Genomic DNA, 144,179 nt, shown 5'->3' on the forward strand with positions numbered 1-144,179 from the left:
AAAAAAGGCAATAAATAATTAGCAAGACATTAATAAAAAAAATGAATGAGATCAGTGTAAAGAAAAAATTGCCAAAAAAATTAAATTAAAATTAAAAATTAAAACATACATTTGCAAAATAACCTTTTTGGAATTGAAGTAGAAAAAACAACATAAAAAATAAAATAGCAACAAAATAACTGAGACCTTTCCACAAAAATATGTTGAAACACACATTATTTATGTGACTGACTCCATTTAATACAGTTAATGCCTGTTGTCCATTAGGAAACTAGAACATCAACCTATGTATTATCCCTTGTGTGTGTGTGTGTGTGTGTGTGTGTGTGTGTGTGTGTGTGTGTGTGTGTGTGTGTGTGTGTTTGCACCTCTTAGAGTGACTTAAATCAGAAGATGAGTGACTGTGTGGAGGAAGAGGAGGGCAGAGCAGAGTCTGCAGTGTCCAGCTGTCTGTCCATGAAGAGTGACCGGTCTAAAGGACAACCTCCAGACTTCAGTGCTGAACCTGGACCTTCAGACACAAAGTAAGACAGCTGTCAGAGTGCAGTGTGTGTTTACTGTTTTCTTGTGAAATCTGTTTGTGGCTCATGGAGAAAGTAGACGTGACACCAAAACTGATACTGCTGTGAGCGACTGGGAGAGCTGGGAGCACCAGTGCTGCCAGTGGAAAAGTTAGTCTGGAGCCCTGATTTACAAGAACTAATGACATGTTTCAAACATTTGTGTTTCCAGAGGTTCCTGCCACAGAGCAGAGTCTGCAGTGTCCAGCTGTCCGTCCATGAAGAGTGACCGGTCTAAAGATCATCCTCTAAACTTCAGTGCTGAACCTGGACCTTCAGACACAAAGTAAGACAGCTGTCAGACTGTGAGCCTGATGGAATATGATGACATGAGATTTAGGCCTGTCACAATAACAAATTTAGCTGTGCGATGAATTGCATCAGAAATTATTGCAATAAGCGATAACATTGCGTAATATTGTGCTTTTAAGACCATTTTTATTATTGTTGTAATTTTGACATTTTCAGACCATTCTTTAAACTTATATCATGATAATAAAGGCATAATGATGCAAGTACACCCTTTTGAAGAGAAATAAACATTTATTCAACAAGAATATTCAAAAATGTAAACAGGAAAATTTAAATATCCAAAATAAATAACATGTAAAAACACTAAAATAAATAAAGATCTTATGAATACAAAAATATTGACCAACTGGCCCTGATAACAAAAAGTGCACTGTAATAAAAAAAACAAAAAAAACAACAACAACCAAAAACATTGAAATGGACTCAAGTCTTTGTAAACAATACTTAGATAAATATTAAACATTAACAGACTAACATTCCTGAACAGTCAACACTTCCAACACTTCCCTTTGCATCTTGGCTTGTTTTTTTTTTTTTTTTTTTTTTTTTTTTTCTTAACTGGGAACACTGGGCGGGCTGGTTGTGCTTTAGTTGCTCGTCCCTCTTTTAGGGTGCTTTCAGACCTGTGGCCCGTTTGCTTTGTTCCGATTCAGGGGCTAAATCGATACAGTTGTTTCGTTTTTCGTTTGGAGCGTTTGTGTTCACAGGGCAGCCGTCTGTAGCGGTTCAAAGCTGTAAACAAATCCCATGCGCGAACCAACTGTTCTCTCATTGGTCGGAAATTACCCCGAAAGAAGAAGTTTCCTCTTCCGTTATTACCCCGGGAAAAACAAAAACCATGGAGAATCTTCAGCGTGTGCAGTGGTGTAGTCTAGTTTCTTCTAGTGGGCATGCGCGCTATAAAAATGTGCAAAGATACGCCGTATCTTTGCACATTTTTAAGTGGTTATACGGAAATTCTGGACCTTTTCTAGTGGGTATACGGCGTATACCTGCGTATCACATAGACTACACCACTGTTTCTGTGTGTTTCTGTGGTTAATGTACCAGTGTTCTGTAACCGAGGAAAACATCCAGTTCTACCAGGAATCAAGACTGCACAGGGAAAATAATATCATATTGCATCTACTGAGAAGAAGAGGTGCCGCGACAAGGAATTGCCGACGAAGATGGGCTCTGACGCTGGCTGAACCACAGTTCTGAGTGAGTTGTGTCGGTTGCTGTGTCGATTATGTTCTCACTGCAAATGAACTGCTCCAGGGCTCGAATGGAAGCGAGCCGAGACCACCTCTTCTAGGCGATCTCGGCCTGCTTGTTTTGTCCCGCATCTGAGCGTGATTGCTGTGTTCACATATGTCCAAACGAACCGATCTTTAGGGGGAAACGCTCCCTGTTTCGGAACAACTGCTCCAAACGGGACAGGTCTGAAAGCACCCTTAGTTTGGAGAGTTTGAAAACAAACACGGCTCAGCGGCTCGTCCAGAGGCCTGTATCACGAAGCGGGATTAAGGCTATAGCGAAATAACTTCAGGCTCAACTCCGGATTTTCTGTATCACAAAGCTGGTTCACCTCTGATCGGGATAGGAAACCTGTCCTGAAAGCTAGCCTGCTCCGGCACAGGCTAGCTTTCAGGGGTCCGTTTCACGAAGCAGGCTCAACAAACTCCGAGTCTTACCCCGAACTCTGAGTTGATCTACTCTGAGAGAGGAAACTCTGAGTTTTTGGTTCCAGAACAGCTGATCTGAGTTATTTTGATCAACTTGGAGTAGTTTCACCTGGAGTTAAGCGCGTGCATCACAGCTGTAAAAAGACAGCGTCAATGTTGCCCCAATTTGACAAGTCACGATGGCAACGGGGAAGTGTCGGGCTGCGTTTTTCACCCCATCTGAATTGGAAATCTTAATGCATTCATACAGCAAGTTTCAACATGTTTTTTAATTTTTTTTTTTTTTTTTTTTTTAAATGCAACACCGCTGCAGCGGCAAAGGAGAAGGAGACAGCGTAGGAGAGCATTGCTGCTCAGGTCAATGCGTAAATTTAAATGGAGTCCTTGGCAATCACAATAATATTACAAGGGAAACCTGCTTGAATGGTAGCCTGTTAATTTATTTCATTTAGGTGCAATCCCGCGGGGGAGAAGCGAACTTGGCAGCAGCTTAAGATGAAATATAAAAACATTGTTCAAACAGGTAAGACCTCGGCATAAACATCTATGCGCGGTGACTCATTTTTGTTTGTTTTTTGACTTTACTTTTTTTAGATTTTAAGATTTCAGTTAAAACGTAATGTTGTCTAAACATAAACAAACTGCTTTCATCTCCACAGGGACAGAAAGAGGAGTCGAGGTGATGTGGAGGAGCAGCTGTCCTGCTGTGCTTTGTGTCAGGAGGTCCCGAGGGATCCAGTCTCCACCAGCTGTGGACACTGGTTGTGCAGACAGTGCATCACCTCATACTGGGACCAGTCTGATCCATCAGGAGACTCTGCCTGTCCCCAGTGTGGAAAAAGATCCAGAACAAGACCTGGACTGCAGACACCCAGTCAAACCAGCCCAGTGGACGGCGGTCTGCAGGAGGTTTTAGACGAGCATAAGATCAGTCTGAGGAGGAGATGTGAATTTGTGACAGAAGGAACTGCTGCAGCAGGAACTGGAACCCCCCTCAACAGGATCTACACTGAGCTCTACATCACACAGGGACGGAGTGAAGAGGTTAATACCCAACATGAGGTGTGGCAGCTGGAGACAACATCCAAGATGGAGACCCTCCATGACACTCCAATCAGGTGCCAGGACATCTTTAAACCCTTACCTGGCCAAGACACACACATCAGAGTAGTTGTGACGCAGGGCGTTGCTGGCATTGGAAAAACCTTCTCAGTGCAGAAGTTCACTCTGGACTGGGCAGAGGGCTTGGAAAACCAACATGTCAGTCTTGTGGTTCTGCTTTCGTTCCGGGAGCTGAACTTGATTAAAGATGAGCGCTACAGTCTTCTCCAGCTGCTCCGTGTTTTCCATCCAACATTACAGACGGTCACAGCAGAGAAGCTCGCCGTCTGTAAAGTCGTGTTCATCTTTGACGGCCTGGATGAAAGCAGGTTTTTATTGGATTTCCAGAACAATGAGGTCATGTCTGATGTCACACAGACATCATCAGTAGACGTGCTGTTGACAAACCTCATCAAGGGGAATCTGCTTCCCTCAGCTCTCCTCTGGATAACTTCCAGACCTGCGGCGGCCAATCAGATCCCTCCTACATGTGTCGACAGGGTAACAGAAGTGCGAGGGTTCACTGACCTCCAGAAGGAGGAGTACTTCAGGAGGAGATCCAGTGATGAGGAGCTGTGCAGCAGAATCATCTCACACATCAAGGCGTCCAGGAGCCTCCACATCATGTGCCACATCCCAGTCTTCTGCTGGATCACTGCTACAGTTCTGGAGCACATGTTGACTACAGACCAGAGAGGAGAGCTGCCCAAGAGCCTGACTAACATGTACTCACACTTCCTGCTGGTTCAGACACAGAGGAAGAAGCACAAGTATGATGAGAGACATGACAGCAGTCAGCAGGAGCTGATGGAGACTGACAGGGAAGTTCTTCTGAAGCTGGGCAGGCTGGCGTTTGAACATCTGGAGAAAGGCAACCTGATGTTCTACCAAGAAGACCTGGAGGAGTGTGGTCTTGATGTCAGAGAGGCCTCGGTGTACTCAGGAGTGTGCACAGAGATCTTCAAAACCGAGTGTGTGCTCTTCCAGAGAAAAGTCTACTGCTTTGTTCATCTGAGCATTCAGGAGTTTCTCGCTGCAGTCTACATCTTCCACTGCTACACCAACAGGGACATGGAGACACTGGAGACATTCATTGGACACGAGTTGGACTATGAAGACAGAGGATCATCCCTGGTTGATGTAGACAGTTATTTTCACAATATGTTTACTAGATATGAAAAGTCTAAAGTACCGGACACATTCATTGGACACGACTTGGACTATGTATCATATGTCCCCACATTCCAAAGAGAGCGCTGGGGTAGTGAAGTCCACACATCCCTGCAAAATGGCTGGGGTAGATATGGATGCAGTGTACGATCCCTGGATGTTTTCCTGAAGAGAGTCATGTCTAAAGCCCTGAAAAGTAAAAATGGCCACCTGGACCTCTTTGTCCGCTTCCTTCATGGCCTCTCACTGAAGTCCAGCCAGAGGCTCTTAGGAGGCCTGCTGGGTCAGACAGAGAGCAGACCAGAAGACATCCAGAGGGCCATCAGCAACCTTAAAGAGATGAACACTGAAGATATCTCTCCTGACAGAAGCATCAACATCTTCCACTGTTTGATGGAGATGAACGACCTCTCAGTACATCAGGACATCCAAAAGTTCCTGAAGTCAGAGAACACATCAGAGAAGAAACTCTCTGAGATCCACTGCTCAGCTCTGGCCTACATGCTGCAGATGTCAGAGGAGGTTCTGGATGTGTTTGACCTGAAGGCGTACAGAACATCACAGGAGGGACGACAGAGACTGATCCCAGCTGTGAGGAACTGCAGGAAGGCTCGGTTAGTCCTGATGTGAATACAGACATTATACAACAGTGTAGAGCTGCTTCCATACCTGACACCATCAGAAATACAGTAAAGATATGTAGTTCTCTAAATATTCAGGATAAAGGATTGATTCTGTCTGAAAAAAATATACTTCAGGCAGTCCAGGGTAAAATGGAGGCAACATGGTGGTGATGCCCACAGCAGCTCACCCCTACAATACTTCAAAATAGTGTTTTTGCTGTGTAATTGAACCTGAGCATCAGGTTTCTACTGCTTGGTTTCTTCTGATATTATACATGAAGCACCTTTCAAAAAAAAATTGTATCCTGTAATACAATTTAATATTACTATAGTATAACACTATATAAACACAAATCACAGATTTGACATCTGTAAAATCTATAATTACAGACTTTCTGGCTGTGGACTCTCAGAGACTCACTGTGAAGTCGTGGCCTCGGCTCTGAAGTCCAACCCCCATCTGACAGAGCTGGACCTGAGTGAGAACCAGCTGCAGGATTCAGGAGTGATGCTGCTGTCTGCTGGACTGGAGAGTCCAAACTGCAGACTGAAGACTCTGAGGTCAGACTGCATTTTTTCAGCTTGTAGGGGACAGAAAAATAAATCAATAACTACATAAATAAATAAAAAAGAGAAAAACAAAACATATGTATATCAGTACACATATACACTACTCACAAAAAGTTAGGGATATTTGGCTTTCGGGTGAAATTTACGGAAAATGTAAAAAGTTCACGCTACAGTGATATTATATCATGAAAGTAGGGCATTTAAGTAGAAGCATGCACTGGTGATTTCCTCATCTCAAACAATTTATTGAAACAAAAGCCAACAACAGTGGTGGGTATACCACAACAAAAAATGTCAGTGTCTCAATAACTTGTCATGTGCCCTTGAGCATCAATTACAGCTTGACAACGACGTCTCATGCTGTTCACAAGTCGACTTATTGTCTGCTGAGGCATGGCATCCCACTCTTCTTGAAGGGCGGCCCTCAGGACATTGAGGTTCTGGGGTACAGAGCTCCGAGCCTCTACACGGCGACTCAGCTGATCCCATAGGTTTTCTATGGGATTCAGGTCTGGAGAAAGTACAGGCCACTCCATCTGAGGTAACCCAGTCTCCAGCAGCCGTTCCCTAATGATACGACCTCGATGAGCTGGAGCATTGTCGTCCATGAAGATGAAATTAGGCCTGTGTTGTTCATGCAGGGGCACATTGACTGGATTAATGATGTTATTCAGGTAGTATGGGCTTGTCACTGTACCATTCACAAAGTGTAGGGCAGTTCTGTACTGACTAGACACACCTGCCCACACAGTAACACCACCACCACCAAAGGCTCGTCTGGTGACAACAGTGGCTGATGCATAGGGCTCTCCTTGACGTCTCCAACATCGTTGGCGGCCATCATTTCTGCTCAACATGAATCGGCTTTCATCAGAGAACAGCACTGAGGCCCACTGGTCCCTCGTCCAGCGTAAATGCTCCCTGGCTCATGCAAGACGATGACACCTGTGCCTGGTGGTGTGGTCAGGTACCCTTGCAGGTCGTCTAGCACGCAGACCATGCTGATGTAAACGGTTTCGAATGGTCTGACGTGACACTTGGGTGCCTCTCACCTCCCTTAAACGTGCCTGGAGTTGAGTGGCATTCATCATCCGGTTCCACAGGGCACTGTTCACAATGAAGCAGTCATCAGTGTAGGATGTGGCCAAAGGACGTCCACTTCTATGCCTTTCTGTCACTCTTCTAGTCTCTCTGTATCTCTGTTGCAACCTGCTGATGATACCCTGTGACACTCTAAGCTCAGTGGCCACTTCCGTCTGAGAACATCCTGTTTGAAGCCTCGCAATGGCGAGGTGCTGCTGATCAATTGTTAGGTGTCGTCTTGGTCTCATGATGTCAAAATGTGAACGGCATAATGAGGAGGATTGTTTAAATACCAATTCTAATTGAACCAGGAAATGTATTGGTCGATTCATGGATCAAACACCTGTTGTGAATTTTGCTGTTAAACTCCTTGTTAGAGAACAGCAACTTGTGCAAAAAGTACTGAAACACTGAACAGTTGGACATGTGCATTCAAAAGTTTACAGAAGGTCACATTAAGTTCACCTGTAAAGGTTATAATGCATTTTAGGTTCATCCTGAAATTTCACCCAAAAGCCGAATATCCCTAACTTTTTGTGAGTAGTGTACACACCTCTCGTCCTCACATTTGGGACACCTCTCATCCTAAATTTGAAAATGAGCCTCCTTCATCCATTTCTTTGTTACATAAAGCGTATTTTCAGAGCGACACTGGAGAATACCGTTGTCTGGTCAGTCTTTTGAAATGCTCATAACTTTGGCCCTGTTTGGTCAAGAGACTGGGTGCTGGTTTCATGTGATGCAGAAGCTCTTGTTCTCCAGTTTTACTATGAGAAGATGGTAGACTGAAGGCATCTGAGGACTTTTCACTGAGCCATTCATTTGTTATTTATGGACGTACCTATGGCTGTTTTCACATCTACTGTATTTAGCACTGAATTTGAATTTTGGACCTTTTATCATTTCTTGCTTTCATTGTTTGTTTATTTGTGTTTTTAATATTTTGATGTCTTTTCATTTCAGGTGTTATCTTTATCTTTTCATTTACTCTGATGGTTTTGTAAAGCACTTTCGAACTTTGCTTCAAAGGTGTAACATAAATATAAATTAATATTATCAGTATTATTATTATTGTATTATTGAAAAATCTCTGACTGATAAATATCCCAAACACTGGAAATTATAGCTACATATTTTATTCTTTATTCAGACTGAGTTACTGCAGGTTGACAGAGAGCAGCTGTGCTGCTCTGGCCTCGGCTCTGAAGTCCAACCCCCATCTGACAGAGCTGGACCTGAGTGAGAACCAGCTGCAGGATTCAGGAGTGGAGCTGCTGTCTGCTGGACTGGAGAGTCCAAACTGCAGACTGAAGACTCTCAGGTAAGACTGCACTTTTAATGATGACATAAATTGATTTAATTTGAGTAACTCCACAGGATCATTTATTCCTGTATATGTATTGCAGACCTGCCTCATCAAATATTTTGGCCAGTACTCTGGTCCAAGAACAGTTATTTCAAAGATCCCAAAAGAAAATTAGTTTAGTAAGTCTATTATCAGGCATGTTTATTAATCTATTCCACAGTGGCACCATGTCACCCTGGTGCCGCACTTGGCATGGCTCCCAACCCAGATCACCACATACAGCAAGTTTGGGGGCCATTTTATGTACAGAAAACAAGGCATGGCTCTGTTCTGAACTGCATCACATTTTGTTTGCTTACAGTAACCCCAAACCCCTGCACTGTAGTCTAAAATAGGACAGGCACAAGATTTAAACAGCTGTGTATAGGTTTTATAAGCAAGATCTCTGCATAACTTGACCTCATTCAGGACAGCACCCAGAGTCCTACCTGCAGAGTCAGATAAGATTTTTATTCTTCTTTCAAAAGTAAGATGGGCATCTAGAGTAAGTCCTAACTATTTATAATACTCAGTAAATGACAAAAGTGTTGGCCCAAAATGAAACTTAAACTTAGTGTGTAACTCACCCTTTTTCTTGAAATGCATAATCTGAGTTTTATCTTCATTTATCTTTCGTCTCCATTTACTACACCAACAGCACACGATATCCAACAAATTTTGGAGATCAGTTTCAGTCTCTGCAAGGAGGACTATATCATCCACGTATAGAAAAGTGCCAACCGTACAATCAGCTCTATTCTTACAAAAACCATTCTGTTGGTCTGCCAGCAGATCAGATGTTTCCAAATAACAATACAGTCGTTCATTAAGTTTACTAGAATAGAGTTTGTAGACACATCTGAGAAGACTTATCCCCCTATAGTTCAGAGGAACTCTAGGATCAGTATTTTGAGACTTAGGTATAGGTTTCACTATAGATTTACACCAAACAGAGGGGACCAAGCTATACTCCAAACAGATAGAAAAAAGATGAGCTAAAATTGGAAATAAGCAGGGTAATTTCAGTAGATTGTTAGGTAGGTTATCAATGCCAGTAGCTTTTCTTAGTTTAAGTGAGTCAATTTCCTTTTTAACCACCCCTTCCGTAATACTAGCATTTAGGTACATTTTTAAGATCAGCTATCCCTGCAAAAAACAGTTCTCCCACTCAGTAGAGCAGGAACCTCCAGAAAATAAAGAACCAAAGTCTGTTTCCCATTTTTTCAAAACATTGTCCTCAGCAAAAACAGAAGATCCATGTTCCAATACCACTTCCATAGGGATAGGTTGAACTCTTTTTGGGCCCATTATTTATTAAATTCCCAAACAACTGAGGATTATTAGTTTGCAGATGCTCCATTTTTAATGCCTGACCCCTCTCATATTTTCTTTTACAAGCTCTCAATTTTCTGTCAGAATTCTGTTGTTTGACTTTAAATTTGTTCTTTAGCTGTTGCCTCCTCATATCATTACCATCACACTTTAAAAATGATTTCTCTGCCGTCCTCATCTCCTTCCACAGTACATTCAGCTCTCCATTCCAGTAAGGTTTAGGTATTCTAGTGAATCCACCTGTCTTAATGGAATGTGGATGTCTACGGACTTCAGCAACCTTACAGAAATATTTACAGAACTCACCATACCATTTATCAATTTCTTTTTGATGTTGTACTTGAGAGAGCTTATCTAAGAATTCAGTAAGCATTATCTGGCACTCACTGGAGGAAAGAAAATGGGGAGAGACAATTTTAATATTCTTCTGAGGGTATTGTCTAGATGAGTATTATCTGAACCCATATTGCCAGGACACCCTAGGCCAGAGGTCGATGATTAACTTTGTTGTCATTTCATCCGATCTCCGGCTGCATGTCTTGGACACTCAGGTGAAGAGAGGGGCTGAGCTGTCAACTGATCACCACCTGGTGGTGAGTTGGATCCACTGGCGGAGGGGGAAGCTTGACAGTTCTGGCAAGCCCAAACGTATTGTGAGGGTCTATTGGGAACGTCTGGCCGAACCCTCCGTTGGGGAAGTCTTCAACTCCCACCTCCAGGAGAGCTTCTCCCGTCTCCCGAGGGAGGCTGGGGACATTGAGTCCAAATGGACCATGTTCTCGGCCTCTATTGTCGATGCAGCTGTTTGGAGCTATGGCCGCAGGGTCTCTGGTGCCTGTTGTGGCAGCAATCCCAGAACCCGGTGGTGGACACCGGAAGTAAGAGATGCCGTCAAGCTGAAGAAGGAGTCCTACAGGTCCATGTTGGCCTGTGGGACTCCTGAGGCAGCTGACAGGTACTGGCAGGCCCAGCGTGCCGCAGCTCGGGCAGTACGGCAAAAACACGGAGCTGGGAGGAGTTCAGTGAGGCCATGGAGGAGGACTATCGGTCGGCCTCGAAGAGATTCTGGCAAACTGTCCGGCGCCTTAGGAGGGGGAAACAGTACACTGCCGACAGTGTTTACAGTGCAGGTGGTGGGCTGTTGACCTCGACTAGGGATATTGTCGGGCGGTGGAAGGAATACTTTGAGGATCTCATCAATCCCACCGTCACGTCTTCCGTTGAGGAAACAGAGGCTGAGGACCCAGAGATGGAATCATCAGTCACCCAAGCCGAGGTCACTGAGGTAGTTTGCAAGCTCCTTGGTGGCAGGGTGGCCGGGGTGGATGAGATCCGCCCTGAGTATCTCAAGTCTCTGGATGTTGTGGGGCTGTCTTGGCTGACACGCCTCTGCAACATTGCGTGACGGTTGGGGACAGTGCCTCTGGAGTGGCAGACCGGGATGGTGGTCCCTCTTTTTAAAAAGGGGGACCGGAGGGTGTGTTCCAACTAGTGCTGGGTATCGTTTCAGATTTCAAGAATCGATTCGATTCCGATTCACAAGATTCAGAATCGATTATCACGATTCCATCCGATTCGATTTGATTCGATCTGATATTGCCGATCCGATTCAATCCGATATTGATTTGGTTAGTTTTATTAAAAAGCATTTTGAGCTGTTACTGAGTTACATGCCTGTCTAGTTATGCAACACATTAATACTATTAATTATATTGTGTCATTTGACAACAGATTAATATAGGTATTGATAATTAAAATGGCTGTAAGACTGGTAAAAAAGGCTAGGACCACCTTTTGTTGCCCAGAGGAGATATGTTGCTCAAACACTTGGTATGTAGTGTTAGTGTATGTTTATGAGTTGTAGAACATAATAAATTATCTTGCAAGAGTAGATGATTACCAGTAAGCGTGAGTCAAATAATTTAACAATATGTTAAATTATTATTTGTTTTAAAAATGTAAATTACTTATCAAACAGACCTAACAATTCAGCTACCAATGAATGAGCAGTAGTATGCATGTGATAACATGGTTTGAAAAATAAGCCGAAGTGATACCTCTTCTCTGAATAGACAAGCTAAGCCAGTGTGCTGCTGTTAGCCAGTGAAAATAGATGGGAGTGGCAACTCTTCGCTTTGTTACACAATCTATGTCAGTGCGCTGCTGCAGCTTGGAAAGTTTCTCTGCCTTTTGGACTCGTATGGTGCCGGTGCAGGTGTTATAATGTTTTTTTCTTGGTGGTGCAGGTGCAGGTGAAACCACTGGAGGGGTTGTGCCACCCAGATTTGCTTCCCTCCATGTAATTTTCCCTAGACATACGTTCATATTCCACACAAAAACAGCATTTATATATATATATTAAAAGATCGATCTTTCGGTGCACAGATCGATCCATGGGAATTTAGATGAAGATTGATTCAAAATCGGAGGATCGATCTTTTCAACACAGCTCTAGTTCCAACTACAGGGGGATCACACTTCTCAGCCTACCCGGGAAGGTCTACGCCAGGGTACTGGAGAGGAGGATACAGCCGATAGTCGAACCTCGGATTCAGGAGGAACAATGCGGTTTTCGTCCCGGCCGTGGAACACTGGACCAGATCTATACCCTCCAGAGGGTGCTCGAGGGTTCATGGGAGTTTGCCCAACCAGTCCACATGTGCTTTGTGAATCTGGAGAGGGCATTCGACCATGTCCCCCGTGGTACCCTGTGGGGGGTGCTCCAGGAGTATGGGGTCCGAGGCCCCTTGCTAAGGGCTGTTCGGTCCCTGTACGACCCGAGCAGGAGCTTGGTTCGCATTGCCGGCAATAAGTCAGACCTGTTCCCAGTGCATGTTGGACTCCAGCAGGGCTGCCCTTTATCACCGGTTCTGTTCATAATCTTTGTGGACAGAATTTCTAGGCGCAGCCGGGGGCCGGAGGGAGTCCTGTTTGGGAGTCACAGGATTTCATCACTTTCATCGGATGATGTTGTCCTGTTGGCTCCTTAGAACCGGGACCTTCAGCAGGCACTGGGGCGGTTCGCCGCCCCAGTGTGAAGCAGCTGGGATGAGAATCAGCACCTCCAAGTCCGAGGCCATGGTTCTTGACTGGAAAAGGGTGGCATGCCCTCTCCGGATTGGTGGAGAAGCCCTGCCTCCAGTGGAGGAGTTCAAGTATCTCGGGGTCTTGTTCACAAGTGAGGGAAGGATGGAGCGTGAGATTGACAGGTGGATTGGTGCAGCCTCCGCAGTGATGTGGTCGGTGTACCGATCCGTCGCGTTGAAGAAGGAGCTCTCTGAAAGGCGAAGCTCCCTGATTTACCAGTCGATCTACATTCCTACCCTCACGTATGGTCATGAGCTTTGGGTAATGACCAAAAGGACCAGATCGCGGATACAAGCGGCCGAAATGAGTTTCCTTTGCAGGGTGGCCGGGCGGTCTCTTGGAGATAGGGTGAGGAGCTCGGTCACTCTGGAGGAGCTCGGAGTAGAGCCGCTGCTCCTCCGCATCGAGAGGAACCAGTTGAGGTGGCTTGGGCATCTGTTCCGGATTCCCCCTGGACGCCTCCCAGGGGAGGTGTTCCGGGCATGCCCCACCGGGAGAAGGCCCCGGGGAAGACCCAGGACCCGCTGGAGGGACTCGGCTGGCCTGGGAACGCCTTGGTGTCCCTCCCGAGGAGCTGGCGGAAGTGTCTGGGGAGAGGGAAGTCTGGGCATCTCTGCTCAGACTGCTGCCCCCGCGACCTGGCCCCGGATAAGCTGCAGACGACGAGTACGAGTACGAACGAGAGAGAGAGAGAGAGAGAGAGAGAGAGAGAGAGAGAGAGAGACGTGTATCAGTGTGAGCAGGCTGCTAGAAAACATGGCAAATCCATAATAATAACTAGATAGTGAAGTAGAAAAAGCTCTCGGAGTACAAGGAGCCAGTTCACTGAGGAGTGACGCTTTCATTTACTCTGATGGTTTTGTAAAGCACTTTGGAACTTACCTTCACAGGTGTAATAGAAATATAAATTAGTATTCTCAGTATTATTATTAATGCAATTGTTATAATAATTATTTCATTGATAAATGACTGATCAATGTCCAAAACACTGGAAATTATAGCTACATATTTTATTCTTCATTCAGATTGAGTGACTGCAGGTTGTCAGAGAGCAGCTGTGCTTCTCTGGCCTCGGCTCTGAAGTCCAACCCCCATCTGACAGAGCTGGACCTGAGTTGGAACCAGGTGCAGGATTCAGGAGTGGAGCTGCTGTCTGCTGGACTGGAGAGTCCAAACTGCAGCCTGAAGACTCTGAGGTCAGTAGAGGGGTGGAGTCAGTCCTCTGAGGTCAGTAGAGGGGTGGAGTCAGTCCTCTCAGGTCAGTAGAGGGGTGGAGTCAGTCCAGGAGGAGCAGCTTGGTTGCTTGGTTCTTGTGCTGGACACAGTCAGTGCAGGCAGCATTTCCTGGGAAATATCCAAAGTGCTCAGTGGCCTCAGGACTGGACAGAGAGACAGAGAGAGATCAGCCAATCAGAGCAGCCACAGTGTGTTGGGATCATGTGCTCGAGTTGACCTGCAGATGATGATGATGACGATGATGAAGAGGATGATGGTTTTGTGTTCATCCCTACAGGCTGGAACATGTAAAAGACTGGATTCCAGCTGGCAGCCTGAGAGGATGTGAGTACTGAGACACACACACACACACACACACACACACACACACTCACAAACAGAAAGGGAATTTAGAAAATATATATTTAGTAAAATTATGTATATAATAAAATTACACACACATGAAGTACAAATCCAAACAAGGCTTTACAGAAATTGTGAACGAGCTGAAACTATATGTGTGTGTTTCCAAAAGCAGCTCAAATCAGCTGACAGGACAGAGAAAGCTGGGCGCCCTGGGAGCTCACGTGCTGCAGAGCTCCAGCTTGTCCAGGCTGAGTCGTGGGTTTGAATCCCGCCTCAGGCCCTTTGCTGCAGGGCGGCCCCTCTCTCTCCCGGCCTTTCCTGTCTCTCTCTGCTGTGTCCAATCAAAGCTACAATGACAAAAAACATAATAGAAAAGGAGAAGACAGGATGAACAGATGTGGAGAGAAAGAAAGAAGCAGACAGGAACTCAAACAAAACAGCACAGAAAATAATAATTAAAAAAAAGAATTAAGAAAGCAAATCAATTGTAGTTTACTTTTGGTGTGTGTGTGTGTGTGTGATGAGGGCAGGGGGCAGGCAAGGACAGAGAGGGGTAGAGGAAAAGAGAGGGAGGTATAAGAGAAAAAAAAAACCTGAAGGAAAAAAAGGTGTAATTTGTGTAATTGTTGATATGTATTTGTTTTCCTCTGGTATTTTGGGTGGATATGAAATCTGCCTTACAAACTAAACAAAAAAATTAGCATTAAAAACAATAAACTAAACAAGCAAATCCTCTTTAAAAATGAATTAAAACCAAACTCAAACTGAAAACACAAAGTGTAAAATGACGTTAGTTTTTATTTTTAATGAAAAATGCAAAACTATAATAACCTTATTAGAGCCAAGAGAGTGTGAGTGAATGATGCTTTCTGAGGTGTGTTGTGTGTCTTCTCCCCATCAGACGCCTGTGATCTCACACTGGATCCAAACACAGCGAACAGAAAGCTCCGTCTGTCTGAGGACAACAGGAAGGCGACGAAGGAGAGCGAGGAGCAGCCGTATCCTGATCACCCAGACAGATTTGACGAGTGGCTTCAGGTTCTGTGTAGAGAAGGTCTGACTGGGCGATGTTACTGGGAGGTCCAGTGGAGTGGACGGGTTGATATAGCAGTGACTTACAGAGGAATCAGAAGAAGTGGAGATGACTCTGAGCTTGGGCACAATGATCAGTCCTGGAGTCTGTGGTGCTCTGGTGACAGCTATACTGCCTGTCACAACAGTGAGTCCACCAGCATCTCTGTCCGTCCCCGTGGATCTGACAGAGTAGCAGTGTATCTGGACTGCTCTGCTGGAACTCTGTCCTTCTACAGAGTCTCTTCTGACAGACTGAGACTCCTCCACACCTTCAGCTCCACCTTCACTGAGCCGCTCCACCCTGGGTTTACTTTGTGGTTACCTGGTTCTTCTGTTGTGGTTGAGCTGCCAGTTTCTCAGAAACAAACTCTGTCCTGAAAGTGTTTAGAACATGTTTGGCTGATTTGTGGTTTATAGTTTTTTTTTTGTTTGTTTGTTTGTTTTTTTATTTCTAATCAATAAACACAGACGTGAGAATGACAGCACATTGCTTACTGCAGAGCTGTGACTGGAGCCCCTCTCATTTTGTGCCCCTCCCTTCACCTGTTGATCTCCAAGTCACATTAAGATGTTTAACGGTCTGTACCTGATGTTTTACTGTCAACAGATTTGTATTTCAATTTGGACAGTGCACATTAATAAACACATGACTGTAACTGTGTCAGAGGCTTTTCTCACCTGCAGCCCCTGGCCAGGTGTTCCACAGGTTTCCTAAAACTGAAGACGACTTGAAGAGGGAACAAATCTGATTTGAACTCAGCAGCTGGATGGCTGCTTTGTGTGAATCGATGTTGAATGGCAGGACAGGTTTGCTCTTTGTGGAGCTCGAGCCCTATTTCCAGATTATCTGGCACCATCCTCAGACGTAGAGAACGTCATGTCACCTCTCGCCTCAGTATTGATCCTGATATTGATTTAGCTGCAGGCCACAGCAGCGCTCAATGTGCCGATGGTAAACGGCTTTGAAACACTAAGAAATGGTTGCTCTTCTGAAACGGACAGCTCGGCCACCGGCCGCAGAATGCAGCTGCAGGTAAACAAACACAGCCCCATGAGTCCCATGTGGCAGCATCCAGAACAAGTCCCACAAGAATACGACTGTCTGAGACCAGAACTATGGACATGCTCGCTTTGAGAACCCCTTTTCAGGAGAACATCTGAAGCAGCAGAGACTAAACTAAATGAAGACAGGAGAGACTGAGCCTCCCTCACAGTTGATGCACAGTACACTGTATGTATTTGAATTGTGTGACGTCCTCTTTGATTGGATTAAAAATGTAAATATTCTTCTTCTCTTTTTTATGTTTGTGTACTATGGAGCCACAGAGGGGCCATAAAGAGAAAAATAAAACCCACCAGGCCTCGTTACCACATTGTGCGCTAGAAATGTTTGAGTGCCTGCTGTCAGCTGGATCTTCCTCTCTGGGTTTTACCTAACATATGAGTGGAAGAGTGAAACCCTTTTTTACCGTGAGTGTTGCAGTATAGGGACGTCTGATTGTGTTTAAAAAATAATGTGGGAGGACGGCGCCATTGCCTGTCCTGTTAGCAAGTGTTCAGGGTCCAAACTGGGACAGCAGCCAGTTCATAGCCAGGCTTTCTGACCTCTCTCCCTGACAGAACATGGTCCAAAACACCGATCTGCCTCCAAAGCACCAACCCTCTCCAAAGCAGCTAAGACATTTGACATCTTTACCAAAAAAAAAATCTGCCCAGGGATCAACACAGTATTTCTGACTGTGATTGTGATTGGATTGTCTGAGACATGGAGGCATATTTTTTGACATAAATGACTCAAACACATCAAGAGGATCAGAACTGGCTGGTGGCATAAACTTTTTTTTCAACATTAAAATTTGTATTTTGATTTTGTAAGAGTTAAACAAAGCCACAATAATTTAACATGGGAAGCTGTCTAGAAAGTAATGAATGTGATGTGTTTATGATTTTAGCAGAAATAGCTGATATCATTTAAACAAGCTTAATGATTTCTTACTCTTTGCTTGCTACCTAATGTTCGCTAACATAAGTAGGATGCATCATCATTTATGATTCATAAAGGCTACCGTGGGTTTGTTAACTAGCACCCAGTGTTTTCTTGCAACATGAAATATTGGTGATTTGGTTTATTATCTGTTATTATATAACAATCTATCAAATGTCCAAACTGCCCCAAAAACTGGACTTATTGCACAGGCTGGTGTTCGGGCTGTAGAGTCTTACACCCTCTGTTGGTCGGTCAGAGCTCCGACTCTATGATGTTGTTGCGGGGCTCAGGGCAGGTGCATCAGTCACTGTTCAGATCCTGTAGCACATAACATGACGCCGTGTGAAGACCAACTTGTCGTTAGCTGAAGTGAAACACATGAGATCTGACGGTAACTAGTCCTTGTCAGCCAGCCAACTTGAGCTTATCATGTTTTCTAGACATCGTGATTTCCCCAAACTGAATAAATACCTCACACATCAACACAAAACTGCTCTGCTCAATCATGTTGTAACTAGAATATCCACTGGAAAAAAATCATTTTTTCATGGACTGATGGTTATACTTCTTCCGACTTCTCAACTATATATTAACTTATATTAACAGTTAGGCTATATTTAAATACAGGCTACTGCTTCCCAGTGTCGGTGCCAGAGCAAACATCTGTCTTTACATAAACTCACAGGCAGATGTTTTATTTCAGCTGGGGTTGTGTCACTCCAATTTAACATCAGCTCCGATTAATGTGGCTAAGCAGCAAAAGTAAGGACAGTAAGCAGTCACATTAAGGCTGAACAGAGTTATAGAATCACCTTTTCAGGCTGTTATCAATTTACCTCTGAAATAAAGATGACAGTTTTCACAGATGTGTTGATTTATTAAATGTTCATTTCAATGTACAGATGCAAACAAATTGACAAATTAATTAAATCAATGGCCTAGGAAACTCATAAAGACTAAACAAATTAATAACATTTAATAAGCTAATTAATAACTGATAACATTAACACATTTATAACAAGAACAAAGTTACAGCTGCACATCTCCGTGGGAAATCTTACAGGTACTGTCCGTGGTGCTGAATCGGCTTCAACAGGTACTGTCCATGGTGCTGACTCGGCTTCAACAGGTACTGTCCGTGGTGCTGAATCCGCTTCAGCGGGTGCTGTCCATGGTGCTGAATCCGCTTCAACAGGTACTGTCCGTGGTGCTGAATCTGCTGACCCTGCCATACAGGTGCAACTCGCAGTCAGGATGTAGTTTTCTGCTTTGTTTATTATCAGCCAGGCCTCGTACATGGTGGTCGTGTGTCCTTGTCTTTGGCTGGGGAGGATTTCTCACTTCAAGACACAAAACTCAGAGTCTGTATTATGGTATCTGACAGTCTGCACATGACCGCAGATAACATGCTCATATGCATCGAGTGATTTGTTCGCATCGTAGCTATTCTCTGGTGTACACGCTAGGTTTCTCCACATATATTATGGCCATTGAATATTCGGCCATATACTATCATCGTCTTCCTGTAGCACACTTGTAAAAGGACGGCGCTTACAAGGGCGTTGTAGTTGAGATGATTTTACTCTCCGTCTGTCAACAGTAACATTACAGAGGACACATAAAACTTTGTATAGGCCCACAGTTACACTTTATAATTTCAATGGATAAGGGCTGTGCATTCTAAGTTGCATTATTTTGTGTCATAGTTTCATTTCATTTTCTTATTTGATCTAAAAGGGACACTGTCCCTTACTGTATGTCACTATTTGATGCCATATCCTGCTTTGTTTCTTGTTGAAACTACAATAAATATGTTTTTGAAGAATAGTTTGATGTAGTTGGATTATTCAAGGTATTTCTTCTAGTTTTAGAGCTTCTTTTGAGTTTCTAGTTCTTGTAAAGCTACTTTGATGGACTGTAGTGGAAATTAGAACAGTGAGCAAAGAAATTTGGTTAGAAGATTATTGCTTTTAATAGCATTATTTAAAACATGTGCACATGCTGAGGGCTCAACACTGTACAGCAAGTTTCAAAGTTTCTCCAGGAATTACTCTCTGAATTTTGCTGTTTATCCCCCCCCCCACCCCCACCCCAACACACACACACACACACACACACACACACACATACACACATACACACACGCAGAGTCAGCGTGTCAGCGGAGTCAGCGTGTCGTTCCTTGTTCTCACCACTAGATGGAGACAAAGCGGCGCCACTGATGTCGGAGGAGTGGTTCAGAGCCTTTTCAGCAAAACAAGAACCTACTGAAAATCACCTCACTGTGTGTTTCTGAGGACGGAGAGGAAAACAAACAAACATCTGAACACACACACACACACACACACACACACACACAGTCAGAGGTAAGCATGTGAAGCCAGCTGAGTCATGCCGCGTTCGGGTAGTGTCGGGATTATCAGACAGTTCATTTTCCCGGCAGGAAGTGCACGTGAACGCCTCGTAGTCGGGATTTAACACGAAGTGACGTTTCAGAATGTCAGCTCACGGCACGGAGTTTTACTCTGAATGAAAACCAACCTGCTCTGTTAAAACCTCAGTGGGCCACAGCGGGACATTTCAAAGTAAAAGTCCCGTCTGAGGAGATTTTGTCCGCAGATGGTTTGTTTTCCTCTGCGGGGGTTTAAATGAAACAGTGAGCAGTGTGAGCTGACTGGCCAAAGCCTTCACGGCATCAGATTATAATCTCATGACGTCCAGAGTCCCAAAGCACAAGGATGCAGCTCGGAGCTACTGATTTATCCCATGAGCCCGATGAGGACGTGAACGCAGCTCAAGTGGAAGTGAAAGTTTAGTTGAAGGTTAGGACGAGCCGCGACCAGGAGGCTCATCATCAACATTAATGTTGGACTTGTGTGTCACTGTCATGATCTAGAAGAGCTGCACACGTTCGGACGTCAGGAGAGGATTTCTGTTTCATCTTTGCGTTCAAGTCCAAGAAGAAAGAAAGAAACTCGACATCATGAGACCAACTTCTGCTTCTGCTGTGAGTCGCCACTTCAGTCTGACGCCATATTCAAGCTGCATTTTTCACTGTTGAGTTCATCTGTTAGAAATACATTTAAAAAGTAAAGCAGTGATCATTTTCTTTGTGGTGATGAAAAAAAATCTCATCAGGCGGTGAAAACAAATGTTAGCCAGTTCTATACGTCAGACAGCACTTAAAAAAAAAAAAAAAAGCCGTTTAAACGCGCCACTGGAAAATGAACAAATGAACAAACTAATTAATAATAATAATAATAATAATAAAACAGATCTATTAATAGTTTTCAAACGGAGCAGAGCCCCCTGTGTTCCCGGGCCCTGAACAGGCCTGTGGCTTTTTCTTTTTCCAGCCTGAACAGAAAGCAAAGTGTTTCCTGTTGGTCAGGGTGAGAACAGGCCTCTGGTCCCTCAACACAGAAAAGAGAATAAGAGCCAAACCTTGTGATGTCTTTATTTTTCTGCGAATGTAAAATATATTCAGTAAAAAAGACGACATTCACAAGTCAGCAAAGTGAGTAAGAAGGAGTGAACCAGTGAAGAGCAACATGTGATCTATGAAGACAGGGAGTCTTGTGTGTGTGTGTGTGTGTATTATTAACCCTCTGTCACCTGCGTAAATTCACTTTATTACTTTCTGAGACATGGGGAAAAAAATAATGAGCAAATCAGTGGAAAAAAAGACAACAAATAATCACCAAGACGTTAATAAAAAAAATGAGATCAGTGTAAAGAATGACCAAAAAAATTAAATTAAAATTAAAAATTAAAACATACATTTGCAAAATAACCTTTTTGGAATTGAAGGAGAAAAAACAACATAAAAAAATAAAATAGCAACAAAATAACTGTGGCGTTTCCACAAAAACATGTTGAAACACACATTGTTTATGTGACTGACTCCATTTAATACAGTTTATGCTTGTTGTCCATTAGGAAACTAGAACATCAACCCATATAACATCCCTTTGGTGTGTGTGTGTGTGTGTGTGTGTGTGTGTGTGCGTGTGTGTGTGTGTGTGTGTGTGTGTGCGTGTGTGTGTGTGTGTGTGTGCGTGCGTGCATCCGTGCGTGCACCTCTTAGACTGACTTAAAGCAGAAGATGAGTGACTGTGAGGAGGAAGAGGAGGGCAGAGCAGAGTCTGCAGTGTCCAGCTGTCTGTCCATGAAGAGCAACCGGTCTATAAGTCCACCTCCATACTTCAGTGCTGAACCTGGACCTTCAGACACAAAGTAAGACAGCTGTTAGAGAGCAGTGTGTGTTCACTGTTTTCTTGTGAAATCTGTTTGTGGCTCATGGAGAAAGTAGACGTGACCCCAAAACTGATGCTTCAGATCATGAGCCACATCCACTCTTTTAGCTGAACCCCCCCTCACAAAAAAGGATGCGACCAAACCATGAGCTGCTGTGAGCGACTGGGAGAGCTGGGAGCACCAGTGCTGCCAGTGGAAAAGTTAGTCTGGAGCCCTGATTTACAGGAACTCATGACATGTTTCAAACATTTGTGTTTCCAGAGGTTCCTACCACAGAGCAGAGTCTGCAGTGTCCATTTGTCTGTCCATGAAGAGTGACCGGTCTAAAGATAAACCTCCTGAGTTCAGTGCTGAACCTGGACCTTCAGACACAAAGTAAGACAGCTGTTAGACTGTGAGCCTGATGGAATATGATGACATGAGGTTTAGGCCTGCCACAATAACAAGTTTTGCTTTGCGATGAATTGCTTCAGAAATTATTGCAATAAGTGATAATATCACATAATATTGTGCTTTTAAGACCGTTTTTATTATTGTTGTAATTTTGACATTTTCAGACCATTCTTTAAACTTATATTATGATAATAAAGGCATAATGATCCAAGAACACCCTTTTTGAAGAGAAATAAACATTTATTCAACAAGAATATTTAAAAATGTAAACAAGAAAAATTAAATATCCAAAATAAATAACGCAAAAATACCAAAATAAATAAAGACCTTATGAATACAAAAAAAAAAAAAAAAACTGACCAACTGGCCCTGATAACAAAAAAAGTGCACTGTAATAAAAAAAAAAATACAACCAAAAACATTGAAATGGACTCAAGTCTTTGTAAACAATACTTAGATAAATATTAAACATTAGCAGACTAACATTCCTGAACAGTCTACATTTCCAGCACTTCCCTTTGCCTCTTGGCTTGTTATTGTTTTGTTTTTTTTTCTTAACTGGGAACACTGGGCGGGCTGGTTGTGCTTTAGCTGCTCGTCCCTCTTTTAGTTTGGACAGTTTGAAAACAAATGTGGCTCAGCGGCTCGTCCAGGTCACTGGGTTAGAGGTTAGAGGTTAGGGTTAGGCTGCCTTTGGTTTGGGAAGAAGCTCCATGTCGCTCTCGTTCACTGTTTTCTCCGCCTCGTCTCTACCTCCCAAGGATCGCACTGTGTGTGTGTGTGTGTGTGTGTGTGTGTGTGTGTGTGTGGCCCATGACAGGAGCGTTCTCTCCGTTCATTCCTCTAATGAAGCAGCTCTCCTCGCTGACAGACGAGGCTCGGCAGTGAACGCTCTTGTTGTCTGGTCTCTTTGGCAGAGAGACGAGGAAAACAAACACCATGAGTGTGGCGATTAATCGCCATCAGCCAAGTTAACAACTTCATTTAAATCTACTGTGCAACAGATTAAACGGATCACATATCACAACAGACCTAATGAGATTATATGGCAGAGCAAGTAGTGAGGATATCAAGAAAAGAGAGTGCAAAGAGAGAAATGACTGCTCCCTGCTCTGCAATCCAGCTGTTCAACCAAAACACATCTTGTCTGTGCTGTTTTCCACAAACTATGATGCTGTTTGAACACCTGAGAACATTTCCACGTGCACCTGCACTCACAAGTTCTTCACACACCTGTTTCTGACGTTTAGATTCACATTGACTGACAGATAAATCTGATCCTGTGCTGCTCAGACTGATGTGCATGTGATGCACCATGGCTCACACCACACACACACACACACACACACACACACTAACATTCGACCACATTGCACTGCACACCAGCACACTGAGCCAAATGCTCGTGATATGATTGGGCTAGCCCCGTGTCAGTGAAGAAAAATAGCCAATGGGCCGCAGAGCAGTGTGTCTCAAGGGCCGGCCCGGTGCTTAGTAAACAAACTCTTGCAATGACTTTATTTGCTGAAATCATTATGCAGGCGGGACCAAACTACACAAAAGGGGTTGTTTAGCAATGTGATTGGGCTAGCCCAGTGTCAGTCGGGCCGCTGATCTAGATAGATAGATAGATAGATAGATACTTTATTCATCCCGCAGGAAATTCACAGTTTTTCAGCAGTATCCACAGATTACAGATTAAGTAAATCAATAAAAAAAAGATAAAAAAATAAAGAATAAGATCTAAGTACAACAGAATAAGATCTGAGTACAACAGAATAAGATCTAAGTACAACCCAGTGTGCAAAAAGCAATGCGCAACAAAAAAAAAACCAGAAAAAAACGTGTGCATGGGTGTATAAAATGTGCATAGAGGTAGGTCAATGTGCAAATTTAGAAGAAATATACAGTATACACATGATAAATAGCAGTAAGCAATATAAACACTATAAACAAGGATTATAAAAAAAAAAAAATAGAAATATGAACAATTTAAACAGAAGTATTAACAATTTAAACAGCATGGGCTGTAGGGATTGTATGGGCCGGTCAGCTATTTAAATAATAATAAAAAATGCGTCCGGGGACTGTTGGCCCACATAGCACAGCATGGCCAGTCCTCCCCTGACCGTGACCAGTGGTGGCCAAAGTCCACAGCCCATGACTTGAGTTAAAGTATAGATCCTCCTGGTCAAATATTACTGCACTGCCAGTGGAAGTTGCTCAGTCAAATGTTTTACTTGAGTTAAAGTAATCTCTTTTAAAAATACTTAATTATTCAAAAGAACATTTTCATTTCAACATCAAGGTTCAAGGTAAAAAAAAAAACAAAAAAAAACACAAGGTTCAACACATTGCTTTATTATTTTCACAATGCATTTACAGAACCTGAGAACTCTCTGGAAAAAAATATTCTTTCTAACTTGGACTAAATTTTATTTATTTTTTTATTTATTTTATTATTTTTAACCTCTGGTGTGTTTGGGCAGACTGGGACCTAAACAGTCTTGGAGCTGCATCAGTTGGCTTTGACTGGAAAGCTGAGACTCTTGTGGATTCAATGAGCCACATTTGATTCCTGTGTGATGATGTTGGCCCCCATAGCAGAGTTCTCAAATTCTGCCCGAATCCGACCCTACCCGTCCCTACCCGACATTTTTGGGTAGGGTTGGGCCTAAAATGTATGTGAATTGGTCAGGTAGGGCAGGGCTTTGGGTTCTGGTTCTGTGTTTTACTGTCGCCGTTGAAGGACGAAATATAAATGACGCAGGCATGAAGCAGAAAGAGAGAGAGAGAAGAACGGGGATAACAGTTTAGTGCTAAATTAAACCATTTTGTGCAGAACTACAGTAACTTTACTAACTTAGCATGTTTTATGAACAACTGAACATGTGAAGCTGCTTTTCTCCAACTATCAACAAACATTTTGATATCGCCGAGAGGCTAAGACGAGGGAACTTTACCTGCTTGACCCGCTGGCTGGCTGTCAATAAAGCCATGATCCGATGCTGCATTTCAAACCTTTTATTGTTAAAAACTGTGAACCAAACAACATTTAAAATCATTGGCAATGCGGTCAGCAAAATGTGAGCCTCCCACGCTCACCCCGATCTTTTTTTTTTTCTTCTCCTTTCTTTTTTTTCGGGCTTTATCGGACTGTCGGGCCTAAAGTTCGGCTAATTAGTAGGGTACGGTACGACCTCGGGCTGGCCCAGTAGGGCCCGGTTATATTAGGGTCGGGTCTTCATTTTCAGGCCCGATGAGAACTCTAATCACATTATATATCGATTATGTATCGATCGGCTCCCAGGTGCCCTGAATGTATCGGATCAGGAGATAAGTATATTGTCCCAGCCTGAGTGTTGTAATACCTGACTGCTGGGTTCTAGGAGCACTGGAACCCAGCATGAAAACCCACCTGGATGTGAAGGGGATTCAGACATTTGTTTTGGGGTCTTCACTGGAGTCGTAACCATGGTGACTAATCTCAGGGTTAAGTCAAGGGGGTGTTGTCCTCTTTTGCTTGTTGAAAGCTTGTTGCAGTGAGTTTCCTCCTCACCCAGAAACTATTCAGATGTTTTGCTTTTGTTGTTGGTCAACTTTACTTTTATGGATTCACAATAAAAATCACTAAAAAAAAAAAAAACATGAGCTGTCAAGCTCTTGGATTGCTGTATTTGTTATAATCTGCTGCAAAAACTCAAAGTGGATGTCATGATGTTTACATGGACATTTCTTCTTGTAAATAATATCTTAATTGCATTAATATTAAAATATTGTAGTCCATGTAAATGTAGTCACAATTGTAATAACCTTGGCTAAATGTTAAGTGTCCCATCATCATGTTTGTTTGTTTTTTACTTTACTTTTTTCAGATTTTAAGATTTCAGTTAAAACGTAATGTTGTCTAAACATAAACAAACTGCTTTCACCTCCACAGGGACAGGAAGAGGAGTCGAGGTGATGTGGAGGAGCAGCTGTCCTGCTGTGCTTCATGTCAGGAGGTCCCGAGGGATCCAGTCTCCACCAGCTGTGGACACTGGTTCTGCAGACGGTGCATCACCTCAGACTGGGACCAGTCTGGTTCATCAAGAGACTCTGCCTGTCCCCAGTGTGGAGAAAGATCCAGAACAAGACCTGGACTGCAGACACCCAATCAAACCAGCCCAGTGGACGGCGGTCTGCAGGAGGTTTTAGACGAGCATAAGATCAGTCTGAGGAGGAGATGTGAATTTGTGACAGAAGGAACTGCTGCAGCAGGAAGTGGAACCCCCCTCAACAGGATCTACATTGAGCTCTACATCACACAGGGACGGAGGGAAGAGGTTAATACCCAACATGAGGTGTGGCAGCTGGAGACAACATCCAAGATGGAGACCCTCCATGACACTCCAATCAAGTGCCAGGACATCTTTAAACCCTTACCTGGCCAAGACACACACATCAGAGTAGTTGTGACGCAGGGCATTGCTGGCATTGGAAAAACCTTCTCAGTGCAGAAGTTCACTCTGGACTGGGCAGAGGGCTTGGGAAACCAACATGTCATTCTTGTGGTTCTGCTTTCGTTCCGGGAGCTGAACTTGATCAAAGATGAGCGCTACAGTCTTCTCCAGCTGCTCCGTGTTTTCCATCCAACATTACAGACGGTCACAGCAGAGCAGCTCGCCGTCTGTAAAGTCGTGTTCATCTTTGACGGCCTGGATGAAAGCAGGTTTTTATTGGATTTCCAGAACAATGAGGTCGTGTCTGATGTCACACAGACATCATCAGTAGAGGTGCTGTTGACAAACCTCATCAAGGGGAATCTGCTTCCCTCGGCTCTCCTCTGGATAACTTCCAGACCTGCGGCGGCCAATCAGATCCCTCCTACATGTGTGGACAGGGTAACAGAAGTCCGAGGGTTCACTGACCTCCAGAAGGAGGAGTACTTCAGGAGGAGATCCAGTGATGAGGAGCTGTGCAGCAGAATCATCTCACACATCAAAGCGTCCAGGAGCCTCCACATCATGTGCCACATCCCAGTTTTCTGCTGGATCACTGCTACAGTTCTGGAGCACATGTTGACTACAGAGCAGAGAGGAGAGCTGCCCAAGAGCCTGACTGACATGTACTCACACTTCCTGCTGGTTCAGACACAGAGGAAGAAGCACAAGTACGATGAGAGACATGACAGGAGTCAGCAGGAGCTGATGCAGACTGACAGGGAAGTTCTTCTGAAGCTGGGCAGGCTGGCGTTTGAACATCTGGAGAAAGGCAACCTGATGTTCTACCAAGAAGACCTGGAGGAGTGTGGTCTTGATGTCAGAGAGGCCTCGGTGTACTCAGGAGTGTGCACAGAGATCTTCAAAACCGAGTGTGTGCTCTTCCAGAGAAAAGTCTACTGCTTTGTTCATCTGAGCATTCAGGAGTTTCTCGCTGCAGTCTACATGTTCCACTGCTACACCTGCGTGGAGACTCTGGAAACATTTCTGGGAAAAGATGGCAATGGACAATCCCTGGATGTCCTCCTGAAGAGAGTCATGTCTAAAGCCCTGAAAAGTAAAAATGGCCACCTGGACCTCTTTGTCCGTTTCTTTCATGGCCTCTCACTGGAGTCCAACCACAGGCTCTTAGGAGGCCTGCTGGGTCAGACAGAGAGCAGACCAGAAGACATCCAGAGAGCCATCAGCAACCTGAAGGAGATGAACACTAACGATAACTCTCCTGACAGAAGCATCAACATCTTCCACTGTTTGATGGAGATGAACGACCTCTCAGTGCATCAGGACATCCAAGAGTTCCTGAAGTCAGAGAACAGATCAGAGAAGGAACTCTCTGAGATCCACTGCTCAGCTCTGGCCTACATGCTGCAGATGTCAGAGGAGGTTCTGGATGTGTTGGACCCGAAGGCATACAACGCATCAGAGGAGGGACGACTGAGACTGATCCCAGCTGTGAGGAACTGCAGGAAGGCTCGGTTAGTCCTGATGTGAAATCAACATTATACAAACTGTGTAGAGCTGCTTCCATACCTGACACCATCAGAAATACAATAAATATATGTAGTTCTCTAAATATTCAGGATAAAGGATTGATTCTGAGAGAAAAGATATACTTCAGGCAGTCCAGGGTAAAAGGAGGCAACATGATGGTGATGCCCACAGCAGCTCACCCCTACAATACTTCAGAATCAGAGTTTTTGCTGTGTAATTGAACTTGAGCATCAGGTTTCTACTGCTTGGTTTCTTCTGATATTATACATGAAGCACCATTCAAAAAAATCTATCCTGTAATACAATTTAATATTACTATAATATAACATTATATAAACACAAATCACAGACTTCACATCTGTAAAATCTGTAATTACAGACTTTCTGGCTGTGGACTCTCAGAGACTCACTGGGAAATCGTGGCCTCGGCTCTGAAGTCCAACCCCCATCTGACAGAGCTGGACCTGAGTAAGAACTACCTGCAGGATTCAGGAGTGAAGCTGCTGTCTGCTGGACTGGAGAGTCCAAACTGCAGACTGAAGACTCTGAGGTCAGACTGCACTTTTTAAGCTTTCCACTCATAGTTTGAAGAGAGTTGTAGGGGACAGAAAAATAAATCAATAAGTACATAAATACATAAAAAAGAGAAAAACAAAACATATGTATATCAATACACATATATACACCTACATACATGACATGACATGTGTATATTACATTCATTTGTCTGTACAAACACACTGTGGAATCAATCAAAATCGGATCTTATTGGTAGTGTTGCAGTACTCGAGGTCGGTCTGGATCTTGAGGCCACTTTTTGAGGGTCTCAGTCTCGTCTCAGAATCGAAGGCATATTCACTCAGTTTTGTCTCAGTCTCGGACTGGGCGGACTCGGGATTGTTGATCAAGACTGGTGGAGACCAGGCTCTCACTACTTTGATAAGAGAAAAACTGGACCAATCCGCAGGATGAATCACCTGCTACCGGCTGATAAAAGCGCTCCAGTGACAGCCGTCGGGGCGGCTGTGATTTAATCTGAGCAGTTCGCCTCAGTATTTGGTATTTGCTCTTAAGCTTCGTTCATTGTGAAATTACACGTGGTTTGCTTTGCTGTTAACGTCTGTGTTAACTAGATAAGAACGTAAACTTCAGTTTACTCGTTTTCTTTGATTGTGATACTCTTTCGCTGGTGGGATGCCTTTGTTTTGTTAATTGTGCACTTTGTTTTGGGTATCAATTTTGTTTTGTTTTACTCGCCACTGATCTTGTATTTGTCTTGTGGTTTTGAGTGGCGGGCCAAACTGCAAACGGGTTTTACGCAGGTAAGAGTAGAGTAGCCTAGGTAGGCTCTTTTGGTTTGCACCACGCAGGGTAGTATTTGTTTTTGTAATAGAATTGGCCAGTGTTGCCTTTTGTGTGTATTTATTGCTCTGTATTTTCTTCTTGTGCCTTTTCATTTACCCCGTCTCACTACAAAATAAACGGCTGTACATGCCTGTACATCCATGTTTGTTGCTTCCCTAATTTCCCTAGACACTTTCCATCTTTAGGGTTGTAACACTCATGTATCATTAAGTTTAGTTTCCAAAATCATAAGGAGTTCATCTTCAAAACAATATGCAAGTGAAAACACTCTGCAGTGTGCAAATTCTGCACAACTCACAGAAACTGCTGTGTGAGTGTGCTCACTTTTTTGCATCTTTGGAAATCTGCATGTCTTTTATAAGATCCATGCAAAAACTAAAAGAAAGTGTATCTTATTTCAGATGCAGGTGTATTAATCTCTTTACACTCATTATAAGCCATATTCACCTGACAAATACAGATTAACATCTTATTTGAAGATTCAAAGTGTCAAAATTCAAAGAGTCAAAATATAGCTGTCAAAGCACCAAAATGCAAAATGTTCTTAAATTAATTAAGTTAAGGACCCATGATCAAGAAAGTTAACAAAAACACCTCGCTGAAATGGTATGTCAGGTGTTTTCACTTAGTTCATTTAATTTAGGCCTTATTCCTTTTTCTTTTCATCTTTCTTTATGAAATGACATATTTCTCATTGCTTGTCAGTGCAGTTTTAAAAAGTATGAGGCGTACTTTTTACAAAAAGTCAAACAACAAATGTCCTTCGATTTGAGATTAGTTTCATTGAGCTGGTTAGAAAACAGTAGCAGAGTTTTTTGTTTTTTGTTTTTTTTTGCTGTTGCATTTGTTTAAAAGCAAACTTAGTTTAAAAGAGATACCTGTCATTTTGCTCTATTTGGTTATGATTTTTCTCTGATATATACGGTCTTGGTCTCCTGGTCTCCGTCGTGACCTCCAAATGTCTCGGTAATGTCTTGGTCTTTGTCGATGCGGTCCTGACTACAACACGACTTATTGGTTTAATGTATTCAGTCCACTTGGTCCATATCAGCTAGAATTTTTCTTTTTGGATCCTGAGGAAAAATGACCGCTGTTCCATAATCTATATTTCATGGACTATTTCTATCCATTCATCAGTGACTGCTGGCTCTGGTTTTAGCCATCTCCTTGTGACTGCCTTTTTACTTGCCGCCAAAAGTATTTGAGCCAGTATCTTGTCCTTGTTGCTCTATCTTTCAAATGGGATATCACCCATGTGGATAGCATCACATCTAAAAGGAATGGTACTTCCAAATACATTATTTAGATGCTGATGTATTTCTTGCCAATAAGGGACATAAACCTGGCAGTTCCAGAAGATATGGAAGTGATTGGCGTCATTTATCTCCTCCAGCAACTCCCACCATCTCCAAAAGGCCTTTTTTGCAAGGGAGTCCTAAAAAATGGTGCAATATTTTTGCAGCAGAGCTCTGGCCATGCAGTCCAACTGGTTGAATTCTGCTGCACTTCACATATTCTCTGCCAACTCTCGTCCCAAATCTGAAAATGAGCCTCCTTCTCCCATTTCTTTGTTCCATAAAGCGTGTTTTCAGAGCAACACTGGAGAATACTGTTGTCTGGTCAGTCTTTTGAAATGCTAATAACTTTGGCCCTGATTGGTCCAGAGACTGGGTGCTGGTGTCATGTGATGCAGAAGCTCTTGTTCTCCAGTTTCACTCTGAGAAGTTTCACTCTGGACGTACCTTTGGCTGTTTTCACGTCTACTGTATTTAGCACTGAATTGGAATTATTTTGGACCTTTTATCATTTCTTGCTTTCATTGTCTGTTTATTTGTGTTTTTACTATGTTGATGTCTTGTCATTTCAGGTGTTATCTTTATCTTATTATTTACTCTGATGGTTTTGTAAAGCAGTTTGGAACTTTGCTTTAAAGGTGTAACATAAAAATAAATTAGTATTTTCAGTATTATTAATATAATTGTTATAATAAATATTTAATTGTTTTTTCCTTCCTTTTTGAATATTTTGAAAAATCTCTGACTGATAAATATCCAAAACACTGGAAATTATAGCTCCATATTTTATTCTTCATTCAGGCTGAGTGACTGCAGGTTGTCAGAGAGCAGCTGTGCTTCTCTGGCCTCGGCTCTGAAGTCCAACCCCCATCTGACAGAGCTGGACCTGAGTGGGAACTACGAGCTGCAGGATTCAGGAGTGGAGCTGCTGTCTGCTGGACTGGAGAGTCCAAACTGCAGACTGGAGACTCTCAGGTCAGACTGCACTTTTTAATGATGACATAAATATATGGATATTGTTTGAATCATATAGTAGCATTAAATGTCTATTAGGCTGATATTGCTGTGAAGTATATGCTGTGCTTTTTTAAAGTTGGGGCTGCTGGTTATTATAGTTTTTGTGAGGATGGTTGGTCAGGATCTGTATCATGGATGCATGCGTGCATCCATGAAAGTCTGGGGACTAGACTTTCAAATAACAACATATTTATTTATTTAGGAATATTTAGCCTGTTATTGTTTAGTATTTTCAGTTTCTTACAAAATGAATACCTGTATCAGTGTGAGTAGGTTGATAGAAAACATGGCAAATCCATAATAATAACTAAATAGTGAAGTAGAAAAAGCTCTCAGAGCGCAAGGAGCCAGTTCACTGAGGAGTGACGCTTCAAATCTGGAATTATGGGAATGGAATGACTGGCAGGAAGTTTGAATCCCCTTTAACCGGTGTTGACTCTGTTATGCCGCGCCCTGATTGGAGGAAAATGTTGAGCCCATGCTTGCATGAAGATGCAGTACAAGACTCATTCCATTCCTAAAAGACAGGAAGTGGTTTGAGCTTCAGCTGTCAGGCTGCTGCTCTTCAGTGACAAGCAGCCAGTCAGACGCAGCTCTGTGACTGAGGCCTGCCACAGATCTGCACTCTTCTTATAGTTGTATTTTTTATTCTTCATTCAGACTGAAGTACTGCAGCTTGTCAGAGAGCTGCTGTGCTTCTCTGGCCTCGACTCTGAAGTCCAACCCCCATCTGACAGAGCTGGACCTGAGTGAGAACTACCAGCTGCAGGATTCAGGAGTGGAGCTGCTGTCTGATGGACTGGAGAGTCCAAACTGCAGACTGAAGACTCTGAGGTCAGACTGCACTTTTTAATGATGAAGTACATGTGCTTTTTTAAAGTCGGGGCTGCTGGTTATTTTAGTTTTTGTGAGGATGGTTGGTCAGGTTCTGTATCATGGATGCATGCGTGCTTTGTGGGATTTGACAAGTTGACAACAACCATCCCATGTGTCAGGAGAGAGAGAGGTAAGGTAAGGTAAGGTATGGTAAAGTAATTTTTATTACAAGACACACCAAGAAATCCAATAAAACGGAGCAATAAACATAGTAAGCAAAAAGAGAACTCCTCCATATGTGTCACTCACTGTCAAGCAAATATAGGCCCAGTCAGTTAACTTGGGCAGTACAGCCAGAACAACTTCAATTTAAGTCAGAGGCAAACACATCAAACATAAAGCGCCCTCATACGCTGTTGATAAGCATTTCACACAAACTGAGCTAAAAGAAAAACTTTGTCACTGAACAAGTATTTAAGTCTGCATTCATCAGACATATTAAACAAATCAGGACGTTCTGCACACATTTTCAGGAAGAGTTTATATCTGAGATTATGATAAAATGGACAATAAAACAAAAAGTGCATTTCATTTTCCACCTCATTCAGATCACACAGATGACATTTTCTGTTCTCTTCTTGTATTGAATGGAAACATCTGGTTTCAGCTGCCAGAGGCAGGATGCCACATCTCAGCTGGGCACAAACAGACTTCTGTGCTCTGGTTGGTAAATACACTTTATTAGACTGTACCTTCTCAGTTTAGCTTTATACAGAATTTCATTGGACCATTTCTGTTCATAATTTTCAAGTAATATTGATTTAATTTGACTAACTCTACATGATAATTTATTTCTATATATGTATTGCAGACATGCCTCATCAAATATTTTGACCAGTACTTTTGTCCAAGAACAGTTATTTGAAAGATCCCAAACGAAAATTAGTTTAGTAAGTCTATTATCAGGCATGTTAATTAATCTATTCCATAGTCGCATCATGTCACCCTGGTGCTGCACTTGGCATGGCTTCCAACCCAAATCACCACATACAGCAAGTTTGGGGGCCATTTTATGTCCACCAAGAAAACAAAGCATGGCTCTGTTCTGAACTGTATCACATTTTGTTTGCTTACAGTAACCCCAAACCCCTGCACTGTAGTCTACAATAGGACAGACACAAGATTTAAATAGCTGTGTATAGGTTTTATAAGCAAGATCTCTGCATAACTTGACCTTTCTCAGGACAGCACCCAGAGCCCTACCTGCACAGTCAGATAAGATTTTTATTCCTCTTTCAAAAGTAAGATGGGCATCTAGAGTAAGTCCTAAATATTTATAATACTCAGTAAATGACAAAAGTGTTGGCCCAAAATGAAACTTAACCTTAGTGTGTAACTCACCTTTTTTCCTGAAATGCATAACTTGAGTTTTATCTTTATTTATCTTTAGTCTCCATTTACTACACCAGCAGCACACAATATTCAACAGATTCTGGAGATCAGTTTCAGTCTCTGCAAGGAGGACTATATCATCCACGTCTAGAAAAGTGCCAACCGTACAATCAGCCAGTCTAACACCACAAGCTGCTGCTTCATCTCCAAAACCAAATCATTTAAATAGATGGTGAACGATTTTCCCCACTCAGCGACACACCCGCTGAGAAACCATCTCTGATAATTGGAGACTCGATTATGAGAAATGTGAAGTTAGCGACACCAGTGACCATAGTCAAATGCATTCCAGGGGCCAGAGCTGGGAGCGTCGAGTCAAATGTGAAGCTGCTGGCTAAGGCTAAACGTAAATATGGTACGATTATTATTCACTGCAGCACAAATGACACTCAGCAACACCAGTCGGAGGTCACTAAAATTAGTGTTGAATCGGTGTGTGCTTATGCCAAAACAATGGCAGACTCTGTAGTTTTCTGTGGACCCCTGCCAAATCTGACCTCGGATGAGATGTTTAGCAGCATGTCATCCTTCTGCCGCTGGCTGTCTTTCTGTGTCCAGAAAATGATGTGGGCTTTATTGATAATTGGCACACATTCTGGGGAAAACCTGGTCTGATTAGGAGAGACGGCCTCCATCCCACTTTGGATGGGGCAGTTCTCATTTCTAGCAATATGGACAAGTTTATTAGATCCAAACGCTGACAACCCAGAGATGAGACCAGGAGGCAGAGTTGCAGTCCTACACACTTCTCTGTGCTTCCATTAGAGCAGCTACCCACCCAAATGCCCATAGATACTGTGTCTGCCCCATGACCACTGAAGCCAAAAGCAAAAAGAGGAGGAATTAATCACAAAAACATGATAAAAATCAACACCTCCTCTACTAACGTAAATAGAGACAACAAGATAATTAAATGTGGGCTCTTGAATATAAGATCACTGTCTCCTAAATCACTACGAGTAAATGAGCTGATATCTGATTTGAATATTGATTTACTCTCCTTGACTGAAACCTGGCTTAATGAAAATGACTATGTGGGTATTAATGAGTCAACCCCTCCTAGCCATATTAATATTCATGTTCCTCGGGATGGTCGAGGCAGTGGAGTTGCAACTATTTTTAACTCAAAATTGGCTATAACACCAAAACCTAAATTTAAGTATAATTCATTTGAAAGCCTAATTCTTACTCTTTTTAATCCAGCTTGGAGGGCAGTTCAACCAATCTTATTTGCAATTATATACCGTCCTCCTAACTCAGCGTATTCTGAATTTCTGTTGGAATTCCCAGATTTCTTATCAGATTTAGTTCTCAGCGCTGATAAAGTGATTATAGTTGGAGATTTTAACATCCATACCGACACAGAAAGCTCTCTTAACATAGCGTTCATTTTGTTATTGGACTCAGTTGGCTTCTCTCAGAGAGTGAATGAACCTACCCACAAAGATAATCACACTCCCGACCTTGTCCTTACTTATGGAATTGACATTGAACATCTGACAGTGTTTCCACAGAATCCTCTCTTATCTGACCATTATCTGATTACCTTTGAATTCCTTCTTCAAGATTACCGGCCGCTTGAAAAAAGCGTTTCTACTAGATGCTTATCTGATACTGTTGTTGCTAACTTTAAGGAGGAACTCCCATCAGCTCTGAGTTTATTACCAAGTCTAAATTTAACTAATGACTCTTATGCTTCCTTCAGTCCCTCGCAAATTGACAATCTCTTTGATAGTGTTGCAGCGTCACTTCGAACGACACTTGACGCCGTCGCTCCTCTTAAAAAGAAGACTATAAAACAAAAGAGGTCAGCTCCATGGTATAACTCGCATACTTGTGAACTGAAACGAACCTCACAGAGACTCGAAAGGTTATGGTGCTCTTCCAAAATGGAAGAATCTCGCTTATCCTGGCAAGATTGTCTAAAAATTTACAAAAAGGCCCTCCATGTCGCTAAAACGGCCATCTATTCATCTCTGATAGAGGAAAACAAAAATAACCCCAGGTTTCTTTTTAGCACCTTAGCTAGACTTACAAAGAGTCATAGCTCTACTGATCCTTGTATTCTGACAACTCTCAGTAGTAATGACTTTATGAACTTTTTTAATGATAAGATTCTGGCTATTAGAGATAAAATTGATAACATCCTTCCCACAATTGGCATTAACCAAACACCCCTAGAGACATCTATCCAAGATAACAACTTAGAGGCTTTCTCCCGGTTTTATCTCTCGGAACTAACTTCAGTTATCTCCTCCTCCAATTCATCTACGTGTCCCCTAGACCTTATGCTAACCAAGTTGCTTAAAAAAGTATTACCTTTAGTTAGCACATGTCTTCTAGCTATGATCAATATGTCTTTATCGACTGTTTACGTGCCACAGTCCTTTAAAGTAGCTGTAATTAAACCACTCCTCAAAAAACCTACTCTTGACTCAGATGTCTTAGCCAACTATAGACCAATATCTAATCTTCCTTTTCTCTCAAAGATATTGGAGAAAGTAGTCGCTAATCAGCTCTGTAGCTGCTTACAGCAAAATTAACTGTTTGAAAACTTTCAGTCAGGATTTAGAGCGCACAATAGCACAGAGACAGCTCTGGTGAGAGTTACAAACGACCTCCTAACTGCATCAGATAATGGACTTCTCTCCGTACTTGTGTTATTGGATCTTTGTGAAGCTTTTGATACCATCAACCATCACATTCTATTACAGAGATTAGAGCACCTAATTGGCGTTAAAGGAACAGCTTTAAACTGGTTTAAGTCCTATTTATTAGACCGACATCAGTTTGTTCATGTTAATAATGAATCCTCCTCCTGTGGAAAGGTAAAATATGGTGTTCCGCAGGGCTCTGTGCTTGGCCCTATTTTATTCATCTCGTATATGCTTCCTTTAGGTAATATTATACGGAAATACTCTGTGAACTTCCATTGTTATGCAGACAATACTCAGTTGTACGTATCCATAAAGCCAAATGAAACTCATCAGCTAAGTAAACATGAAGCCTGCCTTAAGGAGATGAAGGCCTTGATGGCCACCAATTTTCTACTATTAAACTCAGAAAAAAACAGAAGTTATCATGTTTGGCCCTAAATACCTTAGGGATCAGTTTCTAATGACATGGCTACTCTGGATGGCATTACCTTGGCCCCCAGCTCCACGGTAAGGAACCTCGGAGTCATTTTCGATGCGGATTTGTCCTTTACCTCCCATATTAAACAGATATCTAAAACCGCCTTTTTTCACATGCGTATATCTCAAAAGTCCGGCATATCTTGTCTCAGAGTGATGCAGAAAAATTAATCCACGCCTTCGTTACCTCTAGGTTAGACTACTGTAACTCCTTATTTTCAGGTTGTACCAGCAAGTGGTTAAAGACTCTCCAGCTGGTCCAAAACGCTGCTGCACGTGTGCTGACTAGAACTAGGAGAAGAGATCATATTACTCCAATATTGGCTTCTTTACATTGGCTTCCTGTAGAATCTAGAATAGAATTTAAAATTCTTCTCCTCACCTGTAAAGCTCTTAATGGGCAGGCACCATCTTATCTGAAAGAGCTCATAGTTCCTTATTTCCCTTCCAGAGCACTGCGCTCCCAAAATGCAGGTTTATTGGTGGTTCCCAAAATCTCTAAAACTAGACCGGGAGGCAGATACTTCCAATGCCAGGCTCCACATTTGTGGAACAATCTTCCTATCTCAGTACGGAGGGCAGATTCACTCTCTATCTTTAAGAGTAGACTTCAAACTTTCCTTTTTGACAAAGCTTATAGTTAGGGTTGGCCCAGGTTGCCCTGGACCAGCCCTTAGCTATGCTGCTATAGGCCTAGACTGTCGGGGGACTTCATATCATGCTCTGAGCACTTTCCTCTTTTCTAATCTTCCTCTTCCCTCTTCCTTTCTTCTTCTTCCTGTCCTCCTCTGTACCTTTTTACTCAGTGCATGCTATTGTTCCAGGGTCCTCTGCCCCTTTGCTTTCGTTGTGCTTTCTGTGTCTTGTCTTGGTCAAACTGTCCTGCTTATCCTGGAAGGTCATCCAGCTGCAGATGAGAAGGCTGGATGCTGCATGTCACTTCCATCTGGATTACCTGTTCAGAATACCCTGCTGTTTCTGCTGTTGTCACCTGCCCCAGTTTGTCCCAGTTTGTCCTTATGCCCCTGTCTCTTTGTCTCTCTCTCTCCCCTCCCACCCAACCGGTAGAGGTAGATGACCGCTCGCTCTGAGTCTGGTTCTACCTGAGGGTTCTTCCTGAGTCTGGTTCTACCTGAGGGTTCTTCCCGTTAAAGGGGAGTTTTACCTTGCCACTGTCGCCAAGAGCCAAGAGCATGCTCAGGAGGGAATCTGTTGGGTTTCTTGTTTTTTTTTCCTACTATAATTTGTAGAGCGTGGTCTTTACCTGTTCTACCTGTAAAGCGTCATGAGATAACTTCTGTTGTGATTTGACACTATATAAATAAAGTTTGATTGATTGATTGATTGATTGACAGAGTAGGAGAGAGCGCGTCCCCCTGTTTAACGCCAAATGGGGGAGGAAACCACCCTGTTCTATGATCACTGACCTGCACACATGCAACTGGGGCTTGGTAAAGAACTTTTAAAGCAGTATGAAATTTTCCATCTATCCATCAGATTTCAGTAGTTTGAAACTGAGAAGGTCATGATTTCTGCAGTCAAACGCGTTCTGAAAATCAATGAAACAACAAAAGGTATGCTTCCCTTCTTGTATTCTAGCATGAACTATAGTAGTTAGTGAATATATGTGGTCAGTACAAGCTCTATTCTTACCAAAACCATTCTGTTGGTCTGCCAGCAGATCAGATGTTTCCAAATAACAATACAGGCGTTCATTAAGTTTACTAGAATAGAGTTTGTAGACACAACTGAGAAGACTTATCCCTTATAGTTCAGAGGAACTCTGGGAACATTATTTTGAGACTTATTGATAGGTTTTACTGTAGATTTACACCAAACAGAGGGGACCAAGCTATACTCCAAACAGATAGAAAAAAGATGAGCTAAAATTGGAAATAAGCAGGGTAATTTCAGTAGATCGTTAGGCAGGTTATCAATGCCTGTAGCTTTTCTTAGTTTAAGTGAGTCAGTTGCCTTTTTAACCTCCCCTTCCGTAATACTAGCATTTAGGTAGTGATTAAAGAAATAAGAATCCTGCTGCATATTAGTTTCCATAACATTTTTAAGATCAACAATCCTTGCAAGAAAACAGTTCTCCCACTTAGCAGAGCACCAATCTCCAGAAAATAAAGAACTAAAATCTGTTTCCCATATTTTCCATAGCAAAAACAGAAGATCCATGTTCCAATACCACTTCCATAGGGATAGGTTTAACTCTTTTTGGGCCCAAATCATTTATTAAATTCCAAAACAACTGAGGATTATTAGTTTGCAGATGCTCCATTTTTAATGCCTGACCCCTCTCATATTTTCTTTTACAAGCTCTCAATTTTCTGTCAAAATTCTGTTGTTTGACCTTAAATTTGTTCTTTAGCTGTTGCCTCCTCATATCATTACCATCTCACTTTAAAAATGATTTCTCTGCCATCCTCATCTCCTTCCACAGTACATTCAGCTCTCCATTCTAGTAAGGTTTAGGTTTTCTAGTGAATCCACCTGTCCTAATGGAATGTGGATGTCTACGGACTTCTGCAACCTTACAGAAATATTTACAGAACTCACCAAACCATTTATCAATTTCTTTTTGATGTTGTACTTGAGAGAGCTTATCTAAGAATTCAGTAAGCATAATTTGGCACTCACTGGAGGAAAGAAAATGAGGAGAGACAATTTTAATATTCTTCTGAGTATAATCAACAGCGGAGCCCCCACCTGCTTGAACACTGAGTGATCAGGTACTTTACACCGATCACCTACCAGGTTTTCTTATATGTTTTTACTCTTCTTAGGGCATGAATATTTCTGTGAGTCTCTATACTTCTTTAAGGATGCAGGACTGGTATAACTGTGTTATTCTACTAGTATCAACATGTTTTCAGCAACAACTGTCTGCATAAACCTCAATGGAGGGGAGCAGCATAGAGCATTCTAACAGCTGATATGCAATTACACCATAGAAACCACTGCATTTAGGAGAAAGTGACTTTTAAACAGCGATCCACTGTAGTGGCCGCTATGCACCAGAGGGTTAAACAATTGTGGGGAGTAATCTACAACAGCCCTCCCTTTGAGAGAGAGAGAGAGAGAGAGAGAGAGAGAGAGAGGTTTTGTAAAGCACTTTGAAACTTACCTTCACAGGTGTAATATAAATATAAATTAGTATTCTCAGTATTATTATTAATGCAATTGTTACAATAATTATTTCATTGATAAATGACTGATAAATATCCAAAACACTGGAAAATATAGCTACATATTTTATTCTTCACTCAGTTTGAGTAACTGCAGCTTGACAGAGAGCAGCTGTGCTTCTCTGGCCTCGGCTCTGAAGTCCAACCCCCATCTGACAGAGCTGGACCTGAGTCAGAACGAGCTGCAGGATTCAGGAGTGGAGCTGCTGTCTGCTCTGGTGGAGAGTCCAAACTGCAGCCTGAAGACTCTGAGGTCAGTAGAGGGGTGGAGTCAGTCCTCTCAGGTCAGTAGAGGGGTGGAGTCAGTCCTGTCAGGTCAGTAGAGGGGTGGAGTCAGTCCTCTGAGGTCAGTAGAGGGGTGGAGTCAGTCCTCTCGGGTCAGTAGAGGGGTGGAGTCAGTCCTCTGAGGTCAGTAGAGGGGTGGAGTCAGTCCAAGAGGGGTGGAGTCAGTCCTAGAGGGGTGGAGTCAGTCCAGGCGGAGCAGCTTGGTTGCTTGGTTCTTATGCTGGACACAGTCAGTGCAGGCAGCATTTCCTGGGAAATGTCCAAAGTGCTCAGTGGCCTCAGGACTGGACAGAAAGACAGAGAGAGATCAGCCAATCAGAGCAGCCACAGGTGTGTTGGGATCATGTGACCTGCAGGTGATGATGATGATGATGATGATGAAGAGGATGATGGTTTTGTGTTCATCCCTACAGGCTGGAACATGTAGAAGACTGGATTCCAGCTGGCAGCCTGAGAGGATGTGAGTACTGAGACAGTATGAGCACACACACACACACACACACACACACACACTCACACACACACACACACACAGCTCACGTGCTGCAGAGCTCCAGCTTGTCCAGGCTGAGTCGTGGGTTTGAGTCCCGCCTCAGGCCCTTTGCTGCAGGGCGGCCCGTCTCTCTCCCCGGCCTTTCCTGTCTCTCTCTGCTGTGTCCAATCAAAGCTACAGGGACAAAAACATATTAGAAAAGGAGAAGACAGGATGAACAGATGTGGAAAGAAAGAAGAAAACAGACAAGAACTCAAACAAAACAACACAGAAAATAAGAAGAAAAAAAGAATTAAGAAAGCAAATCAATTGTAGTTTACTTTTGGGCAGGCAAGGACAGAGAGGGGTAAAGAAAAAGAGAGAGAGATATAAGAGAAAAAAACTGAAGGAAAAAAAGGTGTCATTTGTTTAATTGTTGATATGTATTTGTTTTTCTCTGGTATTTTGGGTGGATATGAAATCTGCCTTACAGACTCAAGAAAAATATGAGCATTAAAAACAATAAAGTAAACAAGCAAATCCTCTTTAAAAATGAATTAAAACCAAACTCAAATTGAAAACACAAAGTGTAAAATGACATTAGTTTTTTTTTTAAATGAAAAATGCAAAACTATAATAACTTTATAAGAGCCAAGAGAGTGTGAGTGAATGATGCTTTCTGAGGTGTGTTGTGTGTCTTCTCCCCATCAGACGCCTGTGATCTCACACTGGATCCAAACACAGTGAGCACAAAGCTCCATCTGTCTGAGGACAACAGGAAGGTGACGAGGGGGAGCGAGATGCCGATTATTGCGTTTCGCAAAAACAGATTAGCCCGGGAGCCTCAGGTTCTGTGTAGAGAAGGTCTGACTGGGCGATGTTACTGGGAGGTCCAGTGGAGTGGATTGGTTGATATAGCAGTGACTTACAGAGGAATCACAAGAAGTGGAGATGACTCTTGGCTTGGAAACAATAAAGAGTCCTGGAGTCTGTTGTGCTCTGATAACGGCTACTCTGCCAAACACAACAGTGAGTACACCAGCATCTCTGTCCGTCCCCGTGGATCTCACAGAGTAGCAGTGGATCTGGACTGCTCTGCTGGGACTCTGTCCTTCTACAGAGTCTCTTCTGACAGACTGAGACTCCTCCACACCTTCAGCTCCACCTTCACTGAGCCTCTCTACCCTGCGTTTGGTTTGTGGTGTTCTCATTCTTCTAGTGTGGTTGAGCTGCCAGTTTGTCAGAAACAAACACTGACCTGAAAGTGTTTAGAACATGTTTGGCTGATTTGTGGTTTATAGTTGATGTTTTTTTTTTTTTTTTGTTATTGCATCAGGCATCTTGGTGGATAATTGTTAACTGATTGATTGGACAGGTTTGTAAAAATAATGAGTCATTATAATGTTTGTATATTCAAATCTTAATGTTGTGCAAAAGTGTCATTTAAACCTCCTCCCCCACTGATTGATTTTTTTTTTCTTTTTTTTTTTTTTTTTTGTATTTCTAGACAATAAACATCTCCAAGTCACATTGAGATGTTTAACGGTCTGTACCTGATGTTTTACTGTCAACACATTTGTATTTCATGTTGGACAGTGCACATTAATAAACACATGACTGTAAATGTGTCAGAGGCTTTTCTCACCTGCAGCCCCTGGCCAGGTGTTCTACAGGTTTCCTAAAACTGAACTCAGCAGCTGGATGGTTGCTTTATGTGAATCGATGTTGAACGGCAGGACAGGTTTGCTCTTTGTGGAGCTCGAGCCCTGTTTCCAGATTATCTGGCATCATCCTCAGACGTAGAGAACATCATGTCACCTCTCGCCTCAGTATTGATCCTGATATTGATTTAGCTGCAGGCCACAGCAGCGCTCAATGGGCCGATGGTAAACGGCGTTGAAACACTAAGAAATGGTTGCTGTTCTGAAACGGACAGCTCGATGTAGACTCTTCACCGGCCGCAGAATGCAGCTGCAGGTAAACAAACACAGCCCCGTGTGTCCCATGTGGAAGCATCCAGAACAAGTCCCACAAGAATACGACTGTCTGAGACCAGAACTATGGACATGCTCGCTTTGAGAACCCCTTTTCAGGAGGAACATCTAAAGCAGCAGAGACTAAACTAAACGAAGACAGGAGAGACTGAGCCTCCCTCACAGTTGATGCACAGTACACTGTATATATTTGAACTGTGTGACGTCCTCTTTGATTGGATTAAAAATGTAAATATTCTTCTTCTTCTCTTGTTTTATGTTTGTGTACTATGGAGCCACAGAGGGGCCACAGAGAGAAAAATAAAATCCACCAGGCCTCGTTTTACTTCATTGTGCGCTAGAAATGTTGAGTAAGTGCCTACTGTCAGCTGGATCTCTCTCTCTGGGTTTTACCTGACATATGAGTGGGAGAGTGAAACCCTTTTTTACCATGAGTGTTTCAGTATAGGGACGTCTGATTGTGCTTAAAAATAATGTGGGAGGAGGGCACTGTTGCCTGTCCTGTTAGCGAGTGTTTAGGGTCCAAACTGGGACAGCAGCCAGTTCATAGCCAGGCTTTTTGACCTCTTTCACTGACAGAACATGGTGCAAAACACAGATCTGCCTCAAAAGCATCAACCCTCTCCAAAGCAGCTAAGACATTTGACATCTTTACCAAAAAAAAATTCTCCCAACGGATCAATACAGTATTTCTGATTGTGATTGTGATTGGATTATCTGAGCCATGGAGGCATATTTTTGACATAAATGACACGCAAACACATCAAGAGGATCAGAGCTGGCCCGTGGCATAAACTTTTTTTTCAACATTAAAATTTGTATTTTGATTTTGAAAGAGTTAAACTAAGCCACAATAATTTAACATGGGAAGCTGTCTAGGAAGTAATGAATGTTATGTGTTTATGATTTTAGCAGAAATACCTGAAATCATTTAAACAAGCTTGTTGATTTCTTACTCTTTCTAACATGAGTAGGATGCATCATCATTTATGATTCATAAAGGCTACAGTGGGTTTGTTAACTAGCACCCAGTGTTTTCTTGCAACATGAAATTTTGGTGATTTGGTTTATTATTTGTTATTATATAACAATCTATCAAATGTCCAAACTGCCCCAAAAACTGGACTAATTGCACAGGCTGGTGTTCGGGCTGTAGAGTCTTACACCCTCTGTTGGTCGGTCAGAGCTCCGACTCTATGATGTTGTTGCGGGGCTCAGGCCAGGTTCATCAGTCACTGTTCAGATCCTGTAGCACATAACATGACGCCGTGTGAAGACCAACTTGTCGTTAGCTGAAGTGAAACACATGAGATCTGACGGTAACTAGTCCTTGTCAGCCAGCCAACTTGAGCTTATCATGTTTTCTACACATCGCGATTTCCCCAAACTGAATAAATACCTCACACATCAACACAAAACTGCTCTGCTCAATCATGTTGTAACTAGAATATCCACTGGAAAAAAAATCATTTTTTCATGGACTGATGGTTATACTTCTTCCGACTTCTCAACTATATATTAACTTATATTAACAGTTAGGCTATATTTAAATATAGACTACTGCTTCCCAGTGTCGGCGCCAGAGCAAACATCTGTCTTTACATAAACTCACAGGCAGATGTTTTATTTCAGCTGGGGGTGTGTCACTCCAATTTAACATCAGCTCCGATTAATGTGGCTAAGCAGCAAAAGTAACGACAGTAAGCAGTCACATTAAAGCTGAACAGAGTTATAGAATCACCTTTTCAGGCTGTTATCAATTTACCTCTGAAATAAAGACGACAGTTTTCACAGATGTGTTGATTTATTAAATGTTCATTTCAATGTACAGATGCAAACAAATTGACAAATTAATTAAATCAGTGGCCTAGGAAACTCATAAAGACTAAACGAATTAATAACGTTTAATAAGCTAATTAATAACTGATAACATTAACACATTTATAACAAGAACAAAGTTACAGCTGCACATCTCTGTGGGAAATCTTACAGGTACTGTCCGTGGTGCTGAATCTGCATCAGCGGGTACTGTCCGTGGTGCTGAATCCGCTTCAACAGGTACTGTCTGTGGTACTGAATCCGCTTCAACAGGTACTGTCCATGGTGCTGAATCTGCCTCAGCAGGTGCTGTCCGTGGTGCTGAATCTGCTGACCCTGCCATACAGGTGCAACTCGTAGTCAGGATGTAGTTTTCTGCTTTGCTTATTATCAGCCAGGCCTCGTACATGGTGGTCGTGTGTCCTTGTCTTTGGCTGGGGAGGATTTCTCACTTCAAGACACAAAACTCAGAGTCTGTATTCTGGTATCTGACGGTCTGCACGTGACTGCAGATAACATGCTCATATGCATCGAGTGATTTGTACGCATCGTAGCTATTCTCTGGTGTACACGCTAGGTTTCTCCACATATATTATGGCCATTGAATATTCGGCCATATACTATCATCGTCTTCCTGTAGCACACTTGTAAAAGGACGACGCTTACAAGGGCGTTGTAGCTGAGATGATTTTACTCTCCGTCTGTCAACAGTAACATTACAGAGGACATAAAACTGTGTATAGGCCCACAGTTACACTTTATAATTTCAATGGATAAGGGCTGTGCTGTAAGGGCTGTAAGTTGCATTATTTTGTGGCATAGTTTCATTTCATTTTCTTATTTGATCTAAAAGGGACAGTGTCCAAACATATACTGTATGTCACTATTTGATGCCATATCCTGCTTTGTTTCTTGTTGAAACAACAATAAATATGTTTTTGAAGAACAGTTTGATGTAGTTGGATTATTCAAGGTATTTCCTCTGCTTTAAGAGCTTCTTTTGAGTTTCTAGTTCTTGTAAAGCTACTTTGATGGACTGTAGTGGAAATTAGAACAGTGAGCAAAGAAATTTGGTTAGAAGATTATTGCTTTTAGTAGCATTATTTAAAACATGTGCACATGCTGAGGGCTCAACGCTGTACAGCAAGTTTCAAAGGAGCAGAAGAGAAAAAGAGGGAGGTCCAGTCGTGCCAGACAGACATTTTTTAACACGAAGTGACGTTTCAGAATGTCAGCTCACGGCACGGAGTTTTACTGTGAATGAAAACCAATCTGCTCTGTTAAAACCTCAGCGGGCCACAGCGGAACATTTCAAAGTAAAAGTCACGTCTGAGGAGATTTTGTTCCCAGATGCTTTGTTTTCCTCTGCGGGGGTTTAAATGAAACAGGGAGCAGTGTGAGCTGACTGGCCAAAGCCTTCACGGCATCAGATTATAATCTCATGACGTCCAGAGTCCCAAAGCACAGGGATGCAGCTCGGAGCTACTGATTTATCCCATGAGCCCTATGAGGACGTGAACGCAGCACAGGTGAAAGTGAAAGTTTAGTTGAAGGTTCGGACGAGCCGCGACCACGAGGCTCATCATCAACATTAATGTTGGACTTGTATGTCACTGTCATGATCTAGAAGAGCTGCACACGTTCGGACGTCAGGAGAGGATTTCTGTTTGATCTTTTCCTTCGAGGCCAAGAAGAAAGAATGAATGAAACAATGAAAGAAAGAAAGAAACTCGACATCATGAGACCAACTTCTGCTTCTGCTGTGAGTCGCTACTTCTGTCTGACGCCATTTTCAAGCTGCATTTTTCACTGTTGAGTTCATCTGTTAGAAATAAATTTAAAAAGTAAAGCGGTTATCATTTTCTTTGTGGTTATGAAAAAAAAAATCTCATCAGGCGGTGAAAACAAATGTTAGCAAGTTCTGTACGTCAGACAGCACGTTTTTAAAGCCGTTAAATTCCGTTAGTTCCACAGGAAATACAGACTGATCTGTATCTATGAAACCCGCCACTGGAAAATTAATAAAATAGTTAATGAAAAACGCAGATCTATTAATAATTTTCAAACGGAGCAGAGCCCCCTGTGTTCCCAGGGCCCTGAACAGGCCTGTGGCTTTTTCTTTTTTCAGCCTGAACAGAAAGCAAAGTGTTTCCTGTTGGTCAGGGTGAGAACAGGCCTCTGGTCCCTCAACACAGAAAAGAGAATAAGGGCCAAACCTTTTGATGTCTTTATTTTTCTGTGAGTGTAAAATATATTCAGTAAAAAAGACGACATTCACAAGTCAGCAAAGTGAGTAAGAAGGAGTGAACCAGTGAAGAGCAACATGTGATCTATGAAGACAGGGACAACTGTGTGTGTGTGTGTGTGTGTGTGTGTGTGTGTGTGTTTCAGTGTGTGTATTATTAACCCTCTGTCACCTGCATAAATTCACTTTGTTACTTTCTGAAACATGGGGGAAAAAATAATGAGCAAATCAGCAAAAAAAAGGCAAATAATTAGCAAGACGTTAATAAAAAATAAATGAGATCAGTGTAAAAAATGACCAAAAAAATTAAAATTAAAAGTTAAAACATACATTTGCAAAATAACCTTTTTGGAATTGAAGTAGAAAAAACATAAAAAATTATAAATATACACTTAATATAAAATAGTAAAAAAAATAACTGACGTAAATATGTTGAAACACACATTATTTATGTGACTGACTCCATTTAATACAGTTAATGCCTGTTGTCCATTAGGAAACTAGAACATCAACACATATATCATCTCTTTGGTGTGTGTGTGTGTGTGTGTGTGTGTGTGTGTGTGCACCTCTTAGACTGACTTAAAGCAGAAGATGAGTGACTGTGTGGAGGAAGAGGAGGGCAGAGCAGAGTCTGCAGTGTCCAGCTGTCTGTCCATGAAGAGCGACTGGTCTAAAGGACTACCTCCAGCCTTCAGTGCTGAACCTGGACCTTCAGACACAAAGTAAGACAACTGTTAGAGTGCAGTGTGTGTTCACTGTTTTCTTGTGAAATCTGTTTGTGGCACATGGAGAAAGTAGACGTGACCCCAAAACTGATGCTTCAGATCATGAGCCACATCCGCTCTTTTAGCTGGACCCCCCCTCACAAAAAAAAAAGGGTGCGAGCAAATCATGAGCTGCTGGGAGCGACTGGGAAAGCTGGGAGCACCAGTGCTGCTAAACAGTCTTGGAGTTGCATCAGTTGGCTTTGACTGGAAAGCTGAGACTCTTGTGGATTCAATGAGCCACATTGGATTCCTGTGTGATGATGTTGGCCCCCATAGCAGCCATTTCACTGCAGGCAGAGACTTTTGTCACACTGGACGTCGCTGGAGAAAATGACCTCTAGTGACCTCTAGGAGAATCACAGCCTCATCAAACTTTACAGACACAAACTGGAGAGCGAGGCTGTTCAGAGGAGCTCTGCTTCTCCAGCTAGACTGACAGGAATTTATTTATCTTTTATTTAACCTTTATTTAACCAGGCAGGTCTATTAAGAATACATTCTTATTTACAAAGACGGCCTGGCAAGAGGACAAAAGGACCTCTTGAAGGGAAGGGGACAGGGAAGAAAGAAAGGGGAAAAAAATAATAATGAAAGGCCAGTTTCTGACACATTTACACAACGAGGATAAGAGGATACTTAAGAATCTCAATATGCATTGATTGTCTCCCAGGTGTCCTGATAGTATCAGATCAGGAGATAAGCATATTGTCTAGGGGTGGGTAAAAATATTGATATGGCGATATATTGTGATACTTTGCCACCCAATATGATATTGATTTTTCAACTCCAAATATCGATATTTGATTAGAATAATGATTCATGTTTAAGGGCTCTCAAGTCTCTCACATTGGGCGTGAGACACGCATTTCAACCCGTTCACACACCTTGTATTTCTCATGCAGAGATATTACCAGGATAACGACCACCAAGTTGCGCCACTTTTTTTTTTTTATAACAGTGGAACAAGCATAGAAAATAAACATTACAACAACTGCACCGGCACCGTACGAGTCCAACAGGCAAAGAAACTTTCCAGCTACAGCAGTGCACTGACATAGATTGTGTAACAAAGCTTTATGGAGACTAAATAATTCCTTGCTTGAAGATATGGATTTTAGGGATAAAATCCATCAAGTTATGAGAAGCTACCTCCAAAATAATGGAGTGATAATGGAGAAATAACACCTATTGTATTATGGAAAGCAGCAAAAGCAATGATACGGGGTGAAATAACATCTTATGCAACATGGAAAAAGAAACATGCAAAGGAGGAAATAAATGCAATAAAAGAGAGGTGGAAAGACTACAAAGACTTCATGAAATTACAGGAGATGAGAATATTAAACAGGAATTGAAAAAAACGCAAAATAAACTACATGTAGCCACTTGTAACAGATGAAACAGAAAAAGCCCTCACCTTTACAAGACAAAAATACTATGATAATAGTCCAAAAGCAATAAAATTACTGGCATTTAAGTTGAAAAGGCAAAAGGAACGAGCTATAATCTCTCAAAAGGGGAAAAAATCTAATTACCATGCACCCGAAATAGCGGATTGTTTTTTTTTTAAATATTACAAAAACCTTTATAAGAATACAGAAAGCCATAATAAAGGAAGTAAACAGTTTTTTAGTCTGTTAAACTTACCCCAGGTGATAGATGATCAAAATTCACAATTAATACAACCAATCATAGTTGAAGAAATTTTATCAGCTACACAAAGAAGCAGGAAGGATAAGAGCCTGGGAAGTGACGGATGTACAAATGAATTCTATAAAACTTTTAAGGAGATCTTAAGCCCAATTTTGTGTAGAGTACTTAACTGGATTTTGGAAAAAGAAACATGGCCTCCCACCTGGAATTCTTCTGTTATAACTGTTATACTAAAGGAAGGTAAGGACCATACTGAGTGTGGCTCATACAGACCCATTTCTCTATTAAATGGAGGTCAAAAACTGTTCACTACAATCATAGCCGGTAGACTATCAAAAATAACCCCATATCTATTAAATTTGGATCAAACTGGTTTTATACATGGCAGGTTGCTGTCAGATAACATCCGGCGTACTTTGAATTTGTGAGATTTTTCCAAAGAACAGATGATAATGTTAACGCTCAATGCTGAAAAAGCTTATGATCAATTATTGTGGCCTTTTATATTCGACACATGTAAGGCAAAAGATAATTTACAATCAACCAAACGCCAGAATAAGAGTCAATGGGACACTATCGGAAATCTTCATGCAGGAGAAAGGAACGAGAAAAGGGGATCCTCTGTCACCACAAATATTTGCGTTATGCATGGAACGTTTGGCTGAAATTATTAGAAAAAATAAAAATATAACAGGAATAAAAATTAGAGAAGAAGAACACAAATTAGCACTTTATGCAGATGATGTGATGGTGTTTTTAACAAATATTAATAAATCATTACCAGTGTTAATGAAAGAAATAGAAAAATATAGTTCATTATCTGGTTATAAATTAAATGTCCATAAAACAGAAGCAATGGTAGTAGGAGAGCCAATTGGAAGAGAAGTCAAGAAGAAATATAACTTCAAATGGTGGTGTAGGTTCATTATGTCCTAAGTAAATTACCGTAACGTTTTTCTTTTTACGGACAATTTTAGAAAACAAATGTTTTACCTTCTTGACAGTTTCGGCGTGAATCTTCCGCCTTCATCAGAAGCGTCACCAGAATGTTAGATGGTGACGTGCCTTATCAGCTGGTGTTACGGAGGCATGACCTGTCTGTCAAATTTGACAGGTCGGTCACGCCTCCTGCTGTCAGTTCGCCTCCCTAGGACTGCGGCCCAGGTGTGTGACAGCATATATGCTCCCTCGTCCCGGTTCATTGTCCTGCTTGCACGTTTTTTAATCTCCACTGCCTCCATAATCTACCGTTGGTAGCGGTTCTCCTGCGTGCGCACGACTTTTGCCTCCTCCCAATTCATAATGTGATTTTCCCTTCGGCAATGATCAGTGATGGCTGATTTCATATTTTCCTGTTGTGCTTTCTATTTTTCTGCCCTGGTGTGTCTTTTCGTTGTTTCCTTCTCACATTCCTTTTGATGTTCCTTTTTCCGTGTGAGCAGGCTCCTGCCCGTCTCCCCGATGTACACTTTGTTGCAGGAGTGGCAGGGGATTTCATAAACTATGTTACATTTATTGTCCGGTGGTGTTTTATCCTTGGGGTGTACCAGCAACTGTCGGAGTTTTTTGTGTGGTCTTACTGGGGTATTTATGTTGTGTTTTTTCATGGTCCGCTGGATGTGTTCGGTGATCCCTTTGATGTATGGCAAAGTTATGGCTCCCCGGTTTACAGTATTTTTGAGTTTTCTGTTTTGCTTATTGTTTTCCTTTGTTAGTGCCTGTTGTTTTCCCTTGGTTATTGCCCAGGCTGGATACTGGCATTTTTTTCAGTGCCTGCTGAATGTGCCAGTCTTCCTCCTGTTTATCCTTCTCCTCCGTGATGTTGCTCGTGCGTTCATAAAGTGTTCTGACTACCGAGTGTATGATGGGATGCTCTGATGTCCATAGGAGGTATTGGTCAGTGTGTGTCGGTTTTCTGTATGTTGTGATCTTGATGTCACTCTCTTCTGTGTGTTGGATTTTTAAGTCCAATGCTATTGTTCTCTCTCTCTCTCCTCCTCACATGTGAATTTGATATTGCCCGTTTTGTCTATGGAGTTTAAATGATCAGTGAGCTGTTGAGTGTGGCCTGCTTTTGCTATTTCCAGGATGTCGTCTACGTAGCGTTTCCAGAAAGTGGGTTTACATTGTTCTGGTGCTGTTGCCATGGCCTGGTTTTCCAAGTCCTCCATGAAAAACCCGCATAGGGTCGCAGATAGCGGGTCCCCCATTGCAAAACCCTCCTTCTGCCGGTAAATGGTGTCCCTGAATTGAAAATATGTGGAAGTCGAGATGAATTGTAGGAGCGTTGATATGTCCTGTATGGTGAGATTTGTGCGTTTTTTCAGTGTTTTGTCTGCTTTTAGCCGGTTTTCCACTATGCAGAGTGTCGATGCGACAGGTGTTTTGGTGAACAGTGATACTACGTCATGTGATATGAACAGTTCGTCTTTCCCCATTTTTATGTCTTGCAGTTCATTGGCCAATTGTTTTGAGTTATGGCAGTGGTATTCTGTTTGTCCGAGGAGTGGTTTTATTATTTTGGCGAGTGTCTTGGACAGGTTGTACGTCACAGATCCTATACTGTCCACTATCGGTCTTAACGGTGCCCCGGGGTTGTGTATTTTTGGGGTGCCGTATATACGGGGAGTGATGTTTGCGGTGGGGATGAGATGGTTGTAGGTTTGTTTGTCAATTTTGTTTTCACTGAGTAGTGGTTTGAGTAAGGCCTTCAGTTTCCGTTTTTTCTCCTCTGTCGGGTCTTTCTTCAGGATTTCATAAGTGTGGTGATCCATGAGCATTTCTTTCATCTGCATTTCATATTGGGTTGTGTCCAAAATGACCGTGGTTCTCCCCTTGTCTGCTGGGAGTATTGTGATGTCGCTGTTTTTTGCAAGTGAATCAATGGCTTCTTTTTATTCTGCTGTTATGTTGCTGGGTGGCAATTTGGCTGAGATGAGGATGCCTGCCACTTCATTTCTTAGTGCGGCCTTCTGTCCCTGGTCGCGTATCATGTCGCATGCTAATTCAGTGGCCAAGATAAACTCTTCATGCGGAATCTTTTTGGGTGTGATGGCATAATTTAGCCCCCGTGATAGTAAAGTGAGCTCTGGCTCAGACAATGTGTGTTTTGACATGTTGCAGACCCAGTTTTCATTGATCTTGTTCCGGCTTTCCGTTTGTTTCCTTTCCCTGATGAGTTTTTCCAGTTTTTTGATATGGCGTGTCTTTGTTTGTTCAAACTCTTTTTCTTGTATGTTATTGAGGTGTTCATCCATTTTCTTGATTAAGCCACTGTCTTGGTTGAGATGGCGTTTAAGGTTATGTACGGTTTTGTCCATAGTCGTGTTCAGATTATTGATTTTTTGCCTTCCGTGCGTTCCCGATTATCCTCACCGCGTTTTTGGTTGGGATGGGATTTTTGATGTTGAGGCTTGCTGGGATAATATCCTCATCTCTGCATCGGAGATTAAATCTTAGATGGTTTCTTTGGCGTGCAAGTTTCCGTCCTAGTTGTTCCAGGCGGCGAAGCTCCTTGGCACAAGTTTCTCCATAACGTGTTCGTAATAGGTGGTGTAGGTTCATTATGTCCCAGTTTTTCTTTTTACATCTTTTTACAACGTGCAAGCAGGACAATGAACCGGGACGAGGGAGCATATATGCTGTCGCACATCTGGGCCGCAGTCCTAGGGAGGCAAACTGACAGCAGGAGGCATGACCGACCTGTCAAATTTGACAGACAGGTCACGCCTCCGTAACACCAGCTGATAAGGCACGTCACCATCTAACATTCTGGTGACGCTTCTGATGAAGGCGGAAGATTCACGCCGAAACTGTCAAGAGGGTAAAACATTTGTTTTCTAAAATTGTCTGTAAAAAGAAAAACGTTACGGTATAACTTCAAATGGGAATGCACTAAATTAAAATACTTGGGTATTACAATTCCAAAAAACCTGGAGGAATTTTTTGATGCAAATTATTCAAGATTGACAGAACAAATTATAGACGAGTTGAACAGATGGAAACTGTTAGATTTAAAGTTTAGGGGAGAGTGGGGTAAGATGAGCCATTTTTCATATTTAGGATCACTACATCAAGGCAATCATAGTTTTGTCACAAACTAATATGGTCTCGCGGCTCAACTTACCCCGTGTATGGGGTAAGTTGAGCTAGGGAGTGGGGTAAGTTTAGCCGTATCCCTACTCCCCCCCCACCTTCCTTCCCACCTCCATCCCACCCCTCCCTCACCTTCTCCCTCCGTAAATAACAGTCACTTCTTCACATTCATGTGTATTTTTATTTATTAAACACAATTCAACAGGTACAATAAACAGCTATTTTAACATGCCTTAAAGTGCGCTTGGGAAGAGAACATTAACAGCTGTGTTTTTGGAAAGAAAACACTAGAACACTAGGTTCTTGGTGTCCTTGCTGACAGTAAGGTCAGTTATGAACATATGAACGTAACACATTTGAACACTGAACCAAAATACACCAAGCCCATACACTTAATAAATAATATTTATTTATTTATTTATTTATTCATTCATTCATTCATTCATTCAATATTTTATATTTATTTAATATTTAAAACATTTAGGGCCCTATCTTGCGCCAGACTCCCTAAACCCACTATTTGCGGATTTAGGATTTAGAAAGAGGCGTTCCCCCATAAAAGTTGCTATCTTGTGCACCTCCCGCTATCCGCAAAACACCTCCGCTACCCGCTATATTATGAATAGGCGTGTTTTGGGCGTTACGCCAGTTAAACCAATCAGTGTGCCAGGTGCCATTGCCTTTAAGGGCAGGCTGCGCTATCCTAAATCCTAAATCCTAAACCCACGATGGAGAGAGGGAGGTAGATTTTCTCAGGGCTTCTACTGAGGCTAAAGCAAGGTACCTTTATATACATATTATATATTATATTATAGGCGAGTTAATTCGGGAGGTGGAGCCACATGTGTCCAAGTGGACGTGTCACATGGTTGTACTGATTGAGTAAAATCCCCGGCCACACCACACACACACAAGAGGCAGAGGTGGAACTATGTGTAAACTAATTTATTGACAAGGTAGATTGGGCAAATAAAATATTAAAAATAAAAATAGCCTATAGCACAGCTGCTGGCTTATGATAAAACAATAAAACGTGCTGGCGTAAGTGTCCAGTTAAAACAGTCTTTCCTCTAAACAGTCTATATGAGTAATATACTCAGTCCATTCCAGCGGCGTCCCGGTATCAGTCCGACTGTGTGCGTGGTGAGGCTCCGTCGGGGCGCGCATTGAAGCCGCCTGGGCGCGCTCTCGTAACAGCCCAAACTTTAGGGATAGCGGATAGCCGCTATCCGCTATCCCTAAAGTGTGTGCGCAAGATAGCAACTTAAGGGAAAGCGCATGAAACACGCCCACGGACACACCTCCAGGCGCAAATGACGGAGTCGGCATAAGGATAGCGGGTAGCGGGTGGCGCAAGATACCGTTTAGGGATAGCGGAAGCTCCTAAATCCGCAATTTGCGGGTAGCGGGCAGTGGCAGCGGATTGCGGGTGGCACAAGATAGGGCCCTTAGGCTACAGCCAAAATACACTTATTAAGTGTATGGGGCTCCAGCTCAACTTGACTAACTTTACTAAAGCCCTTTGCTCCTCTTGGCTGCATAGGCCACTGACAAATATCCTCCATTTCACTCTGTTTGTGGCTTTTTGCTCATGCTCTCCCCAGTTGAGCCTACTCTCCGACATTTCTGCCTCTACACTTCTTCTCCAGCTGCTCCTGGGGCGGCTCAACTTACCCCTGTCCAAATGGCTCAACTTACCCCAGAGCTACCATTTTGACATTTTTAGTCCCCACAGCTAAAATGGTGCACTTTTATGCTAGGTTTATGATCTCATGTCGTAGCTCATAGATAGCACAACTGATGTATAAAACAAATTTAAAATGATCTGTTTTGGTCTTCACACAATTCTCATGAAACTGATGATAGACTAAATTCACTTTCAAGAGTAAAAAAAGTTTTTTTGGAAATAAATATCACCACTTTACACCTTACCTTACCTTCACAGACTCCATGAAATGATGCCTTCCTCTTAAATATTTGGTCAAATGATCAATGTTTTTTACCGTTTCCTAGCAACAGGGGGCGACTCAACTTACCATTTTGCTCAACTTACCCTACTTTCCCCTACCAACTTATGTACTACCCAAGTATTTTAAAGATTCGGATCAAACCCTTAGAAAATTCATATGGGAAGATAAAAAACCAAGATTGAAATTAAAAAATTTAAAACTATTAACAAACCTTGGAGTGCTTGCCTTTCCACATCTGAGCAGCTATTTCTATGCTGCCCACATTAAGCACTTAATGACATGGATGAGTGATACAGCAAACCCAAAATGGAAAGGAATAGAAATTGAATCAAAACAGTCATTGAGCTCAATAATATTCTGTCAAAATAATAATAATAAAAAATCTCTAGGATAAATAACTACTGTGTCACCCACACATTAAAACATGGAAGAGAATTTGTAAGCTAATGAGCATAAAGGAAGATGAAACAATTTATTTGAAGGAAATTTCAGGGGACCCAGAATTTAAAGCAAACACAATAGACAGTGTTTTTCATACATGGGCTGAAAAGGGTTTGGTTAGGTTTTGGCAAATGTATACTAAAAACGAGATTGATTCTTACGAAAATATATTAAAACTTTATAACTTACCAAATAATCAATTTTACAGATACCTGCAAATAAGAAGTTATTTAAAGAGTAAACAGGCAAAAGAAATACAGAATATTCACCCCCTACTGAAATATATCATGAGTAACTACAACGGAAAATTTAACATAATGGGCAAGGTTTATAAAATTTTACAAGAGAAAGAAGAGACAACAAACCATAATGTAAAGATAAAATGGGAAGAAGAGTTGAGAATACATATAACAGATGAAGAATGGAAACAGATGTTTAATGAAATTCACAAAACCACCAATTCCTTATTTTGGAGATAATTTGCTTGGAAAATGAATATGAGATACTTTTTGACCCCAGACACAATTTCTAGATATAAATCAAATTTAAATTCTCAATGCTGGAGGAATTGTGGTGAAAAGAATGCAAATTTCCTGCATGTTTTCTTTTCATGTAAAATTCTAAATGAATTTTGGTTGGAGGTGTTTAAATTTATAGAAGAGGTCTGTATTTGAAAGGAGAGCATATTATGTTGGGAAAACCTCCAACCGGTCTTAATCAAGATGAAAATTATTAATTATCTATGTTATCACAGGCATTCTACTGCTCATTCATTGGTAGTTGAATTATTAGGTCTGTCAATGTAATTGTTAAATAAATAATGAAATAAATAAATAAAGTGTTACTTGTTACCTCAATTAATTTAAGGTAAATTCTATTTCATTTGTGTGTATTTTAGTCATTAACATTTTAGTCATTAAGATTAAAAACAAACTCTTTTTTTGGTAGTAAAATAAGAGTAAAAGGTAAAAAATGAAATTTCCAAAAAATGAAAACTGAAAAAATGGAATTTGGGAAAAAATAAAACAGATTTTATAGGGCCCTACAGGTAGAGGAATCAAGTGAGTTCCGGGTAGAGTTCAGAAGGCCCTGCCACGCACCAGCTAATCAAATAAAGAGAATATTCCAATGACACATTGATTCACGCGCTTGCCAACTGACAAATTGATGCTCTGATCAATATCATTTGATGTCCATATACAGAAACTCTATTTAAATCGCAATATCATGATACGTATCGTAGTGGTGGGTTAGATTCATCGAAATTGCAATGCATCGCGATGTTTTCTTGCATCGATTTGCATCGATTTTTTCACGTCGATTCTTTTCCACCAAGCCCGGAAAAAACGGCTACCCGGAACAAAAAGTAGGCAACGCGCGCGCCACCCGGACAGTTTAGCAGGTGGTACCATAGCAAACGGAAAGCCGTTGTAAAATAAATGTAACTCACGGCTTCAAGGGACTTGCTTTTATAAAACGGTTACCCTACATATAGCCCATAAAATAAACACACAAGAAAAAAAATCAATAATTTATTGGTAAAAATGCAACAATAAAATTGAGAACTATTCATTCTTCCACCAAGCAAGATAGAGTGGACAGAATGAACAGAGCGCAGACGGTAAGATTGCTTTTTCATCTAGCGCCATCATCATGTCACATCAGGCTATTTGGGCTCGTTAATGTTGAACTGGATATTTCCATTAATAGTGCAATTGTAAAAATAGTGTTCAATTATGTTTGGACTCCTCTTTGCAGGGACGGTGGCGTGCGTTTCGCGACAGGTGTGTTTTTGCGCAGACGTATGCTATGCCTAACGTCGGCTGTAACAATAATAATAAAAGTATACTGATAATTTACCATACATCGGCGCTGTCACACTGTGTCCGCTTTGGGTGGAGATAAAAGGCAGGTGGATCAGGAGGCAGCAGGGAGAGGTAGGCTATTTCTCCAGGGAGGCCACTGGACATAGTGTGTTACCCGGCTGCTCATATATGAATCCCCGCAGGCTTTCTATGTTTTTTTCGGCAGCATCTTTGTGATTTTTTGTGCATTCGTTGAAAGACATGGTGACATATTTTAGGCCATTTTCGTCGTGGCGAATGCTGAAGGAGTCGGGCTTTAAAATGCGGTTGCCCTCGTTCACCCTGCGTCCCGTGAAGCTGCACGTCAAACCAGACTTTACAGACAAGCCCCCTCCTGATCCGCCGGCCTTTTATCTCCACCCACGAAATGAACGCCACCGTCAAGTACTTTCGCAACACGATAAATTATAAACTATAATACATACATGCATACATACATACATAAAAGTCAATGGTGTACTGTAGTGCCTGTGTACCAAATTTTTTAATTACTTTGTTATGATGGAACTGGCTCATGCAATTCTTTCAGTCCCAGATTACTTAATCAAAATATTTTGTGTCTTTGAAAAATAATTCCTAGTCAAATGTTCAAAAAATCTTTATTTTGAGAGTGACATGAGTTAATTTATGGGCTATTTATTTCCAAAGCTAGCCACAGATTAACACAAAATCAGTCTTGCATGGAAAATAGCTGTAAAAATCGCAATAATCGAAGAATCATGGCACCAATAATCGCATCGAATCGGCAAACACTGTAATCGCTATAATCGAAAAATCGAAGCTCCCATAATCGAAATCGCATCGAATCGTGAGGTACCCGCGATGGAGCACCCCTGAGGTACCCGCGATGGAGCACGTATCGCAATACCTATCGTATCGCGATACGAGTGTTGTAATACCTGACTGCTGGGTTCCAGGAGCACTGGAACCCAGCATGAAAACCCACCTGGATGTGGAGGGGATTCAGACATTTGTTATGGGGTCTTCACTGGAGTCGTAACCATGGTGACTAATCTCAGCGTTAAGTCAAGGGGGTGTCGTCCTCTTTTGCTTGTTGAAAGCTTGTTGCAGTGAGTTTCCTCCTCGCCCAGAAACTGTTCATGTGTTCTGCTTTTGTTGTTGGTCAACTTTTCTTTTATGGATTCACAATAAAAATAATAATAATAAAAAAAAAACATAAGCTGTCAAGCTCTTGGATTGCTGTATTTGTCATAATCTACTGCAAAAAGTCAAAGTGGATGTCATGCTGTTTACATGGACATTTCTTCTTCAAAATACCATCTTAATTGCGTTAATATTAGAATATTGTAATCCATGTAAATGTAGTCACTGAAAGTGACATAAGAGATCACTTATGACAATTGTAATAACCTTGGCTAAATGTCAAGTGTCCCATCATCATGTTTGTTTGTTTTTTACTTTTTTCAGGTTTTAAAATTTAAGTTAAAACGTAATGTTGTATAGACATAAACAAACTGCTTTCATCTCCACAGGGACAGGAAGAGGAGTCGAGGTGATGTGAAGGAGCAGCCGTCCTGCTGTGCTTTGTGTCAGGAGGTCCTGAGGGATCCAGTCTCCACCAGCTGTGGACACTGGTTCTGCAGACAGTGCATCACCTCAGACTGGGACCAGTCTGGTTCATCAGGAGACTCTGCTTGTCCCCAGTGTGGAGAAAGATCCAGAACAAGACCTGGACTGCAGACACCCAGTCAAACCAGCCCAGTGGACAGCGGTCTGCAGGAGGTTTTAGACAAGCATAAGATCAGTCTGAGGAGGAGATGTGAATTTGTGACAGAAGGAACTGCTGCAGCAGGAACTGGAACCCCCCTCAACAGGATCTACACTGAGCTCTACATCACACAGGGACGGAGGGAAGAGGTTAATACCCAACATGAGGTGTGGCAGCTGGAGACAACATCCAAGATGGAGACCCTCCATGACACTCCAATCAAGCGCCAGGACATCTTTAAACCCTTACCTGGCCAAGACACACACATCAGAGTAGTTGTGACGCAGGGCGTTGCTGGCATTGGAAAAACCTTCTCAGTGCAGAAGTTCACTCTGGACTGGGCAGAGGGCTTGGAAAACCAACATGTCAGTCTTGTCGTTTTGCTTTCGTTCCGGGAGCTGAACTTGATCAAAGATGAGCGCTGCAGTCTTCTCCAGCTGCTCCGTGTTTTCCATCCAACATTACAGATGGTCACAGCAGAGAAGCTCGCCATCTGTAAAGTGGTGTTCATCTTTGACGGCCTGGATGAAAGCAGGTTTTTATTGGATTTCCAGAACAATGAGGTCGTGTCTTTTGTCACACAGACATCATCAGTAGACGTGCTGTTGACAAACCTCATCAAGGGGAATCTGCTTCCCTCGGCTCTCCTCTGGATAACTTCCAGACCTGCGGCGGCCAATCAGATCCCTCCTACATGTGTGGACAGGGTAACAGAAGTGCGAGGGTTCACTGACCTCCAGAAGGAGGAGTACTTCAGGAGGAGATCCAGTGATGAGGAGCTGTGCAGCAGAATCATCTCACACATCAAGGCGTCCAGGAGCCTCCACATCATGTGCCACATCCCAGTCTTCTGCTGGATCACTGCTACAGTTCTGGAGCACATGTTGACTACAGACCAGAGAGGAGAGCTGCCCAAGAGCCTGACTGACATGTACTCACACTTCCTGCTGGTTCAGACACAGACGAAGAAGCACAAGTACGATGAGAGACATGACAGGAGTCTGCAGGAACTGATGGAGACTGACAGGGAAGTTCTTCTGAAGCTGGGCAGGCTGGCGTTTGAACATCTGGAGAAAGGCAACCTGATGTTCTACCAAGAAGACCTGGAGGAGTGTGGTCTTGATGTCAGAGAGGCCTCGGTGTACTCAGGAGTGTGCACAGAGATCTTCAAAACAGAGTGTGTGCTCTTCCAGAGAAAAGTCTACTGCTTTGTTCATCTGAGCGTTCAGGAGTTTCTCGCTGCAGTCTATATCTTCCACTGCTACACCAACAGGGACATGGAGACACTGGAGACTTTTCCGGATGATGAAGTCCACACATTCGTAGGCTGGGGTAGACATGATGACCGTGTACAATCCCTGGATACCTTCCTGAAGAGAGTCATGTCTAAAGCCCTGAAAAGTAAAAATGGCCACCTGGACCTCTTTGTCCGCTTCCTTCATGGCCTCTCACCGGAGTCCAACCAGAGGCTCTTAGGAGGTCTGCTGGGTCAGACAGAGAGCAGACCAGAAGACATCCAGAGAGCCATCAGCAACCTGAAGGAGATGGACACCTACAGTTCCTCTCCTGACAGAAGCATCAACATCTTCCACTGTTTGATGGAGATGAACGACCTCTCAGTACATCAGGACATCCAAGAGTTCCTGAAGTCAGAGAACAGATCAGAGAAGGAACTCTCTGAGATCCACTGCTCAGCTCTGGCCTACATGCTGCAGATGTCAGAGGAGGTTCTGGATGTGTTGGACCCGAAGGCATACAGAACATCAGCAAAGGGACGACAGAGACTGATCCCAGCTGTGAGGAACTGCAGGAAGGCTCGGTTAGTCCTGATGTGAAATCAACATTATACAAACTGTGTAGAGCTGCTTCCATACCTGACACCATCAGAAATACAATAAATATATGTAGTTCTCTAAATATTCAGGATAAAGGATTGATTCTGAGAGAAAAGATATACTTCAGGCAGTCCAGGGTAAAAGGAGGCAACATGATGGTGATGCCCACAGCAGCTCACCCCTACAATACTTCAGAATCAGAGTTTTTGCTGTGTAATTGAACTTGAGCATCAGGTTTCTACTGCTTGGTTTCTTCTGATATTATACATGAAGCACCTTTCAAAAAATTTGTATCCTGTAATACAATTTAATATTACTATAATATATAATATAATACAATATAAACACAAATCACAGACCTGACATCTTTAAAATCTGTAATTACAGACTTTCTGGCTGTGGACTCTCAGAGACCCCCTGGGAAGTCGTGGCCTCAGCTCTGAAGTCCAACCCCCATCTGACAGAGCTGGACCTGAGTTGGAACTACCTGCAGGGTTCAGGATTGAAGCTGCTGTCTGCTGGACTGGAGAGTCCAAACTGCAGACTGAAGACTCTGAGGTCAGACTGCATTTTTTAAGCTTTCCACTCCTAGTTTGAAGAGAGTTGTAGGGGACAGAAAAATAAATCAATAACTACATAAATAAATAAAATAGAGAAAAACAGAACATATGTATATCAATACACATACAGTACAGGCCAAAAGTTTGGACACACCTTCTCATTCAATGCGTTTTCTTTATTTTCATGACTATTTACATTGTAGATTCTCACTGAAGGCATCAAAACTATGAATGAACACATGTGGAGTTATGTACTTAACAAAGAAAGGGGGGACCGACCCAGGAAAGGAAGACCAAGAATCACCTCTGCTTCTGAGGACAAGTTCATCCGAGTCACCAGCCTCAGAAATCGCAAGTTAACAGCAGCTCAGATCAGAGACCAGATGAATGCCACACAGACTTCTAGCAGCAGACCCATCTCTAGAACAACTGTTAAGAGGAGACTGCGTGAATCAGGCCTTCATGGTCAAATAGCTGCTAGGAAACCACTGCTAAGGAGAGGCAACAAGCAGAAGAGATTTGTTTGTGCCAAGAAACACAAGGAATGGGCATTAGACCAGTGGAAATCTGTGCTTTTGTCTGATGAGTCCAAATTTGAGATCTTTGGTTCCAACCGCCGTGTCTTTGTGAGACGCAGAAAAGGTGAACGGATGGATTCCACATGCCTGGTTCCCGCTGTGAAGCATGGTGGAGGAGGAGGAGGTGTGATGGTGTGGGGGTGTTTTTGCTGGTGACACTGTTGGGGATTTATTCAAAATTGAAGGCACACTGAACCAGCATGGCTACCACAGCATCCTGCAGCGACATGCCATCCCATCCGGTTTGCGTTTAGTTGGACGATCATTTATTTTTCAACAGGACAATGACCCCAAACACACCTCCAGGCTGTGTAAGGGGTATTTGACCAAGAAGGAGAGTGATGGAGTGCTGCGGCAGATGACCTGGCCTCCACAGTCACTGGACCTGAACCCAATCCAGATGGTTTGGGGTGAGCTGGACCGCAGAGTGAAGGCAAAGGGGCCAACAAGTGCTAAACACCTCTGGGAACTCCTTCAAGACTGTTGGAAAACCATTTCAGGTGACTACCTCTTGAAGCTCATCGAGAGAATGCCAAGAGTGTGCAAAGCAGTAATCAGAGCAAAGGGTGGCTATTTTGAAGAAACTAGAATATAAAACATGTTTTCAGTTATTTCACCTTTTTTTGTTTAGTACATAACTCCACGTGTTCATTCATAGTTTTGGTGCCTTCAGTGAAATGGTTTTTCAACAGTCTTGAAGGAGTTCCCAGAGGTGTTTAGCACTTGTTGGCCCCTTTGCCTTCACTCTGCAGTCCAGCTCACCCCAAACCATCTGGATTGGGTTCAGGTCCGGTGACTGTGGAGGCCAGGTCATCTGCCGCAGCACTCCATCACTCTCCTTCTTGGTCAAATAGCCCTTACACAGCCTGGAGGTGTGTTTGGGGTCATTGTCCTGTTGAAAAATAAATGATCGTCCAACTAAACGCAAACCGGATGGGATGGCATGTCGCTGCAGGATGCTGTGGTAGCCATGCTGGTTCAGTGGGCCTTCAATTTTGAATAAATCCCCAACAGTGTCACCAGCAAAAACACCCCCACACCATCACACCTCCTCCTCCTCCACCATGCTTCACAGTGGGAACCAGGCATGTGGAATCCATCCGTTCACCTTTTCTGCGTCACACAAAGACACGGCGGTTGGAACCAAAGATCTCTAATTTGGACTCATCAGACCAAAGCACAGATTTCCACTGGTCTAATGTCCATTCCTTGTGTTTCTTGGCCCAAACAAATCTCTTCTGCTTGTTGCCTCTCCTTAGCAGTGGTTTCCTAGCAGCTATTTGACCAATTAGGCCTGATTGGCGCAGTCTCCTCTTAACAGTTGTTCTAGAGATGGGTCTGCTGCTAGAAGTCTGTGTGGCATTCATCTGGTCTCTGATCTGAGCTGCTGTTAACTTGCGATTTCTGAGGCTGGTGACTCGGATGAACTTGTCCTCAGAAGCAGAGGTGATTCTTGGTCTTCCTTTCCTGGGTCGGTCCCCCCTTTTTTTGTTAAGTACATAACTCCACATGTGTTCATTCATAGTTTTGATTCCTTCAGTTAGAATCTACAATGTAAATAGTCATGAAAATAAAGAAAATGCATTGAATGAGAAGGTGTGTCCAAACTTTTGGTCTGTACTGTATATACACCTCTCGTCCCCACATTTGGAACACCTCTGGTCCCAAATTTGAAAATGAGCCTCCTTCTCCCATTTCTTTGTTACATGAAGCGTATTTTCAGAGTGACACTGGAGAATACCGTTGACTGGTCAATCTTTTGAAATGCTCATAACTTTGGCCCTGATTGGTCAAGAGACTGGGTGCTGGTGTCATGTGATGCAGAAGCTCTTGTTCTACAGCAGGGGTGTCAAACTGGTGCCATGGAGGGCCGAGAGGCTGCAGGTTTTCATTCCAACCGAAAACTCCACCAGGCAGAGGGAAGGGACTAATCAGTGAAATCAGCTGGTGGAGTTTTCAGTTGGATTGAAAACCTGCAGCCTCTAGGCCTCCATGGCACCAATTAGACACCCCTGTTCTCCAGTTTTACTCTGAGAAGATGGTAGACTGAAGGCATCTGAGGACTTTTTACTGAGCCATTCATTTGTTATTTATGGACATGCCTATGGCTGTTTTCACGTCTACCGTATTTAGCACTGAATTGGAATTATTTTGGACCTTTTATCATTTCTTGCTTTAATTGTCTGTTAATCTGTGTTTTTGATATTTTGATGTCTCTTCATTTCAGGTGTTATCTTTATCTTTTCATTTACTCTGATGGTTTTGTAAAGCACTTTGGAACTTTGCTTTAAAGGTGTAACATAAGTATAAATTAGTATTATCATTAATATAATTGCTATAATTATTTAATTGGTTTTTCCTTCCCTTTTGAATATTTTGAAAAATCTCTTTCCAAAACACTGGAAATTATAGCTCCATATTTTATTCTTTATTCAGACTGAGGCACTGCAGCTTGACAAAGGGCAGCTGTGCTTCTCTGGCCTCGGCTCTGAAGTCCAAACCCCATCTGACAGAGCTGGACCTGAGTGAGAACCAGCTGCAGGATTCAGGAGTGAAGCTGCTGTCTGCTGGACTGGAGAGTCCAAACTGCAGACTGAAGACTCTCAGGTCAGATTGCACTTTTTAATCATGACATAAATATATGGATATTGTTTGAATCATATAGTAGCACTAAATGTCTATAAGGCTGATATTGCTGTGAAGTATATGTTGTGCTTTTTTTAAAGTCGGGGCTGCTGGTTATTTTAGTGTTTGTGAGGATGGTTGGTCAGGTTCTGTATCATGGATGCATGCGTGCTTTGTGAGGTTTGACAAGTAACTAACAACCGTCTGATTTGTTGAGACAGAGAGGTCAGGTAAGGTAAGGTAAGGTATGGTAAGGTAAGGTAAGGTCATTTTTATTTCAAGTGCCATACACCAAAAAAGGTTCCCAGCCCACATGGGCTTACAAGACACACCAAGAAATACAATAAAAAGGATCAATAAACATAGTAAGCAAAAAGAGAACTCCTCCATATATGTCACTCACTGTCAAGCAAATATAGGCCCAGTCAGTTAACTTGGGCAGTACAGCAAGAACAACAACTTAAATTTAAATGCTTAAATTTAAGTTTAAATTTAAATGCACTTTTTGTTTTACTGTCCATTTGATCATAATCTCAGATACAAACTCTTCCTGAAAATGTGTGCAGAACGTCCTGATTTGTTTAATATGTCTGATGAGTGCAAACTTAAATACTTGTTCAGTGACAAAGTATTTCATTTAGCTCAGTTTGTGTTAAGTGCTTATCAACAGAGTATGAGGGCACTTTACAGTGCATCCGGAAAGTATTCACAGCGCTTCGCTTTTTCCACATTTTGTTACTTAGTGTGTAACTCACCCTTTTTCCTGAAATACATAATCTGAGTTTTATCTTTATTTATCTTTAGTCTCCATTTACTACACCAACAGCACACGATACCCAACAGATTCTGGAGATCAGTTTCAGTCTCTGCAAGGAGGATTATACACTACTCACAAAAAGTTAGGGATATTTGGCTTTTGGGCGAAATTAATGGAAAATGTAAAATGTTCACGCTACAGTGGTATTATATCATGAAAGTAGGGCATTTAAGTAGAAGCATGCACTGGTGATTTCCTCATCTCAAACAATTTATTGAAACAAAAGCCAACAACAGTGGTGGATATACCACAACAAAAAATGTCAGTGTCAATAACTTGTCATGTGCCCTTGAGCATCAATTACAGCTTGACAACGACGTCTCATGCTGTTCACAAGTCGACTTATTGTCTGCTGAGGCATGGCATCCCACTCTTCTTGAAGGGCGGCCCTCAGGACATTGAGGTTCTGGGGTACAGAGCTCCGAGCCTCTACACAGCGACTCAGCTGATCCCATAGGTTTTCTATGGGATTCAGGTCTGGAGAAAGTGCAGGCCACTCCATCTGAGGTACCCCAGTCTCCAGCAGCCGTTCCCTAATGATACGACCTCGATGAGCTGGAGCATCAAACACCTGATGTGAATTTTGCCGTTAAACTCCTTGTTAGAGAACAGCAACTTGTGCAAAAAGTACTGAAACATTGAACAGTTGGACATGTGCATTCAGAAGTTTACAGAAGGTCACATTAAGTTCACCTGTAAAGGTTATAATGCATTTTAGGTTCATCCTGAAATTTCACCCGAAAGCCGAATATCCCTAACTTTTTGTGAGTAGTGTATCATCCGCTTCTAGAAAAATGCCAACTGTACAATCAGCCAGTCTAACGCCACAAGCTGCTGCTTGATCTCCAAAACCAAATCATTTATATACAGTTGTAAGAAAAAGTTTGGGCACCCCTCTGAGATTTCATGATAATTTGTTCTACCTTTATAAGAGAAGATCACAGCAACAAGATTTGTTTTCCTACAGAGATGTAGACATTTGAGTGTCTTCCAGACTGAAATTCTTAGAGTAGCATTACATAGTTTTATTATAAGAAAATAAAATGTAAAAAATGTGATGTGCAAAAGTTTGGGCACCCTTTTAATCGCATTCATGAAAAAGGCTGTTTAACATAGGTAAATTCTGGCTGTGCTTGTCCTAGGTTCTTTCTTAGAGAGTGGCAACATGGGTGCCTCTAAACAACCCTCGACTGACCTAAAAACTAAGATAATTCATTATTATGAATTAGGAGAAGGGTACAAGAAATTATCCAGAAGGTTTCGACTGTCTGTCTCCAAAGTCAGAAATGTAGTGCAGAAATGGAAGGCCACAGGAACAGTCCTTGTGAAGGAAAGATGTGGTTGGCCGAAAAAAATACAGGAAAGGCACAGGTGAAGGATGGTTAGAATGGTCACAGATGAGCCACAGACCACCTCCAGAGAACTACAAGAACATCTGGCTGGGTTTTTGTCACCATGGTAACTCCAGTAATATACAGAAGTCATAGCACACTATTCTCAACTGAGACGCATGTTTTCATAATTATAATGTCATAGGTATCGTCGAAACTGTGGGAGGAGTAGCGAACCGAAATTTTTGCTATAATAATAAGAAGAAGAATAAGAACTAGAAAATTTCACGTAGAAATTTTGAGAGTGCCTCGGTGGGTGCGTGTCCGACTTCTGTCTGAATCACTAAAAAGTGAGAAGGAGAAACTCTGAATGTGCTTGCAACCATGTGGTCATGTGGTAAATCACCAGGCCTACGCTGTTTGTGAGTTGTGTAGTGTTACAGCTCTTGTCCAGGCGGGGAGTCGAACCCCGCTCTCCCGCATGGCAGGCAGAAAGCTTATCCCCTCGGCTACGGAGGCTTCTGTGGGCGGAGTCAGAAAAGAGGGTTTATGAAGCAGACAGCAAGAGTAACACTAGAGCTGGAGAGAAAATTGCCTAAAACTACAGGTCAGACAACCGTTTTTTTGTCAACGATAGTAAGTCCGAGCACAAAATGAAATGCACCACGAGAAAGGTAAGGCTTTGGGCTTTCAAACAGTGTCAAAATTATTTTCCAACTCCCGAAAATGCCGACGTGACAGCGAGTTGAAAACGTGTGTGTTTCTGCTTCTCTGCCGCGACTTTGCATTCCAGATATAATAGGAGTCGGTGGGAGAGAGAGCTGGCACTCCCGCCTCGTTAAGTGTCACTGTGTAAAAAGTATACGTTGCTTTGCTTTTATATTCACATCTTTCAAAGCACAACTATTTTTCCTACAATTTGATCCCAAATTTATGCATGTGGAGTGAAAATTGTGGCCAGGAGAGCAAGTTTAAGACAAAGGTTTTAGGCGATTTTTAAGGGCTGCTCCACTCTAGCCCTCAGGAATGCCACTCTAGCTCAACTCCATTAGTGTGTATTGCGTCTGGAATTCTGAATTCAAACTGGAATTGTGCAAAAACGGAATGTCGGATCGGTTTGAAAATCGACACACCGCTTCTTCTCCACAAGACGTACGTTTTTCCAATTTGGTGTGTGGACGCAGGTCAAAAGCTCTGCGCTCTGGAGCCTTGGGAAGTTTTGGCCATTCATTGCGGATGGGTCATGTGACCCGGTTCTTTTGGGTTTTTGTCGCCATGGTAACTCCAGTAATATACAGAAGTCATTGCACACTATTCCCGAATGAGACGCACGTTTTCATAATTATAATGTCATAGGTATCGCCGAAACTGTGGGAGCAGTGGTGTAGTCTACGTGATACGCAGGTATACGCCGTATACCCACTAGAAAAGGTCCCGAATTTCCGTATAACCACTTAAAAATGTGCAGAGATACGCATCAGTATGTTTTTTGTTTGTTTGTTTGTTTGTTTGTTTGTTTGTTTGTTTTTTTTGACATAACGTTCACTTTCCGGTTCATAAATTCGCCTTCTCTTTGTTATGAAGCGGGCTCTTTTTGACCATAGGGGCTTCCGTCAGGCGTGATGTGAATCCTATGTAAACTACTAGGTGAAGCTGTAAAGTTGTATGGCTTGAAGAGGGGCATGAGTCAACAACCTCAAATGGTCCAACGCTAGTCAGTGGAGAAATGAAATGAAAAGAAAGCAAAACCACCAAATGACACTATTTCAGTGTTTCAATAAGCCTGTTGCTTGTCCCGCGAATACTGCCGCTTCGGGGGACACTAGTACAGCTGGGGCTAACGTTAACTTTTCAGAAAGCGCGCGTGTGCGTGCGCGTGCATTTGCGCGCACGCGTATACCCACTAGAATAAACTAGACTACACCACTGTGTGGGAGGAGTAGCGAACAGAAATTTCTGCTATAATAATAAAAATAATAAGAAGAAGAAGAAACGCGCAGGATAACAATAGTGACTCGTTCCTTCGGACCGAGGCACTAACTAGAAAATTCCCGGGCGGAAATTTTGAGAGTGCCTTGGTAGCCGGCGCTGGGGGGTGCGCGTCTGACCTCTGTCTGAATCACTAAAAACTAAGAAGGAGAAACTCTGAATGTGCTTGCCACCACGTGGCCATGTGGTGGCAAGCACATGGCCACGTGGTGATAAATGATAAATGACTGAGAAATATCCAAAGCACTTGAAATTATAGCTACATATTTTCTTCTTTCTTCAGACTGAGGTACTGCAGGTTGACAGAGAGCAGCTGTGCTTCTCTGGCCTCGGCTCTGAAGTCCAACCCCCATCTGACAGAGCTGGACCTGAGTGTGAACCAGCTGCTAGATTCAGGAGTGAAGCTGCTGTCTGCTGGACTGGAGAGTCCAAATTGCAGACTGAAGACTCTGAGGTAGAGAATCTCTTTTCCTGTTTGAAGCTCTACTTGAACAGCAGCAGTTGTTTGTTAAAATGCTTCTTTCTCTGCAGGCTGACAGACTGTTGGGTCACAGATGAAGGCTGTGCTTCTCTGGCCTCGGCTCTGAAGTCCAACCCCCATCTGACAGAGCTGGACCTGAGTGTGAACCAGCTGAAGGATTCAGCAGTGAAGCTGCTGTCTGATCTGGTGGAGAGTCCAAACTGCAGACTGAAGACTCTCAGGTCAGTAGAGGGGTGGAGTCAGTCCTCTGAAGTCAGTAGAGGGGTGGAGTCAGTCCTCTCAGGTCAGTCGAGGGGTGGAGTCAGTCCTCTCAGGTCAGTATAGGGGTGGAGTCAGTCCTAGAGGGGTGGAGTCAGTCCTCTGAGGTCAGTAGAGGGGTGGAGTCAGTCCAGGCGGAGCAGCTTGGTCGCTTGGTTCTTGTGCTGGACACAGTCAGTGCAGGCAGCATTTCCTGGGAAATGTCCAAAGTGCTCAGTGGCCTCAGGACTGGACAGAAAGACAGAGAGAGATCAGCCAATCAGAGCAGCCACAGTGTGTTGGGGTCATGTGACCTGCAGGTGATGATGATGACGATGAAGAGGATGATGGTTTTGTGTTCATCCCTACAGGCTGGAACATGTAAAAGACTGGATTCCAGCTGGCTGCCTGAGAGGATGTGAGTACTGAGACAGTGTGACACACACACACACACACACACACACACACACACAGAGAGAGAAAGGGAATTTAGAAAATATATATTTAGTAAAATTATGTATATAATAAAATTACACACACATGAAGTAGAAATCCAAACAAGGCTTTACAGAGAATGTGAGCGAGCTGAAACTATATGTGTGTGTGTGTGTGTGTGTGTGTGTGTGTGTGTGTGTGTGTTTCCAAAAGCAGCTAAAATCAGCTGACAGGACAGAGAAAGCTGGGCGCCCTGGGAGCTCATGTGCTGCAGAGCTCCAGCTTGTCCAGGCTGAGTTGTGGGTTTGAATCCCACCTCAGGCCCTTTGCTGCAGGGCGGCCCCTCTCTCTCCCCGGCCTTTCCTGTCTCTCTCTGCTGAGTCCAGTCAAAGCTACAAGGACAAAAAACATATCAGAATAGGAGAAGACAGGACTGAACAGATGTGGAGAGAAAGAAAGAAGCAGACAGGAATAAGTTGTAGTTTACTTTTGGTGTGTGTGTGTGTGTGTGTGTGTGTGTGTGTGTGTGTGTGTGTGTGTGTGTGTGTGTGCGTGCGTGTGTGTGTGTGTGATGAGGGTAGGGGCAGGCAAGGACAGAGAGGGGTAGAGAAAAAGAGAGAGAGATATAAGAGAAAAAAACCTGAAGGAGAAAAAGAAGAAAAAAGTCTCATTTGCTTAATTTTTGTATTTGTTTTTCTCTGGTATTTTGGTGGATATGAAATCTGCCTTACAAACTAAACAAAAAAATAAGCATTAAAAACAATAAACTAAACTAGAATTGTGCAGTTTCTGGGGAAACTGCGTGGGCAAGCTGGAAGAGTAACCGTCGCACGCGGTTTCCGGGCAGAAAATAAAAGGTATCATGAGAAATGTAATGCTTTGGGCTTTCAAACGGTGTAAAAATTATGTTTCAACTCCCAAAAATGCCCGAGATATGGTGAGTTGAAAAAGTATGTGTTTCTGCTTCTCTCCCCAGATTCTGGGTTCCAGATAAAATGGGAGTCTATGCGGGAGAGAACTGGCACTCCTGCCTCGTTAAGTGTCAGCGTTTAAAAAGTTGAACTACTTTGCTTTTGTTTTTACATTTTTCAAAGCACAACTAGTTTTCCTACTACTTTACCTGAATTTGTGCACGTGGAGTGAAAATTGTGGCTGCGGGAGCGAGTGAAAGACCAAAGTTTGACACGATTTTTCAGGGCTGCTTCACTCTAGCTGTGACGTCACTCACTCAGGCTGACCCCATTAGTGTGTATTGCGTCCGGAATTCCGAATCCAAACTGGAATTGCGGGAAAACGCAAAGTCGGAGCGCCTTGAAAAGTGACGCGCCGCTTCGTCTCCACAAGACGCACGTTTTTCGTATTTGGTGCGTGGACGCAGGTTAAAAGCTCTGCGCCGAGGAGCCTTCCGAAGTTTTGGCCATTCATTGCGGATGGCTGCCATGAATGGCGGCCATCCGCATCCATAAAATTGGAATTTTGAGAATTCCTTATAAAAGTAATAGCACACTATTCCCAATCGGGCCGCACATTTTCCCAATTCATTGTGCAGGCCTAAACCGAAAGCTGCGGGATGAGTTACACGCCAAAAAAACGGGGCGAAGTAAATAAATAAATAGTAGGACCTAGGTTGGCAATTGGCGGCCCCCAGGCCACATGTGGCCCGCAAGCAAAAACATCTGGCCCGTGAGATTGTTTGAACTAGAGAATGAAAATAAAAAAATAAATAAATTATACTTTTTAAAAATCAGACTGACAGTCTCAAAAAAGCTCTTTATTTGGAAACTTCATTTTTCAGAACAGAAACATTTCAATCGATCTAAATTCTTATTTGTTATATCTGGATACGAGGGTGAATTAGCGCATCAGCGAGGTGCAGCGTGGACGCTTAACATGCAAAAACAAATGACGTCAGCGGACAGCGCCTGGTGCTGAAATTCCAATATTCTCTAAGGGTGTTTTCACACATATTTGGTTCGACCCAGTGACATTTTTGGGCCGACCCAATATACGATGTAGGCCTATCAATTTTCAGGTGGAGCGGCTCGGTTTCACATATGCTTTTTATCGCCGTACCAAGCCCACTGCTCTACAGAATGGAGCGTCATGTATCCATGGCAATCAGACGGAGGGGACTCAACAGCAACGCCGTCTGATATGCCTAATCAGGGACGGTTTTTGCTATGGGCAGTGTGGGCAACCGCCCAGGCCTCAATCTACTTGGGGGCGCACGAGAAAAAAAAAACGCCAGTTTTCTAGACTACCGTATTGACCCGCACATGCCGCGGCACCGGGGCACCATCAGTCGGCACCATCCGTCGGCATCAGGCGAGCCGGCCGCAGCACTGGCCGGTACTGCACCCACCCGGTCTGGTCTGCCGGATCTGACAGGTGAGCGGCTTAATGCCGGCCGGTGCCTGATGGTGTCCCGGTGCCGCGGCCGACTGGTATATATAGTTTTGTCTCGTTCAGTGTTGGGAAGTTATAATGTTCGGCTTTGAAAACGAGGCACGGCTGCGTGTGGAGAACAATGTTTTCTTGTACTGGAGACGGCAAATGCGAATAGTTGTAATATAATAATGTTGTCCTCTACCCCAGACCAGCTAATTACGGGAGCCTACGTAGCCCAAACTTGCGGAATACACCAGGCTTGGGCCAACCCCGGGTTCGCTGGCGTTCACACCACTAGTTTGGTGCACCGCACCGCACTAAAGGGCTTTGTGCGCCACACCGAGACCACCCCTTCCAGCCGCTCTCGGTACAGCTGTTTAGGTCGACCTCGGGTGCGACTAGTTGTGTTCACACTACCCGCACCGCACCAATTAGGCCAGCCTAGGCAGTTAGGTCGACCTAAACACTGTATGTGTGAAAACACCCTAAAACACAAGTTGTCACTCAAACAACGGACATAGGCGTCATATTATAGTGGTGCTTCCTTCGGACCGAGGCACTAATAAGAATAAGAAACACGCAGGATAGCAATAGTGACTTGTTCCTTCGGACCGAGGCACTAATAAGAAACACGCAGGATAACAATAGTGACTCATTCCTTCAGACTGAGGCACTAATAAGAAGCGCACAGGATAACAATAGTGACCTCGTTCCTTCGGACCGAGGCACTAATTAAAACAAGCAGACCTGCACCTATCACATACCAGTACACACATTATAAGCACTACAAGCAGGCACGTGTGTGTTCTGCATGCTATATGGCCGATGTCACAAACCACACAACTTCATACATACATAAATAAACAACCTAAACACTCCTAATGTAAAGTGCAATGTAAAAATGCCAGTTAGGAAGTAAAAATTATTATTGCGTACTTAAAGTGCCAATGTAGAATGCTTGTAAACCTATTAGCATTATAATGTAAAGTGCCATTGCAGAATATTAAAGTCATGAGGTTATTGATATCATCAGATGTGATTGCAGATATTTCAAATACCAACCATGGTAGTTCAGAACTACAGAGTTACAATGAGGAAATACCAACAATGGTAACTGACAAATACAAGATGGTTCTTGTAAGGCAACACATATAACAGTTAGAAAAACAAACAAACAAAAACAAAACAAAACAAAACAAAACAAAACAAACAAACAAACAAAAAAAACACTGGCAGGAAGTCAGGCAGCACCTAGTGTTGGCAACTCTGATTGTTCAGGAGCCATTTTTTGGTGGTGTGGCAGAAGTTATTATAATCTGTGTTAGTTTTTATGTCACTAGGGAGCCTGTTCCATTATTATTTACATTCTCTGGTAGCCTTGATGGAGAAGGTGGATGACATTAGTTTTTTATTTTTAATGAAAAATGCAAAACTATAATAACCTTATAAGAGCCAAGAGAGTGTGAGTGAATGATGCTTTCTGAGGTGTGTTGTGTGTCTTCTCCCCATCAGATGCCTGTGATCTCACACTGGATCCAAACACAGTGCACAGAAAGCTCCGTCTGTCTGAGGACAACAGGAAGGCGATGAAGGTGAGCGAGGAGCAGTTGTATCCTCGTCACCCAGACAGATTTGACCAGAGGCTTCAGGTTCTGTGTAGAGAAGGTCTGACTGGGCGATGTTACTGGGAGGTCCAGTGGAGTGGAGGGGTTTCTATAGCAGTGACTTACAGAGGAATCAGAAGAAGTGGAGATGACTCTCGGCTTGGAAACAATAAACAGTCGTGGAGTCTGGAGTGCTCTGATGATGATAACAGATACTTTGCCAAACAAAACAGTGAGTCCACCAACATCTCTGTCCGTCCCCATGGATCCCACAGAGTAGCAGTGGATCTGGACTGCTCTGCTGGAACTCTGTCCTTCTACAGAGTCTCTTCTGACAGACTGAGACTCCTCCACACCTTCAGCTCCACCTTCACTGAGCCTCTCTACCCTGGGTTTGGTTTGTGGTATTCTCGTTCTTCTAGTGAGGTTGAGCTGCCAGTTTCTCAGAAACAAACACTGACCTGAAAGTGTTTAGAACATTTTTGGCTGATTTGTGGTTTATAGTTGATTTTTTTTTTTTTTTTTTTTTTTGTATCAGGCATCTTGGTGGATAATTGTTAACTGATTGATTGGACAGTCAGTCAGACAGTCTCTAAGTCATTATAATGTTTGTATATTCAAATCTTAATGCTGTGCAAAAGTGTCATTTAAACCTCCTCCCCCACTGATTGATTTTTTTTTTTTTTTGTATTTCTAGTCAATAAACACAGACGTGAGAATGACAGCACATTGCTTACTGCAGAGCTGTGACTTGAGCCCCTCTCCTTTTGTGCCCCTCCCTTCATCTGTTGACCTCCAAGTCACATTAAGATGTTTAACCGTCTATACCTGATGTTTTACTGTCAACACATTTGTATTTCATGTTGGAAAGTGCACATTAATAAACACATGACTGTAAATGTGTCAGAGGCTTTTCTCACCTGCAGCCCCTGGCCAGGTGTTCCGCAGGTTTCCTAAAACTGAAGACGACTTGAAGAGGGAACAAATCTGATTTGAACACAGCAGCTGGATGGCTGCTTTGTGTGAGTCGATGTTGAATGGCAGGACAGGTTTGCTCTTTGTGGAGCTCGAGCCCTATTTCCAGATTATCTGGCATCATCCTCAGATGTAGAGAACATCATGTCACCTCTCGCCTCAGTATTGATCCTGATATTGATTTAGCTGCAGGCCACAGCAGCGCTCAATGGGCCGATGGTAAACGGCTTTGAAACACTAAGAAATGGTTGCTGTTCTGAAATGGACAGCTCGATGTAGACTCTTCACCGGCCGCAGAAAGCAGCTGCAGGTAAACAACACAGCTTGCTGCTAGCTTAAGGAGCAGCAGAGTCCCATGTGGCAGCATCCAGAACAAGTCCCAGAAGAATACGACTGTCTGAGACCAGAACTATGGACATGCTCGCTTTGAGAACCCCTTTTCAGGAGGAACATCTAAAGCAGCAGAGACTAAACTAAACGAAGACAGGAGAGACTGAGCCTCCCTCACAGTTAATGCACAGTACACTGTATGTATTTGAATTGTGTTTTATGTTTGTGTACTACAGAGAGAAAAATAAAACCCACCAGGCCTCGTTTTACTACATTGTGCGCTAGAAATGTTGATGGAGTGCCTGCTGTCGGCTGGATCTTTCTCTCTGTGTTTTACCTGATGTTTGAGTGCGAGAGTGAAACCCTTTTTTTACCGTCAGTGTTTCAGTATAGGGACCTCTGATTGTGCTTAAAAATAATGTGGGAGGAGTGCGCCGTTTCCTGTCCTGTTAGCAAGTGTTTAGGGTCCAAACTGGGACAGCAGCCAGTTCATAGCCAGGCTTTTTGACCTCTTTCGCTGACAGAACATGGTGCAAAACACCGATCTGCCTCAAAAGCACCAACCCTCTCCAGAGCAGCTGAGACATTTGACATCTTTACCAAAAAAAAATTCTCCCCACGGATCAATACAGTATTTCTGATTGTGATTGTGATTGGATTGTCTGAGCCATGGGGGCATATTTTTGACATAAATGACACGCAAACACATCAAGAGGATCAGAGCCGGCCCGTGGCATAAACTTTTTTTTTCAACATTAAAATTTGTATTTTGATTTTGAAAGAGTTAAACTAAGCCACAATAATTTAACATGGGAAGCTGTCTAGGAAGTAATGAATGTGATGTGTTTATGATTTTAGCAGAAATAGCTGAAATCATTTAAACAAGCTTGTTGATTTCTTACTCTTTGCTTGCTACCTAATGTTCGCTAACATGAGTAGGATGCATCATCATTTATGATTCATAAAAGCTACAGTGGGTTTGTTAACTAGCACCCAGTGTTTTCTTGCAACATGAAATACTGGTGATTTGGTTTATTATTTGTTATTATATAACAATCTATCAAATGTCCAAACTGCCCCAAAAACTGGACTTATTGCACAGGCTGGTGTTCGGGCTGTAGAGTTTTACACCCTCTGTGATGTTGTCACTGTTCAGATCCTGTAGCACATAACATGACGCCGTGTGAAGACCAACCTGTCGTTAGCTGAAGTGAAATACATGAGATCTGACGGTAACTAGTCCTTGTCAGCCAGCAAACTTGAGCTTATCATGTTTTCTACACATCGTGATTTCCCCAAACTGAATAAATACCTCACACATCAACACAAAACTGCTCTGCTCAATCATGTTGTAACTAGAATATCCGCTGGAAAAAATCATTTTTTCATGGACTGATGGTTATACTTCTGGCGACTTCTCAACAATATATTAACTTATATTAACAGTTAGGCTATATTTAAATACAGGCTACTGCTTCCCAGTGTCGGCGCTAGAGCAAACATCTGTCTTTTCATAAACTCACAGGCAGATGTTTTTTTTTTCAGCTGGGGGTGTGTCACTCCAATTTAACATCAGCTCCGATTAATGTGGCTAAGCAGCAAAAGTAAGGACAGTAAGCAGTCACATTAAGGCTGAACAGAGTTATAGAATCACCTTTTCAGGTTCTTATCAATTTACCTCTGAAATAAAGACCACAGCTTTCACAGATGTGTTGATTTATTAAATGCTCATTTCAATGCACAGATGCAAACAAATTGACAAATTAATTAAATCAGTGGCCTAGGAAACTCATAAAGACTGAACAAATTAATAACGGTTAATAAGCTAATTAATAACTGATAACATTAACGCATTAATAACAAGAACAAAGTTACAGCTGCACATCTCTGTGGGAAATCTTACAGGTACTGTCCATGGTGCTGACTCGGCTTCAACAGGTACTGTCCGTGGTGCTGAATCCGCTTCAACGGGTACTGTCCATGGTGCTGACTCGGCTTCAACAGGTACTCTCCGTGGTGCTGAATCCGCTTCAGCGGGTGCTGTCCATGGTGCTGAATCCGCTTCAACAGGTACTGTCCGTGGTGCTGAATCTGCTGACCCTGCCATACAGGTGCAACTCGCAGTCAGGATGTAGTTTTCTGCTTTGTTTATTATCAGCCAGGCCTTGTACATGGTGGTCGTGTGTCCTTGTCTTTGGCTGGGGAGGATTTCTCACTTCAAGACACAAAACTCAGAGTCTGTATTCTGGTATCTGACGGTCTGCACGTGACCGCAGATAACATGCTCATATGCATCGAGTGATTTGTTCGCATCGTAGCTATTCTCTGGTGTACACGCTAGGTTTCTCCACATATATTATGGCCATTGAATATTCGGCCATATACTATCATCGTCTTCCTGTAGCACACTTGTAAAAGGACGGCGCTTACAAGGGCGTTGTAGTTGAGATGATTTTACTCTCCGTCTGTCAACAGTAACATTACAGAGGACACATAAAACTTTGTATAGGCCCACAGTTACACTTTATAATTTCAATGGATAAGGGCTGTGCATTCTAAGTTGCATTTTGTGTCATAGTTTCATTTCATTTTCTTATTTGATCTAAAAGGGACACTGTCCCTTACTGTATGTCACTATTTGATGCCATATCCTGCTTTGTTTCTTGTTGAAACTACAATAAATATGTTTTTGAAGAATAGTTTGATGTAGTTGGATTATTCAAGGTATTTCTTCTAGTTTTAGAGCTTCTTTTGAGTTTCTAATTCTTGTAAAGCTACTTTGATGGACTGTAGTGGAAATTAGAACAGTGAGCAAAGAAATTTGGTTAGAAGATTATTGCTTTTAATAGCATTATTTAAAACATGTGCACATGCTGAGGGCTCAACACTGTACAGCAAGTTTCAAAGTTTCTCCAGGAATTACTCTCTGAATTTTGCTGTTTATCCCCCCCCCCCCCCCCCCCCCCCCCCCACCCCCACCCCAACACACACACACATACACACACACATACACACATACACACACGCAGAGTCAGCGTGTCAGCGGAGTCAGCGTGTCGTTCCTTGTTCTCACCACTAGATGGAGACAAAGCGGCGCCACTGATGTCGGAGGAGTGGTTCAGAGCCTTTTCAGCAAAACAAGAACCAACTGAAAATCACCTCACTGTGTGTTTCTGAGGACGGAGAGGAAAACAAACAAACATCTGAACACACACACACACACACACACACACACACACACACACACACACACACACACACACACACACACACACACAGTCAGAGGTAAGCATGTGAAGCCAGCTGAGTCATGCCGCGTTCGGGTAGTGTCGGGATTATCAGACAGTTCATTTTCCCGGCAGGAAGTGCACGTGAACGCCTCGTAGTCGGGATTTAACACGAAGTGACGTTTCAGAATGTCAGCTCACGGCACGGAGTTTTACTCTGAATGAAAACCAACCTGCTCTGTTAAAACCTCAGTGGGCCACAGCGGGACATTTCAAAGTAAAAGTCCCGTCTGAGGAGATTTTGTCCGCAGATGGTTTGTTTTCCTCTGCGGGGGTTTAAATGAAACAGTGAGCAGTGTGAGCTTACTGGCCAAAGCCTTCACGGCATCAGATTATAATTTCATGACGTCCAGAGTCCCAAAGCACAAGGATGCAGCTCGGAGCTACTGATTTATCCCATGAGCCCGATGAGGACGTGAACGCAGCTCAAGTGGAAGTGAAAGTTTAGTTGAAGGTTAGGACGAGCCGCGACCAGGAGGCTCATCATCAACATTAATGTTGGACTTGTATGTCACTGTCATGATCTAGAAGAGCTGCACACGTTCGGACGTCAGGAGAGGATTTCTGTTTCATCTTTGCGTTCAGTCCAAGAAGAAAGAAAGAAACTCGACATCATGAGACCAACTTGTGCTTCTGCTGTGAGTCGCCACTTCAGTCTGACGCCATATTCAAGCTGCATTTTTCACTGTTGAGTTCATCTGTTAGAAATACATTTAAAAAGTAAAGCAGTGATCATTTTCTTTGTGGTGATGAAAAAAAAATCTCATCAGGCGGTGAAAACAAATGATAGCCAGTTCTATCCGTCAGACAGCACGTTTTTAAAGCCGTTTAAACGCGCCACTGGAAAATGAACAAATGAACAAACTAATTAATCAATTAAAAAAAAAAAAGCAGATCTATTAATAGTTTTCAAACTGAGCAGGGCCCCCTGTGTTCCCAGGGCCCTGAACAGGCCTGTGGCTTTTTCTTTTTCCAGCCTGAACAGAAAGCAAAGTGTTTCCTGTTGGTCAGGGTGAGAACAGGCCTCTGGTCCCTCAACACAGAAAAGAGAATAAGGGCCAAACCTTTTGATGTCTTTATTTTTCTGTGAGTGTAAAATATATTCAGAAGACGACATTCACAACTCAGCAAAGTGAGTAAGAAGGAGTGAACCAGTGAAGAGCAACATGTGATCTATGAAGACAGGGACAGCTGTGTGTGTGTGTGTGTGTGTGTTTCAGTGTGTGTATTATTAACCCTCTGTCACCTGCGTAAATTCACTTTATTACTTTCTGAGACATGGGGAAAAAAATAATGAGCAAATCAGTGGAAAAAAAGACAACAAATAATTAGCAAGACGCTAATAAAAAAAAATGAGATCAGTGTAAAGAATGACCAAAAAAATTAAATTAAAATTAAAAATTAAAACATACATTTGCTAAATAACCTTTTTGGAATTGAATTAGAAAAAACAACATAAAAAAATAAAATAGCAACAAAATAACTATGACATTTCCACAAAAATATGTTGAAACACACATTGTTTATGTGACTGACTCCATTTAATACAGTTAATGCCTGTTGTCCATTAGGAAACTAGGACATCAACCCATACATCATCCCTCTGGTGTGTGTGTGTGTGTGTGTGTGTGTGTGTGTGTGTGTGCGTGCGTGCATGCGCCTCTTAGACTGACTTAAATCAGAAGATGAGTGACTGTGTGGAGGAAGAGGAGGGCAGAGCAGAGTCTGCAGTGTCCAGCTGTCTGTCCATGAAGAGTGACCGGTCTAGATATGAACCTCCAGCCTTCAGTGATGAACCTGGACCTTCAGACACAAAGTAAGACAGCTGTTAGAGTGCAGTGTGTGTTCACTGTATTCTTGTGAAATCTGTTTGTGGCACATGGAGAAAGTAGACGTGACCCCAAAACTGATGCTTCAGATCATGAGCCACATCCGCTCTTTTAGCTGGACCCCCCCCCTCACAAAAAAAGGCTGTGACCAAATCATCTGGGAGCGACTGGGAAAGCTGGGAGCACCAGTGCTGCCAGTGGAAAAGTTAGTCTGGAGCCCTGATTTACAAGAACTAATAACATGTTTCAAACATTTGTGTTTCCAGAGGTTCCTACCACAGAGCAGAGTCTGCAGTGTCCAGCTATCTGTCCATGAAGAGTGACCGGTCTAAAGATAAACCTCCAGAGTTCAGTGCTGAACCTGGAGCTTCAGACACAAAGTAAGACAGCTGTTAGAGTGCAGTGTGTGTTCACTGTTTTCTTGTGAAATCTGTTTGTGGCGCATGGAGAAAGTAGACGTGACCCCAAAACTGATGCTTCAGATCATGAGCCACATTCGCTCTTTTAGTGCTGCCAGTGGAAAAGTTAGTCTGGAGCCCTGATTTACAAGAACTAATAACATGTTTCAAACATTTGTGTTTCCAGAGGTTCCTGCCACAGAGCAGAGTCTGCAGTGTCCAGCTGTCTGTCCATGAAGAGTGACCGGTCTAAAGATCATCCTCTAAACTTCAGTGCTGAACCTGGACCTTCAGACACAAAGTAAGACAGCTGTTAGACTGTGAGCCTGATGGAATATGATGACATGAGGTTTAGGCCTGTCACAATAACAAATTTTGCTCTGCGATCAACTGCTTCAGAAATTATTGCAATAAGTGATAATATCACATAATATTGTGCTTTTAAGACCGTTTTTATTATTGTTGTAATTTTGACATTTTCAGACCATTCTTTAAACTTATATTATGATAATAAAGGCATAATGATGCAAGAGCACCATTTTGAAGAGAAATAAACATTTATTCAACAAGAATATTTAAAAATGTAAACAAGAAAAATTAAATATCCAAAATAAATAACGCAAAAACATCAAAATAAATAAAGACCTTATGAATACAAAAAAAAAAAAAAACTGACCAACTGGCCCTTATAACAAAAAAAGTGCACTGTAATAAAAAAAAAAATACAACCAAAAACATTGAAATGGACTCAAGTCTTTGTAAACAATACTTAGATAAATATTAAACATTAGCAGACTAACATTCCTGAACAGTCAACACTTCCAGCACTTCCCTTTGCCTCTTGGCTTGTTGTTTTGTTTTTTTTTCTTAACTGAGAACACTGGGCGGGCTGGTTGTACTTTAGTTGCTCGTCCCTCTTTTAGTTTGGACAGTTTGAAAACAAACGCGGCTCAGCGGCTCGTCCAGGTCACTGGGTTAGAGGTTAGAGGTTAGGGTTAGGCGGCCTTTGGTTTGGGAAGAAGCTCCATGTCGCTCTCGTTCACTGTTTTCTCCGCCTCGTCTCTACCTCCCAAGGATCGCACTGTGTGTGTGTGTGTGTGTGTGTGTGTGTGTGTGTGTGGCCCATGACAGGAGCGTTCTCTCCGTTCATTCCTCTAATGAAGCAGCTCTCCTCGCTGACAGACGAGGCTCGGCAGTGAACGCTCTTGTTGTCTGGTCTCTTTGGCAGAGAGACAAGGAAAACAAACACCATGAGTGTGGCGATTAATCGCGATCAGCCAAGTTAACAACTTCATTTAAATCTACTGTGCAACGGATTAAATGGATCACATATCACAACAGGCCTAATGAGATTATATGGCAGAGCTAGTAGTGAGGATATCAAGAAAAGAGAGTGCAAAGAGAGAAATGACTGCTCCCTGCTCTTCAATCCAGCTGTTCAACCAAAACACATCTTGTCTGTGCTGTTTTCCACAAACTGTGATGCTGTTTGATGTTTTGCACCAAAACACCTGAGAACATTTCCACTTGCACCTGCACTCACAAGTTCTTCACACACCTGTTTCTGCCGTTTAGATTCACATTGACTGACAGATAAATCTGATCCTGTGCTGCTCAGACTGATGTGCATGTGATGCACCATGGCTCATGTCACACACACACACACACACACACACACACACTAACGTTCGACCACATTGCACTGCACACCAGCACACCAAGCCAAATGCTCGTGATATGATTGGGCCAGCCCCGTGTCAGTGAAGAAAAATAGCCAATGGGCCGCAGAGCAGTGTGTTTCAAGGGCCAGCCCGGTGCTTAGTAAACAAACTCTTGCAATGACTTTATTTGCTGAAATCATTATGCAGGCGGGACCAAACTACACAAAAGGGGTTGTTTAGCAATGTGATTGGGCCAGCCCAGTGTCAGTCGGGCCGCTGATCTAGATAGATAGATAGATAGATAGATAGATAGATACTTTATTCATCCCGCAGGAAATTCACAGTTTTTCAGCAGTATCCACAGATTGCAGATTAAGTAAATCAATAAAAAAAAGATAAAAAATAAAGAATAAGATCTAAGTACAACAGAATAAGATCTGAGTACAACAGAATAAGATCTAAGTACAACCCAGTGTGCAAAAAGCAATGTGCAACAAAAAACCCCAGAAAAAAACGTGTGCATGGGTGCATAAAATGTGCATAGAGGTAGGTCAATGTGCAAATTTAGAAGAAATATACAGTATACACATGATAAATAGCAGTAAGCAATATAAACACTATAAACAAGGATAATAAAAAAAAAAAAATAGAAATATGAACAATTTAAACAGAAGTATTAACAATTTAAACAGCATGGGCTGTATGGGTTGTATGGGCCGGTCAGCTATTTAAATAATAATAAAAAATGCGTCCGGGGACTGTTGGCCCACATAGCACAGCATGGCCAGTCCACCCCTGACCGTGAGCAGTGGTGGCCAAAGTCCACAGCCCATGACTTGAGTTAAAGTGTAGATTCTCCTGGTCAAATATTACTGCACTGCCAGTGGAAGTTGCTCAGTCAAATGTTTTACCTGAGTTAAAGTAATCTCTTTTAAAAATACTTAATTATTCAAAAGAACATTTTCATTTCAACATCAAGGTTCAAGGTAAAAAAAAAAAACAAAAAACACAAGGTTCAACACATTGCTTTATTATTTTCACAATGCATTTACAGAACCTGAGAACTCTCTGGAAAAAAATATTCTTTCTAACTTGGACTAAATTTTATTTATTTATTTATTTATTTTATTATTTTTAACCTCTGGTGTGTTTGTGCAGACTGGGGCCTAAACAGTCTTGGAGCTGCATCAGTTGGCTTTGACTGGAAAGCTGAGACTCTTGTGGATTCAATGAGCCACATTTGATTCCTGTGTGATGATGTTGGTCCCCATAGCAGAGTTCTCAAATTCTGCCCGAATCCGACCCTACCCGACCCTACCCGACATTTTTGGGTAGGTTTGGGCCTAAAATGTATGTGAATTGGTCAGGTAGGGTCGGGCTTTGGGTTCTGGTTCTGTGTTTTACTGTCGCCGTTGAAGGACGAAATATAAATGACGCAGGCATGAAGCAGAAGGAGAGAGAGAGAAGAACGGGGATAACAGTTTAGTGCTAAATTAAAACATTTTGTGCAGAACTACAGTAACTTTACTAACTTAGCATGTTTTATGAACAACTGAACATGTGAAGCTGCTTTTCTCCAACTATTAGGCGACTATCAACAAACACTGATATCGCCGAGAGGCTAAGACGAGGGAATTTTACCTGCTTGACCCGCTGGCTGGCTGTCAATAAAGCCATGATCCGATGCTGCATTTCAAACCTTTATTGTTAAAAACTGTGAACCAAACATTTAAAATCATTGGCAATGCGGTCAGCAAAATGTGAGCCTCCCCCGCTCACCCCCCCTCTCTCCAGCTCATTCAAAAAAACCTGCTCTCAAACAGCTGATTTCACTACTGAGGTGAGTCGGTGGCGCCCACACCACGTGACATCATGTGCTCCCCATTCATAAAGTGACTATCATTAATAAACCTGGCACCAACACCAACTGTAATGTTACTAGAATTTGAGTCACTAAATGATGGTGAATTTGGCTATCTTTTTTTTTTCTTCTCCTTTCTTTTTTTCGGGCTTTATCGGACTGTCGGGCCTAAAGTTCGGCTAATTAGTAGGGTAGGGTAGGGCCTCGGGCTGGCCCAGTCAGGCCCGGTTAGGGTCGGGTCTTAATTTTCAGGCCCGATGAGAACTCTAATCACAATATGTATCGATTGGCTCCCAGGTGCCCTGATAGTATCGGATCAGGAGATAAGTATATTGTCCCAGCCTGAGTGTTGTAATACCTGACTGCTGGGTTCCAGGAGCACTGGAACCCAGCATGAAAACCCACCTGGATGTGAAGGGGATTCAGACATTTGTTATGGGGTCTTCACTGGAGTCGTAACCATGGTGATTAATCTCAGGGTTAAGTCAAGGGGGTGTCGTCCTCTTTTGCTCGTTGAAAGCTTGTTGCAATGAGTTTCCTCCTCACCCAGAAACTATTCAGATGTTTTGCTTGTTGTTGGTCAACTTTTCTTTTATGGATTCACAATAAAAATCACAAAAAAAAAAACATGAGCTGTCAAGCTCTTGGATTGCTGTATTTGTTATAATCTGCTGCAAAAACTCAAAGTGGATGTCATGCTGTTTACATGGACATTTCTTCTTGTAAATAATATCTTAATTGCATTAATATTAGAATATTGTAGTCCATGTAAATGTAGTCACTGAAAGTGACATAAGAGACCACTTATGACAATTGTGATAACCTTTGCTACATGTCAAGTGTCCCATCATCATGTTTGTTTGTTTTTTACTTTACTTTTTCCAGATTTTAAGATTTCAGTTAAAACGTAATGTTGTCTAAATATAAACAAACTGCTTTCATCTCCACAGGGACAGGAAGAGGAGTCGAGGTGATGTGGAGGAGCAGCTGTCCTGCTGTGCTTTGTGTCAGGAGCTCCTGAGGGATCCAGTCTCCACAAGCTGTGGACACTGGTTCTGCAGACAGTGCATCACCTCATACTGGGACCAGTCTGGTTCAGCAGGAGACTCTGCCTGTCCCCAGTGTGGAGAAAGATCCAGAACAAGACCTGGACTGCAGACACCCAGTCAAACCAGCCCAGTGGACGGCGGTCTGCAGGAGGTTTTAGACAAGCATAAGATGAGTCTGAGGAGTAGATGTAAATCTGTGCCAGAAGGAACTGCTGCAGCAGGACGTGGAACCCCCCTCAACAGGATCTACACTGAGCTCTACATCACACAGGGACGGAGGGAAGAGGTTAATACCCAACATGAGGTGTGGCAGCTGGAGACAACATCCAAGATGGAGACCCTCCATGACACTCCAATCAAGCGCCAGGACATCTTTAAACCCTTACCTGGCCAAGACACACCCATCAGAGTAGTTGTGACGCAGGGCATTGCTGGCATTGGAAAAACCTTCTCAGTGCAGAAGTTCACTCTGGACTGGGCAGAGGGCTTGGAAAACCAACATGTCAGTCTTGTGGTTCTGCTTTCGTTCCGGGAGCTGAACTTGATCAAAGATGAGCGCTACAGTCTTCTCCAGCTGCTCCGTGTTTTCCATCCAACATTACAGACGGTCACAGCAGAGAAGCTCGCCGTCTGTGAAGTCGTGTTCATCTTTGATGGCCTGGATGAAAGCAGGTTTTTATTGGATTTCCAGAACAATGAGGTCGTGTCTGATGTCACACACACATCATCAGTAGACGTGCTGTTGACAAACCTCATCAAGGGGACTCTGCTTCCCTCAGCTCTCCTCTGGATAACTTCCAGACCTGCAGCGGCCCATCAGATCCCTCCTACATGTGTCGACAGGGTAACAGAAGTGCGAGGGTTCACTGACCTCCAGAAGGAGGAGTACTTCAGGAGGAGATCCAGTGATGAGGAGCTGTGCAGCAGAATCATCTCACACATCAAGGCGTCCAGGAGCCTCCACATCATGTGCCACATCCCAGTCTTCTGCTGGATCACTGTTACAGTTCTGGAGCACATGTTGACTACAGACCAGAGAGGAGAGCTGCCCAAGAGCCTGACTGACATGTACTCACACTTCCTGCTGGTTCAGACACAGAGGAAGAAGCACAAGTACGATGAGAGACATGACAGGAGTCAGCAGGACCTGATGGAGACTGACAGGGAAGTTCTTCTGAAGCTGGGCAGGCTGGCGCTCAAACATCTGGAGATAGGCAACGTGATGTTCTACCAAGAAGACCTGGAGGAGTGTGGTCTTGATGTCACAGAGGCCTCGGTGTACTCAGGAGTGTGCACAGAGATCTTCAAAACCGAGTGTGTGCTCTTTCAGAGAAAAGTCTACTGCTTTGTTCATCTGAGTGTTCAGGAGTTTCTCGCTGCAGTCTACATGTTCCACTGCTACACCTACGTGGAGACTCTGGAAACATTTCTGGGAAAAGATGGCAATGGACAATCCCTGGATGTCCTCCTGAAGAGAGTCCTGTCTAAAGCCCTGAAAAGTAAAAATGGTCACCTGGACCTCTTTGTCCGTTTCCTTCATGGCCTCTCACTGGAGTCCATCCAGAGGCTCTTAGGAGGCCTGCTGGGTTGGACAGAGAGCAGACCAGAAGACATCCAGAGAGCCATCAGCAACCTGAAGGAGATGAACACTAAAGATATCTCTCCTGACAGAAGCATCAACATCTTCCACTGTTTGATGGAGATGAACGACCTCTCAGTGCATCAGGACATTCAAGAATTCCTGAAGTCAGAGAACAGATCAGAGAAGGAACTCTCTGAGATCCACTGCTCAGCTCTGGTCTACATGCTGCAGATGTCAGAGGAGGTTCTGGATGTTTTGGACCTGAAGGCGTACAAAACATCAGACGAGGGACGACTGAGACTGATCCCAGCTGTGAGGAACTGCAGGAAGGCTCGGTTAGTCCTGATGTGAAATCAACATTATACAAACAGTGTAGAGCTGCTTCCATACCTGACACTATCAGAAATACAATAAAGATATGCAGTTCTCTAAATATTCAGGATAAAGGATTGATTCTGAGAGAAAAAATATACTTCAGGCAGTCCAGGGTAAAAAGGAGGCAACATGATGGTGATGTCCATAGCAGCTCCCCCCTATAGTACTTCAACATCAGTTTTTGCTTTGTAATTGAACTTGAGCATCAGGTTTCTACTGCTTGGTTTCTTCTGATATTATACATGAAGCACCATTCAAAAAATCTATCCTGTAATACAATTTAATATTACTATAATATAACATTATATAAACACAAATCACAGACTTGACATCTGTAAAATCTGTAATTACAGACTTTCTGGCTGTGGACTCAAAGAAACTCACTGGGAAATCGTGGCCTCGGCTCTGGAGTCCAACCCCCATCTGACAGAGCTGGACCTGAGCAACAACAAGCTGCAGGATTCAGGAGTGAAGCTGCTGTCTGCTGGACTGGAGAGTCCAAACTGCAGACTGAAGACTCTGAGGTCAGACTGCACTTTTTAAGCTTTCCACTCCTAGTTTGAAGAGAGTTGTAGGGGACAGAAAAATAAATCAATAAGTACATAAATACATAAAAAAGAGAAAAACAAAAACTATGTACTGTACGTGCACACACACACACACACACACACACACATATACATACATACATACCAGAGGTCGCGCTACACTTTTTCGTTGTCTGTCATTTTGACTGACAGGGTCATAAAAATCCCGTCATAATCTATTTTTACCAGTCACTTTAATTTTTTAAATGATAAGGACATATTCAATAGTATTTCATTTTCATTCATTTTTAATTAATATTCAGTCCAAAGTTAGCTGAACAGAAAATCCAAACCATATCTTTTTAAAGAAACTTCTGCCACTCAACTGCCGCGACGTTTTGAATGCGGCAAATTTCATCATATTTATATACATTATTTGAAATATTAACTATCTTGTAACTATCTATTGCCATTCCAAGCCCATTGCCATTTATTCTTATTAACCCTGCAATTAAACTAAATCCGCCTTGATTTATTTTGCTTTTTATGGTTGTAGAATTGTCAGAATTGTGCAATGACTGAGTGATTTCGCACACCATCGGAAAGCTCCGGTTGTCTGCTCTCAGAAACAATCTTATTTTTTTTCGGTCGCACCATTGGTTCAGGAGTTACGGTACTGAGAAGTTCATATTACAAACATGACACACCAGGGACTCTTCTGTGATTGGACGGTCGAAGTGTCAGTAGTCCTAAGGAGTTACCGTAATGGCACTGTATATACGCGCAAAGCTCCGTTTCTCCGGTTTCAGACTTTTTTTAAGTTTCTGTATGTCATAAACGGTCTAGGAGATATCGATATGTAAAGTATGCATGCCGAATCCTGTCGGCGCCGACATCATCGGTTTAAGAGACATTCTTGCTGTCTTCCCCGGGCTTCATGAACCTGCGGTCTATCCTGTGGGCTGCAATTCGTCACTGAAGGCTGACGAGGCTCACTTTGGACGGTACATGGAGCGCCTCATTGTCAACACCCAAGTCCCGCCCCCGCCCTACTTCTGATTGGCTAGGAGGCCTATTGTTAGTGTGGTTGAGAACGAAAGCTGCACTTCTATTGGATCCAGAGATATGTCTGTTAGATAACGCTGGGCGAACCCAGATTTTTTTTTTTCGCAGTCACACCGGTAAGCCGGAGAACTGGCACGGCACCGGACTGCTATCAGCTCTGTCATCGCCACCAAGTGGTCAGGCATGTGAATTGCAATCTGTCAAAATGACAGATGGCGTTCAGATTTTTCCGTCACCGTTTAAAAAAACCCGTCAATGACGGAAAATATTCGGTTAACGCGACCTCTGATACATACATACATACATACATATATATATATATATATATATATATATATGTGTGTGTGTGTGTGTGTGTGTGTGTGTATATGTATATATATGTGTGTGTGTGTGTGTGTGTGTGTGTATATATGTACACTACTCACAAAAAGTTAGGGATATTCAGCTTTCGGGTGAAATTTCAGAATGAACCTAAAATGCATTATAACCTTTACAGGTGAACTTAATGTGACCTTCTGTAAACTTTTGAATGCACATGTCCAACTGTTCAGTGTTTCAGTACTTTTTGCACAAGTTGCTGTTCTCTAACAAGGAGTTTAACGGCAAAATTCACATCAGGTGTTTGATCCATGAATCGACCAATACATTTCCTGGTTCAATTAGAATTGGTATTTAAACAGTCCTCCTCATCATGCTGTTCACATTTTGACATCATGAGACCAAGACGACACCTAACAATTGATCAGCAGCACCTCGCTATTGCGAGGCTTCAAACAGGATGTTCTCAGACGGAAGTGGCCACTGAGCTTAGAGTGTCACAGAGTGTCATCAGCAGGTTGCAACAGAGATACAGAGAGACTGGAAGAGTCACAGAAAGGCATAGAAGTGGACGTCCTTTGGCCACATCCCACACTGATGACCGCTTCATTGTGAACAGTGCCCTGCGGCACCGGATGATGAATGCCACTCAACTCCAGGCACGTTTAAGGGAGGTGAGAGGCACCCAAGTGTCACGTCAGACCATTCGAAACCGTTTACATCAGCATGGTCTGCGTGCTGGACGACCTGCAAGGGTACCTGACCACACCACCAGGCACAGGTGTCATCGTCTTGCATGGGCCAGGGAGCATTTACACTGGACAAGGGACCAGTGGGCCTCAGTGCTGTTCTCTGATGAAAGCCGATTCATGTTGAGCAGAAATGATGGCCGCCAACGATGTTGGAGACATCAAGGAGAGCGCTATGCATCAGCCACTGTTATCACCAGACAAGCCTTTGGTGGTGGTGGTGTTACTGTGTGGGCAGGTGTGTCTAGTCAGTACAGAACTGCCTTACACTTTGTGAATGGTACAGTGACAAGCCCATACTACCTGAATAACATCATTAATCCAGTCATTGTGCCCCTGCATGAACAACACAGGCCTAATTTCATCTTCATGGACGACAATGCTCCAGCTCATCGAGGTCGTATCATTAGGGAACGGTTGCTGGAGACTGGGGTACCTCAAATGGAGTGGCCTGCACTTTCTCCAGACCTGAATCCCATAGAAAACCTATGGGATCAGCTGAGTCGCCGTGTAGAGGCTCGGAGCTCTGTACCCCAGAACCTCATTGTCCTGAGGGCCGCCCTTCAAGAAGAGTGGGATGCCATGCCTCAGCAGACAATAAGTCGACTTGTGAACAGCATGAGACGTTGTTGTCAAGCTGTAATTGATGCTCAAGGGCACATGACAAGTTATTGAGACACTGACATTTTTTGTTGTGGTATATCCACCACTGTTGTTGGCTTTTGTTTCAATAAATTGTTTGAGATGAGGAAATCACCAGTGTATGCTTCTACTTAAATGCCCTACTTTCATGATATAATATCACTGTAGCGTGAACTTTTTACATTTTCCGTAAATTTCCGAAAAAAATTTCCGAAAGCCAAATATCCCTAACTTTTTGTGAGTAGTGTATATATATGTACGTGTGTGTGTGTGTGTGTGTGTGTGTGTGTGTGTGTGTGTGTGTATATATATATATATATATATATATATGTATGTGTGTGTGTGTGTGTGTGTGTGTGTGTATATATATATATATATACATTGATATGGATAAAGTTGTAATCGATATATAAACTACAATGGGTAGGGAAGGGGTGGGAAATTTAAAAAAGTGCATACTTCTTCCCACTGCTGTTTCGAACTTGTGTTTATTATGATTTGATGATGATGCTTGTATTATTATTTTTGTTTTTGTTTTGTTTTGTTTACGTATGCATGCATGTATGTATGTACATACACTTTTTGTTTTAGTATTTCTTTCTTTCTTTCGTTCTTTTTCTTTTAGACATGTTCGAAATAAAATTCATTCATTCATTCATTCATTCAAATAGTCATGAAAATAAAGAAAACGCATTGAATGAGATGGTGTGTCCAAACTTTTGGCCTGTATTGTATATCACTGTATATATGCTACATAGATATCCATATCAATAAACATGTTTACCACAGCCATTAAATTATATAATAATTGGTCTATACTACATAATTACCCCTATCTGCTTATCCTTTATCATTTCAGCAATTTATTTTATCCCCCATCTTCCATATACCTATTTATAAATAATTTTTTGTACCTCTTTTTAAATATATTTATGTTTGTACTTTGTTTTATCTCCAAACTGTTCCACAAAGTCACCCCATAGCATGATATACACATACTTTTCATCGTTGTTCTTACTTTATGTTTTTTGAAATTTAGTTCTCCTCTTAGATTATAACCTCCTTCTCTTTCTGTGAATATTCCCCGGATATTTTTTGGCAGTAGATTATTTCTTGCTTTGTACAATATCTCTGCTGTTTTAAATTTGACTAGATCCATGAATTTCAATGTGCATGATTTTATAAATAGCGGGTTTGTGTGTTCTCTGTATCCCGCTTTGTTTCTTGTCCTTATTGCTCTTTTCTGAAGTGTGCATATCGGCTGTGGAGTGCTTTTATAGATGTTACCCCAGACTTCCACACAGTAGGTTAGGTACGGTAAAAACAGTGATGAGTACAGAATATGCAGTGATTTAGTATCCAGAAAATGACTTATTTTTCAAAGAATTGCTGTGCATTTGGCTAGCTTTGCTCTTACATGGCTTATTTGAGGTTTCCAGCAGATTTTGTGGTCCAAGATTACACCAAGAAATTTTATTTCATTTACTCCTTCTATTTGTGTATGATTAATTACCAGTTCTACATGACGTTCTGTTTTATGTCTTCCAAACACTATAATCTTTGTTTTGTTCAGGTTTAATGATAATTTATTTCTGTCAAACCACAGTTTGAGTTTGTTCATTTCTGTTGTAATCATCTCCAAAATCTTCTGTTAATTCTCCCCTGAACAAAAGATATTGGTATCATCTGCGAACAGAACAAATTTCAATAGTTGTGATACTCTGCATATGTCATTAATGTACATTATAAATAACTTTGGACCTAGTACTGACCCCTGTGGTACTCCGCATGTGACTTTCATGTACTCTGATTTATGCTCACCTATTTGCACAAACTGTTGCCTGTTTCTTAGATAGCTTTTCAGCCAGCTCAACCCTACCCCCCTTATTCTGTACCTTTCTAGTTTTTTTAGTAATGTGCTATGATCGATGGTATCGAAGGCTTTTTTAAGGTCCAAAAATATGCCTATTGATATTTTTTTGTTATCCATACAATCTGTAATTTCTTCTATTAATTCGATTAATGCTAGAGATGTCGATCTGTCCGTTCTGAATCCATGTTGACTTTCTGTTAGTAGGTTGTGTTTTTCAATGAATTTGTCTAGTCTGTATGTAAATAGTTTTTCAAGTATTTTAGAGAATTGGGGGAGTAAAGAAACAGGCCTGTAGTTTGTGAAATTGTGTCTATCTCCTGTCTTAAACAGTGGTATCACTTTTGCTATTTTCATTTTATTTGGAAATGTACTTGATTGAAAAGACAAGTTGCAGATGTGTGTTAGTGGTTTTGCAATTCCTTCAATGACATTCTTCACTGTGGTCATATCGATATCGTTCCAGTCTGTAGAGGTTTTGTTTTTACAATTTCTTACTATTTCAATAATTTGTCCAGTTCCTCAGTGTCTCGGATGACCAGGACCTTTGCTTCTTCAGGGGTTTCTTTCAGTTTAATGAACACCTTGCAGTTTTGTGTCCAAGTATTTTGTATTTTTCCTTGCTTCCTCAGCAGTGTAGCTTTTCTAGCTATATCTGCATTTTTTTTGGTCAAATGTTCATTTAAATAGACATCCAATCCTTTCAGTTTTCTCCCCTGTTTTAATAGTTCCATTTTGTGCTTTCTGTTGGCAAATCTTATTATTATGGCTGGTTTGCCCGTGTTGTTTCTCCGTGAGAGTGGGTGACATGCTTCGATGTTTTTGTTGTTTACCTCAATCCCCTTGGAGTGAAGAAACGCTGTCACCTGCTGCTCCACAGAGTTGGCGGTCTCCTCGCTCTGGTCCTCTGCGTCTCCTCCCGACACTGCCCGTGCATATGACCGGGGTTTGATCTGCTGCCCGGTTACAATGATGTCATTCATATGAATGTATTGTTCCAGATCAGCCACTCGATTCTCGAGAAAGATGATCTTTTTTTCTTTCTCTATGAGCTGCATCCGCAGTGCCTTGACCTCCTCCACCAGGTCCAGGATGTTCTTCTGCTAAAGCCTGACAGTAGAAACTTCCTCACCCAGAAAGTCGAGGGATTTCTTGATGTCTTCTATCTCCTCGACCGAGGGAGCTCTCTTCGGGGCCATTGCGCTGGATTTTGTTGTTGTTACGCTGCTGGCTGACAAGTTGTCGGCTCCGGCTGGCAGCCTAGCCGGCTAGTTAGCGCACTAGCTCGACTTGGCTTACCCAGCTTCGCCGGCTATCAAACTCCGTCTTCCACAATCGGTGTCGCAGTCCAGGCAGTGGTCACAACCAGTAATCTCTGTCAATCAGTCCGAGGTCCGTAATCCAAAATCAGTTGCCAGTGAGAGAAATAACTTTCAGAACCAGGGACAACACGCAGAGTAAACACAGGAGATTCTCACTGAAGGAATTAAAACTATGAATGAACATGTGGAGTTACGTACTTAACAAAAAAAGGTGAAATAACTGAAAACATGTTTTATATTCTAGTTTCTTCAAAATAGCCACCCTTTGCTCAGAATACTGCTTTGCACACTCTTGGCATTCTCTCGATGAGCTTCAAGAGGTAGTCACCTGAAATGGTTTTCACTTCACAGGTGTGCCTTATCAGGGTTAATTGGTGGAATTTCTTGCTTTATCAATGGGGTTGGGACCATCAGTTGTGTTGTGCAGAAGTCAGGTTACTACACAGCCGACAAAAAATGTTTTTTTGGAAATAAATGTCTAACCACTTTACCCATGTGGTTCTTACCTTCACAAACTCCATGAAATGATGCCTTCCTCCTAAATATTTGGTCACATGATCAATATTTTTTATCGTTTCCTAACAACAGGGGGTGGCTCAACTTACCCTTTGGCTCAACTTACCCCAGTCTCCCCTACAAACACACTGTGGAATCAATCAAAATCGGATCTTATTGGTAGTGTTGCAGTACTCGTGGTCGGTCTGGGTCTTGAGGCCACTTTTTGAGGGTCTCAGTCTCGTCTCAGAATCGAAGGCATATTCACTCAGTCTTGTCTCAGTCTCGGACTGGGCGGACTCGGGATTTTTGATCAAGACTGGTGGAGACCAGGCTCTCACTACTTTGATAAGAGAAAAACTGGACCAATCCGCAGGATGAATCACCCGCTCCCGGCTGATAAAAGCGCTCCAGCGACAGCCGTCGGGGCGGCTGTGATTTAATCTGAGCAGTTTGCCTCGGTATTTGGTATTTGCTCTTAAGCTTTGTTCATTGTGAAATTACACGTGGTTTGCTTTGCTGTTAACGTCTGTGTTAACTAGATAAGAACGTAAACTTTGGTTTACTCGTTTTCTTTGATTGTGATACTCTTTCGCTGGTGGGATGCCTTTGTTTTGTTAATTGTGCACTTTGTTTTGGGTATCAATTTTGTTTTGTTTTACTCACCACTGATCTTGTATTTGTCTTGTGGTATTGAGTGGCGGGCCAAACTGCAAACAGGTTTTACGCAGGTAAGAGTAGAGTAGCCTAGATAGGCTCTTTTGGTTTGCACCACACAGGGTAGTATTTGTTTTTGTAATAGAATAGGCCAGTGTTGCCTTTTGTGTGTATTTATTGCCCTGTATTTTCTTCTTGTGCCTTTTCATTTACCCCGTCTCACTACAAAATAAACGGCTGTACATGCCTGTACATCCATGTTTGTTGCTTCCCTAATTTCCCTAGACACTTTCCATCTTTAGGGTTGTAACACTCATGTACCATTAAGTTTAGTTTCCAAAATCATAAGGAGTTCATCTTCAAAACGACATGCAAGTGAAAACACTCTGCAGTATGCAAATTCTGCACAACTCACAGAAACCGCTGTGTGAGTGTGCTCACTTTTTTGCATCTTTGGAAATCTGCATGTGTCTTTTATAAGATCCATGCAAAAACAAAAAGAAAGTGTATCTTATTTCAGATGCAGGTGTATTAATCTCTTTACACTCATTATAAGCCATATTCACTTGACAAATCCAGATTAACATCTTATTTGAAGATTCAAAGTGTCAAAATTCAAAGAGTCAAAATATAGCTGTCAAAGCACCAAAATGCAAAATGTTCTTAAATTAATTAAGTTAAGGACCCATTATCAAGAAAGTTAACAAAAACACCTCCCTGAAATGGTATGTCAGGTGTTTTCACTTAGTTCATTTAATTTAGGCCTTATTCCTTTTTCTTTTCATCTTTCTTTATGTAATGACATATTTCTCATTGCTTGTCAGTACAGTTTTAAAAAGTATGAGGCGTACTTTTTACAAGAAGTCAAACAAATGTCCTTCGATTTGAGATTAGTTTCATTGTGCTGGTTAGAAAACAGCAGCAGAGTTTTTTGTTTTTTGCTGTTGCATTTGTTTAAAAGCAAACTTAGTTGTCATTTTGCTCTATTTGGTTATGATTTTTCTCTGATATATACGGTCTTGGTCTCCTGGTCTCCGTCGTGACCTCCAAATGTCTCGGTAATGTCTTGGTCTTTGTCGATGCGGTCCTGACTACAACATGACTTATTGGTTTAATGTATTCAGTCCACTTGGTCCATATCAGCTAGAATTTTTCTTTTTGGATCCTGAGGGAAAATGACCACCGTTCCATAATCTATATTTCATGTACTATTTCTATCCATTCATCAGTGACTGCTGGGTCTGGTTTTAGCCATCTCCTTGTGACCGCCTTTTTACTTGCCGCCAAAAGTATTTGAGCCAGTATCTTGTCCTTGTTGCTCCCTCTTTCAAATGGGATATCACCCATGTAGATAGCATCACATCTCAAAGGAATGGTGCTTTCAAGTACATTATTTAGATGCTGATGTATTTCTTGCCAATAAGGGACATAAACCTGGCAGTTCCAGAAGATATGGAAGTGATTGGTGTCATTTATCTCCTCCAGCAACTACAACCATCTCCAAAAGGCCTTTTTTGCGAGGGAGTCCTAAAAAATGGTGCAATATTTTTGCAGCAGAGCTCTGGCCATGCAGTCCAACTGGTTGAATTCCACTGCACTTCACAGATTCTCTGCCAACTCTCGTCCCAAATCTGAAAATGAGCCTCCTTCTCCCATTTCTTTGTTATAAAGTGTATTTTCAGAGCGACACTGGAGAATACCGTTGTCTGATCAGTCTTTTGAAATGCTCATAACTTTGGCCCTGATTGGTCCAGAGACTGGGTGCTGGTGTCATGTGATGCAGAAGCTCTTGTTCTCCAGTTTTACTCTGAGAAGATGGTAGACTGTAGGCATCTGAAGACTTTTCACTGAGCCATTCATTTGTTATTTATGGACGTACCTATGGCTGTTTTCACGTCTACTGTATTTAGCACTGAATTGGAATTATTTTGGACCTTTTATCATTTTTTGCTTTCATTGTCTGTTTATTTATGTTTTTACTATTTTGATGTCTTTTCATTTCAGGTGTTATCTTTATCTTATTATTTACTCTGATGGTTTTGTAAAGCACTTTGAACTTTGCTTTAAAGGTGTAACATAAATATAAATTAGTATTTTCAGTATTATTAATATAACTGTTATAATAAATATTTAATTGTTTTTTCCTTCCTTTTTGAATATTTTGAAAAATCTCTGACTGATAAATATCCAAAACACTGGAAATTATAGCTACATATTTTATTCTTCATTCAGACTGAGTGGCTGCAGCTTGTCAGAGAGCTGCTGTGCTTCTCTGGCCTCGGCTCTGAAGTCCAACCCCCATCTGACAGAGCTGGACCTGAGCTACAACAAGCTGCAGGATTCAGGAGTGGAGCTGCTGTCTGCTGGACTGGAGAGTCCAAACTGCAGACTGAAGACTCTGAGGTCAGACTGCACTTTTTAATGATGCCATAAATATATGGATATTGTTTGAATCATATAGTAGCACTAAATGTCTATTAGGCTGATATTGCTGTGAAGTACAGTACAGGCCAAAAGTTTGGACACACCTTCTCATTCAATGCGTTTTCTTTATTTTCATGACTATTTACATTGTAGATTCTAACTAAAGGAATCAAAACTATGAATGAACACGTGGAGTTATGTACTTAACAAAAAAAGGTCAAATAACTGAAAACTTGTTTTATATTCTAGTTTCTTCAAAATAGCCACCCTTTGCTCTGATTACTGCTTTGCACACTCTTGGCATTCTCTCCATGAGCTTCAAGAGGTAGTCACCTGAAATGGTTTTCCAACAGTCTTGAAGGAGTTCCCAGAGGTGTTTAGCACTTGTTGGCCCCTTTGCCTTCATTCTGCGGTCCAGCTCACCCCAAACCATCTGGATTGGGTTCAGGTCCGGTGACTGTGGAGGCCAGGTCATCTGCCGCAGCACTCCATCACTCTCCTTCTTGGTCAAATAGCCCTTACACAGCCTGGAGGTGTGTTTGGGGTCATTGTTCTGTTGAAAAATGATCGCCCAACTAAACGCAAACCGGATGGGATGGCATGTCGCTGCAGGATGCTGTGGTAGCCATGCTGGTTCAGTGTGCCTTCAATTTTGAATAAATCCCCAACAGTGTCACCAGCAAAACACCCCCACACCATCACACCTCCTCCTCCATGCTTCACAGTGGAAACCAGGCATGTGGAATCCATCCGTTCACCTTTTCTGCGTCTCACAAAGACACGGTGGTTGGAACCAAAGATCTCAAATTTAGACTCATCAGACCAAAGCACAGATTTCCACTGGTCTAATGTCCATTCCTTGTGTTTCTTGGCCCAAACAAATCTCTTCTGCTTGTTGCCTCTCCTTAGCAGTGGTTTCCTAGCAGCTATTTGACCATGAAGGCCTGATTGGCGCAGTCTCCTCTTAACAGTTGTTCTAGAGATGGGTCTGCTGCTAGAACCCTGTGTGGCATTTATCTGCTCTCTGATCTGAGCTGCTGTTAACTTGCGATTTCTGAGGCTGGTGACTCGGATGAACTTGTCCTCAGAAGCAGAGGTGACTCTTGGTCTTCCTTTCCTGGGTCGGTCCTCATGTGTGCCAGTTTCGTTGTAGCGCTTGATGGTTTTTGCGACTCCACTTGGGGACACATTTAAAGTTTTTGCAATTTTCCGGACTGACTGACCTTCATTTCTTAAAGTAATGATGGCCACTCGTTTTTCTTTAGTTAGCTGATTGGTTCTTGCCATAATATGAATTTTAACAGTTGTCCAATAGGGCTGTCGGCTGTGTAGTAACCTGACTTCTGCACAACACAACTGATGGTCCCAACCCCATTGATAAAGCAAGAAATTCCACTAATTAACCCTGATAAGGCACAGCTGTGAAGTGAAAACCATTTCAGGTGACTACCTCTTGAAGCTCATCGAGAGAATGCCAAGAGTGTGCAAAGCAGTATTCTGAGCAAAGGGTGGCTATTTTGAAGAAACTAGAATATAAAACATGTTTTCAGTTATTTGACTTTTTTTTGTTAAGTACATAACTCCACGTGTTCATTCATAGTTTTGATGCCTTCAGTGAGAATCTACAATGTAAATAGTCATGAAAATAAAGAAAACGCATTGAATGAAAAGGTGTGTCCAAACTTTTGGCCTGTACTGTTTATGCTGTGCTTTTTTAAAGTTGGGGCTGCTGGTTATTTTAGTTTTTGTGAGGATGGTTGGTCAGGTTCTGTATCATGGATCGATGCGTGCATCCATGAAAGTCTGGGGACTAGACTTTCAAATAACAACATATTCATTTATTTAGGAATATTTAGCCTGTTATGTTAAGTATTTTCACTTTCTTACAAAATGAATACCTGTATCAGTGTGAGCAGGTTGCTAGAAAACGTGGCAAATCCATAATAATAACTAGATAGTGAAGTAGAAAAAGCTCTCAGAGCGCAAGGGGCCAGTTCACTGAGGTGTGACGCTTTAAATCTGGAATTATGGAAATGGAATGACTGGCAAGAAGTTTGAATCCCCTTTAACCGGTGTTGACTCTGTTATGCTGCACCCTGATTGGAGGAAAATGTTGAGCCCATGCTTGCATGAAGATGCAGCACAAGACTCATTCCATTCCTAAAAGACAGGAAGTGGTTTGAGCTTCACCTGTCAGGCTGCTGCTCTTCAGAGACAAGCAGCCAGTCAGACGCAGCTCTGTGAGTGAGGCCTGCCACAGATCTGCACTCTTCTTGTCTTATAGTTGTATTTTTTATTCTTCATTCAGGCTGAAGTACTGCAGCTTGTCAGAGAGCTGCTGTGCTTCTCTGGCCTCGGCTCTGAAGTCCAGCCTTCATCTGACAGAGCTGGACCTGAGTGAGAACCAGCTGCAGGATTCAGGAGTGGAGCTGCTGTCTGATGGACTGGAGAGTCCAAACTGCAGACTGAAGACTCTGAGGTCAGACTGCACTTTTTAATGATGAAGTACATGTGCTTTTTTAAAGTCGGGGCTGCTGGTTATTTTAGTTTTTGTGAGGATGGTTGGTCAGGTTCTGTATCATGGATGCATGCATGCTTTGTGGGATTTGACAAGTAACTACCAACCATCCCATGTGTCAGGAGAGAGAGAGGTAAGGTAAGGTAAGGTATGGTAAAGTAATTTTTATTACAAGACACACCAAGAAATCCAATAAAAAGGAGCAATAAACATAGTAAGCAAAAAGAGAACTCCTCCATATGTGTTACTCACTGTCAAGCAAATATAGGCCCAGTCAGTTAACTTGGGCAGTACAGCAAGAACAACTTCAATTTAAGTCAGAGGCAAACACATCAAACATAAAGCGCCCTCATACACTGTTAATAAGCATTTAACACAAACTGAGCTAAAAGAAAAACATTGTCACTAAACAAGTATTTAAGTCTGCACTCATCAGACATATTAAACAAATCAGGACGTTCTGCACACATTTTCAGGAAGAGTTTATATCTGAGATTATGATAAAATGGACAATAAAACAAAAAGTGCATTTCATTTTCCACCTCATTCAGATCACACAGATGACATTTTCTATTCTCTTCTGGTATTGAATGGAAACGTCAGGTTTGAGCTGCCAGAGGCAGGATGCCACATCTCTATGGAGTGAATTTTGTTTCTTTATTATTCAAGCAAATAAAATAGATTTCAAAGCAAAAAAGAGATTTGAGACCAAAAGAGAGTAACTGGCAATCAAAAAAAAATTTTTTGTGATCGAAACAGAACAGGTTGCAATTGAAAAAAAAAGAATTGAGAGCATATTTCTTCAACTTCAATCAAAACCAATATTTGTAAGTAAAAACATAGGACCATTTTGCTTGCAACTTCAAAAGTTTTGCTTGCAAATCAGTCCTCTTTGCTTGCAACTTCAGAAGTTTTGCTTGCAAATTTAACTACACTTAATGGGCGGGGCCAACGCTGGTGGATGAGAGAAGAGTTTCTATTGGTCGGTTGGACCTGGCTCCAGCGCCTTCTTTTGTGCTGTGCTGCCTGGAGCTAAGTTGATAGCCGTGTTTGTGCTTAGGGAGGAGTAGCGTTGGGCCGCTACACAATGGAAACTGGCACTGCGTTCAGTGGTAGCTTAGAAATTCACGGTAGTACTGTTGTGTAGGAACCGTGACACCGCGAGTACCGTGCAACAAAATGTTTAAATCACGGCCCTACGCTGTATACACCTCCCTGTAACTCACAAACTCATTAGCTACTCTGCTCAGGCCGTGACTAGCAGAGACAACCATGCTAATCAGCATGCTTGCAGCAGCAGGGCTTTATAATTCATTATTATATGTTGTTGTTGTTGTTGTTGTTGTTGTGAATGTACGGCAGGCTGTAGCCTACGATATTTAGCGCAATTCATTACTTATAGGAACGTTTCGAGAGCAACAGGCTATCAACTTAGCTCCAGGCAGCACAGCACAAAAGAAGTGGGTGTAATGCGGAAGGCATAGCTGGCGCTGGAGCCAGGTCAAACCGACCAATAGAAACTCTTCTCTCGTCCACCAGCGTTGGCCCCGCCCATTAAGTGTAGTTAAATTTGCAAGCAAAACTTTTGAAGTTGCAAGCAAAGAGGACTGATTTGCAAGCAAAACTTTTGAAGTTGCAAGCAAAGAGGACTGATTTGCAAGCAAAGGTTTTTAACTTGAAAGCAAAATGGTCCTATGTTTTTACTTACAAATATTAGTTTTGATTGAAGTTGAAGAAATATGCTCTCAATTCTTTTTTTTTTCAATTGCAACCTGTTCTGTTTCGATCACAAAAAAAATTTTTTTGATTGCCACTTACTCTCTTTTGGTCTCAAATCTCTTTTTTGCTTTGAAATCTATTTTATTTGCTTGAATAATAAAGAAACAAAATTCACTCCATACATCTCAGCTGGGCACAGACAGACCGCTGTGCTCTGGTTGGTAAATACACTTTATTAGACTGTACCTTCTCAGTTTAGCTTTATACAGAATTTCATTGGACCATTTCTGTTCATAATTTTCAAGTAATATTGATTTAATTTGACTAACTCTACATGATAATTTATTTCTGTATATGTATTGCAGACATGCCTCATCAAATATTTTGACCAGTACTTTTGTCCAAGAACAGTTATTTGAAAGATCCCAAAAGAAAATTAGTTTAGTAAGTCTATTATCAGGCATGTTAATTAATCTATTCCATAGTCGCATCATGTCACCCTGGTGCTGCACTTGGCATGGCTTCCAACCCAAATCACCACATACAGCAAGTTTGGGGGCCATTTTATGTCCACCAAGAAAACAAACCATGGCTCTGTTCTGAACTGCATCACATTTTGTTTTCTTACAGTAACCCCAAACCCCTGCACTGTAGTCTACAATAGGACAGACACAAGATTTAAATAGCTGTGTATAGGTTTTATAAGCAAGATCTTATTCAAGACAGCACCCAGAGCACTACCTGCACAGTCAGGTAAGATTTTTATTCCTCTTTCAAAAGTAAGATGGGCATCTAGAGTAAGTCCTAAATATTTATAATACTCAGTAAATGACAAAAGTGTTGGCCCAAAATGAAACTTAAACTTAGTGTGTAACTCACCGTGTTTCCTGAAATGCATAACTTGAGTTTTATCTTTATTTATATTTAGTCTCCATTTACTACACCAGCAGCACACAATATTCAACAGATTCTGGAGATCAGTTTCAGTCTCTGCAAGGAGGACTTTATCATCCACGTCTAGAAAAGTGCCAACCGTACAATCAGCCAGTCTAACGCCACAAGCTGCTGCTTAATCTCCAATACCAAATCATTTAAATAGATGGCAAACGATTTTCCCCACGCAGCGACACACCCGCTGAGAAACCATCTCTGATCATTGGAGACTCGATTATGAGAAATGTGAAGTTAGCGACACCAGTGACCATAGTCAAATGCATTCCAGGGGCCAGAGCTGGGAGCGTCGAGTCAAATGTGAAGCTGTTGGCTAAGGCTAAACGTAAATATGGTACGATTATTATTCACTGCAGCACAAATGACTCTCGGCATCGCCAGTCGGCGGTCACTAAAATTAGTGTTGAATCGGTGTGTGCTTATGCCAAAACACTGGCAGACTCTGTAGTTTTCTGTGGACCCCTGCCAAATCTGACCTCGGATGAGATGTTTAGCAGCATGTCATCCTTCCGCCGCTGGCTGTCTTTCTGTGTCCAGAAAATTATGTGGGCTTTATTGACAATTGGCACACATTCTGGGGAAAACCTGGTCTGATTAGGAGAGACGGCCGGATGGGGCACCTCTCATTTCTAGCAATATGGACAAGTTTATTAGAACCAAACGCTGACAACCCAGAGATGAGACCAGGAGGCAGAGTTGCAGTCCTACACGCTTCTCTGTGCTTCCATTAGAGCGGCTACCCACCCAAATGCCCATAGATACTGTGTCTGCCCCCCGACCACTGAAACCAAAAGCAAAAAGAGGAGGAATTAATCACAAAAACATGATAAAAATCAACACCTCCTCTACTAACGTAAATAGAGACAACAAGATAATTAAATGTGGGCTCTCCTAAATCACTACGAGTAAATGAGCTGATATCTGATTTGAATATTGATTTACTCTCCTTGACTGAAACCTGGCTTAATGAAAATGACTATGTGGGTATTAATGAGTCAACCCCTCCTAGCCATATTAATATTCATGTTCCTCGGGATGGTCGAGGTGGTGGAGTTGCAACTATTTTTAACTCAAAATTGGCTATAACACCAAAACCTAAATTTAAGTATAATTCATTTGAAAGCCTAATTCTTACTCTTTTTTATCCAGCTTGGAGGGCAGTTCAACCAATCTTATTTGCCATTATATATCGTCCTCCTAACTCAGCGTATTCCGAATTTCTGTTGGAATTCCCAGATTTCTTATCAGATTTAGTTCTCAGTGCTGATAAAGTGATTATAGTTGGAGATTTTAACATCGATACTGACACAGAAAGCTCTCTTAACTTAGCGTTCATTTTGTTATTGGACTCAATTGGCTTCTCTCAGAGAGTGAATGAACCTACCCATAAAGATAATCACACTCTCGACCTTGTCCTTACTTATGGAATTGACATTGAACATTTGACAGTGTTTCTGCAGAATCCTATCTTGTCTGACCATTATCTGATTACCTTTGAATTCCTTCTTCAAGATTACCGGCCGCTTGAAAAAAGCGTTTCTACTAGATGCTTATCTGATACTGCTGTTGCTAACTTTAAGGAGGAACTCCCATCAGCTCTGAGTTTATTACCAAGTCTAAATTTAACTGATGACTCTTATGCTTCCTTTAGCCCCTAGCAAATTGACAATCTGTTTGATAGTGTTGCAGCGTCACTTTGAACGACACTTGACGCTGTCGCTACTCTTAAAAAGAAGACTATAAAACTAAAGAGGTCAGCTCCATGGTATAACTCGCATACTTGTGAACTGAAACGAACCTCACAGAGACTCGAAAGGTTATGGCGCTCTTCCAAAACGGAAGAATTTCGCTTATCCTGGCAAGATAGTCTAAAAATTTACAAAAAGGCCCTCCACGTCGCTAAAACGGCCTTCTATTAATCTCTGATAGAGGAAAACAAAAATAACCCCAGGTTTCTTTTTAGCACCTTAGCTAGACTTACAAAGAGTCATAGCTCTACTGATCCTTGTATTCTGACAACTCTCAGTAGTAATGACTTTATGAACTTTTTTAATGATAAGATTCTGGCTATTAGAGATAAAATTGATAACATCCTTCCCACAATTGGCATTAACCAAACACCCCTAGAGACATCTATCCAAGATAACAACTTAGAGGCTTTCTCCCGGTTTTATCTCACGGAACTAACTTCAGTTATCTCCTCCTCCAATTCATCTACGTGTCCCCTAGACCTTATTCTAACCAAGCTGCTTAAAAAAGTATTACCTTTAGTTAGCACATGTCTTCTAGCTATGATCAATATGTCTTTATCGACTGGTTACGTGCCACAGTCCTTTAAAGTAGCTGTAATTAAACCACTCCTCAAAAAACCTACTCCTGACACAGATGTCTTAGCCACCTATAGACCAATATCTAATCTTCCTTTTCTCTCAAAGATATTGGAGAAAGTAGTCACAAATCAGCTCTGTAGCTGCTTACAGCAAAATGAACTGTTTGAAAACTTTCAGTCAGGATTTAGAGCACACCATAGCACAGAAGCAGCTCTGGTTACAGTTACAAACGACCTCCTAACTGCATCAGATAATGGACTTCTCTCCGTACTTGTGTTATTGGATCTTAGTGCAACTTTTGATACCATCGACCATCATATTCTATTACAGAGATTAGAGCACCTAATTGGCATTAAAGGAACAGCTTTAAACTGGTTTAAGTCCTATTTATTAGACCGACATCAGTTTGTTCATGTTAACCCTCATGTTGTGTTCGGTCGATTTTGACCGTTTTAAAAGTTTGATCTCTAAAAAAATATAGTTAATGTGATCAGACTGACCTAAGATTCCATGACTTTGTTCACAAAGAGGATTTCAACAGACAAAATAAATTTCATTTATTTGCATACAACTTTGTGCTTTTTATTCAACTTTAGGACGTTCTTGTTGTTCCCGGTCAAAAATGACCGGCCATTAGAAATGAATGGGGGAGACTACAATTAGTGCAAAAAACTGAGCTCAAGTACATCCTCATTGGTCAGCTGGGGTCACAGACACACACACACACACACACTCACACACACACACACACACACACACACACACACACACACACACACACACACACACACACACACACTCACACACACACTCACACACACACTCACACACACACACACACACACACACACACACAAGGAACAAACACCTGGGTTCGGGAACCTTTTCCCTGTAGAGGCTCTCTCCTGCAGGTGCATGACCTGTTGTCAGTTCTCGCAGACACACGCGCGCGCAGGCACACACACACACACACACACACACACACACACACACACACACACACAAGGACTGGGTTCGGGAACCTTTTCCCTGTAGAGGCTCTCTCCTGCAGGTGCATGACCTCTTGGCAGTTCTCGCAGACACGCGCGCGCGCAGGCACACACACACACACACACACACACATACACACACACACACACACACACACACACACAAGGACTGGGTTCGGGAACTTTTTCCCTGTAGAGACTCTCCTACAGGTGCATGACCTGTTGTCAGTTCTCGCAGACACAGACACAGACACACGCGCAGGCACGCACACACACACACACACACATACACACACACACACACACACACACACACACACACACACACACACACACACACACACACAAGGACTGGGCTCGGGAACCTTTTCACTGTAGAGGCTCTCTCCTGCAGGTGCATGACCTGTTGTCAGATCTCACAGACAGACACGCGCGCGCGGAGGCGCACACACACACACACACACACACACAAGGACTGGGTTCGGGAACTTTTTCCCTCTTGTGACTCTCTCCTACAGGTGCATGACCTGTTGTCAGTTCTCGCAGACACAGACACACAGGCAGCGCAGGCACGCACACACACACACACACACACACACACACACACACACACACACACACACACACAAAGACTGGGTTTTCCCTCTTGAGACTCTCTCCTACAGGTGCATGACCTGTTGTCAGTTCTCGCAGACACAGACACACAGGCAGCGCAGGCACGCACACACACACACACACACACACACACACACACACACACACACACACAAAGACTGGGTTTTCCCTCTTGAGACTCTCTCCTACAGGTGCATGACCTGTTGTCAGTTCTCCCAGACACAGACACACACGCACGCCTGCAGGCACACACACACACACACACACACACACACACATGCACACACACACACACACACACACACACACACATGTACACATCCAAGCATAATGTGCCTGAAGTCCAATGCATATGTTTGCAAGGCACATGCAAAAACCTGCACATATTGTCCAACATGTGCATGAGAAAAAGCACCACTGAAGTTTGAGTTAACCCACTCCACCAAGTTTAGAAGCCTGATTTTGTTATCCGTGTTCACTTTGTTTGTTTGTTTGTTTGTTTTTTTGTTATCAGGCAAAGACACATCTGATGGAAATAATAATGTTACTGTTGATGTTATTTGTTCATTATCTTGTAAAATTGTGAAATGTGCAGTGCAGTGTTGGGATAATTTCATTGAATCTTCCCGGTCACTTTTGACCGGGAACACAACAGGTGTGACTTTTTGTGACTGTAGAAAAAGTCTAAATGGTTTCAAAATAAATTTCCTTGGGAACTTTCATACAAAGCAGTTCTGTGATAAACAGTACACTATGTTTCATCTGATTAGTTCTTATAGTCAAAATAATCCAGAAATTGTGTTTTTTAGAAATTGAATTCAAGGTGCATCGCTCAGATAAATGAGGCATACAGGCCATAAATAATAGATAGAAATTAAAAACCTGTAATATTCACAAGAACTTAAGTTGGTTAAGAGAACTAATGAAACAAATTATGATAATATATGTATTATTACAGTTTTATGATGAGTCTTAATAGAGCGGTCATTTTTGACCGGGAACACAAAGATGTTTAACATGAAATTTTCACAACATGAGGGTTAATAATAAATCCTCCTCCTGTGGAAAGGTAAAATATGGTGTTCCTCAGGGTTCTGTGCTTGGCCCTATTTTATTCATCTCGTATATGCTTCCTTTAGGTAATATTATACGGAAATACTCCGTGAACTTCCATTGTTATGCGGACGATACTCAGTTGTACGTATCCATAAAGCCAAATGAAACTCATCAGCTAAGTAAACTTGAAGCCTGCCTTAAGGAGATGAAGGCTTGGATGGCCACCAATTTTCTATTATTAAACTCAGAAAAAACAGAAGTTATCATGTTTGGCCCGAAATACCTTAGGGAATCAGTTTCTAAAGGCATGGCTACTCTGGATGGCATTACTTTGGCCCCCAGCTCCACGGTAAGGAACCTCGGAGTCATTTTCGATGCGTATTTGTCCTTTATCTCCCATATTAAACAGATCTCTAAAACCGCCTTTTTTCACTTGTGTAACATCACAAAAGTCCGGCTTATCTTGTCTCAGAGTGACGCAGAAAACTTAATCCACGCCTTCGTTACCTCTAGGTTAGACTACTGTAACTCCTTATTATCAGGTTGTACCAGCAAGTTGTTAAAGACTCTCCAGCTGGTCCAAAACGCTGCTGCATGTGTGCTAACTAGAACTAGGAGAAGAGATCATATTACTCCAATATTGGCTTCTTTACATTGGCTTCCTGTAGAATCTAGAATAGAATTTAAAACTCTTCTCCTCACCTACAAGGCTCTTAATGGGCAGGCACCATCTTATCTGAAAGAGGTCATAGTTCCTTATCACCCTTCCAGAGCACTGCGCTCCCAAAATGCAGGTTTATTGGTAGTTCCCAAAATCTCTAAAACTAGATCGGGAGGCAGATACTTCCAGTGCCCGGCTCCACGTTTGTGGAACAAACTTCCTATTTCAGTTTGGAGGGCAGATTCACTCTCTATCTTTAAGAGTAGACTTAAAACTTACAAAGCTTATAGTTAGGGTTGGCCCAGGTTGCCCTGGACCAGCCCTTAGTTATGCTGCTATAGGCTTAGACTGTCGGGGGACTTCATATCATGCTCTGAGCACTTCCTCTTTTCTAATCTTCCTCATCCCTCTTCCTTTCTTCTTCTTCCTGTCCTTCTCTATACCCCCCTCCTTTTTACTCAGTGCATGCTATCGTTCCAGAGTCCTCTGCCCCTTTGCTTTTGTTGTGCTTTCTGTGTCTTGTCTTGGTCAAACTGTCCTGCTTATCCTGGAAGGTCATCCAGCTGCAGACGAGAAGGCTGGATGCTGCGTGTCACTTCCATCTAGACTACCTGTTCAGGATACCCTGCTGTTTCTGTTGTTGTCACCTGTCCCAGTTTGTCCCAGTTTGTCCTTATCCCCCTGTCTCTTTGTCTCTCTCTCTCCCCTCCCACCCAACCGGTAGAGGTAGATGACCACTTGCCCTGAGTCTGGTTCTACCTGAGGGTTCTTCCTGAGTCTGGTTCTACCTGAGGGTTCTTCCCATTAAAGGGGAGTTTTACCTTGCCACTGTCACCCAGAGCATGCTCAGGAGGGAATCTGTTGGGTTTCTTGGTTATTTTCCTACTATAATTTGTAGAGCGTGGTCTTTACCTGTTCTACCTGTAAAGCGTCATGAGATAACTTCTGTTGTGATTTGACGCTATATAAATAAAGTTTGATTGATTGATTGATTGATTGACAGAGTAGGAGAGAGCACATCCCCTTGTTTAATGCCAAATGGGGGAGGAAACCACCCTGTTCTATGATCACTGACCTGCACACATGCAACTGGGGCTTGGTAAAGAATTTTTAAAGCAGTATAAAATTTTCCATCTATACCAGATTTCAGTAGTTAGAAACTGAGAAGGTCATGATTTCTGCAGTCAAACGCTTTCTGAAAATCAATGAAACAACAAAAAGTATGCTTCCCTTCTTGTATTCCAGCATGAACTATAGTTGTTAGCGAATATATGTGGTCAGTACAAGCTCTATTCTTACCAAAACCATTCTGTTGGTCTGCCAGCAGATCAGATGTTTCCAAATAACAATACAGGCGTTCATTAAGTTTACTAGAACAGAGTCTGTAGACACAACTGAGAAGACTTATCCCCCTATAGTTCAGAGGAACTCTAGGATCAGTATTTTGAGACTTAGGGATAGGTTTTACTATAGATTTACACCAAACAGAGGGGACCAAGCTATACTTCAAACAAATAGAAAAAACATGAGCTAAAATTGGAAATAAGCAGGGTAATGTCGGTGGATCGTTAGGCAGGTTATCAGTACCAGTAGATTTTCTTAGTTTAAGTGTGTCAACTGCCTTTTTAACCTCTCCTTCAGTAATACTAGCATTTAGGTGGTGATTAAAGAAATAAGAATCCTGCTGCATATTAGCTTCCATAACATTTTTAAGATCAACAATCCTTGCAAGAAAACAGTTCTCCCACTCAGCAGGGCAGTAACCTCCAGAAAATAAAGAACCAAAGTCTGTTTCCCATTTTTTCAAAACATTGTCCTCAGCAAAAACAGAAGATCCATGTTCCAATACCACTTCCATAGGGATAGGTTGAACTCTTTTTGGGCCCAAATTATTTACTAAATTCCAAAACAACTGAGGATTATTAGCAGGGCCTCTGCTAAGCTTTTGGAGGCCCTAAGCTAAACAGTTGTGATTTATTTTAAATAGACATTAAATATAAACATAAACTAGAAAAAGAATAAATTAAGTAATATATAAAATATGGGGGTTCTGTTTTAATTTTTGGGAATTCCGTTTTTTTAACTTTTACTCTTATTTTACTACCAAATGACTAAATGTTAATGACTAAAATGCACACAAATGATTTAACAATATGTTAAATTATTATTTGTTTTAAAAATGTAAATTACTTATCAAACAGACCTAACAATTCAGCTACCAGTGAATGAGCAGTAGTATGCATGTGATAACATAGATTGAAAAATAAACCAAAGTGATACCTCTTCTCTGAATAGAAAAGCTAAGCCAGTGTGCTGCTGTTAGCCAGTGAAAATAAAGCGGAGTGGCAACTCTTCGCTTTGTTGGAAAGTTTTTTTTTTTTCCTTTATTGTCAATGTACAAATTAACAAGGCATCACATTCAAGTGTAAACAGTCTTATAACAAGAAAAAAGACTGAGCAATCACAATAATAACAAAAGATAACTTACATAAAAATAAATAAATAAATAAAACACAAGTGGTCAATCAGGAATTAAAGTACAAAGGTACTCATATAGACATTGGGCTTTTTGAGTTTTACAGCATTTCATACATTTACATATATATTGATCTCATTTTGAAATGCATCAAATATTGGAGCAACTTTTAAGAAGCGACATTTGTGTATGAAAAACTTTAGCCAAGATGATTAAATTATTATTCCCAAACTGTACTTTCTTGTCCTCCACTAAACCAATCAGTATGTTTTTGTATGTTAAAGTCTGAGTAATTGGATCATTGTAGTTTATCCAATTTTGAAAAGAATCCCAAAAGGGTCTAACTAGGTCACATGAGAAAAAAAGATGTTCTACTGTTTCAATATCTGTGTTACAAAAAGTGCAAACATTTAAATCTACATTAAACCTTTTATGTAAGAAGTCATTACGCGGATAAATCTCATTCAACATTTTAAAATGAACTTCTTTAGCCTTGGGTGGGACTGGAAAGGAAAGGTAACCGGTTCTTATCTTACTTATAACATTTCTGGAGTATTCTTTGAACAAAGGGGCCCTGTAGCCTGGAAAGTTTCTTTGCCTTTTGGATTCGCACGGTGTCGGTGCAGTTGTTGTAATGTTTTTTTTATTGGTGGTGCAGGTGCAGGTGAAACAACTGGAGGGGTTGCGCCACCCAGATTTGCTTCCCTTCTCCCAATGCAGGAGACTTGAGAGCCCGTCTCAGTCAACAAAATATAAGGCTAGCAAGCTGTTAAGGCAACAGCTCCTGCACGGTGCACCGGAGGCAGAGCAGCAAACTCCGATGGAAAAAAAGACGTGCCATTTCAGGGAAGGGGTGTGTGTGTGGGGGGCCTCTTTTAGGTAAAACATTTATTTTGCTCAAATTGAGTGGGGTACACAATTAAAAAAGACAACGGTGGGCCTGTTCAAAAATTAATTTATACATTTTTTGTTATGTAATAATGTTATAATTATCATGACATTGTTTTTATTATCAACCTTAATTTTTGGGGCCCCCTGCAGGTACTCGGGGCCCTACGCGTTGTGCGTAGTCTGCGTATAGGGAGCGGCGGCCCTGATTATTAGTTTGCAGATGCTCCATTTTTAATGCCTGACCTCTCTCATTTTTTCTTTTACAAGCTCTCAGTTTTCTGTCAAAATTCTGTTGTTTGACCTTAAATTCATTCTTTAGCTGTTGCCTCCTCATATCATTACCATCACACTCCTTCCACAGTACATTCAGCTCTCCATTCAAGTCGGGTTTAGGTTTTCTAGAGAATCCACCTGTCCTCATGGAATGTGGATGTCTACGGACATCAGCAACCTTACAGAAATATTTACAGAACTCACCAAACCATTTATCAATTTCTTTTTGATGTTGTACTTGAGAGAGCTTATCTAAGAATTCAGTAAGCATAATTTGGCACTCACTGTAGGAAAGAAAATGAGGAGAGACAATTTTAATCTTCTTCTGAGTATAATCAACAGCGGAGCCCCCACCTGCTTGAACACTGAGTGATCAGGTACTTTACACCGATCACCTATCAGGTTTTCTTATATGTTTTTACTCTTCTTAGGGCATAAATATTTCTGTGAGTCTCTATACTTCTTTAAGGATGCAGGACTGGTATTATCGTGTCATTCTACTGTATTAACATGTTTTCAGCAACAAGAACTGACAGTCTCTGCATAAACCTCAATGGAGGGGAGCAGCATAGAGCATTCTAACAGCTGATATGCAATTACACCATAGAAACCACTGCATTTAGTAGAAAATGACTTTTAAACAGCTGTCCACTGTAGTGACCGCTATGCACCAGAGGGTTAAACAATTGTGGGGAGTAATCTACAACAGCCCTCCCTTTGAGAGAGAGAGAGAGAGAGAGAGAGAGAGAGAGAGAGAGAGAGAGAGAGAGAGAGAGAGAGAGAGAGAGAGAGAGAGAGAGAGAGAGAGAGAGAGAGAGAGAGAGAGAGAGAGAGAGAGAGAGAGAGAGAGAGAGAGAGAGAGAGAGAGAGAGAGAGAGAGAGAGGAGCCAGTTCACTGAGGAGTGACGCTTTCATTTACTCTGATGGTTTTGTAAAGCACTTTGAAACTTACCTTCACAGGTGTAATATAAATATAAATTAGTATTCTCAGTATTATTATTAATGCAATTGTTATAATAATTATTTCATTGATAAATGACTGATAAATATCCAAAACACTGGAAATTATAGCTACATATTTTCTTCTCTCTTCAGACTGAGACACTGCAGGTTGTCAGAGAGCTGCTGTGCTTCTCTGGCCTCGGCTCTGAAGTCCAACCTCCATCTGACAGAGCTGGACCTGAGTAAGAACGAGCTGCAGGATTCAGGAGTGGAGCTGCTGTCTGATCTGGTGGAGAGTCCAAACTGCAGACTGAAGACTCTGAGGTCAGTAGAGGGGTGGAGTCAGTCCTCTGAGGTCAGCAGAGGGGTGGAGTCAGTCCTCTGAGGTCAGTAGAGGGGTGGAGTCAGTCCTCTCAGGTCAGTAGAAGGGTGGAGTCAGTCCTAGAGGGGTGGAGTCAGTCCTAGAGGGGTGGAGTCAGTCCAGGCGGAGCAGCTTGGTTGCTTGGTTCTTGTGCTGGACACAGTCAGTGCAGGCAGCATTTCCTGGGAAATGTCCAAAGTGCTCAGTGGCCTCAGGACTTTTTTTTTTTTTGTATTCAGTATATCTCATTCTTAAAGCCTGACCAGGGACAAAGACTGCAAACTAGCTGAAGCTAGACGTCTTATATACATCACATTTTCCCATTTTTGTGCCAATGCTGTATGTATCGTCCCTGTCAAATAAACATTAAAATAAAATAAAATAAATCAGAGCAGCCACAGTGTGTTGGGATCATGTGCTCGAGTTGACCTGCAGATGATGATGATGACGATGAAGAGGATGATGATTTTGTGTTCATCCCTACAGGCTGGAACATGTAAAAGACTGGATTCCAGCTGGCAGCCTGAGAGGATGTGAGTACTGAGACAGTATGAGCAAGCACACACACACACACATACACAGCTCACATGCTGCAGAGCTGCAGCTTGTCCAGGCTGAGTCGTGGGTTTGAATCCCACCTCAGGCCCTTTGCTGCAGGGCGGCCTCTCCTGTCTCTCTCTGCTGTGTCCAATCAAAGCGACAATGACAAAAAAAAAACATATTAAAAAAGGAGAAGACAGGACTGAACAGATGTGGAAAGAAAGAAAGAAGCAGACAGGAACTCAAACAAAACAACACAGAAAATAAGACGAAAAAAAGAATTAAGAAAGCAAATCAATTGTAGTTTACTTTTGGTGTGTGTGTGTGTGTGTGTGTGTGTGTGTGTAAGGGGGGGGTGTATGATGAGGGTAGGGGGCAGGCAAGGACAGAGAGGGGTAGACAAAAAGAGAGGGAGATATCAGAGAAAAAAACCTGAAGGAGAACAAGGAGAAAAAAAGGTGTAATTTGTTTAAACGACATTTCGTTGCCAAAATCTCATTGCTGTGTTTTTTTGTGCAATGACAATAAAGAAAGTATAAGTCTAAAGCCGAACACACACTGGCGGCGTCCGACGCGCGTCAAACAGCCGCCCCCATTATTTTCTATGTGTGTCCACACACCGGTGGCGGCTAGACGCGTGTCGACGCGCCGCGCCGCTACCTTTCACGCCACTGTCCTATTTCCGGCGTCGACGCGCCTGAAAAAGCGTATTTCCTCCCTTCCGGATGTCCATCCCAGCTTCTGTAGCTGCTCTTCTTCTCTGCTTCTGTGGCTCTTTCCTGTGTTTTAATAAAACTGTCAGTCAAACAGATCTAGTTCACATTACAAATAAGCGCTCTGCTGGTTTGAAGGATATATTGCGGTAAACATGTCCGTTATACGCACCATTTTTTCCTGGTTTTCCATTTTAAACATAACTGAAACTACCGCACTACTTGATCAATAAGCTACTGCCCCTCACTGGATATTACGTTATGGTAGCCTGTCAGACAATGCTGGTTGATCTGGTTGATTTGTCTTTTTTCCGTGGTATGTAGTTTTTTTTTTTTTCCCAGTTAACGTCGATTGACGTTCTACAGCGCGACGCTTCCAGTTTGTGCCACACCGGCAGCGACGCTGCGCTGCCGGTGTGTGTTGGGCTTTAGTCTTAATTTTTGATATGTATTTGTTTTTCTCTGGTATTTTGGGTGGATTTGAAATCTGCCTTACAAACTCAACAAAAAATAAGCATTAAAAACAATAAACTAAACAAGCAAATCCTCTTTAAAAATGAATTCAAACCAAACTCAAATTGAAAACACAAAATGACATTAAAAATAAAAACTAATGACATGTTGTGTGTCTTCTCCCCATCAGATGCCTGTTATCTCACACTGGATCCAAACACAGCAAATAAAGAACTCCATCTGTCTGAGGACAACAGGAAGGTGACGTTAGTGAAAGAGCCGCAGTCGCATCTTTATGGCCCACCGAGAGTTGACCTGATGTCTCAGGTTCTGTGTAGAGAAGGTCTGACTGGGCGATGTTACTGGGAGGTCCAGTGGAGCGGAGGGGTTCATATAGCAGTGACTTACAGAGGAATCTCAAGAAGTTATAACTTTCAGCTTGGAAACAATAATCAGTCCTGGAGTCTGACATGCTTTAATGACAGCTACACTGCCAAACACAACTGGAAGTCCACCATCATCTCTGTCCGTCCCCGTGGATCTGACAGAGTAGCAGTGTATCTGGACTGCTCTGCTGGGACTCTGTCCTTCTACAGAGTCTCTTCTGACAGACTGACACTCCTCCACACCTTCAGCTCCACCTTCACTGAGCCTCTCTACCCTGCGTTTGCTTTGTGGTCAGATTATTCTTCTGTTGTGGTTGAGCTGCCAGTTTGTCAGAAACAAACACTGACCTGAAAGTGTTTAGAACATCTTTGGCTGATTTGTGGTTTATAGTTGATGTTTTTTTTTTTTTTTTCAAATCTTAATGTTGTGCAAAAGTGTCATTTAAACCTCCTCCTCCAGTGATTTTTTTTTTTTTTTTTTTTTTTTTGTATTTCTAGACAATAAACATCTCCAAGTCACATTAAGATGTCTAACGGTCTGTACCTGATGTTTTACTGTCAACACATTTGTATTTCATTTTGGACAGTGCACATTAATAAACACGAGTGTAAATGTGTCAGAGGCTTTTCTCACCTGCAGCCCCTGGCCAGGTGTTCCACAGGTTTCCTAAAACTGAACTCAGCAGCTGGATGGTTGCTTTGTGTGAATCGATGTTGAACGGCAGGACAGGTTTGCTCTTTGTGGAGCTCGAGCCCTGTTTCCAGATTATCTGGCATCATCCTCAGACGTAGAGAACGTCATGTCACCTCTCGCCTCAGTATTGATCCTGATATTGATTTAGCTGCAGGCCATAGCAGCGCTCAGTGGGCCGATGGTAAACGGCTTTGAAACACTAAGAAATGGTTGCTCTTCTGAAACAGACAGCTCGATGTAGACTCTTCACCGGCCGCAGAATGCAGCTGCAGGTAAACAAACACAGCCCCATGTGTCCCATGTGGCAGCTTCCAGAACAAGTCCCAGAAGAATACGACTGTCTGAGACCAGAACTATGGACATGCTCGCTTTGAGAACCCCTTTTCAGGAGGAACATCTGAAGCAGCAGAGACTAAACTAAATGAAGACAGGAGAGACTGAGCCTCCCTCACAGTTAATGCACAGTACACTGTATGTATTTGAATTGTGTGACGTCCTCTTTGATTGGATTAAAAATGTAATATTCTTCTTTTTCTCTTGTTTTATGTTTGTGTACTATGGAGCCACAGAGGGGCCACAGAGAGAATTAAAGCTGCAAGCAGCGTTGGGCGGGCCCTCGCCCCCCCCCCCCCCCCCCCCCCCCCCCCCCCCCACCCCCGTGCACATCGGGGACGGCGCGCGTGTCGAAGTGTAGACAATTCGTCCGTTTGTGCCAGTTTTAAGGGTATTTCTCGGTGCTTTTATTTTGAAAGAGTTTTGGGCTTTTATTTTGAAAGGCCGCGGAAGTCCTAGTGTGTGACCGACAGGACTACTGGCAGCTGCTGCAGGATCACACCAAAATGCAGGCACACACTCACTCACTCACTCACTCACTCACTCACACAAACACACACACACACACACACACACACACACACACACACACACACACACACACACACACACACACACACACACACACACACAACGCCAACAAAAACCCACTGGTAGTACATTCGCTGCTGGTGCCCCTCTGGCCACTAGCAGCGCCCCTCCAGCAGATGGCGCCCTTAGCATGTCCTAGTGTGTGACTGACTTGAGTAGTGGCAGCTGTGGCATGATCACACCAAAATGCAGGCAGACAGAGAAATCCTCATTCAATCCAATGGAGAAATCCAGAAAACCCACCCCTGTTTGAGGCGTCACAGCTCGGTCACCGTTTGAGTTACAGACTTGATTAATTAGTTTGAGAGTGTTTTCTGCTCCCTCTGAGCTCTTACAATGGGTGTGTATTGCGCATTCCTGAGGCAGCTAGAGTGAGTCACATGTCCAGGCAGAGTGCAGAGCAGAGCACACCAGAGTCAAAAATGTTTGAAAACTCTTCACAGCTCCCACAAACTTGGTCCAATCCACATCAAAACTACATATTTTTGTAGGAATTGTTGTCCTCTTTCCATCTGCATAGTTTTCAAAGCCGTCAGACTTTTACTTTAGACTCCAGGGGCTTAATTAGTGCCAAGTGTCAGCCTCTGCACACCAAACTCCATGGGAAAAAATGAGGTTTTGGCTCTGGCCACTCCGACTTTGAGGGCTTATAAAATCCAAACGATTCGAATTAATAACAAATCTTTAGCAACTTTTGTTCAGCACTGTGTCCTCTGTCATCTGTTAAATTTTCAAGCCACTGCCATTTACGCCCTGGGAGGAGATAGATTTTGTTCAAAGCGGAATTTTGGGGCGAGAACGTGAACATTCCAACACAAATTGCGGACTTCCTGTTGGTTTTAGAGGGGGGGTGTCAGCGCGTGTTTTGTAGGGCTTGATGAGACCTACGTTTTGGCGTTGGTTTGGTGTTTCTATCACATTCCTGTGGGCCGCAGTGGCTGCCTTTGTGTGCCTAGGTGGCGCTACAGAGCCCATTTTTGCACATAGGGGGTCCGTTTGTCCATTTTATCAAATTTTTCATCAAACCTGGCCTGCGTGCTGAATTTGGTGAGTTTTGGAGCATGTTTAGGGGGTCAAATTAAGGGTTATTTAGACGTAATAATAATAAGAAAGGAGAAGAAAAAGAAAAACAAAAAAAAAAACGAAGCAATTACAATAGGGCTTCGCACTGTTCCAGTGCTCGGGCCCTAAAAATAAAACCCACCAGGCCACGTTTTACTACATTGTGCACTAGAAATGTTTGAGTGTTTGCTGTCAGCTGGATCTTTATCTCTGGGTTTTACCTAACATGTGAGTGGAAGAGTGAAAGCCTTTTTTACCGTGAGTGTTTCAGTATAGGGACGTCTGATTGTGCTTAAAAAAATAATGTGGGAGGAGGGCGCCATTGCCTGTCCTGTTAGCGAGTGTTTAAGGTCCAAACTGGGACAGCGGCCAGTTCATAGCCAGGCTTTCTGACCTCTCTCCCTGACAGAACATGGTCCAAAACACAGATCTGCCTCCAAAGCACCAACCCTCTCCAGAGCAGCCAAGACATTTGACATCTTTACCAAAAAAAAAAAAAAAAATCTCCCCAGGGATCAATACAGTATTTCTGATTGTGATTGAATTGTCTGAACCAAGAGGATCAGAGCCAGCCCCTGGCATAAACTTTTCAACATTAAAATTTGTATTTGTATTTTGAATGAGTTAAACAAAGCCACAATAACTGAACCTGGGAAGCTGTCTAGGAAGTAATGAATGTTATGTGTTTATGATTTTAGCTGAAATAGCTGAAATCATTTAAACAAGCTTGTTGATTTCTTACTCTTTGCTAACATGAGTAGGATGCATCATCATTTATGATTCATAAAAGCTACAGTGGGTTTGTTAACTACCAGTGTTTTCTTGCAACATGAAATATTGGTGATTTGGTTTATTATTTGTTATTATATAACAATCTATCAAATGTCCAAACTGCCCCAAAAACTGGACTTATTGCACAGGCTGGTGTTCGGGCTATAGAGTTTTACACCCTCTGTTGGTCGGTCAGAGCTCCGACTCTATGATGTTGTTGCGGGGCTCAGGCCAGGTGCATCAGTCACTGTTCAGATCCTGTAGCACATAACATGACGCCGTGTGAAGACCAACTTGTCGTTAGCTGAAGTGAAACACATGAGATCTGACGGTAACTAGTGCTTGTCAGCCAGCCAACTTGAGCTTATCATGTTTTCTACACATCGTGATTTCCCCAAACTGAATAAATACCTCACACATCAACACAAAACTGCTCTGCTCAATCATGTTGTAACTAGAATATCCACTGGAAAAAAATCATTTTTTCATGGACTGATGGTTACACTTCTTCCGACTTCTCAACTATATATTAACTTATATTAACAGTTAGGCTATATTTAAATATAGCCTACTGCTTCCCAGTGTCGGCTCCAGAGCAAACATCTGTCTTTACATAAACTCACAGGCAGATGTTTTATTTCAGCTGGGGGTGTGTCACTCCAATTTAACATCAGCTCCGATTAATGTGGCTAAGCAGCAAAAGTAAGGACAGTAAGCAGTCACATTAAGGCTGAACAGAGTTATAGAATCACCTTTTCAGGCTGTTATCAATTTACCTCTGAAATAAAGACGACAGTTTTCACAGATGTGTTGATTTATTAAATGTTCATTTCAATGTACAGATGCAAACAAATTGACAAATTAATTAAATCAATGGCCTAGGAAACTCATAAAGACTGAACAAATTAATAACGGTTAATAGGCTAATTAATAACTGATAACATTAACGCATTAATAACAAGAACAAAGTTACAGCCGCTCATCGCTGTGGAAAATCTCACAGGTACTGTCCGTGGTGCTGAATCTGCATCAGCAGGTACTGTCCGTGGTGCTGAATCTGCTGAATCACCTTGTCTTTGGCTGGGGAGGATTTCTCACTTCAAGACACAAAACTCAGAGTGTGTATTCTGGTATCTGGTTCTGCTGGACACTCGACACAACGCGCACGCGGTTGCCACGCAGCTGGTGTGTGCCCCGTATGCCTCTGCATAATGCGCTAAGCAATTCTCCGCAATTTCTGCACATTTTATGGACAGTTTTGTGGTTGTTTGAAATTTTTTAGAAATTTTGACTCTGTGTGTGTGTGTGTGTGTGTGTGTGTGTGTGTGTGTGTGTGTGTGTGTGTGATTTTACATTTTAAAATGATTACATCATTATATTAATAGATGTTATAGCACATATAATTATTGCCAAAAATGTCAAATGTGTAATCATATGAACATGTGATATTGTATATAAGATTTTGTAGCAGGGCTGTAAATTAATGGAAATCTTTCCCTGTAAAGTACAAATAAATTTGTTTAAATAAATTTAAATACAAATCAACGTGCCTTGCCTCACTGACTAAAAGAATAAATAAATAAATAAAATGATAATCCCACCAAAGTTATTATTAAAGTTTGGTATTTTTCATTAGCTCTTTGCCTTTTTTTTTTTTTTTTTTTTTCTCGTGTGTGTTATAATTTTTGTTTTCAATTCAGTTTAGTTTCCTGGGTGGGTTTGCTCGTTTCATTTTAGTTTTTATTGTTTAAAATGTTTAGCTTGAGTTGAGTTTTTATTAGTTGCAGTATTGGGGGGTGTGGTCTGGATGTAAGAAGTTCAGGAGAGATATTACAATCCAAACACTTCTCATCAATCACATCCATCAACAGTACTCTTCTTCTTCTTCTTCTTCTTCTTCTTCTTTCTCCTCCTTAATGTTATATTACTGTCACCTTCACCTTCATTACTGTTTTTTATTTCATTTTTTAAATTTTTGTTTTTAGTTCAGTTTAGTTTCAGTTAGTTCCAGAATGGCTTTGCTCATTTCAGTTTATTTATTTATTCATTTGTTTTTTGTACATGTGTAGTTTTAGTTTCATTTTTATTAGTGTCTGTATTAGTTTTAAATATACTTTAAAAAATATACTTTACTTTATTTTAGTTAGTTTCAGTTATTTTTTTCTCCTAAGTCTAGTTTTTATGTTTATTTCAGATCAGCTAAAATGTTTTTTCCACATGTAGTTGTATGTGTGAGTTTCCTCTCAGTGAACTGTAATAACCTTGACGAGCCGCTGTGTTTACATGCCTGGTCCCGCCCACTCGCTCGCTCTTCCTGGGCTCCCATTGGCTGAGGCGCCGGGACAGAGGCGCGTCCGCGACTCTGATTGGCCCGATGAGCGCGACCGACCACAACAAGGGCGCCGGCGCGGTTTATCCAACCGGAGCGCGCGCTGCCGAGGAAGACCCGCCCCTTTGCGTGTGCGTGGCCAATCAGAGGGGCGCGCTCATGAATAATGCGCGCCGTCCCGCTGCTCGGCGGAGTGATGCGGGAGCGTCGGAGCTGTTCGGGCCGCCCGTCTGGATGCCACATCTAAGACCATGCCGCAGCCCAAATCCCGGAAGATCGCCGTGCTGGGGTACAGGTCGGTGGGTAAGTGGCTCCGCCGGTCCGACCCGGCTCGGCTCGGCGCGACCTGAAGCCGGGCCGCTGCGATTATCACTCATCACGGCCCGAACCCCAACCTCCACACGGCGCGTCGCTCCTGCTCCTCCTGCCCGCCGCACGGAGGAGGAACCACACACACACACACACACACACACACACACACACACACACACACACACACACACACACACACACACACACACACACGGCACCGCGGAGTGTGTCGCAGCCGGAGTCACAGCTCTGCGTTTTGTTTGGGTGCTAATTAGTAAAATGTCAGGATTGGCCCGCGGACAGCCAATCAGAGCGCGCGGGCAGGTGCGGCAGGCCGGAGCGGTGCTGATGCTGCGGCTCGCAGCGTCACCGCATCACGGCAGCATGGCAGCCCGCAGGAGAAACGTGGCCACAACAAAGTAGGCCAGCTCCTCCGCTGCGCCGCTCGTCTCCGGCTGAGCCGCAGCCCGTCCGGACCCGGAGACAGCAGGAACACGGCCTCGTCACAGCCTCATGTTCCTCCTGGACGAGTCATTTAGCCGGTAATCCGGTTCAGAATCCAGCCGTTCTCTCAGCATCCTAGTGATCTTAGATCATTAAGATGCTGTATAAACCGCCTTCCTTTTCTCCATGCATGTCTTCATTAACCCCTTACCATCCCGGCCCTTTCTCAGGCACACTGTAGTGCGGGGCACGAGGTCTTTAAAAATATACTTTATTTTAGCTAGTTTCAGTTATTTTTTTCTCCTTAAGTCTAGTTTTTATGTTTATTTTGGGAGGCGGGGGGAGGGGGGTTATGTTATTATTCTTTTATTTATTCAGAGTGTATGAGGGTTAGAACATTATGATGGGAGTATATGAAGCCATTCCAACGTTCAACTATGTGTCATGAGAAGTTGCAGCAATATTTATGTTGATACCATCTGTTACACAGAGTTGCTGCAAAATGTCACTATTTTTAATGATTGGAAAATTTATAAAAAAAAATTTTTAAAAATCCTCCAAAACCCCACATTAGGACACCAAGACCTTGAGGAACACCACAGAAAAATTCAGGCTTTGATTTGGTGTCAAAACTTTTTGACATTTGCAGATTTTTTTTTTTTTTTTTTTTTTAGTTCAGTTTATTTTGGTCTCAGTTACAATCCATTGGCATTTTCAAAGACTAATAAATTTGTTTGTCAGAGTCTGAAAAGTTGTAGCCAAGGCTTATTGTGCCTACCCTTTTTACATATGTGTTAAGTTACAAACATAACAGTTGCAATATCATAAGATGTCAGGACATATCAGAAAACAATAAGTTATTCAGACACACACACACACACACAAAAAGCGAAATCAAAAGATCAGTAAATACATATTATTTTGATTATGATTATAATAATGATCTATATTTATCTCTTACCATGGATTTATACATTTTTTTTTTTAATTTACTGTTTGAGCTGCAGAGTTTTAATTCATTGTCCAAATTGTTCCATAAAGATATCCCTTTAACTGATACACATTTGCTTTTGATGGTGGTTCTTATTTTGGTGTTTTTGGTGTTTAGATTTATGTCAGAACTGCATTTTGATGGGATGGTGAGCGTTGTGTTGTGTAAACGTGTCAGAAAGTGTCCCTCACTGTCAGTCCAGCTGGAGAAGCAGAGCTCCTCTGAACGGCCTCGCTCTCTAGTTTGTGTGTGTAAAGTCTGATGAGGCTGTGATTCTCCTAGAGGTCACTAGAGGTCATTTTCTCCAGCCACGTCCAGTTTGACAAAAGTCTCTGCCTGCAGTGAAATGGCTGCTATGGGGGCCAACATCATCACACAGGAATCAAATGTGGCTCATTGAATCCACAAGAGTCTCAGCTTTCCAGTCAAAGCAACTGATGCAGCTCCAAGACTGTTTAGGCCCCAGTCTGCACACACACACCATTTTACAACAGGCCACAAGAACACATGTGGACTGCAGGCTTTGGGGCCCAAACTGCATGGGATTAGCAGAAGGTGGGCGTGTCTGCAAAGGGGAGAGAACCCATTTTCATTCAGACACTTGGTTTTTTTTGGGGGTTTTTTTTGGCTGCTGGTCAGAGGAAGACTTTTGAAGGTGTCACTTTGGGTCCTGATCACTTCCCCTCAGAGTTTGGCTTCATTTCCCACCTTTAGGATTCAAAATAATAAACCCAAAAAACAATCAATACATGAATCGGTGTTGAAAATAATCACATCAGTGCAGCTTCAGGCTCCTCTCGGCACCGGCGGACACGTGATCGGCTCGTCGAGGGGGGCGGAGACGCAGCGTTCACTGTCACGCTTTAAAAATACGACCGCTGAGGGTCGTCCTGCAGGCGGGAGCGCGGATCATGTAACTGTGATGTTCAGGGGTCAGATCAGGCCTGGGAAATCAGTCATGCGTCGCCTCCCGCTCTGACCTCTGACAAAAGGCATCGAGCGCAGAGCAACCAGCCCAAAACATCAGCGTTAAACCTGCGGCTGAGGTTTCCTTAATGCACTTGAAGGCATCTCACATGAAGAATGATGCGGCATATTTGCTTCCAGTTCACACAGAGAGAGCAAGTCACACTGGGCTGTTGTTACTCTAATTGAATAAGTGCTGTGTGTGTGTGTGTGTGTGTGTGTGTGTGTGTGTGTGTGCACTCTGTTTCCAGGAAAGTCTTCACTGACCATCCAATTTGTGGAAGGACAGTTCGTCGACTCCTACGACCCCACCATAGAGAACAGTAAGTGCGTGTGTGTGTGTGTGTGTGAGAGAGAGAGAGAGAGAGAGAGAGAGAGAGAGAGATGCTTCAGTCCAACATGATGGACATGACACAGTCTGATCAATTAAATATGTATTGTTGAATTGATCTGTAAATTTTGGCGATGGAAAAACTGTCAGTAATTTCCTGAAATACTCTGTGCGTGCGTGTGTGTGTGTGTGTGTGTGTCTGCCAGCATTCACCAAGACGATCACCGTGAACGGACAGGAGTACAACCTGCAGCTGGTGGACACGGCCGGCCAGGTGAGCTCGCTGGCAGGTAACCAATCACAGAGCAGTGACATCACAGGAGAGGTGATGTCATCGCTCTGTTTACTGGGCAGGAGACAAATACAGAGGAAAGGATGTGTTTTTTTTTTTTTTATTATTATTATAGAAACTGTCTCACCTGCACAGGTGGAAGGAACTGATTACATTTCCTCACAACAACTGAGGAGCTTTTTGTGTACTTTGTACTTTTTGGAGTATTTTTTAAAGGTAATTTGACTTTCTGCTCGAGTTTTGTCCTTCAGTGCATTTAAATGCAGATCCATCACAGAGAGCAGCTGATCAGTGACAGACTGTGGAACCTTTCACAATAAAAGCTCAGTCAGCAGAGATGAGACGAGGAACCTGCTTCTACTTTTAGTCATTTTCCAAATTTCAGAATAAAAGCTGCACCATGAAAAACTGCAACGAGGACCATTTAGACTCAACTGGCAAAAAAACAAAAAAAAAACAAAACAAAACTGTGGAATAATTGAGAACCACGTTGACTCAACTTCCTCACTTCAGTTGAGCGTAATGGCCCTTTAACAGAATGTAGTTTGCAGTGTGTTCTCTGCAGTCAAATGAGTAACAGTACTCCTACTATCTGTGTGTGTGTGTGTGTGTGTGTGTGTGTGTGTGTGTGTGTGTGTGTGTGTTGCAGGATGAGTACTCGATCTTCCCTCAGAGTTACACCATAGACGTGGACGGCTACATCCTCCTCTACTCCGTCACCTCCTACAAAAGGTCGGCTCACTCCTTATTTTGTTTCTTTTGTTCTCATACAACAACAACAACAACAACAACAACAACAACAACAACAACAATAATACAAAATAGTCTTTATAATTTATACAGGACCTTCCCAGTTTGAAGTACATTATGACGACAGTAGTCAGTGCAGTGCTCACTCTGTCTGTCTCTCTGTCTGTCTGTCTCTCTCTCTCTCTCTCCCTCTCTCTCTCTCTCTGTCTGTCTCGCTCTCTGTCTGTCTGTCTCCCTCCCTCTCTCTCTCTGTCTCTCTCTCTCTCTCTGTCTGTCTCTCTGCAGCTTCGAGGTTGTCAGGGTGATCCATGAGAAGCTGCTGGACATGGTGGGAAACGTTCAGTACGTACTACATCTCCCATGATGCCGTGCTGGCCTCCGCTCTGCTCAAACCTCTCGGAGCTGACTGTGTTTTTTTCATCCTCCATGACGCTCATTTGTTAGAGATGTAAAACCAGTAGAGTTTTGAACACGACTGCAGAGTTTCCACTCCAGTTGGCAAATTTAAGCTCACATGAATATTCAAATGACGTGAACGGCCTCAATTCTTCTTCTTTGCTTTATTTGCCACGTGTGTATTTGCGTCACCTGGAGCAGGCCGTCAGATTTCACTGAAACACAACTCTCTGCCTGTCTGTCTGTCTGTCTGTCTGTCTGCCTGCCTGCCTGTCTGTCTGTCTGTCTGTCTGCCTGCCTGTCTGCCTGTCTGTCTGTCTGCCTTTCTGCCTGTCTGTCTGTCTGCCTGTCTGTCTCTCTCCAGAGTGCCGCTCATTTTAGTAGGAAACAAGAAAGACTTGCACATGGAAAGGTATGCTACTACACACACAAACACACACACACACACACACACACACACACACACTGCTGCAGCACACCCTTGGCAGCAGTGTCCACCTATCAGAGATTTAGAGTGTGTGTGAGTGTGTGTGTGTGTGTGTGTGTGTGTGTGTAGAGAGAGAGTCTCGTCTCATTAGTGGGAGAAAAGCCTGGTGATCAGTCAGTGATCAGTGAGCCTGGCAGGTCAGACTCCAGCTCTCAGTTAAAGGGACATTCCACCCAAAACGAATGGAGACTGATTTCCTTTTTTTTTTTTTTTATGCAACTTCATTTATTTGTAAAAAAAAAAAAACAAAAAAAAACTCCATCCACACATCTTCTCTCTTCTTTTCTCTTCTCAATTTTCTCTCTCCTTCTCTTTTCTCATCGTCTCATTTGTTCTCTTCCCGTTTCTTTTCCTTTTTCCATCTATTCATCTTCTCCTCTCCTCTATTCTCCTTTTCTTTTCTTCTTCTCTTCGCTCCTCTTCTTCTCCTTTCTTCTCCCTTATTTTCTTCCCCTCTCTATTCTCTCCTCCTCCTCCTCCTCTCCTCCCTGTTCTGCAGAGTCATCAGTTTCGAGGAGGGGAAGGTTCTTGCTGAGTCATGGAACGCCGCCTTCCTGGAGTCTTCAGCCAAAGAAAACCAGGTGAGCAGCAAAACAACAGAAGAAGTTCGTCCAGTAACCACATTCTATATTTTAATCCCTGCCGTGACTCTGGATCTCCAAAATTCAGTTTTTATTATTTTCAACTCACATCTGTTTTCCACACGTGAAAACAAAAAATTACGACGATGTGTTCAAGTCCTCCTGAAGGTGTGGTTTAAATCAGGATCAGCACTGAGCGGCGAAAAGGAGCCAAATACAAAACAAACAAAGAAATGCAGCAAAGTCAAGTTTTCCACTGTGAATTTAATAAATAAAAATAAATAAATAAATAAATAAATAAAAATAAAAATAAAAAAATAAAAATAAAAATAAAAATAAAAATAAAAAAAATAAATCTTCAGCGGAAATGGAAATATTGGAAATAAACCCATTGTATCTTTAATATTTAATTTATTTGCACAAAAACCCCCCCCAAAAAAAAACAAAAGAGCCGAACAAAACAACAAAAGAAAAAACAAGGCAAGTTGTGCAGGTGGGAATTAACAAGAGAGCGAGACAGACAGACAGACAGACAGACAGACAGACAGATATCTCTACACTGAGACAGAAATATATATCTTTAAAGAAAATATTTAACACAAGTCACAAAATAAATCAAGTAAATCGAAGTAAATCAGTACAAATAATATAAGAAAAAAGAAAAGAACCTTTGCAAACCCTGTGAGATTATTGAAAAATAAAATACAGTGGTCCCTCGTTTATCGCGGGAGTTACGTTCTAAAAATAACCCACAATAGGCGAAATCCGCAAAGTAGTCAGCTTTATTTTTTACAATTATTCTAGATGTTTTAAGGCTGTAAAACCCCTCACTACACACTTTATACACTTTTCTCAGACAGGCATTAACATTTTCTCACTTTTCTCTCTTGTTTAAACTCTCAAAGTTCAAACCTTCGTAGAAAAATAAGTCCAGTATTATAGAATGAGTGCATTCTGTACTGTACAGGAGACACGGCACGGAGGAGATTGATTGACAATGGTCTACAGTCCCTTAGCCAATCAGGACGCAGAACACAATGCGCTGTAAAAAAAAAAAAAAAAAACATGCAAAATTGCACACAAAAAAAATCCGCGAAACTGCGAGGCCGCGAAAGGTGAACCGCGTTATAGCGAGGGACAACTCCTATACCAAAACATATTTATAGACCTTTGACTCTGAACCCTCACAGACTGCATGTATGATGAAGTGAATATCTACAGAACAGAGTATGTATATCGAAAATAGAGGTTTACTCATCAATCGATCATCAATCATCAATCGCTGAGTGCGTTGCCGTGGCAGCCGCATCACTTCCTGTTTCCTGTGTGCCCAGACGGCGGTGGAGGTGTTCAGGAGGATGATCCTGGAGCTGGAGAAGATGGAGGCCGGCCAGCAGGCGCAGGGCCGGACGTCCTGCTCCCTCATGTAGCTTCCAGAGACCCCGTCCCGTTCCGTCCCGTCCCGTCTCTGACCCCCCCCACTCCAACCCTCCCAAGCCCCGCCCACTGCGGCCGACCGCCTCAACAGGCATGCTGGGAAGTGGACGGCGGTGGCTGGTGATGTGACTCTGCCTGATGGGACGTCCCAACAAAGTGCAGTCACAGTCTGGAGGTTCTGCTGAACCGTCGATAAAAAACACAAACCTGAAAAATCAAAATCCCTTCATGTGCCCTCACACGGGGGCGACTCTGAAACCTGGGAAGGCCGATGAAGATGCAGTCGCTTCTTTGTTTGTTTGTTAGGTTTTTTTTGTTTGTTTGTTTGTTTCATTTTTTGTTTGGTTTTGAAAAGCACAGACTCTTCCTCTAAAATCTATTCAAAATAACCTTATTAAATTAAAATTAACACTTTCCTTTGACTTTTTTTAAAAATGTTTGTCCTTTAATGAAAACCTTTTTAAGTGTTTTTATTAGAATTAGAATTAGAATTTAGCTATTTGTTTTATTATTATTATTATTATTATTATTATTAAATTGACAAGCTACTTATCTAAAAAAACAAAACAAAAACAAAAGCATCTTCATGACACAGAGATTTTTTTTTTTCATTGTGAAAGAAATAAAGGGATTTTTGTCCAGAGGGTTCAGAAAAATCTGGAGCTGCAGGTTTTCAGATGGTTTTAAACAGCACACACACACACACACACACCCATCCCTCACAGAGCGTAGAACCCTGTGATGTTCTTCTGTGATCAGACTGAGCTGGTGGCAGCTGTAACGCCGCAGCGCACCACAGGGGGCGCTGACGAGCAGCTCTGCAGGTTGAGGCTGTTTACTCTCTGAATTGACCACAAACAGAAATGTGACACCGTGTCCGTCTGGGGGGGGCGGGGCTTAACAGAGCCTCCCATTGGCTGTCGGACGGCCTGACCTCTGAGCTGCCGGCGCTAACGTTAGCCGCTAGCGTTAGCTCGGCTAGCTACAGCGAGCCGTCTTCACTGCTAGCGCTACGGCTAAAAGCACACACAGCTGTAAATCAACACCGTTGTAAAATAAAAACTGGAGAAGCTGATTTTCAGCAGAAATAACGACGCAGACACTTTACATTTCTTTTTTTTTCCTGTCCGGTCATGGCTAGCTAGCTAACTCACTTTTCACAGCAGCTAACACCGCACAGCATGGTTTTCTCAAGTGCTAACTAAGCTAGCCATGCTAGTTAGCTGGGAGGCGATCAAACAGAAGTGTCGCACCAAAAAAACAGGAGTTCAGCAAAATGTTTACCTTCAAAATAAGGTGCATGTTGGTAATTTTCGCTAAACTCGGAGTTTTCTGATCTTCTCTGTAATTCCATCTCGGAGTTTCAACCTGACCGGCGTTCCTTCGCCACGAAGGAAGTCGGAGTTTTCCGAGCTCATTGGTCCGTCTGGGAGCGGGTGGCGATGATCGGAGCTTCCCATTGGCTGCCGGGCGGTCCGACTTTCAAGTTGGAACCTCCCTCCAGTAACGTTAGCTGCTAACGTTAGCTCAGCTAGCTACACCGAGTCATCTTCACTGCTAGCGCTACGGCCGCTCATCAAATTAAAAGCACACACAGCTGTAAAGTAAAGGGGGGAGAAGCTGAACGAGTTTTCAAATAGAAATCCAGTCGGACGTCGTCACCTGGTTATTAACGAGCTCACGTTCCCTCTGCACTTTTCCATGTCGGAGGTCGGAGTTATTGCAGCTCGGAGGTCAGAGGTCAGTCAGGACGTCCTCTCATCAGCCGCTGGACGATGTGATGAATTATCAAAATATGACAAAACATTCCTCTGAGCTGAACGTGCGTTACTTCATAATAAACATATTTACTGTTACATCGTCAATTAAAAAAATACACCACGTCTGTTTATAGTGTAGTAAGGTAAGGCAGACTGGTTTTATGTCAGATATTAAGGTTTGAAGCTGGACACTCCCCCCACCCCCACCCCCAACACACACACACACACACACACACACACACACACACTCTGACCACACCCCTGACCTTGACCCCGCCCCCCTCCGCCCAAAATATTCCTGGAAAAATTGCTCTCCTTTATTTTAAAAACACTTTTGTATGAAAAAGAGATATTTCTGTTTTTATTCTTGTTCTCATTAAAGCTGTGTTCTATTGTTTGGCTAAAGAGCTGCTCCGGGAGTCTTTATTGATGATGATGATGATGATGATGATGATAGACATGAGCACTGGAATAATAAGTCATGTTGCACTGCACCTTCCTCATCCACACAGCCAATCAGCACGAGCGATTTGGTTTGTCTTCCTGATTTAAGACTCAGGAGTCCTGGATGTTGGATTTTCCCCACTGGCACGTGAATGCAGCGTCACGGTTAGAGATGAAAAAAAAAAAAAATTAAATAAAAATCAGCTGATAGTGGAAATAATTGTAAAAAATCGAATCAGATTAACACTGACTATCATTACTGTCATTTTTTAAAATATTTTTTAAAAGCTTTATAACTATTTTTTGTTTACTTTTAATTTTACTACTATTTTATTTTAATTTATTGTATTATATTTTTCTTTCCTTTTATTTTTTTTTATTCTTTTATGCTATTTCAGTTACATTGTGATACTTTTTACTAGCCAGGTTTTTTTTTTTGTTTAGCTTTTTTGATTGCTCTTGTAATTTGTGAATTTGTTTTGAAAAATGTTACGCAAATAAAGTTTATTATTAGTATTATTGTTATTATTATTATTATTAATAGTAGTAGTATTATGTCTGATTTTTACTATTAACATTCTGTTATTTTAGCAGTTTATTAGGGTGTAATTTGAGACGTCAATTTCACACAGTTTTGGGCTTTCTGGCCACTTTGTCTGTTGCAAATCATTACCAGACGAGTCTCTGTGGGCAACAGTGAACACTGATATTATCACTGGATATGAGAATTATGTAAAAATATGTGCATTACTCCCGCAGTAATATTACAACAATAAATAGAGAAATAAGAAACTGAGAATATGTAAAAATACAGCTGTACACACACACACACACACACACACACACACACAGGGGTATTGTACTGTACTGACTGGGTGTTGTGCTGTGAGCAGGGACAGCCAGCAGGGGGCGATCTCACACAGGCTCTGGGTTCAGCTGATCCAGGGTCAGAGGTGATTTTTGAGACGTTAGTGAGCAACAACTCAGGAGACTTTGAACATTTTTGAAATTTCTCATGTGATGACTGTCCTGAACTAGAACAGATTCATGAGACAGAAAAAAAAAATCATCTTTTTTTTTGGAGAGTGCTTGAAAAGGTTTATATATTTATTAACTTTCTTATGTTTCTGCCCAAGAGGAAAAAAAGTACAAGTAAATGGTATTATTGAAAAGAAAGTTCACTGTTTTTTTCTTGAATTTTTTCAATTTAAAGACAAAACTTATCCTTATGTTCATACCTGTTAAGTATCCCGTTTTGGCCGGGATTTTCCCATATTTTACCCTCCTTTCCCGGCCCCCTCCCATATTAGTATTTTCCCGTATTTAACCTGCATTTATTAAAAATAATAATAATACCCCGGGGTCTCTGACCTCTGCCACCCGCTACAGTAACCTACTGCATGTACTGTAGGTGGCAGTTGTTGCGAGGTTAGTGTGACATTGTCAGAGAAGAGTGACAACTGACCTCAGAAACTGTCGCGGTAAATAAACATCCCATGTCTGATTAAAAGGACCAAAAACGGTTTTTAGTTAAATGGAAGACATGACAAATGTATTTGAACTATTGATTTATGATGATGTCGGGCCATGCCTGTGTATTTCAATGTGATGACGTGCATACCACCCCACCCCCCACCCCCCGCCGACACAAAAATCTCCCAGATTTTACTACTCAAATGTTGACAGGTATGTTATGTTATATATTATATTATATGGACAAAAGCACTGGGCCTCACCTGTTAATCAGTGAGTTCAGGTGTTTGATTCAGTCCCGTCTCCACAGGTGTGTAACCTCCAGCAGCAGCCATGCAGTCTGCCTTTACACACTGAGTTCCAGCGTGCTGCTGTAATAGTGATGTAATAGAAGCCACCGCTGCAACAAGTCAGCTGCTCAAGTTTCTTTCTTCTTTCTTGAGTCTGGGTTTGGGGAACGCCAGGAGAACATTCCCTCCCTCCAGGAGAACGTTCCCCGCCTCCAGGAGAACGTTCCCCGCCTCCAGGAGAACGTTCCCCGCCTCCAGGAGAACGTTCCCCGCCTCCAGGAGAACGTTCCCCGCCTCCAGGAGAACGTTCCCCGCCTCCAGGAGAACGTTCCCTGCCTGAGCGCATTGTGCCGACTGTGCAGTTTGCTGGAGGAGGGGTCACGCTGTGGGCTGGTGTTTCTGGGCTCGGCCTCGGCCCCTCAGCTCCACTGAAGGGAAATCTGAACGCTTCAGCTCACCGACACATTTTGGACAATTCTCTGCTTCCAGCTCTGTGGGACCAGTTTGGGGAAGGAAGGCCCTTTCCTGTCCCAGCATGACTGAGCCCCAGTGCACAGAGCAGCTCCATAAAGGCGTGGCCGGCTGAGTTTGGGGTGGAAGAAGTTGAGCGGCCTGCACAGAGCCCCGACCTCAACCCCATCCAACACCTTTGGATCAACTAGAACGCAGACTGGGAGCCGGGCCCTCTGGTCCAACATCAGAGTCTGAGCTCACAAAGGCTCAAAACTCCCACAGACACTCCAACATCTGGCAGAAACTCCCACAGACACACTCCAACATCTGGCACAAACTCCCACAGACACTCCAACATCTGGCACAAACTCCCACAGACACTCCAACATCTGGCACAAACTCCCACAGACACACTCCAACATCTGGCAGAAACTCCCACAGACACTCCAACATCTGGTAGAAACTCCCACAGACACACTCCAACATCTGGTAGAAACTCCCACAGACACTCCAACATCTGGCACAAACTCCCACAGACACTCCAACATCTGGTAGAATCTCCCACAGACACACTCCAACATCTGGTAAAAAGCCTCCCAGAAGAGTGGAAGCTGTTCTGCTGCAAAGGGACCTCCATATTAAAGCCTCTGGGTTTAGAATGGGAGGCCAGGAAAGCTCCTGCAGGTGGACCAGGACTTTAGTCCAGGACTAGAGTGTATTATATATAATAAGTTAATAAGTCTATAATGCTCAGTTTTTGTTTAGCTTGCAGAGGTCTTGTACTGGGCTACATTATACTGAGAGGTGTTTCTGATTTTTTGTCCTCTCTATTTATATACAATGAGGGGGACAGAATAGTGGAAACAGCTGTCAGTAAAGTGCAGCACTAACTATGAGCTCAATGCCAAACACAGAAGTGAATGAACACCTCTGTTACCGTGACAACAAGACAAGCTGAGCATTATAGGCAGCAGGAGATCGAAACTGTACGGCACAACAGCTGGATTAGATTAGATTATACAGGTTGAACTGATGAAGTGGACACTGAGTGGATATTTTGTCCATATAGTGGACACATATACACATAGACAGATAGATATAGATATATAGATTATATATAGTTTTGTTTGTTTGTTTGTTTGTTTGTTTTACACTAATTTTATCAGGAGCTTTGGTTAAAAAACAAAATATCGGAATCATTCTTTTTTTTGCTTTGTCCTATTTCTTACTATGAACCAGTTTTACTGTGAGAGCTTAACAAGTTTCCCTACATAGAAAACAAAGTATTTACCATCATCATCATCATCATCATAAGCACTAAGTATAATATTTAATGTTATTTTACTGTATTTAAGAGGATCTTCACAGATTACATTTGTTCCCAAATTAACTTCATGTCCTCACTCTGGATGATTTTCCTCCTCTTTCTATGCTTGTGAGGACATTTGGGAATGGGAACACCATAACAGACACACACACACACACACACACACACAGAGGTATGTGAGGCCTGTATACGTCCATTCACTGTCCTGTCTGTGTCTCTGTATAGAAGCGTGGCATGTGCAATATCATTGACCCTGCAAAGCCCAGGCCAAGCACATTCCATTGTTACTGTGCTCTGTGATCACACACACACACACACACACACTCGCTCTCTCTCTCCCTCTCTCACACACGCGCGCTCACACACACACACAAACCCCAGCATCAGCAGAGCACTGAGTTGAAGGGAAAGTGCCGAGGCCAGCAGATTTGTTAAAGCCGGGGTCTTTGTCCGGCGGGCGCGGCCGCCGCCCCTCGCTCGCCCCCGGCCATATATATCGGGGTGTCCAACTTTTTCACTGTTACACTGTTGGTGTGGTTGTGGGCCTGGTTGGAAAGCATCCAGTAGGGAAAATGTCGCAGTACTCTGGAAAGGTGAGTGACGGGGCCACACCAGTGCAGGCCGCTGGCTGGAAACCAGTTGGAGCGGCGGCTGGAAAACCTGCCGCCCGGTGGACTCGGACCACACGCCTCAGCCGCCGCGGCGTGCAGGACGTCCACCCGGCAGCGCCTCCTGCCGATAAAACCCTCAGTTTGTAGAACGGCGTCAGATTTGACAGCTGAACCGGAGAGAGAAAAAGTCTGCAGGAACGTTTTAGGAGCTGGGAACGTTTGGAACGGCACCAGATCTCTGAGCTGTGACTGACGTTCTTTAGAGGAACCGGAACATAGCATCACTGGCTAACAGGGGCTAGCAGCTAGCTAACATTTCGCTGGTAACCAAGTGAAAGTGTCTGATCTGTTGGTAACAAGGTTATTCTAGTTTTACATTTTTTTTTAAAATTTCGTTTTTAACTTTTTGATTTCAACTTAAATTCAGTTTTAATTGGATTTTAAGGCGGGTGTGCTAGTTCACTGTAGGTTAGTTCAGTTTGGGTGGAGCCTAATGGTTTTTGTAGCATGTAGCTCGTCGGTAGGGAAGGAACTCTAGTCAAAATTTTGCCAAACAGATTTTTTTTGTTGTTTATTTATAACCACATCATTCACAAATTTCGATGGTCAGCCGGCTAGCTACAACTAGTCTGAACACACAAGGCATGCTAGGCTAACTAGGTAATAGGCTAAATTGTGTTTTTCAGTTGGTAACAAGCGAATTAGACTTCATAACATTAGCTTCCTCCCGTCTAACCTCTTGATTTTGTTATTGTTTAGCTTTCTGCGTCCAAAACAGCTCCATGTCTTAGAAATGTTTGTAGAGTGAAATGACCAACCATCGTCTTGTGGTGAATTCAGCGTTGAGGAGATCCACCAGGCCGCGTCTTATTTTATTTCTTGCAATCGAACTTTGTTTTTTAGACCGGCTTCACTGCTCGTTAGTGCCCGCCACAGCTCAGGTTTTAAATGTTAAGTTCTTACGGAGAACGCTAATGTTAACGCAAAAATCTGAAGGAGCGTTTTACAAGCCAAAAATGTTTTCTGTAGCACGATGCCACCTCAGCAAGCCTCAATGGTCGAGAGGGAACTTAGGCTTCATAATTTTAGCTTCTTCCCGTCTTACCTCCTGTTTTTTTTTTTTCCAGTGAGCTTCAGGCCAATGTTTCTGTTCTTAAAGATCTTAAGTTTAATGTTCTGTATCTAAAATAGCTCCAGCTCCTGGAAATGTAGTGTGAAATGACCAACCATCATCTGTTTTGGTCTAAAGATCTGGATGTCCGGTAAAAAAGAGAAACCGGCAGGTAAATGTTAGGATGGACGAGCCAATGTGGCCTCAAACAAAACAAACTCATTTAATTTATACTTTTATTAATCATCTTATTAAGTTTATTTTCAGTTAGGTGATCTTAGAGATAGGTGCGATGTTTTTTTATAGATTAAAAAGAGCTTGATGTGGCCGTTCTAAGGACGTGATTATAGAACCAGAAAGAGTCCTGAATCGGAGAACTTGCTAAGATAAGGAACTCCTCAGAAAAACGACTCAGCCCCTGAAACCTGGTGTGGATAAAGTTAAGGAGGAAGGAGGCCAGAAGGTTGTTTGAGGATTTCGGTTCCAAAATGCAGTGTTTGGGTTCTATAGATATGCAGATGATCCAGCCTGTAAACCAAACACTGAGGTTTCCTACTGCCCTTAAAGTACCACCAATTCTTTTAACCTCATGCTGTCAATAACGTTTAGGACAGTAGGTGTCACTTATTTTTTTAAATGATGGAGATATGTTTTCTTTGAAGATATGTCCACAGGTTGGATTAGACACTCATAGTATTTACTATCAATGATTTTATAACTTTTTTTCCCCAATTTTGGAACAGAAGTGTGCTCTTTCCTTTGTTTTCTGAACCATTTTCAGTTTCGCTTTCCAAACAGGCTTCTGAAAAATAATATTGGTTCAGCTACAGGTTAAAAATAATGCCTTCATGCCTTCTTCCCTCCTTCTGTCCTCCAGATTTGCTTCTATGAGGGAAAATGCTTCACCGGCAGGAAGCTGGAGGTCAGGGGAGACTGTGATAACTTCCAGGACCGCGGCTTCATGAACAGGTGAGCAAGAGGCTTTAATTTTCTCTGCAGAGGAAAACGTGATCTTAAAACAACACAAGCAGCTGTATATTTTTGTACGGACGCGTTCATACGTTTATTGATCCTGCTGGGACAGTGTGAGTTTGTGAGTCGATCATTTGGATACAGGAGAACAATAAATGTTAAAAGATATCAAATCTAGAGGGTGTACAGTTCAGCTAAGGCCTTCTGGTCCCTGCCACTGTTTTAAAAGCTGATGCACTTTGTCCACATTGTGTGGTGTCGGAAATTGTGCATTTTCAAAAGCAAATTCTTCATTTGTTCTTTGTCATTACAAAACAGATGCATTCATCAGACTTCACAGGACCAAAATGGACAGAAACAATTTGAAAACATTTTGTTTACTCAGATTCTCCTTCAGGCGATCCCAGGAATACCAAAGAGTTTCTCAACACAAAGAAAGTTACACACTGCCCTTTAAAAAATGACCCGATTTTTTCCAACTTCCTCCTTTTGACCAGTAGTCACTTTTAACCAATGGTCAGGAAGTAATGTTTAGAAGAATTTGGCAGACAATCTTAACCAAACTAATTTTTCATGAGGAACTCGACCCTTCATTATTAACGTTAATTTAGTCCCAACTGATAATCTAAGGACATTCCTTCTTCGGCTGCCAAGGTCCTGTCCATCTCAAGCTTTTTACCACCCACCCGACGCAGATCTTGATACTGTGACGCAAGTTTTCTGCAACACACTCTTAAACTGTGTGTGTGTGTGTGTTTTCAGGGTGAACTCCATCCGTGTGGAGAGTGGTGCCTGGATCTGCTATGACCACCCCGACTTCAAGGGCCAGCAGTACATCCTGGAGCACGGAGAGTACCCCGAGTTCCAGAGGTGGAACTCCCACAACGACCACATGGGATCCTGCAAGCCCATCCGCATGGTGAGCACCGCCGCTGGTTCTCTTAGCAGGAACACGACCAAAACTGGTGGCTTTACCCTTTTAAAATCAGGAACAATCAAATGCTTTTCAATGAATCAAAGACAACAATGAAACTGTAGGTCTGTCTGACGAATCGCTTCTTTGCTGCCTCATCAGGAGGGACACAATCTGCAAGTCTTACAGCTAAAATAACAAACTGCATGCTACCACAACCATGATTATGTAGAGTGTTTGGGCCGATTCTTGTATCGATATTTGAGTTCCTACGAGGCGAATCTGCCCCTTTGTTGCGGTGTTTTATCTGGGACTGTTCTGTCATGTTCCCGCTGAGTATTTTAACACTGACAAACAACTTATTGAAAAATGATCTTGCCCTTTCCCAGCTATTTTCTCTTCTTCAGTTACAGATATCGCGATGCATCACAGCTGATTATCTTACAATATATTGCAGGATCGCCGGTATCATGATACCATGGGTTATCGGTTAAAATATGATAGCATCGCATCGCCAGTTACCCACAGATTCCTAAGCATGTTCATTAGTTCTCTCTAACGCTGTACCTGTGTGTGTGTGTGTGTGTGTGTGTGTGTGTGCAGCATGGAGAGCACTACCGCATCGAGCTGTTCGAGGCCTGCAACTACTCCGGTCAGTGTGTGGAGATCTGCGATGACTGCCCCTTCCTGCAGAGCCGCGGCTTCAGCAAGAACTGCATCAACTCTGTCAGGGTCTACGGAGACGGAGCGTGAGTTTACCGCACACACACACACACACACACACACACACACACACACACACACACACACAGTCACAGCAAACCATCGTAACACCGCTGACCTCTCTGTGTCGCTGTCCCTCTGCAGCTGGGTGATGTACGAGGAGCCCAACTTCCGTGGTCGTATGTACATCGTGGAGAGGGGAAACTACTGCAGCCATAACGAGTGGCAGGCCCAGAACCCCAACATCCAGTCCATCCGTAGAATCGTCAACTACTTCTAAGCTCTGACCTCTGACCTCTAACCTCTGAACCACCAGTCTTCCCCAGATCCCAACTTCCTCCCCTGAGCCACCACCAATCCCCCCGTCACGGACTGTGACTTTTACCGATCTGTAATCATGTACAATAAATAAAACAAGACTCAAATAAGAAAACAGGTTTTTTATCAAACTCTCTCCGGTCTCTGGTGTGTTGTTTTGTGTGGCACTTGTGTCTAAAAGTACGCAGTTGTCTTGGTTTTGTATTTTTTTTTTTTTATCTCAAGACCACAGGAATTCTGTCGAGCTTGTGTTATGGGAAAGGTGAAGTTTTCCTTTTTGTTCATAACCAGCTGGAAGACAGATCCTCGTTTTGCAAACTTCAGACAAGTCAGACATCAGATCGGTGACGCTGAGCTCGACGTCTGACAAATTCACTTGATTTTGTTCAAAAGCATGGGATAAAAAGGCAACTAAGAAATGAGGAAATTACCAGGACATTGGCAGCAAACTAAAAGAAGAAATGACATATTTGAACGTCAGATCAGTGACGCTGGATCGACGCCAGAATTCTTGTGTTAAAAGGCTTTTAAAAAACATTTAAAGGGGCGAATCATTTCTGTCAGATTCTGGAATATGTCCTGCTGTGTTTAATTAATTTAATTAATTTGTCAGCAAATCACAAAATACGTCCCTGAATTCTGGTCACCTTTCTGTGGCCTATAATCACTCAACAGAAGACGCAGCAGGAGATGCTTGACTTGTGGCCTCACAAAAAAAACTTCATACAAGTAGAATCGTCACTCACGACCACACAGGGGCATCCCTGGACATGTTTAGGAGCTTCCTCAAAAATAAACTTGTGACTTCTGGAGTCTTCACAAGCAACATGCCTGTGGAAGCATCGTTCTCAAAAAAAAAAAGCATTTTGTTCATGAAATGGTGTTGCCACTGTCAGCACAACCCACGTAAATCCCAAATACTGAAAGAATCGATCAATGCCTGCAGTCTCTGGAGCGTTCACAGGCAAGACGCTTGACAATCACAAATCCATATCATCTGTCCGATTTGTTTGGGACACAATAAAGCTCAAAATGAAGGACAAAATAGAGACGTGGATATTCCTCGATAACTGTAGTGCAAAAGTATTCGATTTCCTGTCGTTTTTACATGATTGCTCCCTGTAATAGCCGAAGATGCTATGCTGCTACAGCTTGACTACATTTGTTTAAAACTCATAAAAGTTTTTCCCAACTCCGGTAAAGCATTTTGCATTAATGCTTGCATCCACAGATTCAACTGTCACCGAGACTGTAGTCACAAACCAACATGAGGTTTTATTGAGATCAAAAGAGACGTAACATATGATGTCAAATGAAGCAAAATGTAGACAGTCTGATTTTATGGCACATTCAGCACAATGACAGGTGTACAAAATACTGGGGCCATTCATGGGACCACTCTCTCTGGGTCATGACTTCAGGTCCTTGTTTCAGCCCCGTCAAGGTGGATCTCTGAGCTCAGCCACCTGGATCTGCTACTGGATTCAAGGAGTCTCATATTTCATACACCTGGAGTATATTGGCAACTTAAACCTAACAAAACAGCAACACTCACTGTCTACATGAAACAAGACAATCCAAATAAAATCGATTTTAAATAAAACTCAACATTCGACTTCAAATTAAATGACAAATTAGAGTCCTTTCCGTGATATTAATTGCAATGAAATCACAAACATAACATTCCTTACTGCCGTCGGAGGAACCAAAATTTGTTTTCTCAATCCAAATCAATCTGGAACAGCAGCTTTCTGATCAAGGTCCAAACAACAAGTTTTGTGTGTGTGTTTTTTTTTCTTTAACTCAAGAGGATCCAGCCTGTACAATCTGTTATGTTGTCAACCAAAGATGGGAAAATTATATAATTACATAAAAAAAATTAAAAAAAACTTTTTTTTTTATGTTGTGTCACAAAGATTTTTTAAGTAAGTAACATTTGAGAGTTTGCACCATTTTCCACTGGAGGCGCTCAACTAAAACTTTGACACTGGAGGTAAAGTCTGAATTAACACGGGCCATAATAAACTTCTCAGTGTCACAACGTTTTCCTTCAGATACCTGTCTTAGCCTTCAACAAATGACTCTCACAACTCACAAACTAAAACTGATGCAATGATTACATAAAGCATATAAGAACCATATATAGCGATCAAAATGAATGCACATGGCTGAATGAACTGACAAAACAAACCTGCCCCAGGAATGCCACGCATCCTGCGGCATGTGAACCGGAAAAAACCTGACAGTGACTTCCCACGGAGCTGAGTACACTCTGAAACCTGAAGAGGACCCAGTGAGGTTCCTCTAAGACCCTCTGTCACTGGACATGACTGCAGAAAACAACCCTCACTAGCTCCCAGAAGCAGCTCCTTGTTATAGAGTGCTGTTGGAGTCCCTCAGGGAACCGTGCTGGGCTCCCCTGTGGTTTCAATCTGAAGAACCCCTGCAGCTGCTTCAAAGCACCTTAATTTTGTAGACTGTAAAAAATTTCCTGGCTAAATAATTACAATCAAACATGAGATATGATTTTCTGTCTCTCCCTACAAGCTGGTAAGTCCACCAGTGTAGACGAGGCTCTTGTGCTCAAAAACAAAAGCAAAGCCAGGGCCAAACACTGAGGCAAACCTGACCTTTGGTAGAACGTGTTGGGTTGTATGGTTCCCTCGGTGTGACATGAGTCCCCAGCAAAGAGGATTACGACAATATAAAAAACAACACAACAAGTCCCGGTACCCATTTTTTGAGGAAATTAAACAGCTCATTCCTTGGTATTTTCCTGTTTGAAGTGAAAAGTAGATCCAGCAGGTACTGTCTGCTGTATAGTAACCTTGCACCAAGACATGACCTGATAATAATTTAACAAATAATTGTAACTACACACAGAAAAATGGGAACCGGGACTTGTTGTTGTTTATATTGTCATAATTGTTGGTGTTGCTTTCTGTGCTAAAAGTGTGGAAGTGAATGGAGAGATACAAACACAGTGTTGTGGATTAGCAGCAATTAATGAGGAGATTTCTCCACCATGTGGACTCACATCACACACAAGGATTTAGACAACACACACACACTACACGTTAAAGGTCAATTTTGCCTCAAGTGGGTGGAGCTACATAGAAACACCATCTACACTGTAACATTTTATTTATGAAACATTTCGGCTGCATAAATGTACGAAGGCATATTATGGCCACTGTAGGGAAAAAAAAATTACAGAGCCAGGGAGGAGTGGGGTGTAATATTCCGAGGACAAAAAAAAACAAAAAAAACTCAGAATTTCTGGATATTCTTATGGGTTTAAACTGACAAATCTATGAGAAAAAAATCACAAGCTTATGAAAAAGACTCAAAAATTCTGAGATTATAAAGACATAAAAAACCTCAGAAATGCTGCAATTAAAGTCCTAAATTTATAATAAAAAAAAACCTAAAAAAAATTTAAAAAAAAAAAAGTTTTTTCCTCCAATTTGCATGTATTTTACTTGTAAATATGTGACTTTAATCTCAGAGAATATTCAAGATTTTCTCTTGTAAATTTACCACCTTAATCCCATTATTTTTTTTTTCTCAGATTCAGTTTTTTTCCCCCTACAATGGCCATAATTTGCTGTATAAATGCTCGGAAACATTTCATCAATAATACGTTCTAGTGCGGGTGAGCATGAGAACCTTTTGCTTCATTTTGTTTGTTTTTTATTTCTGACAGGAGACACGGGAGACGTTAAGGCTCCTGGCTGTTTCGGTGGTGAAGTCAAAGCCACGGTGTTTTGGTTTTTTTTTTTTTTTTTTTGGTTTCCTGGTTTGATGTCAGATCCCTTTGCTCTGGCAGTTTAGTCTGGAGTCGCTTTTTAACTGTAAATGAAATTAAAAATGTTTAAAGTTCGAGGTTATGGCTTCAACTGGCTAACAGAGCGCAGGCGCTAACATGATGCCTGTGTGTGTGTGTGTGTTTATAAAGGTATATGAGCGATAAATGGTGTGTAGCTGTATCTGATTGTGTGTGTGTGTGTCACATTGTTTGTATTAGTGTGTGTGTGTGTGTGTGTGTGTGTGTGTCAGACGGCGTGTGCGGCGCCCCGGCTCAGGTAGGCCTTCATGGTGGCGATCAGCTCGCTCTCCTCCTCCAGCGTCAGATCCAGGTAGTCTTCCTCGTGACGGGGGATGTCCTCCAACAGCTCGTTCACCAGCTCGTTGTCCTCTGCACACACACACACACACACACACACACACACACACACACACACACACACACACATTAGACAGCGTTGTTGATAAAACATTTCACTTCTTCCTCTCCTTCAGTCTCTCACTATGATTTAAGCATGAGTGTGTTGGGTGTAGCAGTGTGTGTGTGTGTGTGTGTTGTACCTTCAGATTTGGAGGAGGTGCTGGGCTCCTCCGGAGAGGCGGTGGAAGAAGAGGGGGAGGAGGAGGAGCAAGAGGAGGGGGGCGGGGAGACGGAGATGACGCCCTGGTTGTCCAGCAGCAGCTGAGTCGCTGATTGGACGTCTCCACCTGTCAATCTGAGAGCCGCCGCCGACATTTCCCGCTCGAAACCAAGATACAGCAACTGGAGAGAGAGAGAGAGAGACAGAGAGACAGAGAGAGAGAGAGAGAGAGAGAGAGAGAGAGAGAGAGAGAGAGAGAGAGTTGTGATGGAGGGAAGGAAGCAGTTTTCCTACAGAAGAAGGTAAAGAGCTCTGTGTAAACAGGTGTTGATGCCGAGCGGCGCTCTACCTGGTCCACACTCTCTGGACTGACAGCCGCCTCTGTGTTGTTATTGGTCGCCTGGGCGGTGGGGGCGGAGTCAAGCAGAATCTGCCAACAGAAAAGAAAACAACAGACACAGGAACTTAAGACATTACAAGAGGTTTTAAAGGAGCTGTAGACAGGCAGACAGAGAGACAGACAGGCAGGCAGGCAGACAGACAGACAGAGAGACAGACAGACAGACAGACAAAAAGACAGGCAGGCAGGCAGACAGACAGGCAGACAGACAGGCAGACAGACAGGCAGACAGACATGCAGACAGACAGACAGGCAGGCAGACAGGCAGACAGACAGACAGACAGACAGAGAGACAGACAGGCAGGCAGGCAGGCAGACAGACAGACAGACAGAGAGAC

At 42.4% G+C, this 144,179-nt stretch overlaps 5 protein-coding genes across 5 annotated transcripts in view; 4 read left to right on the plus strand and 1 right to left on the minus strand.

Moving 5' to 3' along the window:
* Window positions 1–3,457: 3,457 nt before the first annotated feature.
* On the plus strand, window positions 3,458–70,153 carry LOC115378733 (NACHT, LRR and PYD domains-containing protein 12-like; the record flags this gene model as incomplete). Its single annotated transcript, XM_030079197.1, has 10 exons — window positions 3,458–4,850; window positions 4,962–5,424; window positions 5,824–5,994; window positions 8,237–8,407; window positions 31,576–31,749; window positions 35,930–35,935; window positions 40,473–40,637; window positions 65,131–65,301; window positions 69,740–69,910; window positions 69,988–70,153. Coding segments are annotated over 10 exons (3,051 nt in total), but the record flags the coding sequence as incomplete, so codon positions are not given.
* A 10,725-nt stretch (window positions 70,154–80,878) lies between these two features.
* On the plus strand, window positions 80,879–97,982 carry LOC115378732 (protein NLRC3-like; the record flags this gene model as incomplete). The annotated part of the gene is made up of 4 exons (XM_030079196.1): window positions 80,879–81,009; window positions 85,893–87,908; window positions 88,302–88,472; window positions 97,826–97,982. Coding segments are annotated over exons 1-4 (2,475 nt in total), but the record flags the coding sequence as incomplete, so codon positions are not given.
* A 23,901-nt stretch (window positions 97,983–121,883) lies between these two features.
* rheb (Ras homolog, mTORC1 binding) lies at window positions 121,884–129,043 on the plus strand. The gene is made up of 8 exons (XM_030079220.1): window positions 121,884–121,974; window positions 124,636–124,707; window positions 124,922–124,989; window positions 125,657–125,739; window positions 126,043–126,099; window positions 126,518–126,565; window positions 127,140–127,221; window positions 128,556–129,043. Exons 1-8 carry the CDS (start codon window positions 121,923–121,925, stop codon window positions 128,649–128,651), a joined length of 558 nt encoding a protein of 185 aa, XP_029935080.1. The 5' UTR covers window positions 121,884–121,922; the 3' UTR covers window positions 128,652–129,043.
* A 5,911-nt stretch (window positions 129,044–134,954) lies between these two features.
* On the plus strand, window positions 134,955–139,144 carry crygn2 (crystallin, gamma N2). The gene is made up of 5 exons (XM_030079221.1): window positions 134,955–134,998; window positions 137,005–137,096; window positions 137,862–138,018; window positions 138,616–138,761; window positions 138,880–139,144. The coding sequence occupies exons 1-5, from the start codon at window positions 134,978–134,980 to the stop codon at window positions 139,013–139,015; spliced, it is 552 nt and encodes a 183-aa protein (XP_029935081.1). The 5' UTR covers window positions 134,955–134,977; the 3' UTR covers window positions 139,016–139,144.
* Window positions 139,145–142,808: 3,664 nt separating this feature from the next.
* The window catches only part of nub1 (negative regulator of ubiquitin-like proteins 1), an 11,638-nt gene continuing 10,267 nt past the window's right edge, over window positions 142,809–144,179 (minus strand). The window contains exons 13-15 of the mRNA XM_030079199.1: window positions 143,791–143,871; window positions 143,422–143,623; window positions 142,809–143,251 (exon numbers count right to left, since the gene is read on the minus strand). Coding sequence (XP_029935059.1) covers window positions 143,109–143,251; window positions 143,422–143,623; window positions 143,791–143,871 — 426 coding nt within the window. The 3' untranslated portion in view covers window positions 142,809–143,108. The remainder of the gene's footprint in view (window positions 143,252–143,421; window positions 143,624–143,790; window positions 143,872–144,179) is intronic.

The sequence above is a fragment of the Myripristis murdjan genome, chromosome 20 (genome assembly GCF_902150065.1).
Source record: "Myripristis murdjan chromosome 20, fMyrMur1.1, whole genome shotgun sequence".
NCBI lineage: Eukaryota > Metazoa > Chordata > Actinopteri > Holocentriformes > Holocentridae > Myripristis > Myripristis murdjan.

Excerpts from the sequence above, each read along its gene's own strand:
- rheb (XM_030079220.1), top strand. The coding sequence starts at position 121,923 with ATGCCGCAGCCCAAATCCCGGAAGATCGCCGTGCTGGGGTACAGGTCG. Across the intron at positions 126,100-126,517 it reads GACATGGTGGGAAACGTTCA|AGTGCCGCTCATTTTAGTAG; the intron begins GTACGTACTACA and ends GTCTCTCTCCAG. Across the intron at positions 126,566-127,139 it reads AAAGACTTGCACATGGAAAG|AGTCATCAGTTTCGAGGAGG; the intron begins GTATGCTACTAC and ends CCTGTTCTGCAG.
- crygn2 (XM_030079221.1), top strand. The coding sequence starts at position 134,978 with ATGTCGCAGTACTCTGGAAAG. Across the intron at positions 137,097-137,861 it reads GACCGCGGCTTCATGAACAG|GGTGAACTCCATCCGTGTGG; the intron begins GTGAGCAAGAGG and ends GTGTGTTTTCAG. Across the intron at positions 138,762-138,879 it reads AGGGTCTACGGAGACGGAGC|CTGGGTGATGTACGAGGAGC; the intron begins GTGAGTTTACCG and ends GTCCCTCTGCAG.